The sequence below is a fragment of the Hibiscus syriacus genome, unplaced genomic scaffold (genome assembly GCF_006381635.1).
Source record: "Hibiscus syriacus cultivar Baekdansim isolate YM2019G1 unplaced genomic scaffold, ASM638163v2 tig00111164_pilon, whole genome shotgun sequence".
Classification (NCBI taxonomy): domain Eukaryota; kingdom Viridiplantae; phylum Streptophyta; class Magnoliopsida; order Malvales; family Malvaceae; genus Hibiscus; species Hibiscus syriacus.
Window position 1 is genome coordinate 88,599 of NW_024063007.1, and position 116,052 is coordinate 204,650.

Genomic DNA, 116,052 nt, shown 5'->3' on the forward strand with positions numbered 1-116,052 from the left:
AATGGAGCAGATGCAAAAGACCACCGTGGATCGTATCTTGCAAAACCAAAGAGACCTAGTTGACCAAATGGTAGCAAAGATGGCTGAGCTCAACCAAGAAAAGGCAAAGAAAAGATTTCATTAACCCGTGAAACAGTTAAATGTGTGAAAGCACAGGCTAGTTCGCAACCAATTATCTCGCCCAACAGGATTTCTAGTCACCTAGCGACGAGAAGAGCCAAGAACGAGATCCCATATATTTGAAACAGTGGTGCAGAGAGACATTCCATGGAATGAGAGGACAAAACTCTCACAACGGGATGGATGCAACAGAACTAGTACTAGTTCCTGACCTGGTGCTTCCGCCCAAATTCAAGATGCCTGAGTTTGAAAAGTATAGTGGAACCAGTTGCCTTAATTCACATCTCACGATGTTTATCCAAAGGATGACTGTATACACTAACAATGATCCGATGTTGATCCACTGCTTTCAAGACAGTTTGATTGGACCCGCTTCAAGGTGGTACCACCAACTGAGTCGTTCTCAAGTCCGCTCCTGGAGGGATTTGGCTAGTGCTTTTCTGGGCCAATACAAGCACATGATTGATATGGCCCCGATCGAACAATGCTTCAGAATATGAAGATGAAGAATTATGAGAGTTTCCGACAATATGCTCAACGATGAAGGGATGTCGCATCTCAAGTGCGTCCACCAATGACTGAAAGAGAGTTCATCACTCTATTCATCGATATATGAAGTCTCCATATATCGACTACATGATAGGGGTTGCCACTAAGAGTTTCTCTGACATTGTCATGTGTGGAGAAATGATCGAAAGAGCAGTCAAGAATGGCCAGATAGGAGGCACTAGTCATTCCGACAATGAGGAAAGAGATGTATTAACATTGAAGGATCTTATCTAGCTAATCTGGGGACCAAACCTCATAAGGCATTCTGTCGCATCGATCCAATCCCAATGACATATGAGGAATTGCTCCCAGTACTAATTGAGAACAACCTGGTGATTCCAGTTCAGTCCAAACCAAGAACTGACCCATATCCTGAAGGCCATGATATTAATGCCATATGCAGCTATCACATTGGGATCTCGGGGCATACCACCGAGAACTGCAAGACACTAAAGCACAAAATCCATAATATGATTTATTCAGGGGTATCCTAATACTAAGCCAGAGAAGTCATTGCATCAACCACTTGCATCCATAGAGATTGTTTTGTTTGAACTCGTTTTTGTTCTTTCTTCGATATTTGCTTAAATATTTTAAGCTTTGATGACTGAAATGATACTACCTTCTAAGGTTAAATAATTGAACAAATTTTAATCTTTAGTTTTTTGAATATCGAATGAATTACATATTCTTTTAATTCTTCAAGAATTATAGATTTTTGACATATGGCAAGATTAGACCCTTTTTTTTTTATCCTGTCTAAAACCCAAAATAAAATCTCTCGATTTTTTTTTTACCCGAAATAATTCCTGGTCACTACCAAATAACCAATTTTGACATTCTATCTCTTTGAGACCTTGAAATATTCTTTTCGACCTTGAAACATTCCCTCTCTTTGAGACCTTGAAATATTCTTTCCACCTTGAAACACTGTATTTATTTTTTAAGACACAAAGTCATACCCGTACCTTTCTTTGAGCCAATAAAGTCATCATCGTCTTCTTAGACGTAAAACCAACATTTTCTACCAATAAAACCTACAGACATTGAGTACAAGATGTTCAATTGAACATAAACCTTCCTACAAAGAAGACACAGTGTGAGGCATCTCGCATCAATTTTCTGAAGACGAGCATGAGCAATTGAGACATGTTGAGAGCAAGAAGCGAAGAAAAAAAATAGAATTCATTCAAAATAATTCTATCATGCATTAATTACTATTTTCATTTAAATAAATTAAATCCTGAAAATCTATCCCCCTAGGGATACCTCTTCTGCAAGGACTTCTGTGTATGAGATGATGAACGGCTTTCTTTCTTTATCCCTTCACAAAAGGAGAAAATATCCCTTGTGTCCCCTTTGAGCCTGAATGATATTTTCTTTCGATTCAACCCTAACCAAGGATCACCCTCCACACTGGGGGGCAATGTGAGGGAAATCTGAGTGAAGAAAATTGATCCAAATGAGATACCGAAAGGTGAACCAGACGCAGAGTGCAAAGATCAAACCAAAAAAAAAAAAAAAAAAAAAAAACACAGAGCAAAGAGAAAAATCAAAGCAAAAATCAAAGAAAAGCAAAGAGAAAGAACAAAGTGAAAAGAAAAAGAGAGAAAGTGGACAAAGAGCACATACAAAGAGTCTCTCGACTCAAATGGCACATCAAGTTTCAAACTATGAGATTGATCCAGAATTAGTTCACCAGAAGATCATAGAACATCAAGAGAAGACAAAGGACTCATACGAGCATATTCAAATGGAGCAAGACAAGATTGAAGGCATCAGGGTTAATTGATCCTTGGTTCAAATACCCTTAAAACACTGTTTGGGCCTTTTATCCATTTCTTTCATAACCCTGAACCATGACCTACATTACGTGCCTTACAAGTCCCTTCTAATCATACATGGATTTCTAAGCGGAAGAGACTATCCTCATATTTCATCCCGCCTATCAGGATTAATATTTTACTTATAAAGATTTTCTAAAAATCTTTAATGCATGATAGAGAAAAATAACAAAGGGGGGTTCAAGACGTAAAATTCTGAGTAACGTCTTGAAACCAAAGGAGGATTCGAGTTGAAAACCTGAAAGGGCGGCTCGAGTATGAAGATTATGACATAGGAGACGATTGCTCAAATCCCTTGATGAGGCATCACACAACATGAATGAGAACATGAGAGTTGGGAGTCAGAGCACACTTCCAATAGCTGAGTACAGAAGCTACTCCATCAGATCAGTGAACAAAAGAATAAATAAGAACACTATACTTTTGACCAAAAATAACCCCTTGAGACTTTTTTATCATTCCTTACTTAACCATCTCAAGATAACATTGATCTTGACACTTGTCAAATAGCTATAACTTATTGAAGGATTAAAAGAGTAATTAATTCTTTGATATCCAATGAACTCTTGTTTTATGATTTGTCAATTGTGAAACCTTGAAAAGAGCAATATTTTCAAAACTTTTGATTAAACATTTTTCAAAACTATTGATATTTTCAGACTTTTGAAAATAAAAGAAGAAAAAAAACATTTTCAAACAAGATAATCTCTCTGGAAGCGTATCTTGGAATTCAAAAAATATCTATCTGAAGCTCAATATCGAAGCTGGGGCAAGAGAAAGCTAATTTTTGGACAAAATTTGATGGAATAAACAAATGGTCTCAGGTTAAGGTTTGTAAGAGTACACATTGGTGGAAATACAGACAAATTGAATCAATGATAGAGTGAAGACTGCTCTCGCAACAATTCTCCTTCCAGATTGAGAAAACATACATACACATACATCCATGATACATAAAATTTGCATCAAACATTTATCATCATGTGTATTAAAGACATTTTTCTCCTCACTTGAGGACAAATTCAATAAAAGAAGATCAAATAAATTTCATCTTGACATCTATCATAACTTCCAAGATAGTTAGTCAAAATTGCATCATTCTGATCTTTTCAGGAAATTAGAGCTCGGAAATAACCAGGTGTTTTCAACCTGAAGAACAATGCAATCCACATATTTGGCTTCCTGAAGTCAACAATCAGATCTTCTGAAGATGTTTCCTCAACATGCAGGAATCAATAGATAAACTTTGAGCTATTGAGATTATTTTCTTTAAAAAAAATAAAGTGTCGTCTCACTTGAGATAGTTTTCTTAAAAACAAATTTATTTTGTCTCGCTTGAGACAACATTCTCTTTAAAACAAATTACGTCTCGCTTGAGACATTTTTCCACAAATTTTGAGAATTTTAAAACAAATTGCGTCTCGCTTGAGACATTTTTCCTTTGAGATACAAATTTGAATTTGATTCACTTAAAACAAAATTAATCTCACCTTAGATTGTTGTTTCTTTCAAAACAAATTTTGTCTCGCTTGAGACCTTTTCCCTTTGAGATCCAAATTTCGAATTTGTTTCACATTAAACAAAGTTGATCTCACTTGAGATCGTTTTCTCAAAAACAAACTTTGTCTCGCTTGAGACAATTTCTCTAAAAACAAATTTTGTCTCATTTGAGACTATATCTTAAAGCAAATTTCATCTCGCTTGAGACATCATTTTCTCTCATAATACAAATTTCAAGGTTGTTGTACTTAAAGCAAAATTAATATCACTTGAGATTTTCAAAGCTGATTGGTCTCGCACGAGACAGTTTTCCCTTTTAACAAATCCTGAAATTATTTCATTTGAAACAAAATAAACACTTTTGAAAACACCCTTGAGATTATTTCCATATAAACAAAATCGACAATATTTGAATCTTTTAAAACGATTTTTGTCTCTCTTGAGACAGTTTCTCTTGAAAAAAAATCTTTGAGTTTGTTCCTTTTGAATAAAAATCTTGGAGTTTGTTCCTTTTGAATAAATATCTTTGAGTCGTTTCTTTTGAAAAATCTTTGAGTCTATTTATTTTGAAACAAAGTTTTGTCTCTCTTGAGACAATTTCGTGAAAAATCTTTGAGTCTGAAACAAAGTTTTGTCTCTTGAGACAATTTTGTGAAAAAAAATCTTTGAGATTGTTTCTTTTGAAAAAAATCTTTGAGTTTGTTTCTTTGGAAACAAAATTTTTTCTCTCTTAAGATAGTTTCTTTTGAACAAAAATCTTTGAGTTTGTTTCTTTTGAAACAAAATTTTGTCTCTCTTAAGATAATTTCTTTTGAAACAAAATCTTTGAATCTGTTTCTCTTAAAATGAATTTTGTATCTCTTGAGACCGTTTCTTTTGAAGCAAATCTTTGAATATGTTCATTTTGAAAATCTTTGAGTTTGTTTCTCTTAACAAAATCATCTTTGAGTCTATTTCTTTAAAAACAAATGTTGTCTCTCTTGAGACAGTTTCTAATTAAAAACTAACTTTTGAGATTGTTTCATTTGAAACAAATTTGGTCTCACTTAAGATGAGATCCATCATTTGAGTCTGTTTCTTTTGAAACAAAATTTTATCTCTTAAAGACAATTTCTTTTGAAAAAATCTTTGAGTCTATTTTACTTTGAAACAAAGTTTTGTCTCTCTTGAGACAATTTTGTGAAAAAAATCTTTAAGATTGTTTCTTTTGAAAAAAATCTTTGAGTTTGCTTCCTTTGAAACAAAATTGTGTCTCTCGAGACAGTCTTTGAGAAAAATCTTTGAGTTTATTTCTTTGGAAACAAAATTTACCATCTTTGAATCTGTTTCCCTTGAAACAAAATAAACATCTTTGAGATCGTTTCTCTTGAAATGAATTTTGTCTTATTTGAGCCAATTTCTCATGAAACACCGATCTTTGAGAACGTTTCCCTTAAAAAAAAAACAAATTTTGTCTCGGTTGAGACAATTCCCTTTAAACGCCGTCTTTGGGTTGTTTCCTTTGAAACGAATTTTGTCTCTTTCGAGACAGTTGCTTTGGAAAAACTTATCTTTGAGTTTATTTGAAATAAAGCAAATATCTTTGAGATCGTTTCTCTTGAAACGAATTTCGTCTCCCTTGAGACAATTTTTATCAAAATCCAATCTTTGAGTTTGTTTCTATTGAAACACACCTTTGAGTTGGTCTCCTTTGAAACCATTATCCTAGAGATAACCAGCCGTCCTCGTCATGTAGGAACCGTGTTATCACCTTTAGATGGCCAGAACTCTTCATCACGTATGAGCCGTGTCATTCCCCGACCAGATCTCTTCATCACGTAGGAGCCGTGTCAACCATAGATAACCAGCCGTCCTCATCACGTAGGAACCATGTTATCACCTTTAGATGGCCAGAACTCTTCATCACGTATGAGCCGTGTCATCCCCAGACCAGATCTCCTCATCACGTAGGAGCCGTGTCAACCATAGATAAACAGCCGTCCTCGTCACGTAGGAACCGTGTTATCACCTTTAGATGGCCAAGAACTCTTCATCACGTAGGAGCCGTGTCACCTTTAGACGACCCAAACTCTTCATCACGTATGAGCAGTGTCGTCCCCAACAACCAATATTATCCAATTTCTATGTATAAATGGAAGAGAACCAGACAAAAACGTGTTGTCTTATTATCTTTGCCCTATTCTTGTTAACACAAGAATGTGCAAAGAGGGGCAGCTGTAGACACCCGTTTTTGTCCGGGTTTTTTATCGTTATTTTATTATTATTATTATTATTATTATTATATTATTAATATCAAATATTACACTTTTGCAGGCTTAGAAGCCCAATTCAGATTACAAAGGCCCAATCCCGGAGCCCAACAATCAACCCATCATATTAGGGTTTCAAACCCTAAATCAGATTAGGGTTTCAAACCCTAAAACAGATTAGGGTTTCAAACCCTAAATGTTCCAGCCGCCTCGTTTCTGGCCGTTGGATCTGGACTCATCCAACGGTCCAGATCACGCAGAGCTTAGGGTTTGAAACCCTAAAATATTCAGCTCAGCCGTTTGGCCTTCCAGCTCCAGTCGCCGCTTGACGTTCCAGCCTCTCAGCCGAGTGAGTGCCGCCGACGATCCCAAGCCACCGCCGTTGTCATCCAGCTTCCAAACAGTAACTGAACGTCATCCCCAGTGCCCAAATCAGTCAAAAAAATATATCAAATCTAAAACCCATTAAAATATCATTCTAAATCCCGATTTTTTCGGGATTCAATCGTACCAAATCAGAGAAACAATCCCCATACCCCGTAGGCTTCATGATTTCATTCAAAACCCCTAATAAATCAAGCATGCAACCAGACAAGAGGGGGTATTCAAGGGTGATAACAAAAAAAAAAAAAGAGGAGGCATTCGGTAAAAGGAAAAAAAACAGAGGAAAGAAAAGAAAGAAACCAAGAGAAAAATCATCCATCCCATTCAAACAAAAACACGAAAAAACAGAGAGAGGGGAACCCATACCTTGATCGGAGGAACCATCGGAAGTCCAAAGGGGTCGTTGGAGTCTCGGTTTTCCGTGAGGTAGATCCTAAATCTAGGGTTTTCTGTTTGGATTTTGGGGTAGGGGACTTTAGATTTGGGTTGAGAGCTAAGAGAGGAGTCTTTTGGAGGCTTCTCTCTCTCCGGCCGCCGTGAGTTCCGCCGTGGACTCCGTCGGTGGCGGCCAGAGCCCTCGTCTCCGGCGAGAGAAGTTGAGAGATTTCTCAACTATATCTCTTCTTTTTTTGTTTCTGAAAGAGGAAAATGAGGGAGATGAGAGGTTTAGCCCGTGTATGGGGCTTTTAATTCCCCATCTGAAACGCAGTCGTTTTGCCCCCAATATCATCTGATTTTTTGAGTTACGGGATAACTACTCTTTTGGTCCCTGATGCTTTGTAACCGTGTTATTTAGCCATGGAATGAAGTTTACATTATTTCAATTTGAGCCTTTATCTTTTCATTTTCATATTTAGTCACTATCCTAGGTTATATCATTTTTGTGTATATTTGGTTCTGGGTTCAATATTTATAAATGTTACATCTTAGCCACTGATTTAATATTTCATGTATGTTTCTTTGATATTCAAATCTGGCCATCCCATTTTTAAATATTTTATTTTAGTCCTATTAATGTATGTTATGTCATTTTTGTGAATATTTGACTTTTAGACATTATGTTTGTAATAGTTTCATTCTAGTCCTAAGTTCTTGTGTTGTGATATTTTGTGGATGTTTGAATTCAGCCATCATACTTGCAAATGTTCTATTTTGGTCACTGTCTGACATTTTATTTAATTACTTTTTGATCCTCCATGATTCTGTGAAATTTCAATTTAGTCATAAGCTTTACTTTTGGGTTATTTTCACTTCTAGTATTTGACTGTTTAATGTTTGTGATATGGGCTCTAAATTATTTTATTTTTATATTTAGTCCTTTAAATTTCGGTTAGTGCTATTTTTGGTCCATTAACTTTCTGTTTTTTGCTGTTTAGCCTCCTAAGTTTCTGTTTATATTATTTTAGCCTCTTAAATGTTTTATATTTATTTTGGTTTGTAATATTTACTAATTTATTTTTAGACATCTATGTATGGATGTGTATTTTACTCATTACTTAATTATTTGGATTATGTAAATAATGTTTTCAATTTCATTTAATGTAAATATTTTATTTTGTATTTCCAATTACATTTATTTTCATTATATCTTTATCTATGTAAGAAATATTCGATTATATTTTCAAGAACACGTATGCGTAGAATGGGCGTAGAAAGTACCACTTGGTCGAAGTGGTACGATCCGATACGGCATTTTAACGACATAGGAACTTGCAACAAGTCGAGTATATTTTACTAATTAATTTATCCAAACGATGCAATGTGTGTTATTTTAAATGACAATTTACTTTATTTTATGTGAATGTAAATTTCAAAATTTTTAATTTGTATTCAATTCACGTTTTCAGTTAATCAATTTATTCGTATGTAAACATTGTTTTTAGTTATATTCGATTTGTATTTTTAACATAATCAATGGTAGAATATTCTTTTACGAATGAGAAATGGTTGAAATAGCTTTCCCGACAGAGGATTGCAAATTTCAAGATTTCTGATTGAGTTAAAGGATTTTCTTTAAATAATTCGAGGCAAATTAAATAAATCTCAAAAAATGGATCATAGGTTAATTTTATATTCGATTTATCATTTCCATCATTTACGACAATGTGTACGCGACACAGTACCATTTTTGGGCGCTGTGGGGGTGCTTACCCTTCCCCACACGTAACCGACTCCCGAACCCGTTAAATTTGATTTCTGGTAAATGTAGACCATTTTTGTCTTAAAAAATGATTTTTCTTAAATTTCTTTTAAAAAGACGTTTTTAGGTATTCGACCTACCTAACCCAAAGGTCTATGGCGACTCTATTCAATTTAATCCAAATTAATCCAAAATACTCAATTTTTCAAAATAAAAGTCATAATCGTTTTAAAAATAATATTTAATTATTTTACAAAAAAATGGTTATGACACTAACTATCAGATATTAGATTTAACTTTGACAAATCAAGTCATAGTCATGTTAGAAGACTGCAGCCATTAAAAGAATATTGAAGTTCAGAGGCAGCCTGTAACTCCGGAGGTTTCGCCAGGCAGAAAATCGACAACGGAGGTACATTTGTGGATGAGGTCCAGAGGAGATACAACATTTTAAACTGTTTTTTTAGTGAAGCTAGCTTTGTGGGATTTAGTAGCTAGGACAGCCTATCAATGGCTTTTACTGACTTCAAACATGCCGATGATCATGTACCTTATTGGTCATAGACAGTTTTATGAGGATATGCATAAGAGATTCTTTTAGAGCCAAATGTGTTGAAGTTAGAGGAAGATCCATTATAGCCAGTTATCAGTCTGCAGATGAAGCATGAAGAGACCTTCACGTGACTCACGCTGTTATATAATATCAAAGCAGAATGAAAACAAATTGCAAGGGGAATGATTTTATCTTCATTCCCCCTTGTTCAATATTTTATTAGCAAAAGCCATAATTCAAGGGTGGGAATAAAATACTTGCCATGATTTCAGTCTAATAACAAAGAAAAGAATTGCAGATGATGTTGAGGGTCGAATCAAAATCCTATGGATTTCATCTGAACCTCCAAGGTTAAGTCTGGGTTCAGTAGGTTAAATATTACATGATAGCCATGAACAGCCAATCTAATTAATGGGATAATTACGTCACCTTAGAATCTATACAGTTTCCTATTTGGGATAAACTTTTATATAGTGGATGTTTTAGACCCATCAATCAGCAGAAATCAGTATTTTATGTAAAGTTTACATAATGGAAACTCTTTTATGTAATTACCTGCATAGAATATGACATAACAAAACCTACTTTTTTTCTGTTTCTTGTTTTCTTTTCCCTCTCAACTATCATGGTTTCAATTGGATCTAACGAACCAACATTCAGGTTAAGTGCATCCTTATCATAGGGAGAAGAAAGTATAAAATATTGACTATGGTGCGATGGTAGCAGCATATAACTGTTGATGGTGAAAATTACGGTTGTGATGTCTTTATACGGTTTATTTTTTCTGAATTAAATGAAGAGTCACGAGAGGTGATTTCATTGAACCAAAGAAGATAGTACACGATGTGGATAGAGAGATCGAGAGAGAAAGAGAGTTCATATCCATTCTCCATTCTCCAATCATACATTGTGACTTATATATTGGCACTTAGTGTTAGTGTCGGACCTTGGTTGGTAGATTGACAGGACTAATAGATATGAATTTCCTATATACATTTGTTTCTGATAGATTATAATCTGTTAGTGATTATGTTAATAAATTGTAACTAGTCGGAGAATATAAATTTCGAAAGCTTCGAGAGATTTTAGAAACTTCGCTCAGCAAAAAATTTCTTCCAAAGAGTTCGATAATCGGAGGAGCTGCAACGAAAATGCAACTTACAAAGAAAATCCGAAAGATATACAACATATATAAAAATATTCAGACTGAACTCAATTGATTCACATAACTACCTTTAAAAGGTGGCATCCAGCAGGCAAGGGATCTAAATCCCGGCATTCACAAACCCTTCCTCTACCTCTAGGGCTCCGTTTCCTAGCAAAAAGTAAAAATAAACAAAGAAAGGTGCATGAAAAAAACAAACAAAAGTGACAATGAAAAAGTACATATACAGGGAAAATGGAGTTCCAAAGTATCACACAGGACAAAAAGAGAACTTACAGATGTAATAATCTAACAACTATAAAGGATATATTAAATTGATTTCATATAACAACAAGGTAACATCTCGAGGATTTAATGTAATTCATATTACAAGGTCTGCCAACAATGAAAAGAAAACCTACTATTTCTACTTACTGAGCAATGGATTAAATAACTCATCCATGGCCCGCATGCAGACAATTTCAATATTTTTTTTCTGGTTTACATGCGCAGTCTCACCAATGGAAAGCGATGTATAGGCATGATTTGCACCACATTAAAAATAAAAGAGAGGTGGACTTATGTTTCATGGCTTGGATGAGCCATTGGTTTCTCCTCTTTTTCTTTTCTTTTTTTCACAAAGCAAACAAGAACAGTGTAAAAACCAAGAAAAAATACTATGTAAAGTTCACATAAGACATTGTTTTTGGGGCTGGACACCACAGGACTTGAACATTACCTTTATTCTCGTCTGGAGCAACTGGTTTCAGCATCCATTATGTGTCTCCTCCGGATGAAGGATATCGAATACTTAATATCTCTCGAGAAACCATTATTCCTTGACCTATGATAGACTCGGACCTATTAGAGTCAAATCTATATTAACTGATAATATCTACTTAGTTTGTTAGTATACGAGTAGTCATAATAATCTACAAATATCAATACTAAAGGTCACTATAAAACTTCTCGATCATAGAGAAACTATCTTTCTACTACTTACTTATAAAGACAAAAAAAAAAAAAAGGAGTAAATTGCCTACAACCATGACCCATTTATTTCCATCAACCAATCTCCATGCATATGCTTTCTTGCATGTGTCCTTTCCATGAACACCACTAAAATCAAATATTTTGTCCCTTGTGGTAAAGTACAAAACATGATGGATTCTCCGGTAAATTCCTTCGTAAGTACAAGTGTCGGCATTTTTTTTTCTTTATCGAATTTCCAAGTGGCATATGAGGTTTGTAAAGTCCAAAACAAGCACAACACATAGATGAAGATAAATATATAAACAGGTCATGTAGAGCTGCCAATTTTTGATGAACAGATCTTAACCGTGAGTATCAATATGTCAAGAATCTCCTTTTAGGGAATGCAGCTGTCAAGAATTGACATTTGAACATTCTCCCAACTTGCTTTGAACCAATATCTAAAGTTCAACTCCAATGCCACCAAGCTTAATGTTCTCGCAAAAGAATATACGCAGAAAGAGTTAATAAATTGGTTTAACTAGAAACTCTACATACCTTCAAATTGAAAGCATAATGAATGGTATTATAAATGATCTGATCCAAACTTATCGATATCCAACAATCAAACGACATGTTCAAGATAGTGATTGGGATTTACAAAGCAAAAGATCTAGCTTTTCTAAATGTGCGTATCTTTTTTTATCCTCTTGTTCGTCAGAACAACAAAAAGATTAAACATTGACAGGATTGATAAAATCATTACACTTCATTTGTCTTTGCTTTTCTTGGATAAGTGGAGTTGAAAATTATGGTATGCATGATACGCTAGGATTTGAATCAACTTGATTAGCAAGAAGATATTAAGAATCTTTAATCGTTGTTTGTGTAATTCTATGGTGCTACTTGGCACATATAAAGAAATTTGCATAGAAATAAATCTAACCAAATTGAGTTTTCTACTCTTCATCAACGTGCAAAGAAAAAAAAAAAGAAGTAAAGTTTTACATTAAACAAGATTGCATAAATGTCCTTATGTTCTACGTCAACATCGATGAAATATTCTCATCATTATAACAATTACATATATTCTGCAGAATCTTGCACACTCTTAATGGTTATTGGCCTTTGTCAACAAATGCTTCTTACTCCTGTTTAGGTCAAAAGTATCATTTCTCTATCTAAATGTACGTATGTATGAATTAAGCATCATGTTGATGTTTTGATATCTCCCAGTCCAGACAGGAAAATTAAACTCAAGAAAATGGAGTTAACAACTTCTAAAATACTGTCATGGAAAGTGAAAAGGCAGAGATTCTTTTAAAACCAAATTAAGTGACTGAAGTATGACTCTGAAAAGGCTAACTACTTCTGTAGAAGGCCAATGGATTTACATAACTAAGAGATAGTTATTTGATTACAAATGAAACTTACATAGCAATAAATCTAACATAAAATATAATATACTTCTTACTTTTAATGAAATTAAGTTTTCTACCATCTCTAACTCCGAAAGTTACAGAAACTACTAAAATACTACATATATTTAAAATAATTCTCATTCATCCGTGCAAGTAGACAGTATTAAATCATGTTACATCTCACTTCTCATATATAATCTTTTCTTCGTTGATCTCATTTTGCTTACTTTTCCGTTTACAAAGTTCCTAACAATCTACCTATCCAAGGCACGGGAGCCTAAATGACGATGAAGGAGAGTAGACGTAAATAACCAAAGACTGAAATGGAAAACCTCTCTTAATAAAAGTTTGTGGTGCTAGCTAAGCTAGGTTCAGATGGCAAAGATTCAGGCATCCAACATTGTTGGAGAAATGATCTCTCAGTTTTAAGTCCTAAATGCTATCTTAGTATATGAAAAACATATCATTTTAAATTTTCCCACCAACATATTTTTTTTATGCATAAGTAAATAAGTTGGTTAATAGCAGTCAGTGGAACCGTTGGCTAACAGGATTCTGCCCCAAGGGATAATCCCAAGGAACAGATATTGTGATTAAATAATAAAACATTAATGCGAGTATTGGCTTAGAATAAGTGTTGTATAGTCAGAGATAATCAAAAGGAGCAGATATTGGAAGAGAATTTCATGACCAAGAAAAAGCCATTTGAAAGGAGAGTTTTTTACATAATAATACCACTAATGATATCTTCAAGGAAGAAGATCTTTTTTTTTTAAAGATAATAAACTTTTCTTCCACAGAAGTGGATACCGTATATCATGATCTTCCTCATTTGGTAAAGCCTGATTTGAGGCATCCTACCAAAGTGAGAGGAAATGGGAGAAAGTAGTGGTGAAGGGAATAGGCAGGTGGGCCAGGGATGGGCATGGCCCAGGTTGAGTCGGATTTTTGATCCATCCGACCTGACCCGACCCTAGAACAATGACTCCACCTGAAATTTAACCCGGCCCACATAATATATATCATCCACCTGACCCGACCTTTTGAAATAAAATCTGAACCCGACCCGACCCGAAATAATAAAAAAATTATTTTTATTCAATAAAAAATAGTGATTTAATTTTAAAAAAATAATATATAGAGAGATATTATTGTAAATATTCTTAAATATATAAGATAAAATTATAATTTTTTCCGAGTCGAATCGGGTCAGGTATTTTTCACCCTAAACCTGAATCCGACCCGACCCGAACCCAAATTATTTTTAAAAAAACCTTACCCGATCGGGTCGAGTCTGAACCCATCGGGTTCGGGTCCCATGCCCATCCCTACGGGTGGCATTATGGTGGATGTGATGGTGTTTTTCATTGATATAATGTTAAAAAATATTTCTAATGTTTGATTAAATAGTCATTTTGTTTCATTTTTTAAGAGTTTTGGTTTATAACGTTTCATTTTAGGATAAAAAGATCCCTAACGTTTGATTAAATAGTCACTTTAGCCTTTATTCTTTTTTGGGGTATTTTGTCACCTAACATTTCATTTTTGGGTAAAAATATCTACATTTTGGGGCGCTGACCATTTGTTAACAAACGATTTCCATCTATATAGGAACTTTTTGCCTCAAAATGAAACATTAGAAGTTAAAATGCTGAAAAAAGAATATGGGTCAAAGTGAATACTTTGTCAAACATTATGGACATTTTTTTTCATTATACTTTTCTTTATTTGTGGGATTTAATAAATATTTTCACTCCCAAATCCCAATAGTGATCTGTCAAGAGCCATGTGGATGTTCTTGAACCAGATAATCTGTTCTTTCAATGGAATTGTTGGTCTTCAAGCAAGGGTGTCTGTTGGCCTTTCAAAAGCTAAACATAGATGATAATCTTGTTAATTCAAACACAAAAGTTTTGTATAAATGATACCTATATTCTCTTACAAGTTTAAAAAGAAAGTTGTATTTAAATAGATTTGGGGGCTTTAACTAGTTTATTGATTAGAAGGAATATGCTAAGCTTCACAAGGTACAAGTAATTGGGTGCATCTGATTGGCTGGTTAACTGAAAGACTTTAGGGTTGTAGTTTGAAAGGAATAAATCTTTCAGGAATTTATATACTTAGTGGAGATGAAGTTGGGTTGATAATGTGATGATTTACAGGAAATGCTGGCATTAAATCAAACACTAAAAACTAATCAATCAAGAACTGGATCCCTATGGAATTTGACTACACTATTACACCACTAAATCCTTAATAAATGTGTTTGTAGGGTCAATCTCTGAATTAGATACAATTCCATGTTTGTTTTGCAGTTTGCTGCTGTTGTGTTTGCAGATTGGAAATCAACCATCAATAGTAATTTATAGTGCCAGTGGTTTACTCAGCTAAGAGCTGCTACCTAATATATTACATTATTTCCCAATGATTTCCCCCATTTTTCTAATTCATTAGCTGAGTTTTGCATCTTTTAGCTGCCTCATAACTGGTGAGCAAGTTATATACGGTCACAGAAAGTATCCTTAATTTGCTTGCCATGAAGTTTCCAACAGTGTTCCCTTGTGTGACAAGACTATTTATCGTATATTCTGCAAATCATCTACCATAACAGCAACACTCTCAACATTACACGCATAGTTGATAGGGCTCGTAATCTTGGTTAAACCAGATGAGTATGCAACATTAAAACCACAGGTGCAGGCACGGGGCTTGGCTACCTTTTCTTCAAACGCTACTTCTATAAATATTGATAGAATTATGTAATTCAATCACATTCTTTTAATGAAAAATTCTTGACTTGATTTCTATGTGTATTTTGTTTTTAACGTTCTTAGATACTTTTATGCTGATTTTACGAAGTTAGGAATTAATATTAATCTCAATTTATGAACCACATATTCACATTCTTTTACACCGTGACGAATCTAAAAATATTTTTTTTATGGAGCGGATATAAGGTAATATCTATTTAAAGAATTTTATGCTCGAATCCGGGATCTCAAGAGATAACAATGTTGGGAAATAAACGAGAAACAAGTAATTTCCCTTACTAAAGAGAAAAATTACATGTGTTTACAAAACACACTTGAGAGAGAACTGGAATATTTTGGGATGATTTTCAAGCTAAATGAGCTAGGGTATTTATAGTTGAAACATAGGGATTAATCTTTGAAAATACCCTAAAGTTCAATGACTCAAATTTATGATTATCCCTATTACTAAATAATAAAATATTTAGCAGCCCATGTTTTAAATTCAAGCAGCCACTGACTGCTAGCTTTTCTTTGACCAACAATCTCCCACTTGAAGACTGATTTCAATCTGTCTTCACACCTCGATCAATGCAGCAACATTTCTAGTCTTGTTATTCTAGCATGCCAACTGAAGCTGAACACAACTTCAGTTTGTCTGTGGTCACCGTCTTTGTCAACATGTCTGTCAGATTTTGAGCTCCACTAATCTTTTCAAGTTTCAAAATCCCATCTTCCAGAAGAGACCGGATAAAATGATATCGCAGTTGTATATGCTTCGTTCTGGAATGAAAAGACGGATTCTTGGCTAGATGGATAACACTTTGACTGTCGCAATACAAGACATTGTTTTCTTGTTTCTTGCCTAACTCTTCCAAGAAACTTTGGAGCTAAACCATCTCCTTGTTGGCTTCTGTAACAATGACATATTCTGCTTCAGTTGTGGAGAGAGCAACTATCTTCTGTAGTTGAGAAACCCAACTCACTGCAGTTCCTCCTAGAGTATAGACATACCCTGTAGTGCTCCTTCTGATGTCGACATTTCCGGCTAAGTCAGCATCTACATAGCCTGTCAGTATCGTATCTCCACCTTTGAAACAAAGTGCTTTGTTTGTGGTGCCCTGAAGATATCTGAGGATTCATTTGACTGCTTCCCAGTGTACCTTGCCCGAATTATTCATGTACCTGCTAACAGCTCCCACTGCATGAGCAATATCTGGTCTGGTACAAACCATGGCATACATGAGACTTCCAATTGCTGAGGCATACGACACCTTCACCATATGTGCTCGTCCTTCCTCCTTCTTTGGTGACTGTTCTTTGGAGAGTCTGAAATGAACACCTAAAGGTGTACTTACTGGTTTAGCATCTTGCATGTTGAACCTGGAGAGTACTTTGTTGATGTACTCAGCCTGTGATAACATCAAAGTCCCTGACTTTGTGTCTCTCTTAATCCTCATACCAAGTATCTGCTTTGCAGCGCCCAGATCCTTCATAGTAAACTGCTTCGACAATTTTTGCTTCAAGTTTATAATCTCTTGCATGTCTGAGCCTGCAACGAGCATGTCATCAACGTACAACAATAAAATAATGAAGCTATTGTCGAACCTCTTGATGTAGCAACAATGATCTGCTTGGCATCTGGTAAAACCACTGCTACTCATGAAGCTATCAAACTTCTTGTACCACTGTCTAGGAGCTTGTTTTAAACCATACAACTCTTCTTTAACCTGCATACCAGGTTTTTGTTTCCTGCCTCTATGAAACCTTATGGCTGCCTCATATAGATTTCTTCCTCCAAATCACCATGAAGGAAAGCTGTCTTTACATCTAACTGCTCAAGATGTAAATTTTCTACAACTACAATTTTCAACACCAATTTGATTATGGACAGTTTTACGACTAGAGAGAAAATTTCATTGTAGTCAATACCTTCTTTTTGCTGAAAGCCTTTGACAACCAATCTTGCTTTGTAGCATTTGCTCCCATCATGCTCTTCTTTGATCATGTAAATCCACTTGTTATGGAGTGCTTTCTTGCCTGGTGGTAATTTAGCTAATTCCCACGTCTGATTTGACATAAGCGAGTCCATCTCATCTTTCATGGAAGACTCCCACTTGACTGAATCCTCCACTTGCATTGCTTCATCATAGCACTCTGGTTCACCATTGTCAGACAGCAACAAGTAGTGCAAAGAAGGAGAATACCGCTGGGTTGGTTTAGGAATTCTAGAGGAGCGTCTTAGTTCCGGTGTGTCTGGTTCTTCTTGAACTGCTTCAGGACTGATCTGAACATCATTTCCAGAAATCTCCTCGAACTCAGCAGATTCCTTTGTTTCAGCTTTGGTATTCGAACTGCTTGATTCTACAGTTGACCTGTCTTTGTACATCACATTCTCATTGAAAACAACATCTCTGCTTCTGATGATCTTCCGATTTTCATAGTCCCAAAACCGGTAACCGAACTCATCACCGCCATAACCAACAAAGGCACATTTGTTGGACTTAGCATCAAGTTTACTTCTTTCAGCAGAGTCTATGTGTACATAAGAAATAACCAACCACTCTTAAGTGTGAAAGATTTATTTATTTCTTGCTCAAAACTTCCTCTGGTATTCTGTCATCCAAAGGAACCGAGGGCCCACGGTTGATCAAGTAAGCTGCAGTGTTGATTGCTTCAGCCCATAGAAATTTGGGCAATTCGGCATGTATCCTCATGCTTCTGGCACGTTCATTCAGAGTTCTATTCATACGTTCTGCTACGCCATTCTACTACGGTGTCATGGGAACTGTTGTCTCCATCTTGATCCCATTGTTTGCGCAGAAATCTCTGAATCTACGATTTCTGTACTCTCCTCCATTGTCAGACCTCAACCGCTTGACTTTCAGACCAGTCTCATTTTCCACCATGACCTTCCATTTTCTGAAGGTATCAAAGACTTCTGATTTTTTCTTCAGAAAATAAACCCACACCTTCCTTGTAGAATCATCGATGAAGGTGACATAATATAATGAGCCTGCAAGATATGTAATTGGAGATGGTCCCCATACATCAGTATGGACCAACTCTAATTTTTCAGCCTTGGGTGTCTTACCAATCTTTGCAAAGCTGACTTTCTTTTGTTTGCCAAAGATGCAATCCTCGCATAGTCTGACATCTACATTCTTTAGATCCGACAGCTTCCCTTTTGACAAAAGTGTCTTCATCCCTTTCTCGCTCATATGACCAAGCCTTTGGTGCCATAGGTTTGATTTTCCATCAGCATCTGCTGCAACAATGATATTCTCTAAATTTGAGGTTATATAGAGAGTACCGGTCTTCTTACCACGAGCAATGACGAGTGCTCCTTTGGTAATCTTCCATTCACAGCCTGAAAAAGTTGTGCTATATCCTTCTCAAACAAGCTGTTCTACAGAAATTAGATTTCTTTTGAGGCCAGGAATATGTCTTACTCCTTTCAGCGTCCAGGTGGTCTGGTTTGGCAACTTTAGACGGATGTCTCCTTTTTCGACGATCTTCAAGGTTTCATCATCAGCTAGATGAACCTTCCCAAAATCACCACTGACATAGTACTCCATGATTTCTCGGCATGGGGTGGAGTGGAAAGATGCCCCTGAATCCAAGATCCAGGATTCAATCAGACTGTTAACGCTTAGAATCATGGCATCACCTATCTCCTCTGTCATGTTTGCAAATTCCTGTGCGTCGATATCTTTTTTCAGTGCTCGACAATCCCTTTTAAAGCGACCCTTCTTGCCACAATTATAACAGGTAAAATCTTTCTTTCCCGTTCTTGATTTTCCCCGTCTGGATTTTGATCTGCCACGATTTGAATTTCTTTCTGAAGTTCTCCCTCTGGACTCCGTGTGCAAGGCTGAGGAGGTTGATGCTTCACCCGATTCTCTCCGTCGAATTTCTTCGCTCAGTACCAGATCCCGAACATCGTCGAATTTCAATTTACTATTTTCCGACGAGCTGCTAACTGTTGTAACAGTTGCATTCCAACTGTCTGGTAGAGATGATAAGAGAATTAAAGCTCGAACTTCATCATCGAATTCAATTTCCACAGAACTCAACGGGTTGTGATTATGTTGAGTTCATTAAGGTGTTTAGCCACTGATGCCCCTTCCGTCATCCGCAAATTGAATAATCGCCTCATCAAATGAACTTTGTTTGAGGCCAATGACTTCTCATACATACTGGAGAGAGATGCCATAAGACCCGCCGTGGTCTTTTCCTTTTCTATGTTGAAAGCAACATTTCGGGACAACGTTAGTCGGATAACTCCGAGGGCTTGTCGGTCGAGAAGAGCCCAGTCTTCATTCTTCATGCCCTCTGGTTGTTTTCCTGAGAGGGGTTGATATAGATTTTTCTGGTACAGAAAATATTCGATCTGCATCTTCCAAAAGCCAAAGTCCGCACCATCGAACTTTTCAATTTTCACATTCCCTTCGTCTGCAACTATCGCTCCCACTCGAATCTGGCTACTTCGGATCGTTTCTGACAATTTGTGCGAACCACCGTGTATTATAACACCTCCGTCGACAAATTCGTATCGCCGATAAAATTTTACTATTCACGAAATTTACTATTCACGTGAATAGTAATGAATAGTAACCTCGTAAAAAATTGACAAAATTCACAACCAAAAGCTCTGATACCAGTTGTTGGGAAATAAACGAGTAACAAGTAATTTCGCTATAGCCAGATTAGTGAGAATACGAAATAAAAGTGGAAAAATAATACCCGAAAAATTGATAACGGAGTTCAGCCAATTGTGCTTACGTCTCCGAACTGCTGCAGATCTTTTACTAAAGAGAAAAATTACATGTGTTTACAAAATACACTTGAGAGAGAATTGGAAGATTTTGGGATGATTTTCAAGCTAAATGAGCTAGGGTATTAATAGTTGAAACTTAGGGACTAATCTTTGAAAATACCCTAAAGTTCAATGACTCAATTTTATAATTATCCCTATTACTAAATAATAAAATATTTAGCAGCACATGTTTTAAATTCAAGCAGCCACTGACTGCTAGCTTTTCTTTGACCAACAAACAACAAGTCCTTTAACCACCAATATCGCTTGATTTGTACATAACTAGCACGATGTTGCATGAAAAGCTGCACAACTATTCTTTATAAATAGGTTAAACTATGTATTTAGTTATCATTGAAAAAATAATATTTTTCTCAAAATCATAATGTTTTGATCACTTACTATTAAAAAATTAATTGTGATGCTATCATGTCACCATAAGATAATGTTATGTTATCATTGAAAAAATAAATAAATAATTATAATGTCAGTAGTTTTGTTTATTTTTTAATGGTGGGTGGCCAAAACGAAACCAAAACATAATGTTAGGTACGCTTTTGAAAAAATAGGTTGTGATCAAAATGGAACCAAAGTGATACTTGGGTGACCAAATGCATAATTTACCCTTATAAATATATTTTTTGTTTAAAATATTTTTCTTACTCGTTTTGTGAGTCAAATGAAATAAAGCTAAAAATAAATTAATTATGGTTAAGAACAATTATTTGTAAAAGAATAATTTTATTAATCAGACTAACATGATGATAAGTGTTTTCTTAAATATATTTAATATTTTTAAAAAATATTTTATTTTATATAATATTTACCTTTTACCTATATTATAGGAGTATTAAATAATAATCCATGTTAAATTAATAAAAGAAAAGTATAATAGACATTGGATCTATATACTTATTTTATTTTTATGAAACCTATCATATTTTTTTGATGGATTAAAAATAAAATACATATTAAAATACATAAATTTTAATCAAATTTAAAATACGATAAAAGAAACTTTGATTTGGTACTATAATATATAAGTATTCTCTCTCACACACACACACACGCACGTACGTGTGTGTGTATATATATATATATATATATGATTAATCAATTTTTTGTACAATTTCACGGTAATATTGTACGAATAATACTCATTTTATATTTGTTTAAGTAAATGACAAATATTTATATTTGGGAAAAATATACTATTTTGGTAAAAATGCATCAAGTAGGAGGGTCTTTATTGATGTGACAGTTTCATTGAACGATATTTCTAACGTTGACGATATCTAAGATTAAAATGAAAGAAATAAAAATAATACATACAAATTTAAAACAAATTGTATGAATTTTATTAAAAAAATAACGCGGCATGGAACATGCCAAAGACATATATGAGCACGAGTCGGATATATAACAATGCACATGTATCAACTTTATCTTCAATCACTCAATGAGTGTATATTTAGAATGATATAATGAAAGGCTTGCAAAAACACATATATAAAACAATATGAGATTTAAAAATCTCAATGTCAATTTTTTTTTGAGTTGTTAAAGATATTTCTTAAATTTGATTAAACTCATATCAGTACGACAATTAAAGATGGTTCTTAAATTTATTTGTCGTACTAATATGAGTCTGATCAAGTTTAAGAACTATTATTGACAACTCAAAATCAACAAGTATTGATCATGTTATTCTTAAATCTCATATTGTTTATATATATTTTTTTCAAGTGTTTTAGCTTTCTAAATGTGCATTGCTTCTTTTTTTTAAAATGAAATTCATATATTTTCTGTAAGTTTTTGACCCGTTATTCTAATTTCTTTCATTTTAATCATAAATAACGTCAATATTAAATGTTTCATCTAAAAAATTACTACATAACACACCTTTTAAAAAACGTTTAATACGTAATATATAATATCAAAAGTATGCAATTTTCCTAAATATAAATGTTTGTAGTGCCATTTATTTAAATGAATATAAAATAAATATTATTTTCATAATTTAACCCTATTTCACAATATTTTTTAAAAATGATTTTTGTCAATTGTAAAAGCACTAGGGCCTGGAAAGGTTCTTGAGCCCAATGCACGAGATTAGGGTTTATACAAGAAAAAGGCGGTTTATGTAATAACTGCAATTTGTAGCCGTTGCGCCAATCTTTCCCGTTTAAATTTCTATAAATAATTGAAGAAGAAAAAAAGTAATTTTTCAACGGATGCAATGGCCGCCGCCGTTATCTCTTCACTGTCAAAGAGCTTCGGAAAAATTCCTCCATCAGCCATACCACCTATGTTGGATTGTATATTGACTTCAACCGTCTTATCTCCGTCGTCACTTTTCTCTTCTCTTCTGGACGATCTCCCCGAGCTCATCGAGGCAAGTTTCTTTTCCTACTCTGCGAAAACCTAATAGGAAAATCACAATCAGCGTTTTCTTTTATGCAAAAGAAGCAAACTCTACTATTTGTTCTTTTATTTTCCATCTTTTTCATAGCAAATTATTCATTTTGTTGTCTTATTATTAGAGTGCTAATAAGGATGGGAAATTGGATTCTGATCGTCGTAACAGTATTGCGTCAATGGTTGGAGCATTATGCCATCTTCTTACTAAAGCGAGTCAGTTATTCTTCCTCTTCGTTTTCTGTTGACACTTTTCAACAGGAAGATGTAAACCTAGTTCTTTCTTTGCTTATCTTAGTTTATTTCTGATTTTATCGTTTATTTTATTCGTTTTGGTGACTCTCATCTAGCTCATGAAAAGGAACTGAAAAGCCCGTTGGAGAATAAAGTGAAAACAAGTTCATGTTCACTGTACTAAGAGACTACCGTGGCTGAATTAATTGTCACCTTGGGTGATATTGAGATTATTAATCTAGTATTATCTACGTTTGATCTGTTGTAGATGAAACCTAAAGAGACTTTTTATTCTTGTTTTCTTGATGAGTATCAATGTTTTGATGAAGTTCATTACTAATGGTAGTTTCTATGCAGAGACTAATCATGAAGGCCTACAGTCTTTTATATGGGAAGGTTTTATTCCTCTGATGAAAATGGGACATGAATTTGACCTTGAGCTTCTTAACCAGGTAGGATAGTTTTTTATTTACAGTTTTGACATCTAATAACGTGCATCTACTTCTTTGTTTTCTCTTTTTATTTTTACGGTTAGGTTGAATGCATGATGTTTGATTTTAGATTGCAGATTTGTTCTTTGATATTGTGCAAAGGACTAATGCTTGGGAAGTTCTGGATGCAACTTTGGTATCTTTTTCCCTAAGGTCTATTGGCATTTCTGCTGGTATGATTCAAAATGGAGATTTGCTTGGTACCGGGGTTGATAGAATATCAGTTTTCCATGTCTCAAATGACTTGCTTAAGAATATCAACGAAAATTTGGATTCTAGCATGGATTGTACACTTTCTACATCTGAATATTTCCCCTTGCCTCTATCATTCCATGTTCTAAGCATTACTTTGGATGCTGGACTACAAGCTTTTCAAGCTGCTCCAGTTACATGCTCATTTCTGGAAAATGTGTGTTATGTTGAAAAATTCACAGCTAATTTACTTTATAATTTGTGTAATGTGACTGAAAGATTACTTTTACAAAGTTTGGAAAATCGGTCTTGTACAATTTGCTTTCTTCTGCCTGTCATCTTCAAAACATTTGTTTCTCACAGTTCTTTTAAAACCTCAGTTCATGGGCAGACACATATACTTTCCAGGTAGTGGTTCCTAGCAAATTGTGTTTGTTAGTAATATTCTTTTTACCTTTTTAACATGACTTGATTACTGACTAAATCCGGTTAGCTTGCAGGAATCAGTTCTTTATGAGAATGTGGACTTGCTGTGGAAAACTGTTCTCCCTTGGATCGTTAGAGAGGAGAGATGCATACAGGATACTTTCCCTATATTTGTCTTATTTCTCTTGTAGTGTAACTTTTGAAAACACTAAGATAACTGATGCAACAGAGGAGTTCGATATAAGAAATGAAAAAGAATTTTGGAATGAAATCAAAAGAGGATTGGTATTTGACCCAATCTTTTCCCCCTCTTCTTGTTGATTTTGGTTTATCTAACATATATTAACTACCTTCACTTCCTTTTCATTTATTATCACTTTATTTGTTGGTGTGTCAGGTTGATGATGAGAGCCTAGTGAGGAAACAAACATTGCATATACTGAAGAAACTGTTATGTATGAGTAGTGGGAACCAACAACATTTTGATATTTTAGAGAAGAGAACCCAAGGGAAACATTCAGTTCCTCATGGTGTGACAAAGAGAGAGCTCTGGGCTTATAACGAAGCAAAGTCACTGGGGGTAGGGGAAGTCTGCAGCTCAACTGATTCAGGCTTGAATAGTCGGCAGCAATGGGAAGCTTTCATACTCTTATTTGATATGCTTGAAGAGTATGGTACTCACCTTGTAGAAGCTGCTTGGAATCATCAGGTACCAGATAAAATCCATTTTTTACTGAAAGTATGGTATGATCTTAGATAGTTTAATTAGATAGACGTCTAATCATCTTTTTTTCATTGATAGAGGAGTAACCTATGATGATGATGATAGAAAGATGCTAGTATGGAATTTTTATTTTATCTAATTGACAAAGCTAATTTATGGGATAAATAATGCCAACATTTACATGTTCTCCCAAGGGAAAGTAAAAAGAAAAGAGTTACCAGGGGTTGATTTCAACAACATTGATGAGAACTGTAGCGCATGATGTTTGAATGAGAAAATGTTTAGGCACTTGGATGTGGAGCTAATGTTTGAAGAAATTAGTTAAATTTATATTATCCAAAATATTGGAGTACTTTCATGGCCCTTTCTGAGGATTATTTAACTACTTGTAGCATATCTATAAGGTTTTTGCTAGTCTGCGTCTTTTCCTGAAGTGGTTATTTTTTTGGCACAAAATATATGATGAAAAGATATTGATAATTGTTTGACTTAGTTGACTAATTATGTTTAAGGAATATCCACGCAATCAACGAGTTTCCACTTGCATAGTGGCATGTCTCTAATGTATTGTGTTCCAATTGTTGTTACCAAAAGGAAGTAACCTGTATTTAGTGATGCTAATTTTTCCCTTTCTTTTCTTTGTGATGCAAAACTCTTTTAGAAACTCAGTTGTAACCTACCTACTTGCTTAATTGTTTTGGTTTCTTACAGATAACTTTGTTGCTTCAATTTTCCGTCTCACATGATAATTTTGTAAGTGCTATTAGTGGAAGTGTCCATCCAACTCAGTCAGAAACTTGGACTGAAGTCTTTAGCTGGTTATCGATTTTGTGGAAGCGAGGCTTTTGTCATGGTAATCCTCAAGGTATTGATGTCATCCTGCATGACCTTGATTAGTGATGGGTTAATTGATGGTTTATGGTAAACTTTTTCATAATGTGTTCATGCTCTCTTTCTTTCTGAAACAATGCAGTTAGGTGCATGATCATGCAGTCATTTTTGGAAATAGAATGGATAAAATATGGAAGTTGTGTGAAGTCAGTACCTGAGAGTTTTATTCTTGGTTCATTGATGGAAGCTTTGAATGATCCAGTTCACCACAGTGATTTTGGTTTGCCCTGAATCTGATTTACTCCCGTTCTAAGTTTGCTAGTGTGGAATATTTTGTGTTATCTGAATAAAATTGTTCTCTTATATCTCGTATTGACAATAGGTATTAACTATTTATAGTTCACAAGGAATGACTAATCTAGGAAAGTTTTAATTACACAATATCATGATTATTTTATGCATTTACAACATGTTATCCTATTTCTATTTACAACTTGCATTGACTAGGATTGTCAAGAAATAATTTCCTAGAGATCAGCAACCAGATTATTAGGGGTATAATACCTTAATTTTTTTAATCCAAATTTCTCAGATTGTCAACACCCCTCCTCAAGCTGTTGAGTGAGTTCTTTCCATTCCTATTCTGTTGGTGATACTTTGAAATGTTGTATTTGGGAGTCCCTTTGTTTAGATGTTTGCCAGTTGCTTGTTGGTAGGAACGTACAGAGTGAAAATGAGTTCATTCTCAAGTTTTTCCTTAATGACAAGACTATCGATTTCTTAATGTTTTGTTCAGTCCTGTTGTATGAGATTGTATGTAATATTGATAGCTGACTTCTTGTCACATATATGTTGAGCCATTGCTTGAAACTTAGCTTTAGCACTCGATCTAGAGACCACCGATTGTTTCTTACTCCTCCAAGTTATAAGGCTACCTCCAAGAAAAATATATACCTTGAGGTGGATTTATCTAAAATTAGTCCAGCCCAATCTGCATCGGTGTATGCCTCCAAGTTGAGAATTCCAGTTCGTTTGAATAGGATTTCTTTGTCAGTAGTGCCCTTAAGGTATTGAAGGGCTTTGTATGCAGCTTGTAAGTGTACTTCTCAAGGATTGTGCATAAACTGAATTTGAACACCTACTGCATAAGATATGTTTGGTCTTGTATGAGGAAGATATATGAATTTCCCAATCAGTCTTTGATATCTTCTTGTCAACTTCTAAATTGTCTTTAGCTTTTCCTAGCTTGTCGCTTAGATAATGGGTCATAGAATACTTACCTGATTGGATCACGGAACATGATCCCACTGGCTTCTCAAGTTCTGTTAGGAAGATTTGAAGTTTTTCAAACGTCTTCCTTATTGAAACCACTCAACTCTTGGGTTGCAGCATCTCTAGTGGGTATGAATTTATCATCGGACGAAACTAGTTCAGGAGCCATGAAAATGGAGCTTAATGAGGAAAGGGAAGATACTTATATAAAATTTTCATGAAACAATGCTTGAGTTTAGTTCATGTTTTATTCTTTGTAGTTTTTTTATAGGAATAGAAGGCATCATTAAAAACCTCCCTCATAGATAGCTCTTTCCCAACAGAAAGGATCCACTATTGGAGGGAGGAAAAGAGTGCCTCGTTTTATTGCTGAACCAAAATTACATAAAACTTAACAATTACACCAGAAATCCTGACATAAAACTTAATAACTCCACCTACTTGAGAAACCTACTGACTGGGAAGGACAATAACAAGTGTCTATAGTCTTACAATCAACCAATCCCCATCTTTGCTAAACTATCTGCCTCCCCATTACAAGCCCTTGGAATCAACCTAATTAACAACACCTTTTCAGAGAAGAGTGATAGAATTTCTTTAACTAGAGGCAATAAGAAAACAGGTGCTTACGCCGGAAAGTGAACCCACTCCACTGCTGACTTGTAATCACTCTCAACAATCAGCTTAGTGACAGAAAACCATTGTGATGCCAAAAAGATTTCAATGCCTCTTTTAATAGCCTTTAACTCAGCAACTGGTGGGGAACCTTGACCGATATTCTCTGAAAAAGTCAACAGAGTGCAACTATTCCAATCCCTAAGGATACTTCCAATACCACCAACCGAGTCACTTAACCTTACAGCTCCATCGACGTTCATCTTCAAAAAATCAACAGGGGGGTAGCCAGCAAAGCACAGAGCAATCCTTTAATTCAGAAACCGAAATTCCATCTGCAAGTGAAGGATCCCCAATGAGCAAATCCTCCTGTATAGGAATTTTGAGAGAGTGAGCGTGGCGCATGGTATTGGTTCTTCAGACAGAGGCGGAGCACTGCCTGGCGAAGGAGTATGGGTTGCTTTCATTGATAATCTTAGTAGGAGAGTTCATAGAAGTGTTTTATGGGAGCGTTTTAGTTATTTCGGCAAGGTGATTAAAGTTTTCATTCCGTTTGTCAATAGAAGACCAAAGTACAAGGACTATACATTCGCCTTTGTGCATTTTGCAAGTAAGGAGGATCTGTTCTATGCAAAGGATAGGATGAATAACGTTGTGGTAGATGGTAGGAAAATATCGGTGTCGATTGCAAAATATCAGAAGAGAGGCTTTCTGAGAGGCCGTGAGCAAGTTCCTGGAGTGGGGTCAGGAGTGGTAAGAGAAAAGGAGTCGCGTGGGAAGAGATCAATAAGCCTTGTTGAGACTAGGAAGAGGGAGTTGCTTAGTAAATTTCATGATGGAAGATCTTACAAGGAGTCGGTAGTGGGAAGGGATTTTATGGAGAACCAGCAGTGGAATAGTGGTTGCGATGTGAAGGGGGGGTAAGAAGACTTTGGACGTGCATATTCCATTGGAAGAAAGAACTTGGTTAAGATCATCTCTAACTGGTATATGTAAGCATATTTTCGAGGTGGAGCTTGTGCAAAGAAGTTTAAGGACTAAGGGCTTCAATGTCAAGGTGGTAAGGTGGGGTTTTGCGAAAAATGCCTGTCTGATTGTCTTTCAGTCGGTGGAAGAGAAAACCGCAGCGGTGAAGGATAAATGGGAGGCATTGTCTTTTTGGTTCGATAGGTTTTGTGCCTGTTATGGAGGAGGAGGGTGTTCCTTTATCTTTCTGTGCAGTTTCCTTGATGGGTGTCCCTCTGAATTGCTGGTCAGTTTCTTTCTTTTCTAGCTTGGCAGAGAGATGGGGCAAGTTAGTAAAGATTCAGGATCAAACTGCTCAAAGAGTGGATTGCAGGGTGGCTCAATTGCTGATAAGAGTGGAAAGTCCGTTTGATATTCCGTCCCAGGTAGTCATTAATACATATGGTAGATCCTTTATTATTAAAATCAAAGTGGAAGGCTGCGATGAGTTCTTTCTGGAGCTGGATGATGGAGTGGAGGAAGCCGGTTCTGTGGAAGGACGAGTCGGTCCGGGGGAAGAAACTCATTCGGAAGGGAACAAAGGAGACGATAGAGAAGAGCTGCAAGGACGGTTGAATTTTCAGTCGATGTCAGGCGCCTGTCATGGGGTTGACACGCTGTTTGAGGGAAATTTGAATTTAAACGTGGAAGTCAATGATATTATAGGGACTGTCCAGAGTGATCAAGGGACAGTACTAGGTAAGGTTAAAAGTAAGAAGAAAGTGTCAAAAACCCTTTCCGCAGAGAGAAAAAAGGATGTGCAGTTTGGGAGGTGAATCCTCGGGGCAAGATAAAGGTGTCAATGACTGTGGGATTAACCCTAAAACGGGCAGATATGTGAAGATTGGGCCTGAGCAGATTGGGTATATTTCTCCAGCCCAGTGTTGTCCTGTGGTTAATGAAAGTAATTTCCGGGACCAAACTCTATTTCAAACATATGTGGATAATAGTAGTTTCATGGGGGAGGAGGTGAAGGAAAACAGCAAGGATTTGGAAGAGTGGGATAAGGGCGATAAAGAATGTAAATCTAAAAAGGCTATTAGCAATCCAATGGGGAAGAGGTGTAGGAGATGGAGAGTGGGATATCAGGTTTCGAAAGGATTGTCAATTAGCAATACTTCTGAAGGTGTGAGGGGTTGTGGACGTTTTGTTAGGGTGTACAGAAGGTCGAAAACAAGAAGAGTATGGCTATGTTCAGAAAATAGCCATAAACAAAGTCAGATCAAGCTGGTTCTTCATAATTTTAAGCAATTTTCTTCAGCTTCAAGGGATAGGGGCCAAGTCAAGTAGTCAACAGGTTCTGGTCAAATTCAGAATACTTCTACGGGGCATATGAAGAGCAGTTTTTCTCCAACCAGGGGGGGGGTAGACCCGTCTATTATTTCAAAGAGTCGAAGATTGTACAGAAAGAAGAGAAGAGGCTTAATCACAGATGCTTTGGCAAGTGCACAAGTGTCTACAGTCTATTCTCGGTCCTTCTCTAAAGTTTTGGAGGAAGCATTGAATACTTTGGAAGTTTGTCAGAGTTTAGGCATTTCTTTTAAGGAAGGGAGGGAGGCTTTCATGGATAAAATTAGAATGATGGAGGAAGGAGCAGGGGGGGTCAATGAAGCAGGTCAGTGAGCCAGTTTTCTGTGTCCTGAAGGTTTCGGCAGGAAGTGCATATGATGGAGTGCAATTTTATTTCGTGGAATGTTAGGGGATTAGGTAGAAAGGAAAAAATTAGAGGGGTGTCGAGACTTGTAAATAAGATTAAACCGGTTATATTGTTTTTACAGGAGACAAAACTAAATAAAAGTCGGAAGGGATTGAAGAGGAAGTTAGGAGGAAAGCTATTGAAGGGAGCAAGTTTTCAGCCAGCGGATGGGTCTGCTGGTGGATTGATGTGTTTGTGGAATGATAATGTTTTTGAGGCAAATGAGGTGGGCAATCATAGTAGATTTCAGATGTTAAAAGGAAGGTTCAAGGTGTCTAAGTTGGAGTGTGTTTTTATTAATGTATATGGCCCATCGGTTGAGGAAGAAAAGGAGTTTTTTAGTCAGCTGTTGAGTTTTGTGCATTCGGTTGATTTGCCTCTCTGCATTGGGGGAGATTTCAATGCTTATCTCGAACAAGAGGAGAAGATTGGTGCCTCTCAAAACTGGCATTCAATGGGTCTGCTAAGGAATTTCCTGCAACAGTCAAATCTAATTGACCTCCCTTTGGTAGGTGGCACCTTCACATGGGGTAGTAATAGAGAGGTTACCACATGGGTAAGGCTGGATCGTTTCTTATTGAGCAGCAGCTTCTTAAGGTGCTTCCCCAAGGTGGTTCAGAAACTACTCCCTAGATCTCTTTCTGATCACAACCCGATTCTAATGGCGGAAGATGGGAAGAATTGGGGACCGAAACCTTTTCGGTTTTTCAACTATTTGATGGAGGAGGATGGTTTTGTAGATATGGTTCAAAATGTAGTGTTAGATCGGGCCAACGATAGAGGGGGAAGCAGAATGTTCAATTTTTTAAAAGGTACCAAAAAACGTATCAAGGAATGGCCAATCAGGAGTAAACAGGGGATATCGGAGGCTATTATTGGGTTGGAGAGTAAAATTTATGATCTGGAAATTAAGGCACAAAGCAGTGGACTTTCTTCCTTGGACTGGGAACAGCTCCTATCTTCCAGAAATGAGTTATGGAAATTGTACAGAATCGAGGAAAGTATTTGGTTCCAACTGTCGAGAGAGAAATGGATTAAAGATGGAGACAGAAACACTAGGTTCTTCCACCTATGTGCTGTTAACAGAAACAGGTTCAACTCTATTTCGGAATTGAAAGTGGATGGGGAGGTGTTGACAGTCCCAGAGTTGATTAAAGTTGCTGTCTCTCAGTTCTTCAAGAAAGCATATAATTCCAGAGATTTTCTAGAGGTAGAGAACTTGAACCTGAATTTTGATATATTGAGAGAAGAGCAAAGGACTGGCCTCGAGGTTATGTTTTCAGAAGAGGAAGTAAGGGAGGCCATTTTTTCTTCGGACAGCTCTAAAGCTCCAGGCCCCGATGGTTTTACAATGGGGTTTTACAAGAAAGTTTGGCCAATTATAAAGGTGGATCTTATGAAGTTTATAGAGGATTTTTACTATGGCAGAAAATGGGATCATGGAGTCAATCATGCGTTCATTTCTCTGATTCCAAAGAAAGGCAATCCGGAATGTATTGAAGATTACAGACCTATCAGTCTAGTTGGCAGTCTCTATAAAATCGTCTCCAAAGTTTTAGCAAGGAGACTAGTTTCGGTGATCCAAGATATTGTGAGCCCTTCACAGTTTGCATTCATTCCGAGGAGACAATTACTAGACCGTGCTTTTATTGCAAACGAAGGTATAGATAGTTGGAGGAAGCGAGGGCTGAAAGGGGTGGTTTTCAAAGCTGATTTTCAGAGGGCGTATGACTCGGTTGAATGGCCAATTATTTTTAGATTACTGAGAGTCATGGGCTTCGGGGAGAGATGGGTTTCCTGGATAAAATGTTGCCTCTCTACGGTGTCGATATCGGTATTAGTGAACGGTTCACCTACAGAGGAGTTCTCGATGGGCAAAGGATTGAGACAAGGATGTAGTTTGTCTCCTCTATTGTTTAACTTAGTGGGGGAACTGTTAAATCGTATGTTGATGAAAGCGGCGGATGTGGGATTTTTTCAGGGTTTTACTTTTTGAAGATCGGATGCCCTAAGTCTAACTCATCTACAGTTTGCGGATGACCTGATTGTGTTTTGTCCGAGACTCATCTACCTACATCCTCAATATTAAAAGAGTCCTGAGAACTTTTAGCATAATGACTGGCCTCCATTTGAATATGTCGAAGAGTAATCTGTATGGAATCAATGTGGAGGGCGAGGTATTAAATGAATGGGCTAAGGAGATTGGTTGTGCTGTTGGGGTTCTTCCAACAGTGTATTTAGGGTTACCATTAGGTGCAAAAAGGAACTCAGAGGCTCTTTGGGAGCCAGTCATGCAAAGCTTCAACAAAAAATTATCCGGATGGAAAGCTTCCTCACTTTCTATGGCGGGGAGATTAGTGTTGATCAAATCAGTTTTATCCTCCCTGCCAATTTTTTTCCTCTCTATTTTCAGAATTCCGAGTAAGGTCTATAGGAAACTAAATTCTATTATGGCAAACTTTCTGTGGGAGGAGGGTTCTTCAAAAAGCAGAATTCACTGGGTGAATTGGAAAAGGGTTTGTCTTCCCGTAGAGGAGGGTGGGCTGGGAATCTTGGATTTGAATTTCGCTAACAGAGTACTACTAGGTAAATGGGTGTGGAAATTCGCAAATGAAAAAGACTCACTTTGGAAGAACATGATTTGCAGTAAACATAATGCGAGTACTATGTCTTTAGACCTTAACAAGATAATCTCTCCTTCGGATTCCTGGATATGGAAGGGTATTACAAGAAATTACTTGGCAGAGGACGCAATTGAAAATGGTTTAAGATCTCACTTGAAGATACAAGTAGGTAATGGAAAGTCGATTGTATTCTGGCATGATGTGTGGCTAAATGAGGAATCCTTAAAAAATCAATTTCCGAGAATATATGCTCTATCCAACAATAAGTGGGGAAAAGTTTCAGAGTTTGGAAGCATAATAAGCAATAAGTGGATTTGGAACATTCATACGAGAAGGAATCTCTGTGACTGGGAGATGGAGCACTGGATTCGACTGATGACACTATTGGAGAATGTTGGGTTATCTGATTCGGTGGATGATTTTTTGGCATGGTCGGGAAAGGGTGATGGATTGTTTACTGCTAAAGCCTGCAGGTTGACCCTTTCTGCCAACTCAGGGGGCAATCTCACTTGGAAGAAATTCGTTTGGTCAGGTTTGGCCCCACCTAGAGTCGAAACTTTTCTCTGGCAGGTTTCTCATCAAAGACTGGCAGTCAGATCGGAGCTGATAAAAAGGGGTGTTACGTTGGAGGAGGTGTCTTGTCCGTTATGTGCTAAGCAGGAGGAAACAGTTCAGCATTTGTTTATCTCGTGTCAGGTTGCATGGGAGTTATGGAGCAGTTTCTGGAGGTTATGGGGAGTCTCGTCAGTTTTACCTAATGATCCAGCTTCTTTGTTGTGCTCCTGGTCGGATTTAAGGCCAAAGTCAGTAATATGGGTCTTTATACCGGGGGTAGTTCTTTGGTCACTATGGAAGGCTAGAAATTCGGTGGTTTTTGATGATGGGAAACTGGACAAATCTAATCTTTTCTTCATTTGCAGATTTAGGTTGGTTAAGTGGTTCCTTGCTAAATACCCGAACGATTTCATTCAGGTTGATTCTCTTGTTGGAGACCCGTCGCTTGCAGACAAGCACCAGACAAGGCACCCTAAAAGGATGAAGGTTCAGGAATGGCTTCCTCCTCCCCTTCATTTTTTTAAAGTTAATGTTGATGGGGCAGTTAGTGGGGACGGGCTGTTGGGGGGAATGGGGGGTATTTTAAGGGACTCGGAAAGCAAAATCCTAGGGTCTTTCTCACTTGCTGTTGGTCCAGGTCCTCCTCCACTCGCTGAGACGAAAGCAATAGAGAAAGGCATTGAATTTTTTCTATCGTCGGAATGGGCGACTCAAGGAAGGTTAATTATTGAGAGTGATTGTAAGACTGTGGTGGATTGGATCTTACAACCGACTTCTTCTCCTCCTTTCCTTAGGTTACTGGTTCAAAAAATTGCTTCCTTTATCTCGGAGAGGGCGATGATTATTAGATATATTCCGAGGAGTTGTAATTGTGAGGCTGATACCTTAGCTAAACAGGGGATTGGCTGATCACATAATATAGCTTTAGAGGTCATTGAGTGGGGTTTTGGGTTATTGTGGTTGTAGGGGATGTGGTAGTTTCGCTATTGTATAGGGGCGAACTGGTCGTGTTAAATGTTCTGTAATTTTTATGGTGTTTAGTCAGTCTGTTGGGTGTTTTTTATGTACTATGTTTTCTTGAGCAATAAAATCCTAAGGCACTCTTTTCCTCCCTTCTCTGATTAAGGAACTTTCTCAAAAGTTCCATTAGTCAAGAAGGGGGTTTTTAATGAGGCTGTAATTCTTATCAAAAAAAAAAAATTCCTTGCTTTCCAAATAGACCAAAAAATGACTCCCGGGATAAACTTCCAAATCAATGAATTCACCCTCAAATTCCCCCACGAGATAAGTAAAGAAGGAGGTTCCTAAGGTAAAACTACAAATAAATCCCAAAGGCTTATTACCTTATTCCATAATTCCCAAACTACATTACACGTAATAAACAAATGTTGCACTGATTCCTCATGCTTCTTACAAAATGGGCAAAGGATATCTTCCCCTAAGGACATTCCTCTGTTAACCAACTCCACTTTTACTGCCACTTTCTAATGGGCTAACTGCCAAAGAAAGGCTTCAACCCTTGGTGGGAACAGTCCCAACCACACCCCCTTTGACCACAGATCCTTGTTCCCAACTTCCAACCCGAGCGCATTCCTGCAAGATTTGACCGAAAATAATCCATCCCCACTAGCTGACCACGAGAGACTATCCTCTACAGAATCTGAAATTTTTATATCCTTCAATTTCAACATCAAATCCATCTATTGATCCAACTCCCAGTCAGACAAATTCCTCCTAGTGCAAATATTCCACACCCAACAATTTGATTCATGACTGCCAAATTCAGCAACCTTGCCCCATTTGTTAGGAGATAATGCATAGATTCTAGGGAAAAGATTTTTTAGAGGAACCTCTTCCATCCACGGATCAATCCAAAATAAAATAGACTTTCCATTACCAACTTGCAGCTTCGAATTTGATCTAAGACATAAACCCATCGAATCATTCTTCCAAAAATTGTTGGCAATACTTCTCAAAATCCAAGAAGATCTAGGTGAAATAATCTTGCTGATAGACATCGAGTTGCAACTGATCTTGTGCTTGCTACATATCATTCTTTTCCATACGAAATTCTTTTCATTTGCGAACTTCCACACCTATTTCCCCAATAGTGCTCGATTCGTAAGATTCAAATCAAGAACTCCAAGGCCACCACTGCTCATAGGTTTGCAAATTGAACTCCAATTAACCCAGTGAATCTTCCTCTTATCTTCGCTGTCACCCCATAAAAATTTAGCCATTAAAGAATTTAACTTCTTGCCTACTTTGCAAGGCATTTTAAAAAACGATAAGAAGAATATGGGCAGGGAAGATAACACAGACTTCAATAGGACTGTCCTACCAGCCAAAGAAAGAGAAGAAGCTTTCCACCCAGCTAGTTTAGAATTAAATTTTTTAACGACTGGCTCCCATAAAGCTTCCGAATTCTTCCTAGCACCGATGGGGAGTCCCAAATATTCTGTTGGAAAACGATCAACTGAACAGCCCACTTCCAACGCCCAATCAGATAGGATTTCCTCATCAACGTTAATCCCAAAAAGTTTACTCTTCGCTAAATTTAAATGCAACCCCGCCATTATACTGAAAATCCTTAAAATTCTTTTAACGTTTTTAATCTGGGTAAGTGAAGCTTGACAAAAAATGATGAGATCGTCAGCAAACTGAAGATGTGATAGCCGAAATGAATTTTCAGAATTCCCAATAACAAAACCTTGGAACAGACCTTTATCCATTGCTTTAGAAAGCATCAAATGCAGCAGCTCCCCTACTATATTAAATAAAAGCGGCGAGAGACTACATCCTTGTCTAAGCCCTTTAGCCATAGAAAACTCATCCGAGGGGGAGCCATTTACAAGAACCGAAATAGAAGTTGAGGAAAGACACTGTGAGATCCATGAGCACCATTTCATACCAAATTCCATCTCCTTCATTCCTCTGAGTAGAATAGGCTATTTAACAGAATCGTAGGCTCTCCGAAAGTTAACTTTTAGTACCACCCCTTGTATTCTCCAATAGTCAATTCCTTCATTAGCAATAAAGGCACAATCCAACAACTATCTCCCTGGTATAAAAGCGAACTGGGAAGGACTAATGACATCACCAACACAACAGCTTAGTCTCTTAGATAAGACTTTTGATAGAATCTTGTACAAACTGCCCATAAGGCTAATTGGTCTAAAGTCGTCTATATTTTCCGGATTTAATTTCTTCGGAATTAGAGTAATAAAAGCGTGATTTACCCCATGCTCCCACTTCCTTCCAATATAGAAATCTTTAAAAAATTTCAACTCATGCTCCTTTAATGCAGTCTAGCATTTCTTGAAAAAACCCATTGTGAACCCGTCCGGTCCTGGAGATTTAGAGCTGTCCGAAGTAGCAACTGCTTGCCAAATCTCCTGTTCTAAAAACTGCTCCTCTAACTTAGATGCCTGGTCCCATGACAATTTTGTAAAGTCCAAAAGTAAGTCCACTTCCATTGTCAAAATTGAATTATACTCGGTCTTGAAAAACTCTAAAATATGAGTCTTAATCAAGATAGGATCTGAAACAACACTTCCATTGATCTTCAAGCTAGTAATGACATTTCTTCTACTTCTATTTAGAGCACACAAGTGAAAAAATCTTGTGTTTCTATCCCCATCTTTAATCCATCTTGTTCTTGCTCTTTGAAACCAAATACTTTCCTCAATCCTGTATAACCTCCATAGATTTGATCTAAGCTGCTTGACCTGTTCCCATTCCTGAGTAGAGAGACTACTATCGTGCGCCTTAAATTCCAACTCATTTATTTTCCTTTCGGAATTTTCAATCGACTAAAAAATCCCATTAAATTTCTTGCTTGACCAGATTCTAATTGATTTTTTAGTTCCCTGTAGAATACTGAAGATGCCACTTCTTTTGTTCCTCTCCCTCAAGCCATCCATGGTTGATTTAACCAAGTCCTCAAAACCTTCTTCCTCTAATAGATAATTATAAAATTTAAAAGGTTTAAGGCCCCACTCCACAGACAATTCCTCCAAAGAAATTGGATCGTGATCAAATAGAGACCTAGGTAACAGTCTTTGCACTACCCTCGGAAAACTGGTAAGAAAATTCCCAGAAATTAAGAACCTATCCAGTCTGACCCAAGTTGAATCTTCTCTATTATTACACCAAGTAAACTTCCACCCACCAAAGGAAGATCAATTAGATTCGTTAACTGCAGGAAATTTCTAAGAATATCCACAGAATGCCAATTTTGAGACCTTCCCAACTTCTCAGCCGGATCAAGATACAAATTGAAGTCCCCCTAATGCAAATTGAAATAGTTTGAGCAGAAACAAACTCCACCAACTCCCTGAAAAATTCTTCATTTTCTGATTCAATTGACGGACCATATACATTTATAATCACACTCATCTTCCATAGTCTTAAACTTCCCAAATATAGCTATAAATCTGCCACTTATATGAGTTTCGGAAACTTCAAATTCATTCTCATTCCACAGTACCAACAGTCCACCTGCAGTCTCATTAGCTGATGAAAAAACTCCTCCCTTAAGAAAATTCCCCCTATCCTTCTCCTAAGAGCCATAGAACAATTAGCTAGCTTTGTTTCTTGGATTAGTAAGATTCATGGCTTATTCTTTTTCACCAAACGGGACACTGCTCTGGATTTCTCCTTTTTCCCCAGCCCCCTAATGTTCCATGAAATAATATTGATAACTGTCATAAAAACAAAACAATAAGAACCCAACAGCCTCTGAACCATGTAGCACCAAATCCCAGAACGCTACTTTCAGCAATTCCTACTATCCCCCAAACCCTCCTCAAGATTTACTATTTTTTCCAAAAAAGCCTTCTTCCCCTCTTTGATGGAAATCCCCAGCATCCTACTAACTTCCCACGTAGCCAATGCCTCATCCAAAAACAACGAGAAAGAAGGAGAGTAGGCCGTAGGAGAACTAACCACATCCAATGCTTCCCTTATTAAAATCCTTCTCTCTCTCCTTCTCTGTTTCCCTGTCCCTACTCCAGATAAGCAACCTGCTTGAACCTCTTCTCCACTCTCAGAATGCTGGAATTTATCAGCATCTTCTTTTGGACAAGAACCACCTTCCTCATCTACACAACTGTTACCTTCCTCCATTAAAATTGGAACCGAATGAGTGTTCACGATATGATTAGATGCTTTTCCATTTTGGTCAATCAGCTCAACTGAATGCAGCAACCCTTCTTCTCTACTCGGATTGTACCAAACCTTTCTTACTTTTGTTCTTCTGTACACTCTATTACAATTACCTCTATTCCACCTTCCAATCGGAACGGTTCTAATAGCCAAACTTCTAGATAAATGAGCCAAAGGACTCCAGCTCGTTAGACCATTTGATAACAAACCCTTAGAAATTTCCAGTGGCTGAATTCCAGCTGGTTCAACCGGTAAAGCTTCCTTTTCCACCTCTGTATCTACCACATTTTTAACCACCTTGTCCAAGTCCACCCCATCCTCCACCATTTCATTCCTTGGCTTATTCAAATTCCTGTTTAAATGGGGAATAAATCTTCCTTTGGACCCTTCACCAATCCACTTTAAATTATACGCAGACCTTGAAGGACACAAAGTCTTCATATTTGACATTGAACTCCAACTATCATCCTCTTGGGCTTGAACATCAAGGCCCATTTCTTCCCTCAACCCAAGACCCACGTGATCCCCTTTATGATATTTTCCTTTTCCAAGAAAATCTGACAACCCAAAAATATAGGTATCATATTTGACTTTTCTGGAATAAACTGCTCCTCGTCCCCCTCTTTCAGCCAACTACTCTGACCCTAATCAAGCCACCCATCTACCTTATGCCTAGAGTCCTCAGATTTCTTGTGATTGTCAACTTCCTCCAGTGACTGTCGGCGGCTTCTCTCTTCCTCGGAAAAATCATTATCACTGTTCCCAAATTTTGAAATTTCACCAGCCTTCTCCCCTGAGAAATCCTCTGATTTTGAATTAATCGAACCCAATATGACTTTGACTTTGTATGATCTGCCGTAGGACCCAACCGTGACCGATTCCGGGACGTCAAATGGACTCGCCACCCTAATCAAAACTCTCGCCAACGATAGGTCTGACCTGTTTTTTGAGGATTCATTAATGCAAATGAATTTCCCCATTTCTGAACAAGTTTCTCCAAAAACTCCCCGTTCCAGCACAATAACGGCAACCCCACTAATTCCACCAGGCAGAACGCCAATGGCACTCCCTCTTCATTCAGCAATGGAGCCATTCATTCAAACCAGTAAAACAGATCCTCCTGTTTTTGTGCCCATACTTCGGAATACTCTTCAATCGAATTGAACGTAACGACACAGGCATTCCATGCATAACCCCATCTCGCTATTTTAACCTGCATACCTTCATTCTCCAAAGCTTTCTGCACAAAATCCTGCTTGAATTGAAGCTTGATTACCCCTGTAAAGGACCTTTTAACCCAGTCCGAATCCTCCTTAGGAATGTGCATCTCCCAAACATTCCTTAACCCATTTGCAGACTTCATTGTTCTGTCTCTAACTCCCTCAGTAACATTTTCACTCTCCTTTCCATTAATCGTTTCCACCTCCTCCTTGTATGATCTACTATCCCTCAAATTACCCAAAGACCCAACATGATTCAGTCCTTTTGTTTTCTCCACCCTTAATGCCTTTGAATCGATCCTCTCAGTCCTACCTTCAGAAGCTTCTCCTTCCCGACTTTTTCGATATTTTTCTATCCCTACTGTAACCCTTTTCCCGTCAATCCAAGTTCCATCTACAGACTGTATAGCCCTCCTTCTCCCTTCCTCACTTGCAAACTGAACAAACGCAAAGGTAGAATTTGTATACCTTGGCTTCAGAGTAAACTTTGGTATGAAAATCCTCACAACTTGACCATAATAATGAAATATTTCCCTTAACTTTCCTCTTGAAATCCTCTTACTAAGATTATCAACGAAAATCGTCCAGCTCTCCCCAACAGAAGAATGTCCTAACACTCTTTCTCTCTCTACGTTTTTGACTCTCTCACTCATGTTTTTTTTATAAACTTTTACAACATATTATTTTCTAGCTTCAATCTTTTCATTGGTAGGCAAATACTGCTATATTTCCATATCCTTATCAGTACACAGATGCTGCAGATTGTTCACTTATTTTTTGTAGTCTCAATCTTTACATTCAATTCATTTGTGCAGTTGTCAGTTTACTCCATCTATTTTGACTAGTTAATGTTTCTTTGAACCTTCTGAACTATATAAATAACTTAGAAATCCATATTTCAACCAGTTGTTATTTTGCTCAACTTTTTAGGTTTTAAAGGAGTTTACTCTTCAAAAACGATTGAGGGTGCTGCCCACTTTTTGCATCATTATTCAAGTTACATGGACGCAAGGTATGAATTTTATGCCTGATGATTTTTTCCAAATATTGTAGAAAGCTACGTGTAGAAAACTGTAAAACCGAGTTAGCTTTGCAAGGAGTTATGCATTGTTTTTCTTTTTTCTTTCTCATCAATGTTGTCATTGACATGCAATAATGATTGTTGGTTAGAATCTTATTGGTAAGCTCTGTTATTTAAACGCAAGTCAGATCTTTTCCTTTAGGCTTGACTCACGGTTGCCAAAGTAATGATTTCTAGATACATAAAGATAACACATGAAATATAAAGACCCGTATGTTATGTGATCGCTTTGCTCTTTTGGGTTGTTTTTAGATATTTGGTAGTTGAGAAAACTATATTTCTTTTAACTCCATATTGCAGCTTTTTAGGACTTCTTTCTTCCTCATTTCATTTTTTGTTATTACTTTTTATGTTTATAAATCCTAAAATAGTTGTTTGACTTGAAATCTGGTGAAGGTGTATTTTAGAGCACATGGCTTCATATTGAATCTGATGAGGCTTTCCAGTAACATGTTGGTTACCCTACATTTCATTCATTCCAAGTGTGCTGTTTTGACCTGTTAGATCCTTTTTCTTCTAGGTTTGGGCTCCAATGAGTCTATTTTTTTTCTCTATAAATAACCTTAAAACAATTTTTTTAGTGGGCCAATGTGCATGTATTACCTGTGATTGCATGTATGCACAAATGAAAGAGAAAGTTCTGGCTTCTCAGATGATAGATGGGTCAATTACTGCAATGTATGATACTTACATGTCTCGCAAGTTATTTCCCTTTCTTCAACCTTTGGGCCCAATGGGCCAATGGATCTATATAGTGGTGTTTTCTAGTTTGGCACCACAGCTTCATGTCATGCCTATCAGTGCAGGCATACATACAAATGCAAGAGAAAGTACTCAAATCTCTAAACTGTAGAAATGCCTAGAAAAATTGATGGACAATAACTGTTCTATTGGGATTGTTACAGGGAAGCCGCTATATTTTTAAACAGCTTAGCATCCCTTGCTAAAAGTATATCTTTTAGTAGAGCTGGATTGATGGGTCTTGCAGAATGTATTGCTGCATCTGCTTTTGGGGCTCGTAAATACAGCGACAATAAAGCAGAATCTTGTGAATTTGGTGTTGTTGATAAGGTCCAACTGGAATATTCTTTGGAGAACTCTCAGGATGATAATGGGACAGAGTTGCTCGATGTTCTTCGATATGTTCTTGAGAGTAGCAAACATCATTTCAATCCTAATTACCGTTTTCGAGGTACTGATCTGCTTAAATTCTAAAAAAGGTTTCTTATAGTTGCATATATACTGTGCAAGCACTGAAATCCTTGTGTCACTTTTTTCCTGTAATTGTCAGTCTGTGAAAAAGTAGTGCAGGCTGCTGCTTCTTTGGTGCCAGCAAGTGATGTTCCCCTTGAGATACTTTTGCACTTCATCTCTACTTTGCCGCGGGAAGTTACTGATTATGGTGGTAGGAAAAACATACGACTTATATTATCAATTAGCTATTTGCTAGCTTCATTTGTTTCCTTATGCCTATCTTCTTCTTGTGTGCTGCATTTATCCATAATGACATCTATAATTTTTCATTTGAATTTGGTGTGCTTTATGTTGAGTCTCTCTTTATATTATTATTAATAATATTGTTATTATTATTATTATAGATCTTAAATTGAGCCGGTTGATTTTATACAGAAAAAAGAGCTGAAAGTTTTATTCATCAAACTTCATAACAACTCATTTTCACTGTTTCACTTGTCTTCAACTTCACTTTCCTGACAGAAATATGTTTTCTCTTCACTGGAGTTGGGGGATTGGAGGTTGCAAAAGCAGACTAATTTCAAGGGGGGCTTTATTGAGGAAATGATTGTTGCATAATGCATAATATAGTGACACTTTTGGTGTTGTGTAGCAAGCTTTGAGTATGGTGACAACTGGGTTCAGAAGATTCTTAAGTTGTCTGGGAATACTGCTGGTGGTGTTTTTAGAAAAATGAATCAGTGATGGACGAGATTCATGTCAAAATTACTTATTTTCGATGATACATAATTTGGAGAGGATAATTAAAATATAATTAGACTTATCCCTGAATTATCAAATATTGTTTTTTAAACTTTGCTTCTTGTACTTTTTACCATACTATCTGGATTTTCCTCTCTTCTCATTGATCTTCTTCAATTCTTATAGCATGGATTTATTTTCTGAAGTATCTTTGCTTGTCTATTTTCTTCATGGAGGAGCTTTTTTTATATGCATAATTAAATTGTTCCTTCTCTTCAGGTTCGCTACGTGTAAGAGTGCAAGACTGGCTTCTGCAAAACTGCCAGGCTTCACATTCTGGTGGTATCCAGATGCAGCTTATGGAAAGTCTCAATGAATTTCCACAAAGGTTCATTATTCATCATGGCCCGTTTCAAAATTTTGATGATGAGGACTTGGATGCATGGGAATTTGAAGTGAGAAGATGGGCAAGAGTACTCTTTCTTGTAATCAAGGAAGAACATCAATTAGTACCTCTAATAACGGTTTGCCTTCAATTTTCCCTTTACGTGCTCGATCTTTTTATTATCATTTATTATTTTCCTGTTGTTGATAGGTATATATTTTAGGTTATAGAATGTAACTGGAAAAAATAATCATATTTCCACTTAAAGTATTAATGGTTATACTCTTTCGTATCGAAGTTTTAAAATGCAAGCATAAAAATGCATCAACTATAATATTTAGTCTTTTTTTAAGGTATGAAATATGAATGTTCAGTATCAATTTGAAAAAGAACAGCTCTAATTATCTTGGTTAATGATCTTTTTCTCTCCATCATGGTCCTTTGTTGGTTATAATTTTATTTATCTATCTTATCCTGTTAGGATACTTGTGTTATTCACTTATTCTCTTCCAAATACCTTTGTTTTGTTAACCATCTGGAATCCTAATGCATTTTGTCTAGTAAGTCTAGTTGAAGGGCTGTAGAGACTTCTGTTTCCCATGGAAATGTTCGTCAAGTTGATTGCACAAAGAATTGTTTGCAGAGATATCTGTCGATTTTGGCATTCCTTTTCAGAAATCATTTATAGTTTTGCCCAATAGGACTCTGACATTGTTGTTTATGTTGTATTGTGCAGTTTATACAAAATCATGGAACAAATATTTGTAAACAAAAGAATCATTCAGAGTGGATGCCTGTGAAGTTTCATATCCTTGTATTAGGCTTAATTCAAGAGATCCAGGTGATACAAAGAAGAAAGCATGGGTTCAAAGTACAAAACAAATATGAAATTGGCTTACTGGAGACACAGGAGGAGCAATCAAGTGATGTAGAAGCTTCAAACATTTACAACATGTTCACTGATTCTGTACTTTTTGTACTGGTATGCCTTCCCAAATTATTTTATTAAATTATGAGCATTCCTAAATCATTTTATCAAATAATGAGCATTGCTAGTCGCTTGTTATTGAGAGAGCTCTACCCAGGTATTCTGTCTGACATGCAGGAGGAACTTGTGTCCTTTGCCAACTTGTCTTGTTCCATATTCTTTTCTGGTTCTGATATAGAGGACAAGGTTCTGCCTGGTTCTGTGAGAGGAAAACTTGGCGGTCCTAGTCAGCGACGATTATCAATTTCTTTGACAACTGCTGTGTTGCAAGCTGTATGTCCCATTATATTATTTATTCATTTTGTTAATTTATTTTTCTTTAGAACTATTTTAGTAGCTTATGTTGTCAAGAACTTTTAGTGGACCTTCATCCACTGCAAAATATATAATTTGATATGATGATTACATTAGGGTCTCATTAATTGCTGCCCCTCTCCATTTCTCATTTATAAAATTCTCTTTTATCATTAAAGGCTAAAGTGCTTCAAAAAAGGGGAAAAAAAAGAATAGGGGCCAAAGGCAAATAGTAAGGGCAACTTTTACATTATGTCTTTTTGTTTTAAGCAGAAGATGTAATATGTCTCAATTTCATATATATGAACAGACAATCTCCATTAAAGCTGTTGCATGCACCTATGCTTGGTGTGCACAACATAGAAGTGACATTCTATTAAATTCACCCTTCACGGCTGTGTGGAAATTCTTATGCAATACCATTGCATCTCCAATTTGCAACTCTGAGGTGAGTTTTCAGGCATCCTGTTGGAAAATATGGCCTATTTTTTAACATTTTATTTTCAATTTTTATAACTTTTTGTGGCTAATATGGTTGCCTCAAACCAGACTGAAGCAGAAATATGTCTTGCTGCATATGAAGCATTAGCGCCTGCGTTGAAGGCCCTTATCTCTGTATTGTCTTCTCAAACTTTGCTCCTTTTTAGGGAAAATAGCAAGTCATTGCAACCTGCAATGGAAGGTGAACCTTGGTTAGATACCTTGGTTCTTTCTTTTCTTCAGAATATCAATAATCTTCTTGCTGTTGGATTTATGGCCCGCACGAGGCGGGCAGTTTTGCTTAATTGGAAGGTAATGCTTATTTGTTATATTTACGGTTGGTCTCCCTTCATCTTTTTCGCTTCATCTTTTTCGTTTAGTTGTGGTGTCTGAACTCATTCATAGTTGTAATGTTGATTCTGACGCAATCCAGAAATTGGAGTTGTTGATTTGAATCTTACCAATCGAGCGTTGTTGGGGAAGTGGGTATGGAAGTTTGCAAATGAGAAAGATTCGATATGGAAGAAATTCTTTTGTAGTAAACATAATATGAGTTGTCATTCCTTGAATATCACTAAGGCCCTCTCTCAAAAAGACTCGTGGATTTGGAGGGGAATTGTCAATAACTTCTCAAAGAATGACTTCATTGAAGGTTGCCTTAGATCTCATGCAAAAATACAAATAGGGAATGTAAAATTTGTCTCTTTTTGGAAGGATACTTGGCTTGGGGATTGTCCATTAAAAATACTTTTTCCTAGGATTTTTGCACTTTCTACTAACAAAGATGGCAATGTGGCTGATTTTGGAAGTTTTGACTTGAATGGATGGGAGTGGAATATTAAAACGAGGAGGAATCTATGTGATTGGGAAGTGTTGCAGTTGGTTGAGTTATTGAACAGCCTTAAAGACATTAAACTGATTGAGTCTTTGGAGGATTGTTTGTTGTGGGATGGCTTGGGGGAGGGGTTGTTTTCTGTCAAAGAGTTCAGGAAATCTCTAGAGTCTGTTTATGAGGATACATATTAGTGGAGAAACTGTGTTTGGCTGGGGTTAGTCCCTCCTAGAGTGGAGACTTTCCTTTGGCAGCTATCTCATCAAAAAGTTTATGTTAGAATGGAATTGATGAAAAGGGGGGTTCCTATAGGGGAGAATACTCTTTGCCCTTTATGCAACCTATGCGATGAATCAGTCCAGCATCTTTTTTTGTTCTGTCAAGTTTCATGGGAGCTATGGAATAAACTAATTTGTTATTGGGGTATTAGTCTAGCTTTTCCACTTGACCCTCCATCCTTACTTAGTTCTTGGTTTGATTTGAGGCCTACTTCGGTTATCTGGAAGTTTATTCCGGGTGTAGTGTTATGGTCAATTTGGAGAATTAGAAATGAAATTACCTTTGATAATGGCAATTTGGATAGACTTTCACTGTTTTTCACTGTTCGGTTAAGGCTAGCAAGATGGTTTCTAGCAAAATATCCTCTTTCCTCTATTAAGGTGGATTCTCTAATTGGTGATCCTTCCTTGGCAGATAGTATCTCTGCTTCTAAGGAACTACTCAGACCTGTGTGCTGGTGGATTCCTCCTCTAGTAGATTTTTTTTAAGTTGAATGTGGATGGGGCTTTTAGTAGAATTGGGAGAGTTGCTGGAATAGGGGGTCTTCTCAGGGATTGGAATCAGGTTATACTTGTCTCTTTTTTCAGAAAATGTTGGTCCTTCTCATCCCTATTAGCATAACTGAAAGCTATAAAAAGAGCATTGATATCTTTGTTTCTTCAGAATGGTTGTTGAAGGGCAGACTCATTATTGAAAGTGATTGCAAGCTTGTAGTGGATTGGATCAAAGACCAAGTTTTGGTTCCTGTTTTCCTTTCAAATTTTGTTAAGGAAATTGTATCTATTGTTTCTTTTAGAAATTTTATTGTTAGGTGGATTCCAAGGTCTTGTAATTGCGAGGTTGACAAGCTAGCAAAAGAGGGGATCGGGTGACGATTTTTTCTGTTTTAGTTGGTGTTTGTTTATGAGCTAAGAAGCTAGAGGAGTGTGTGAGGTCTTATATTGTATGTAAAAGTGTTTTTAAGTCTTATGTAACTTGGCTATCATTAATAAATTGAGGTACTCTTTTCCTCCTTCCGCTAGTTGGGTCTTACCTTAGGGGTAAGGTCCACTAAGAGGGAGGTTTTTAATGAGACCTCCTATTCCTATCAAAAAAAAAAAAAGAAATTGGATAACAAATGATAAAAATTTTATCTATAATATATTTTTAAAATTTTTATTAAGTTTTCCTTCTAATTCTGCCTTCAGAGATTGATGGTGACCTAAATTTTTTGCTTTGTATCAGTACTTTTAAATTCATGTTCTTGTTCCCTTCTAATTTGCCGTAACCATAAAAATGTCGCATGAAAATCTTGAGAAACTCATTCCTTAACAGCCTCCACAACTCCTTTTTACATTCTACCATCTGATCCTACTCCCCTTTGGACAAGATTCCACCTTGCGACTTCCTTTCCCAATTCTCTATCTTTCCTTCAAGAACCGAAATGGAGTTTGACAGACCAACATTGCTGATTCCAGGCCAACTTCTAATCTGGATTTTAACGTTATGAAGCATTCTGAAAATTCCCCCAAAATTCCTCTTATTCTTCTCAACTGCCACAAGATTAACCACAAAATCATCAAAGCCTTTCTCCTGTAAAAGATAATTGAAGAATCTAAAAGGTTTTGGGCCCAAAAAAACCATGAGTGAGACTGGTAGAGAGAGAATTAGAGAGCTTGAGACAGTTCGTTCTTCTTCCGATAAGGAATGGACTGTTTTCATAGATAATCTTAGTAAGAGAGTTACTAGAAGAGAGTTAAGAGAGATCTTTGATATTTACGGTCGTGTTATAAGGATTTTTATTCCAAGTTTTTATGGTGAAACCAAATTATAAGTCGTCGACTTTTGCCTTTGTGCAATATGCGAAGGAGGAAGGTTGTAGAAGAGCGATTCAGAATGTCAATGGCACATTGATAGATGGGAGAAGAGTCTCAGTGGGGGTTGCAAAGTATAGGAAGGAAAGGAGAAGAGCAACTGATGACAAAAGTTTACAGGGGGAAGTAAAAAAGCAAGTGAGAGGGGAGGAAGGTAGGCAGCAGGTGGTTTTGGAGAAGCAGAACAGCCCTAGGGATGGCAGAACGTACAAAGAGGTGGTGAACGCACAGGATAGAGAGGAGTATGATAGGGCGGGAAGTTATGAAAGACCGAGTAAGGAAGCAGTTGTCTCTGTGGATGGGAGGAGGGAAGTTCCAGTGAGTAAAAGGACCAGAGAGGGTCTCTCAGGTATGGTTAATGGGATGAGGAATTTGTGGGAAATGCATATTCCCCCGGATGATTATAATTGGGTGAAAAGATCTTTAACTGGGATTATCAAACCTCATTTAGATTTGGAGATAGTGGTAAAGAGGCTGGCTAGTGAGGGGATTAAGGTTAAGGGAGCTAAATGGGGATTTACATGGAACTCATGTATCCTAATGTTTGGTTCGATGGAAGATTTTGAGGAGGCTTGGTCAAGTAGACGGGAGGAACTGTTCTTCTGGTTCGACTGGCTTGATCCGGTTATGAATGTTGATGGTGTTCCGATGGCATTTTGTTCAATAGACTTAGTTGGGATCCCTTTACTTTGCTGGAATATTCCCTTTCTGGAAAAACTTGTATTAAGATGGGGGAAGCTGGTATGCTTTCATGAGTCGACGGTCAGAAAAGAGGACATGGCGGTAGCACGAGTTCTATTGAGGGTGGCCAGTCCATTCGATATCCAGGAATCTGTTACATTGGGTGCGTATGGGAGATCTTTTAAGGTCAAAATTACTGTGGGATCGGTTAGTTTACAACAGGAGAGTTTTTCTGCAAAAAATTCTATGGTGGCGGGAGAAGGTAGGTTCAGAGATGAAGCTTCATCAGAGGAGGAAGAGGATCGGTACTCAGGCGGGGTGGGCGGTCTAGAATTGCTAGCTGTAGAGTCTAGGGACAAAGTAGACAGGAGGCTGGTAGGAGAAGTTGGTACATCAGAGGCAGGGGGCAAAGGGTCGGTAAGGGTGGTTGGTGCAGATTTGGCAGGCGGCAAAGGGGGGCAGCATTTAATGTTGCAGGAAAATGAAGGTCAACATAGTGGTGTGAAGGTGTCAGACTTTCCTGGAAAAAATTTGAATTTGGAAGGGGATTTTCGAGGTCTTGGGTTCAGGAAAGTCTTCCTTAATGAAAGTGATAAAGCCCAGTCAAAGGAATCCAGTGAGCCCAATTCTATTTCTGGGCCAGCTTCGATTTTAAATAAATTGGGCTATGGTAAACTTAAAGAGTCTTGGGTGGAGGCAGTAGGAGAGCAACATCAAAATGTTTTGTTTGAACCCAATGAACAGAATTTGGTTACTGTTTCATCAGATCTTAACTCTTTTTCGACATGTGATGGGGACAAGGCTAGATTTCAGTCCCAGCCGTGTGGTATTCTAAAAGAGTCTAATAAAGATATGTCAGAGGCGGTAGAAGTGCTGGACAAGGAAGTAAGCAGTGTAGAGGAAGCAATGGTGGAAAGGGAAGCAAGGACAGTCACCACGGGTAGCATTCAGGGGTCAGGGCATAACAAAGGGTCTTTTGCAAAAGGTTTAAGAAGTTGGAGTCCATTAGAACAGTTGTCTAGGAGTATTCACATTAGAAATGCATCGATTGGAAGGCGGAGTGGTGGAGCTATATCTAGAGTTTATAGAAGATCTAGAAACAGAAAGGTGTGGTTTAACCCAAGTCGAGAGGAGGGGGTAGTGCAACCCTTGGTGTTGATGGATCTTAACAGGAATATTAGTAAGCCTATCCTAAGTAACTATTCTTTCCCCAAGATTTTTGAGGGAAGTCCCACAGAGGTTGAGGTGGAAGGCGAATCCAGTTTCATTTCAGCAGGAGACAACTTTCAGCAGGATAAGAGTGTAGAAGTGGTTGGTTCTGGGAGCCAGTGTAATCCAGTGGGTAGGAAGGAGAAGGGAAGAAGGAGAAGGATCTTGACTAGGGAAGCTCTGGATGTGGCTAGCATTCGTACAGTGTCTTCCTCTAATTTCTCGATTTTCTTGGAGGAGGCTCTGGCCACCTGGGAAGTTAGTAAAATTCTAGGGATCTCATTTAAAGAGGGGAAGAAGATATTCTTGGAAAAAATTATTAATCTTGAGGAGGGATTGGTTAAAGATAGGGAAGGGACGGGCCCGGGGGAATAGGTTTCTGGTTTATTTCTTTACTTCGAGGATTTTCTGTTTTTGTGTATATATGATGAAGATTAAGATAATTTCATGGAACGTCAGGGGCTTGGGTAAAAAGGAGAAATCTAGAGCTGTAGCAAATATGGTTAAGAAGCATAAGCCGTGTATTCTTCTCATCCAAGAAACTAAGTTAGAATGTTGTTCTCAGGCATTGTGGAGGAGGTTAGGTGGAAGGTTTCTTAATGGAGGAACTTTCGTTCCAGCAGTGGGTTCGGCAGGTGGACTGTTGGTCTTGTGGAATGATATGGTTTTCGAAGTTTCAAATAGCCATTTAACGGGCAGATTCATAGCAGTTTTTGGAAGATTTAAGAATTCAAATGAAGAGTGTGTGATTATTAATGTTTATGGTCCTTCAATTGATTCAGAAAAGGAGGAATTTTTCAGGGAGTTGTTGGATTTTGTCGCTGCTCAAACCGTGGCAGTCTGCATTGGGGGTGACTTAAATGTGTATCTGGATCCGGCTGAGAAGTTGGGAAAGTCTCAGAATTGGCTATCTATTGATATTCTTAGAAATTTTCTGGTGCAAACTAACTTAATAGATCTCCCTATGGTAGGGGGAAGATTTACTTGGTGTAACAAAAGAGAGACTTCTACTTGGGTCAGACTGGACCGGTTTCTTATATCTGGGAATTTTCTGTTATGTTTTCGAATGTAGTGCAGAGCCTATTACCTAGGTCTTTATCTGATCATAATCCTGTCTTATTGGAGGAAAAAACAGTAGATTGGGGTCCTAAACCGTTCAGATTTTTTAATTATCTTCTAGAGGAGAAAGGTTTTGAGGAGTTGGTTCAATCGTCTTTGGAAAATTGGAGGGGGAGTAAGAGCAGAAGGGGATTCTTCAGTTTTTTACAAGGTACAAAAAAATCAATAAAAAAGTGGTCTGGCAGCAAGTTTCAGGGGATTGCAGAGTCTATTTCAGAGTTGGAATTGAAGATCCAGGATTTAGAATTTAAGGCACAAGACGTTGTTCTCTCACAGCAGGAATGGGATCAGTTGTCTCAGTTCAGAACGAATCTATGGAGGTTGTATAGGGTGGAAGAAAGTATTTGGTTTCAGAAGTCTAGGACAAAATGGATAAAAGATGGGGATAGAAATACAAGATTCTTTCATCTGTCTGCGTTAAACAGGAGCAAGAGGAACGAAATAACAAGTCTGATGATTAATGGTTCTGTTGTTTCAGACCCGGATTTGATAAAGGCACATATTACGAACTACTTTAAGAATGCTTATAGCTACAAGTCTATAATGGAAGTGGAAGCTTTATCTCTGGATTTCGCCAAGCTGACAGAAAGTCAATCTACAAAACTTGAGGAGCAGTTCAATGAACAGGAAATCTGGCAAGCAATAGCCTATTCGGACAGCTCTAAAGCTCCAGGTCCGGATGGCTTCACAATGGGCTTCTTCAAGAAATGCTGGCCGACTCTAAAGGAGCATGTTTTGAGGTTTTTTCAAGATTTTTATTTGGGCAGGGATTGGGAACATGGGGTTAATCATGCGTTCATTACGCTCATTCCAAAGAAACTAAATTCGGATAGTGTGGGGGACTTTAGGCCAATTAGTCTTGTGGGTAGTCTTTACAAGATTCTCTCTAAAGTGCTATCTAAGAGACTTAGCTGCTGTGTTGGTGACGTTATTAGTCAATCTCAGTTCGCCTTTATACCGGGGAGACAGCTGCTGGATTGTGCCTTCATTGCGAATGAAGGAATTGATTATTGGAGAAAACAAGGGTTGAGAGGAGTAGTGCTAAAAGTTGATTTCCGTAGAGCCTATGATTCTGTGGAATGGCCTATTTTATTTAGAGCAATGATTTGAGATGGGTTTTGGTAACAGATGGTCTGCTTGGATTTCACAGTGTCTTTCAACAGCTTCGATTTCAATTCTTGTGAATGGGTCTCCTTCGGATGAGTTCCCAATGGAAAAAGGTTTACGACAAGGTTGTAGTCTCTCTCCATTATTGTTTAACATTGTGGGTGAGTTGCTTCATTTGATGCTTTCTAAAGCAGTGGACAAGGGACTATTCTAGGGGTTTACAATTGGCAAAAATGATAATACAACTAAGCTGTCTCATCTTCAGTTCGCTGACGACCTAATCATTTTTTTGCCAAGCTTCGATTTCTCAGCTCAAGAACGTTAAACGAGTGTTGAGGATTTTTAGTATAATGGCAGGTCTGCATTTAAATTTGGTAAAGAGTAAGCTGTTTGGGATTAACATGGAGGACGATGAATTAAAAGATTGGGCTTCACAAGTGGGTTGCTTAGTAGGTTCCTTTCCAACAGAATATTTGGGCCTTCCTTTGGGTGCCAAGAAGAATTCAGAGGCTCTTTGGGATCCTGTTTTTAAGAACTTTAGTGCCAAACTTGCTGGGTGGAAAGCTTCATGTTTATCATTGGCCGGTAGGACTGTTTTACTGAAATCGGTGTTATCTTCCTTACCAATTTTCTTCCTTTCTTTGTTTAGAATGCCATGTATTATTGGTAAGAAGTTAAACTCGTTAATGGCCAATTTCCTATGGGGTGATAAGGAGGGAAAGAGGAGAATCCACTGGGTGAATTGGAGCTTGGTTTGCAGATCAATAAATTGTGGTGGATTAGGTGTTTTTGATTTGAACCTCACTAATCGGGCTCTTCTAGGTAAGTGGGTGTGGAAATTTGCCAATGACAAAAATTCCATTTGGAAAGGCGTGCTGTGTAGCAGACATAAGGTTAGTAGGAATTCGTTGTCGATTAGGGAGGTCTCTCATCCTCATTCATCTTGGATTTTGAGAGGAATAGCTAATAATTATCTGAAGGATGATTCGGTGGGAGATTGTCTAAGGTCAAATTCGAAATTGAAAGTAGGAAATGGCAAGTCTATTTCTTTTTGGAATGACATTTGGGCGGATGACTGTCCTCTGAAATTCCTTTTTCCAAGAATTTTTGTGCTTTCCCCTATTAAAGAGGGGAAAGTTGAGGAGTTTGGCAGCTTCGAATCGAGTGGTTGGGTGTGGACTGTTCAGACCAGGAGAAATTTGTGTGATTGGGAATTGGTCCAATGGTTGGAGTTGATGTCTAAGTTGAAGGATATTCAACTTTCAGAACTTGTGGATGATTTTTTATCGTGGACTGCTAGTGGAGATGGATTGTTCTCAGTTAAATCTTGTAGGAATACTCTCGGTATTACGTCTGGGGGTACTGCAGTGTGGTCGAAAGGGGTTTGGCAAGGCTTTGCACCACCTCGGGTGGAAGCTTTTCTTTGGCAACTTGCTCATCAGAAATTAGCTGTCAAAGTCGAGTTGGTCAAGAGAGGTATACCCCTAGGGGATGATATTCTGTGTCCCTATTGTAAGAATCAGGAGGAATCTGTGCAGCATCTATTCATCTCTTGTACGGTGGTTTGGGAATTATGGAATAAGGTAGCTAATTTCTGGGATATTGCCATGGTTCTACCTCAGGATCCTCCTTCTCTTCTTTGTTCCTGGAACGAGTTGAGGGCGAAATCTACGATTTGGAAGTTTATTCCGGGAGCCATCTTTTGGTCTGTTTGGAAATTTAGGAACGCAAGGGTTTTCGAAGGAACTCCTATTGACAAAGTGTCACTTTTCTTCATTGTTAGATTCAGGATTGCCAAATGGTTCCTAGCCAAATTTTCGGGTATAACTATACATGAGGATGTGCTGATTGGTAATCCATCTCTAGCAGATGGTGTTTTCTTCTAGTAATGTTATTGATAGTGTTGTTTTGCGCTGGTTACCCCCACCAGTTGACTTCCTAAAGATGAATGTAGATGGAGCCGTTAGGCAGATTGATTCGGGTGGAGGTATTGGAGGTTTATTAAGAGATTGGAATGGTTGCACTCTTTTGACTTTCTCCGAGAGTATTGGTCAAGCAATCCCCCCTCTGGCAGAATTAAAAGCTATAAAAAGAGGCTTGGATATTTTTCTGTCTTCTAGGTGGGCTTCGGTAGCTAGGTTGATCGTCGAAAGTGATTGCTCGTCTGCAGTGGAATGGATTCATTCTCCGGTTCTGGCACCTATTTTTTTCATGCCTATTGTTTTCCAGATTTCAAGGCTTATTAGTGATAAGGTTCATTTTAGTTAGGTTGATTCCTAGGGTGTGTAATGGAGAGGCAGATATCTTAGCTAAGAAAGGGATTGGGTGATTGTAAGGGTCTTTTTATGATTTTCGTAATTTTGGGTGTAGGTTTTATGACGGGAGGAGTGTTTCAGTCTTATGTCAAGCAATTTAGTGTTATTTTTTACTATTATGTAACTTTCATTATTTATAAAAGTTCCAAGGCACTCTTTCCCTCCTTCCTATGATTAATGACCTTTCTATAAGGTCCTTAGTTAAGAAGGGGGGTTTTAACGAGGCCTTTCTTTCCTATCAAAAGAAAATCTTGAGAAAAAAGAGGTTTTGAATTCTAATAAAAGTGGTTTGCATGTTAATACAGTTACATTTCATAACTTAATAGACGGTTTAAATTGCATTAGTATGATGTTTTGAATTCTAATGCGAGCCAATCATTAATGTGTTCTAGTTCGGATGAATTTTGAATTTTTCCTTGTTAAAATATCTTTTCTAATGTGCAACGTAGCATTTTGAATTTACTTTGTGACCATTACAAAATCATGACTAAAAGTTTTTTCTTTTCTTTTCTGTGCAGTTCTTTTAATATTCTTATTTTTAATATTCAAGTTCATCATTAAAAGTAACAAATTCATAAACCAAAATACTATTTGATTTTCTGTGATTGATGCAGTGGGTTATCTTAGATTCTCTGCTCTCAATTCCTTACTATGCTTTTGAGAGTAAGCTTCAACTAGAGGATGGTAGCTTTTTTTTCTCAGATGCTGCTCTGATAAACATTTTTACTGATACTGTTGAGAGGTAAAAAACTAACGGAGCTTAATTTATTTATTACTTATTTGAAGATGGTTGCATGGTGAATATCTTGCAGTACTTAATTTTTTACAGTACTATGGCTTTTTTTTTTATAGGAAAGGTAGGCCTCTTTAAAAAACCCCTTCATGATTAACGGATCACACGGTGCTCCTTAATCAGCGGAAGGAGGAAAAGAGTGCCTCAATAATTCATTGATAACCACAAGTTACAAAGACTTAAAACAACCATACAATCTATCATACAAATAAGCAACCCAAAACCTAATAGAAACCCAACTAAACAAAACAGAGATCTATCCAATACCAGCCTTAGCTAAACTATCAGCCTCAACATTGGCTGACCTAGCAACCCATCTAATACTACTATTCAGTCCACTAACCTTGCCAACAATAGCTGTCACAATGTCTAAGTAAACATAGGGACAACGGTCGATGTTCTTGACTCAATCCACTGCTAATTTACTGTCTGATTCAACAATTAACCTTTCCTTAAACCGCTGCTGAAACGAGTCAAAGAAAGATAACCCTTTCATAATTGCCTTGAGTTCTAACAAAACAGGAGGACCTGGACCAGCAGCCTCTTGAAAAGAGCCCACCACCGAACCATCATGAACTCTAAGAATGCCCCCAACACCACTCTTCCTCCAATCTGCAGTCACAGCCGCATCCACATTCAGCTTAATAAATCCTTCTGGAGGATTAGACCAGGACACAGTTTTGATAATAGGAGAGCTTAATAAGGAGCAGCAATCCCCAAGTGAAGGGTCACAAATAAGAGAGTCCTTAGGGATAGATACAACCTTGTAGTAAGCTAAGAACCAAGCAGCCAGTCTACACCTTGCCAAAAAGAATAAATCAATTTGATCTACCTTCCCCCCTCGAAAACAATTGCATTCCTACCCTTCCACATTGTACCAGAGTATTTGTAGTAAGCAGAATGTGCTTCTATGTAAACATTTATTTCCACAACTTGCATTTTTACATATATTGCTAGCATGTTATATGATGGAATGTTTCCCCCCTATCAATGTTTTTCTGACAAGATCATTATACCCAAATAACTTTGCAGTCTTGAGAATGCTGGGGAGGGTTCTGTTTTACCCATGTTGAGATCCATCAGATTGGCTTTGGAGCTATTTGCTTCAAGAAGGTTGCCTTCAGTTGGTTCCAGATTCGCTGGTGTAGATTCTCAGGTTCACATAATTTTTCTGATTTTAAGCTTATGCATATATGATATTTTTTCAATGCATTTTGAGGGCCTTTTGCTCGGTATGGTTTATGTGTGAATTGTGATGCAATTGCTATTTCAACACTGTTGCAGAATATTAAGTTTGAGATTTCAATATTTGGTTATCATTTCTGCACTCTTTATGCGTTAAAAGCAATGTTCGTTTATAGTTTTGATTAAGGATGGTTGAATACCTCAGTTACGCTATTGTGGAACACGGTTATTCATCACCGGGGTCTTTTCTGGGGGTCCTGGATACATGGTTTATTTTATCTTCAAAATGATGGCAGAGGATAATGTTGCAAATTCTAGACTGAATTTCCCTGCCCTGAATTTTATAGACACTAAATTTTTTTCTTTCATTAGCAATGGTAGCCACAAAATCAATTTGATATTTTTTGAGGTAATTCATAGTTTCAGTAATTTGTGTCAGAAATAAAAAACAGATAAGTCACGCTGTATCTCAATGTATGATGGTGTTCATTTGTATTCTTTCACCAGTTTCTTTCTTGGTGTTGTTTTTTATTGTCATTTGTTTGAGCGATTTTGTTATGGGTTGGCTTTGTTATTGGCATCATATTTTTGGATTATTATTAGGAAATTAATTTATTAATATCTTATTAAGAGAAGTATTTGGTTATTATTAGAAAACCAATTATTAGTATTTTATTAGAAGTATTATGATATCTTATTTATTGGTATCTTATACTATTAGAAGTCTTCCCTTAGCTGGAGTATTTGTTTTAATTACTTGCTTAGTTGAAGTGATCGCTATTAAACAGATTAGTGACTCTATGGCTGATAGGAAAGTAAACCCTTTACCTAAGAAAAACCAAACCAAACGTTTACAGCCTCTACCAATGCCTTTTCCTTGTCCCATCCATCAGCCATATCGGCAAAAATTGTGGCAGTTGCTATCAACTTCACTGGTTATCTAATTCACCCATTCTATACTCATATCTAACAGTCAATCTTTCTCTTTAAACCCGATCCAGAAAACCTTCAACTCTATATTGGAATCCGAAAATTTTAATGGGGTCTAAATTTGATGGGCTATTTGTGAAGATTGTGAATGCCGATAAGAAGTTTGATGACATTTATCCAATGATGCTACTCAATGACATTTATTAGGTCGCTCCCTTCTCTAATTCTACATTATCAACCTTTACTTCTGTTTTCCCTTAATTTCTGAAGGTAATTTCTGTGTTGTCTTTTCTATATTATTGCCTTGGTAAACTGCCTTTTTTATATTGCCATTTTTGTTTGTGTGTGTCTTTGATTCGCAAACATGTTAGTGGAAATGCTCAGAGAAACAAATTATGCAGACATGAAGGAATCTTAATTCATCCGTAGCATTTTTCCATTTACCATCTAATCTTGTAGTATCTTTGTTTCATTGAAGAAGCTATATTAACAATATCAATTGATGCAGATGATTTGGCGTTTGGTTCATTCCTCTTGGATATTACATACCAGCTGCAACAAGCGGAGGGTTGCACATATTGCTGCTTTGTTATCTTCTGTCTTGCATCCATCCTTGTTTTGTGATGTAGACATGCATGATACTGATAATGAACCTGGGCCGCTAAAATGGGTGTGTGGTTCTTCTCTTCTGCATGTGCATATGTGCATTATATATGGGGTTGGGTGTGAGTGTAAGGGTGTTACTATATTGTCCATATGCATTTTTTTTGCATGTAGTAGTTCTAGTGGGCTATCTCATTTGTTTCTTCACATCAATGGTACAGTTTGTTGAAAAGCTTTTGGAGGAGGGCACAAAAAGTCCCCGGACGATTCGTCTTGCAGCTTTACATTTAACGGGGCTCTTTCTCTCAAATCCAACGACTATAAAATACTACATAAAAGAACTGAAACTACTAACACTCTATGGCTCTGGTGTTTTATCATTCTTTTCCCACTTTTTGGGTTATATCCATGTTATTTATTTATACTAGTCTTATACATAAACATAACTTCTGAATCTGAAATTTTTCCTCCAGTTGCTTTTGATGAGGATTTTGAAGCTGAATTAACTGAAAACCATGATGCAAGAACTGAAGTTTCATTATTGTCTAAAGCCCAAGATTCTGAGTTGACAGAGGTAGCTCTTCGATCTATCACTTTCTTGTTTCATTGTGTATGATAATTAATTTTCCAGATATAAGAATTTTAATGTTTTCTAGTGGCCCAAATGCAACTTTTTGTTCCTGAATGTCATTTTTTATGTATTAGGCTCTCTAAATAAATTGCTATTTAAGAGAAACATATTTGGTTTTTGTAAAATGTAGAGACCGTGTTCTGAAATTTTTCATATTATCCAAATTGTTTGATCATCTTGGAGGAACTTTGTGTCAACTTCTCATTGGTTTATAATAATTTTTCTTTATGGTGATTTTCTGAATATCCATTGCATAAAAATAGTAAATAAATTGCGTTCCCTGAATTACTGAATATATCAGCTTCTGTTTTCAGGCATTTTTAAACACGGAGTTATATGCACGTGTGTCTGTTGCTAATCTCTTTTACAAGCTGGCTCACTTGACTAATATGACGGGATCATCTATTGGAGACAAAGAATGCCAGTCAACCCTTGAATCTGGAAAATTGTTTCTGCTAGAGCTTCTGGATTCTGTGGTATTGTTCTTTTATATCAACATCAATTGATTGTTATTCCACATTGTAAAGGAGTATGATATAACTAATAATTTAATATGTTCAACAATGCAGTATGTTACCTCTTATTAGAAAATTAATTGCGTTGTTGTTGGAGTAAATTGAGTTTGTTGACAATGTGAAACAAGTTGACACAGGAAGGAAGTAGGGTCATGTTTTCAATTTATGCTTGCACGAGTCTTCTGACTAATTTGTATGATTGTTTCAAGAGAAGTGTGTGGTATATGTATGTAGAACCCTATCTCAAAGAAATATTATTTTCCCGTATTCATGTATCTCACTCTTGAAGTTACACAGAATGTCACATTGTTGGTTACAATGCTGCCTTAATTAACCATTTATATCCAACTTGCATGAAAAGAAAGTACGTTATGCTTTTCTGCATTTGTTGATAAGGGAAAACTTTCCTCTTCAACTTGGCATTCATTTTTGATGCAGCTAAATGATAAGGATCTTGCAAAAGAGTTGTATAAGAAGCATAGCGTGGTATCTGATACTTTTCTCTTCATTTTCTTCAGATTCTTATTTCTACTTTTCAGATTTATTAGAATGCTTGTTTTCTGTCCTGTCATTTCTTCAACAGATCCATAGGCGAAAAGTACGTGCTTGGCAGATGATATGTGTTCTGTCACAATTTGTTGATGATGATGTAGTTGGAGAAGTTACACATTGCTTGCAACTTGCTCTGTATGTAAGTAACTGTTGCTTCTTTTAGAAAATCTGATAGTTCTCTCTTAACTAATTATAGTTTGCTGAAGTTTCATAATATGGCAAGTTCAATAAGTTGTTTTGGAGAGAATACCAGGTAATTTTTTTTATTTTGATAAATATTTAATGGAAACTTATCTCAAATATATATTTTTTTCGAATGCTTGCTGTGTGTGCGTGTAGATAATGTTTGTTTTACTTTATACTTCTGAAAGGCAGAATGCTTCTATCTAATGCTGACACAGGTTGCTGTTAGGTGGTTTCATAAATCATGGAATGTTTATACAGGGATGCCTTTTTCCCTTTGTTGCTGCATATCCGTAGTATATGTGCTCGTTGTATGGTGCTCGTTGTAGTTAGCTCATTAGCTGCCATTGATAGTTAGAAGGGTGTAACTGATAATGTTAAATGGTTTTTAATCAATTATTTGACTTTTGGATGTGTAAAATGCTCTTGGATATGAATGGAACCTTTTTTCCCTTCAATGTTTATATTTTGATCGAATTGTTTAGTTTTGTTTGTTTGCGGTGTCCATGTTGTGTTTTAAGATTTCTTGATTGGAATTAATCCTATTTTATTTTCATCCTTATTTTGATTGAATTTCTATGCGGTACTAATTTGTACAGTAATATTATAATGTTTTATTTTATATCTCTGATTTGCTGCTCATGTCTCTTTGCAGAGAAACAACTTTCCTTCTGTTCGCCAGTACTTGGAAACATTTGCAATTAATATTTACTTGAAATTTCCCTCTTTGGTAACACACCATCTTAAATCTATTTACCAAGTAAAGCTTATTCATGCATTTGGAATATGTGCAGAAGCACACATATTCATTCCAGCATTCTGCATGCCTTAGTTGTTGAATATTATTTCAAGAGAGTGAAACAAGCCTGTCTAGACACCCATAAAGAAGAGGCCCCTTTGAATTTCAGCTTTCTTTTGCTTGGGATCATTTGCTAAAGGCTTCTTGAATGATGCTATTGCCATCTAGAAGGAATAGCCATATTTTCTGAAATCATGTTTGAGTCATAATTACTTGACATAAAAAATGTCCCTAGTTTCTATTAACTTTTAGGTCTTGTGGAGTCATTCAGCTGATATTATTTGATTGCGATAATCATATCACAGGTTTCAAAGCAATTGGTTCCCTTGTTTCGAGATTATGACATGAGACCTCAGGTAAGTAATGAAATAAGGATAACTGTGCTTCCTCTGCTTAAAGTTGTTTTGACATATTTTTTATTTAGTCATTCTTTTTTAGAATCTTATAAAAGTTTCCCGATCACACGACATAGCATCTATGAAGAATGATTTATATTGCCTTCATGCATAGTTGAATGGTTATTGATTTTATGCTGCATGCATAATCTATATACATAAAGGAAAGCATATACCTTACAAACAGATAGATAAGCATGCACGCCTTTAACCAATTTCCTAGTATAGTTAGAAGTGATACTCATTTTCGGGGGGGGGGGATATTAACTATTTTTTTTCATTTATTTACATTCTATTTGTGGTGAATGGGGATGTTACTACTACTGTATGTTTACCATATTGAACTTTGTGCATCAAATGCAGGCACTTTCTTCCTATGTCTTCATAGCAGCTAACGTGATCCTCCATGCTTCTAAAGACTTTCAAGTCAAGCATTTGGACGAACTACTTCCTCCCATACTCCCATTATTAACCTCACATCATCATAGCTTACGTGGCTTTACTCAGGTGAGTTTCTTGCAAGTTGACGAATGCCACATCTAAATTTTCATTATCTTTACTTTTTTAAAGCAATTTTCATTCGGACTTTCTTTGCAGGTTTTGTTACACCAAGTACTTGGCAAATTTTTCCCCCCACCAGATCTTAAAAGCTCCGAGTTCATACTTTTGGAAAAAAGGTGCTTCGAGGATTTGAAATTGTACCTGGCAAAGAATTCTGATTGCATGCGGTATGGCATTTATCTACATTTTCTAGTATCATACAATTGACAACTTTGTGATACTAAGAACTTCGAGCAATAAAAAAGAAAATTTCAAAGGCTGTCCATTAAATTTCCTTTGCAATGTGAACAAACTTAAAAAGAAGATTGTTATTATTTACTGAATAGTTTACAGCCTTTATAGAGTAGTCTAAGTGTAAATAAGAGAACAATCCCTAAAAATCAGTAACTCCCTAAGAATTAGAGACAAAGATTAGATCTTACCGTACAAGGAAACTCCTATGAATAAGATGAGTAATCTATCCTTAATTTTAGGGATTCTAACACTCCCCCTCAAGCTGGAGTGTAGATATTTATCAAACCCAACTTGCCAATAATTTCTTCAAACATGTTTCTGCTCAAGCTTTTGGTCAACAAGTCAGCAACTTGTTGTCTCGTAGGTATGTATGTAACACAAACCTCTCCCGAGTTAATTTTTTCTTTGATGAAGTGGCGATCAATTTCCACATGTTTGGTGCGATCATGGTGAACAAGATTATGTGCTATGTTGACAGTTGTCTGGTTGTCACAATGCATTTTTATAGGTCTTGTATAGGACACTTTTAGTTCTCCCAGTAGTCTTTGTATCCAGGTTCCTTCGCATATACCATGGGATAGTGCTCGATACTCTGCCTCTGCACTGCTGCGTGCTACAACATACTGTTTTTTACTTCTCCATGTTACAAGATTACCCCAAACGTAGCTACCACTTGTAGAACGTCTGTCGTTAATAGCACCTGCCCAGTCTGCATCAGTGTATACTTCTACACTTCGATTGCCAGTTTTCTTGAAGTGCAGGCCTTTACCTAGAGTCCCTTTGAGATACCTTAATATCCTGTACGTAGCTTCTAGATGTTTCTCCCTTGGAGCGTGCATGAACTGGTTGATAACACTCACACCGAAAGCTATGTTCGGACGAGTGTGAGATAGGTAGATAAGTCTCCCTACTAGTCGTTGATATCTCCCCCTGTCGATATATTCTCCATCCTGATCAGTGGGCCTCTAGAGATAAGGGTTGAGTTTTCAGTGGGACGGTAACCAGCAATTGTCATGGGTTTAGGTTCCTTTGAATCACCCATCATGACAAGTCGACGCTTCTCTTCTAACTTCTGCAAATGCTTCACCAATGGTTGGCAGGGGGGTTCTACCCAGAATTTGACCACACACCTCATCTAGCTCTCGGTTCAGTCCTGCTAGAAACTCATAGAGACGTTCATTGTTGAGGTGAGTCATAAACTTGGTATGTTCCACTCCTTATCCCCAGTCTGCCTCATAGTACATGTCCAGTTCCTGCCACAAAATTTTCAGATTATTGTAGTAGTGAGTTACTTCAAGTGTTCCTTGTCGGATGTCCTTCAACTTCAGTTTGATCTCAAATACTTGGGAGGCATTTCCAAGATCCGAGTAGTTTTCTTTGATTGCATCCCACATATCTTTTTGCAGTTTTGAAGAAGAGGTAGGTGCGACTAATATGGCCTTCCATTGAATTAATTAACCAAGCCATTACGATTGAGTTGTTGAGTTCCCAAGTGCCATAAGTTGGGTCTATTGTGGCTGGTCGTGGGATGCCTCTATTGATATATCCTAGTTTGCCACGACCACGAATTATCATAATGACCGATTGGGACCATTGCAAGAAATTTTTCCCATCTAGTCGATGGTTGATGATCATAAGAGAGGAATTAAGGTCCCCTTGAGGGGTTCCTTGATTGATATTTGGAATCATTGGAATCATTTGTGAGGTTTCAGTATCGGGTGAAGTTTCGATTGTGTCACCCATAGGTAGGAATAAAACAGGAGGCAAGAGAGATTAAAGAGGAGGGATGTTTGGGACAAGAGATTAGAGATGACGGAATCAAAAATCCTTAAATCTCCGATACCGTGAACAAACTTAAAAAAAGATTGTTATTATTTACTGAATAATTTACAACCTTTATAGAGTAGTCTAAGTGTAAATAAGAGAACAATCCCTAAAAATCAGTAACTCCCTAAGAATTAGAAACTAAGATTAGATTCTACTGTACAAGGAAACTCCTAGGAATAAGGTAAGTAATATATCCTTAATTTTAGGGATTCCAACTCAATGTTATGCATATTTTGTTATGTTTGTAACTTTGCCATTTCTCTGCCCATGTTGGAGTTGAAGTAGAGAAAATGGAAGACATAAAGGCTTCCAATGAAGTATAGTGATTTCAAAAGCAATTTCATGAATGCGGTTGCAGTACAATACTTTGAATCCTGACATGTATATTTTACTGCCTCTCAGCTTGCGAGATTCAATGGAAGGCTACCTTGATGCTTATAATCCAAAAACCTCTGTTACTCCTGCTGGAATTTTTGTTAGTCGGGTGGAGGTATGGTATTTCATAATGCAGTTGGCTATGTTCCGAAAATTTAGGAAACAAAGAGTTAGCTTATGAATTCCGAATTATGGTTTCAGAATTTTTTTCTGCGTGATTGAATTCTTGCATAAATGCTTTGATAAGCTAATTATGATTGTTGAAAATCCATCACTGGATAGAATACTATTGGTGGAAAATTTTCTTTCTTTTGGTGTGGATTCATTTAATACTATGGTTCTGTAATTAACTTAACTGCTGAATGTCTTTTTCTCCCTGAATTGATGGTTCTTATGGAAAGATCAGGGTTGCAAAATTTACTTGTTGCGTATCAACTATGAACTGTTGGATCAAAAAGTTAATATGGTGTTGCATTTCTTCACTTGTATGCTTTTGAGGAATGCTTTCACTAACTAGCAAAGGCTGGTATAGGTTGATTATTATGTTGTTGACTTCTATAGTTTGGTTTTAAGGCTCAAGAATTGTTGTAAGGGTTCTACTTGGATTTTTCTTTCCAAGGTTGTAATTCTTATTTTCTTCAATGAAATTATAAGGCACTCTTTTCCTCCTTCCGATGATTAAGAAGCTTCTTTACAAGCTCCATTAATCAAGAAGGAGGTTTTTAAAGAGACCTTCAAATCTTATCAAAAAAAAATTAACTCTCCTTTTCCTTTTGTGGTAAAAATTGCAGGAAATTGGTTTTGAATCTGTTCCAACATCTCTAATGGATCAAGTGCTCAACTTTCTAAATGTAAGCAGTTGTACGCTTTTATTTCTTCTGTCATGCTTTGTTGATAGCTAATTTTTCTGTTACTTAAGGATGTGAGGGAAGATCTGAGATGTTCGATGGCGAAGGATATTGTGACAATCAAGAATGAAAGCCTCAATATGGCTGAAGCGATTGAAGAACTGTCTAGTGCTTGTGAAAGGAAATTGGAGTTGCCTAAAGATGCTCATTTGGACTTCCAGAAAAAGATTACTCTCTCTGAACATAAGCAGGACTTGGGTTCCAGTTCCTTATTAGGCAAGGGAGAAGTTTACAAGCAACTTTTAGGTACGTATTAAGTTTGAGAACTAAACAATTTGAAGGTTAAAGCTCTTCACAGTTGATGCCTTATTTGTGAAACTGCATATTTTGGGCTGGATTTGGTGATTCTGTCAGTTACATTGTTAATCAATAGAGCCGGACATTCATGTTTTGACCCCTTCTATATCCCTCTTTACATATGATGACCCAAAGTTTTTAATTGATATATCGTGTCTTTAATAATGTGCAAAACAGAAATGGAAAAGGAAGATGATCTTCTTGATCAGTTGTGGAGGTCTAGAAGCTTGGCTATGGAGAAGATAAGAGGAAACCGGCAGCATATTATCCTAGTAGCATCATTTATTGATCGCATACCCAACCTTGCTGGATTGGCGCGTACCTGTGAGGTATTTTTTTGCCAGTTATTAAGTTATTTTTCTTTGTGCTTTGTGGCTTGATTCTTATTTAGGCTGTGTTTGGAAAGCCACCCAGTATGGTATTTGGGTACAATTGCTTGTCACAAGTGGCATGTTGAGTTAACACCATTGTAATTAGTGGGTCCCATTGAATTCAATGTAATTAGAGTGTTGCTCCAATTCTTCCAGTGGGTTAAAATTTGAGAGAATTATGCGCTTAATTATTCACGATGGACTTTCCAACTTTTTTTTTGTTGGGAAAACTATGTATTTAGTCGCCCAGCTATTCACGCGGTTCTGTTTTGGTCACCAACCATTAAAAATTAATAGTGATGTTAATGTGTCACCATAAGGTAATTCCACATCAACATTGAAAAAAAAATTATCACGTCAACAGTTCTGTTTATTTTTTAACGGCGGGTGACCAAAATGTAACTTTAGGTTTGATTTTGAAAAAAAAATAATTGGGTGTCCAAAACAGAACAGTGAGAATAGTTGGTTGGGTGATTAAATACGTAGTTTACCCTTTATTTTTATAAAAAGTATTCATTTTTTAATTCTTGGATTCTATCAAATTGAGAGTATTTATGCCCTGTAAGACAAACATGTATAGGAAATTAGAATTCTTTGTAATTATAAGTGGGTATAATTGCTACCCTAATAATTGAACTTTATTGCAATTACCCTGTCCAAATACACCCTTAGTTATTGCATATCTATTGTTTACACAACGCAATTATTGTTCCTTTCAGGTTTTTAAAGCACTGGGATTAGCTGTTGCAGATGCAAAAATAGTACATGACAAACAGTTTCAACTCATCAGGTTTGATGATAGTTTCACATGTTCTATAACTTTCTGTACCACCCCTTTTTGCTTGGCATTTATCATATGACTAAAAAGTTCCCCCTCCATGTTAGGTGTGGTCTGGTTCTTCAGTAAATAGAGTTATGATCTGCTTTTTTCATTTTAATTTACAAATATAGAAAGGAATTCTGTAGACTTCCAAGACTAATATTAATAAGGCCTTATTCACGGTTTCGCCCTTGAACTATATCCATTTTCCACTTTGGTACTTAAACTTATTCTTGGCCTATTTTAGTACTTGAACTATCATTCCGTCTAAATTTTTAAAACAGGTTGCAATACTAGCCAAAAACAATGCGCTATGTATTTGCCTTGTCCATGTCATTAATGATGTTATCTGCCACATGTAACATTTTTATTGGCTGACATTGCCAGCTGTTTTTCTTTTAATGCACTTTTTGAGGTAAATTGGAATGGAATGATCATTTAAGCACCAAAGTTAGAAAAAAGTATAGTTTGGGGTTTAAATCGAGTATTAGGCCTATTAATGATGCCATCATTTTTAAGGTTCCTAATGAGAGGCCGCTTAACGTTAGGTGAACGGTTGGGTTCTTCAGGCATTAGAGTTCGATCTGCTGTTTTATGCGAAAGGAATTCTGCAGAACTTGCAACAATAGTAATATAGCCATCATAGACTCAATATTGTTTGTTTTTAAGGTTCATATAGACTTAATCAAATCCTGGACTTGCATGTCTTGCACGTGACTTCCAATTTTCTAGATTTATGTTTCTTGTAAAAGTTCAGCGTATCATAATTTTGAAAATATAGAGTACATGGCAGAAGCATATGTGGTTTCATGATTTATGTAAGAATGACCTTTTGTTTCGGAACTCTGGTTCCCGGAACTTGATTCCAATGCGTTACCGAGTGCTTAACGCATTCACATGAATTGTGCTCTGCAGTGTGACGGCAGAGAAGTGGGTTCCTATTATAGAAGTCCCTGTAAATAGTGTGAAACAATTCTTGGAGAAAAAGAAGCGGGAAGGTTATTCGATCTTGGGATTAGAGCAAACTGCAAACAGTGTACCTCTTGATCAGTATATCTATCCGAAAAAGACTGTAAGTCAAATTCTTTAAAGCACACGTCCATTTGGCCTGGCATATTAGTTTCCATTGTATATCAGTGGAAGGCGCTTATCTGAAAGAAGAAGAAAAATACTAGCGACTTCAATCGATGTCGAGAGGGAATTCATGTCCCTGTTTTATTGTGTTGGTAGGTCTTGGTCCTTGGGCGTGAAAAGGAGGGTATACCAGTGGATATAATCCATGTCTTGGATGCTTGCATCGAGATACCTCAGTTGGGAGTTGTTCGATCACTCAACGTACATGTCAGTGGCGCCATTGCTTTATGGGAGTATTCTCGACAACAACGGTTATAGTACACTTTTAATTCTCTACTATACACCATTTTATGCGTAAAAATAAGCAGTCTTGGACATTTGTGTCATTGCCATTGTATGGTTCGTTTTAAATGAATCCATATTGCGCCCACTATTTTCAGTTTCTATCATTTGGCAAGTTGATGTATCTGAACTGCAACTTGATTATGTTCAATTTTGGGAATGGAGCCCATGAGACCTCTCATTTTGGGATATGGAATTAGGGATTGGCGAAGATGGTTGAGCTCTTGAAAATTTTAAATTCTCATGTAATTTAGATTTTTATATATTTTTTATTGATAGTTTATTTTTACTTCTAAAATTTTATAAGTTGATCTCTTAATATAAAATCATGTGTGTATCTTTGTTCTTGTTCTTAAATGATTGATAATTATATAAAAATTTCAAAGTTTTTTTTATGGTTTAAGAATGTTCGAAGAATTTTAATTTTTTTTAAATGATTTTTTTTATATTTGCATGATTTCACTTCAAAATATTATCAAGTTACTTATTTGATCAATGATGATAATTAAATCTAATAATTTTTCAGATTACGTGCCATTACATGTCGTTTTATGGTGCCGATAAGTGATGTATTTAAAATTTTCATTTTTAATATATTTTTTAAAATTTAAATTTTTTTAATGTTTTGAAGGATTTAATTAGTTTTTTAAGTTGAGTGCCCTAAATATTCTATAAAAAATTAATAATTGAAATTAGTGTGAGTTTTATTTGTTATTATTAATACATTAATTAAAAGTTTTATTGCAATCTATTTATTAATTCAATAATTGTTTTATCAATTTATAAATTTACTTGTAATATTATAAAAGATATAATGATTCCAATATTTTAAAATAAAAAAGGGGTTAAAGTCGAAACTTATGCAAGACAAGGTCCAAAAGTTTCACTAAACGATAAATGCAGTACGGGATGCATCCCAAATGTCTCCTGCCACGTGTGACTTTTTGGATTGTATTCTACAGGCCTGATAATATTTGCCATATATAAACTCATACTTATCCTTCACATAAACAATAACCCCAATTTGACATTTCATTCTTCTTATTGTGAACTTCAAATTCTTGGTTTTCACTGTTGAATTTTATTACTTTTCAGGTAGCCATGAATGCTCTTGCAGCAACCAACCGCAACTTTCAGCATGCAGCAAGGATACTTGGGTTGGACTCTAAGCTTCAGAAAAGCCTCTTGATACCCTTCAGAGAAATCAAAGTATGTTTTGCTTTGCACTCAATATTAGTTGGTTTTTTTTTTCATTTTTATTTAATTTTTACTTCACCATGCTCTTGTTATGGAGGTTTTTTACCATATGTTTTCAGGTTGAATGCACAGTTCCAAAAGATGATGGTTCTTTTGTGTCTTATATTGGATTTAGAATTCAACATGACAATGCTCGTGGACCTATGAAAGGCGGAATCCGTTACCACCCTGAGGTTATCATAATACATATTTTGACTTTTCTTTCACTGCCTCTGATATTCATGGATTTAGTCGTTTGATCGATGCCTTGATTGAGTTTCACCTGTTCCCCCCCCCCCCTTTGTAATTAGACTCTGTTTTGAGTGGATCAAAGTAGATTTATCAGTTTGGATTACTAGTTCTAAGTGATTCACACTTATGTTTGATAGTGAATTGGCTGATATATGGTTTGATCGAAGTGATCTAAATGGACAGAAAACATGTTCATACAGAGTACTGGTTGAAAGCGAGATTAGTGATTATAAATGATGAAATATGCCTATCGGGTTTATGACGATTTAATGTCGACTTTGAATATTCCAGTCTGTACTATGTATGAACCTGTTTTTCTGGTTCTAGGTTGATCCGGATGAGGTGAACGCACTGGCTCAGTTAATGACTTGGAAGACGGCTGTAGCAGATATTCCCTATGGTGGAGCAAAGGGTGGAATTGGGTGTAATCCTAGGGAGTTGAGTGCGAGCGAACTACAACGTGTTACTCGTGTTTTCACCCAGAAGATTCATGATCTTATCGGAACTCATAGAGATGTTCCTGCACCTGACATGGGAACGAATTCACAGGTAATCTGTTTCTTGTCCGATGAGATGCTATCAGACATTAGTTATTACCTTACTGTATTCTGTCAGCAATCACATTTGAAATTCACATGCAACTGTGCTTCTGTGTTGATCTCTCATTTGGGCAGACAATGGCATGGATTCTTGATGAATACTCGAAATTTCATAGTTATTCGCCCGCCGTTGTTACAGGAAAACCAGTCGTAAGTTTCCTTGCCAGAGTTTCCCACCTGAAGGGTTGCTCGGTAGAGTACAAACAGCTTTTTGATTCTTTGGTATTGGTTTGGCTTTGTAGGAGCTTGGGGGTTCACTAGGTAGAGAAGCTGCAACTGGAAGGGGGGTTGTTTTCGCAACTGAGTTTCTTCTTGCCGAATACGGAATGTCGATTCCGAATATGACGTTTTCTATCCAGGTACTTCCAAGATTCTTCCTCTATAATATGCTTCTTGTCTAGTATTTGGTTCAATAATTTGAATTACTATGTTCTTAGGGGTTTGGAAATGTGGGATCCTGGGCAGCAACATTTATTCATCAGAAAGGTGGAAAGGTTGTTGCAGTTAGTGACATTACTGGTGCAGTAAAAAACCAAAATGGAATTGATATCCCAGCTCTACTGAAACACAAAGAGAAAACTAGTAGTTTGAAAGATTTCGGAGGCGGAGACATCATGGATCCTAATGACTTGCTTGTTCATGAATGTGATGTTCTGATCCCATGTGCATTAGGTGGAGTTCTGAACAAGTATATACTCTGCAGTCTGAACTTCTTACAAAGAAAGTTTACAATTTATCAATTCCTTTCTTTGTTACTATGCAACTGAATTGATTTCGGTTTCTTTTAAAGGGAGAATGCTGCTGATGTGAAGGCAAAGTTTATTATAGAAGCCGCAAATCATCCCACTGATCCAGAAGCAGATGAAGTATTGTGGCAATTGTGCCTTAAACCAAGTCTTTTAACGATGTAACTTTCTTTTTAACATATTTACATACCGGAATCTCGATTTCGTGCAGATTTTGTCCAGGAAAGGTGTGGTTATACTCCCTGACATATATGCAAATTCTGGTGGCGTGACTGTAAGTTACTTCGAATGGGTTCAGGTAACACCAACTATTTCATTTTCCACTCTACTCTCTCAGCATAGTGGTTAGTTCTGCACTTATTTCATTCTTTTTGTGTGTGAGCATAACTGGTTTACAACAGAAGTTCATTATGCGTATATAACATGATCGTGCATATTGGTACAGAACATCCAAGGATTCATGTGGGAAGAAGAAAAGGTCAACTATGAGCTTAAGAGGTACATGAAGAGAGCTTTTGATGACATCAAAGCAATGTGTCATACTTATAACTGCAACCTCAGAATGGGAGCCTTCACCCTAGGAGTCAACAAGGTTGCTCGCGCTACGCTTTTGAGGGGTTGGGAAGCATGATGTTAGTCTTTTGTTTCTTCACCGTTTGCTCTGCAACTCTATCTGCTGCATTTTGTAAAAGTCTATAGGCTTTAACTCATATTCCCTGTTTTCCTATCAATCCCTTTTCTTAATCATGGCTAAAGCTTTAGATTCACAACGTAATGCCGATATGACTGCCGAATTCTCGTTTTAGCATTAAGAGTCTTAGCAAGAGATTTAAAGTTTCAATCGCGGTTAGTGAACTTTAGCCTGATATTGAACACACTCATTAAAGGGTCTTAGCCAAGACTTAGAAAACAGTAAATAAGAAAAGGGAAAAATAATGCATTTCATTGATGCTTAAATAATGCTCATAACATTCAAAACACTTACATTGCTAGGCACTTAAGAAACTATGAATTGTTAAAAGGACAGAGAGCTCAAAATGAACGAACCGGTGTCGTCGTCCTGCCATGTCGCCTCATGATTAAAAGCACTCCCACAACTGCAACAAACAATAGAGTTTTGCAAAGGAAGTTGCCCTACAACGCCATGAAGAACCCTACAACGCCTCCCGGCCTGCACATTACTCACAACAACAAATCATGGTTAAACAGTACAGATTTCACAATTCATGATATATATATATATATATATATATATAGATTTTCACAAACCATTAAGCAATTCGGCTTCAGGTAGATGGAATCTCTTCATCCATGCCCACCATGGTATGATGGATGTATCAAACACTACAGGGTCATCATTACTGGTGGTTTCTGGATTATCCTGTTACAAACAAAAGGAATCACATAAACCAGAAAGCACCAATGGAAGTGTCAGAGTATAAACTTACCAGCATCAATAACAGCATCCCCGTCAGTGGTACCATCTTTCTTAAACTGTTTCAAGTCCCAAGTTCCCCAAATCCACTTTGGGTCCTCAAACTTGCTCAAAACCTCAACTGCTGCACCAGAGGTCATACTCATAGCCGCTCCTTTAGACCCCACGGGTGTTGAGTCTTCAACGGCGGCAACTGAAGCTGAAATCCCGGCTCCATTTTCCGGTAAAGACTTGGGAATGGATAGTAGAAGAAAGGGCATGTTGAGAGGGAGAAAAGACGAGACAGATCGCGAGTTATTCGAGATCGACTCGATCAAGGCTCGATAAATACTTGGATCGAATGGACTCGACTCGAGCTCGACTCGAGTTTTTAACGAGCCGAAACGAGCTACTTGATATTCGACTCGAAAAGCTCGTGAGCAACTTGAAAATAATATATTAAGATTTTTTAAAATAAATTATTAATAATATTAACATTTATGTATTGATTTTTTAAATAGAGTAAGATTTCCATGTATTTAAGGTTCATGTTTGAGTTCGAGTTTGAGTTTGAGGTTTCAATCGAGTTAAATTTAAGAGAAAAAAATTCATTTTGAGCCTTTTCGAGCTGATCACGAGCTTCAGTTCAGGATTTCGAGTTCGATTCGAGCTTAAAAATTTTAAGTTCGCGAGTTTTCGAGTCGAGTCGAGCTCTATTTTAGAGTTTTTGAGTCTAGTCGAGCTCAGCAATACTCGAACTCGACTCGGCTCGTTTACACTTCTAGGAGTTTCAGTTCAATTCATGGTTGAGACTAGTTTGTTCGGATTGAGGTTGTCCTTTTCAGTTATTTCATATTTGGGCATGAAGTACGAACCAAATCAAACTACTGCAGTTAATGAGATGATAGTTATATTTAGAGAAGTCATGTTGAATCTTCAAAAAGATTATAAGAATATTTGAATTATTATTTTTAAATGATTTAAAATTAGAATAAATATTATTTATAATTATTCTATATTAATAAAAAATATATGGACATGAATAAATGAATTTGGGATTAATTATTAGTTAATTTAATGTGTTAGGATATTAATTTTTCTCAAATAATATGCATTTTAGATTAGTATTTTTTATTATGTAAGATAAAGGGTCTGTCACGTAAGAGAATATATCTTTTGTCTACAAAAGAAAGGAAAAAAGATAAAGCTTATAATATACAAAACTCTTATGAATATTGCCTAAAATAATAAATGCATATAGTATATCGAAGAAGTATAATATTAAAAGTATGAGCCGTGTGTGGCAACGCGTGTGTATTAGTTTTTTATATTAAATTAGTTAATAAATATATATTTAAAAGGTTATATTTAAATACATAAAAGAATTATATTAAGACTAATACATATGTGTTATTACTAACGTGTCTTCAACACGTAACGTGCATGTTTATTTTCTAATAAAATTGTATAATTTTTTAATATTTTTATTCTTTTTTTTATTTTAATTCAACCTTTAGAAGTTATGATCGAAGTTTGTCACATAAGCAGAAGGTGATTTCTATAAAAAAAATGTGTTTTCTATGCACATTTGTCCTACACGCAATCGAAGGAGTCAAGTATACTGCCACTGTGGATATGACAGTAACCGATATGTATAAGAACCTTCCAACGGTTAAACCCACGCTTCCCTCCGTCGGGAAGGTAGCTTCCATGGAAGCATAATAACCATACAGAAGAAGAGATGTTGACGTATAAAGAGCTCCCGACAATGGGAGGCCTATTATAATAACCAGAATCGTCCACACTGACAGATAAAAAGCTAAACCGTTGAGAATAAAGAAAGAGACAAGATCGGAGGGATTCATCATCATTTGTCCTGCTCGGTGTGCCCTTTGCCCTTGCTCCAGGCTGGTACTGTTGCCGTTGTTGGAGCCATTGTTTGCCTGTGCTTTATAATCATCTTGCCAGTACCCAACGGGAGGGCTAAGTCCAGCCTGGTAGCTGGCTGTTGCAATCAGTATAGCCACCACAAGAACCACTGTACGGATGTCGTTGTGTTTATTTTGGGTGTTGAATCCAAAATATTTGTCTCGTTTATCAATCAGGGTGAGTTCCCTGCTGAAGTAATCCCCCAGAGTCATGTTTGAGGTAAGATCAGATGCTTTTTTGCTTTAGCCTTGTGTAGAATCTTACCTAAGATGATCTACACAATGTTAATAAGAAACAAACCATACACAATAAATTATACCAGAATCCAACTGAACGTCAAAATCTAACAGTTCCAATTTCAGCGTTCTGCAATGATCCTTGCAGGTGAAATATATCCATAGCTGTTAAACCATCGAGGTTCTTCACGTTAACGTTGGCATTCTTAATCAACGTCTTCACCGCCTTCATGATCAAAAAACAAAGTTTAATTAATCAATTAACAATAATCATGTAGTGAAATTATTAGTTTACAGCAAGTAATTAAAGCTTGCCTCTGTCTGATTAGTAGATACGGCAATATGCAGAGCAGTGTTACCATCTTCATCTTTCCAGTTCAGAACGTCATCTTTGTCGGCTCGTCGAAGCCATCCCACAAGGACTTGGAAACTTTTATCGAGTAGTTTTTAACAGCAACATGCACAGCAGTCTCGCATTGAACTGTGGTGTCTTCAACAGACGATGGACAGGCAGAAAAAATTCAGCTAAAAGATCAGGATCTTCAATCTGTGCCAAATAGTGTAAAGGAGTAATCATCCCTTTTGCTTTCACTCGGATAAGCTGAGTGTTAAGTGTGATTAGCCCTCTCACCATTTTCATGCACTCATGCTGCAAAGCAATATGGAGAGGACTGAGCCCCATGTGATTTAGCTTCCAAGCAAGCGACGGTTTCAAGTTCGCTACTTCCATGGCAAAATGAGGCTTTCCTGCAACGGCAGCGACGTGCAATGGGGTATCGACGATCGGTATATGATCGATACGGTCTAAAATATATGGATCATCGGCGAGCAACGTGTATAGTGCATCAACGTCTCCGTTTTCGGCTGCCGTTCGCAACTGCTCATCCGTTAGGGACCAATGAAGCTAACTAGTCTGTGTTGCAATGGTTGGTGGACTTCTTGTTAGCTTCTTATGATAAGGATTGGCAGTGCATGTGGCGATATCTGATGCAATTGCTTGTAGCTTAATGCATAAAACGTCAGCATGGTTGAGTCAATTGATTGTTGTTAATGCTGACTTTTTCTTTCGCTGTTGTACAATTAAAATATAATGATAGACCAATATGAATAGCTAAGATGCTATATGAATTCAAAATTAGATTTTGTTGTAGAATTTTCTTTTTACTAATAGTGTTTAAAATTGGGTATATGCATTTTTGTGTGTCCAAATATCAAGTATTTGGAATTTTTGAATACTAGAATGTGGACTCATGTTTTGGCTCATTAAATTTGGATACCTATAAGTCGGGTATCTTATTTCTTGATCACGAGTACCTCATTCAATTTTTTTAATTTATTTTAAAAAAAATTATATTATTTCTAAAAAAATCATAGAAAAAATATATAATTTAAAATTTTATAGTACATAATCCACCCATAAAGCTTATAATTGAAAGATAAAATTTATTCAAAATTAAAATAAATAAATAAATATAATTAAATTTAGAATAAGTTTGAAGTTAAAATAAAAATAATTAGAGTGTTATGGTGAAATAATTTAAGGAATTTAGGATGTTAGAGTACAATAATTTAAGAATTATGAATAAAAAATAAAGTTAAAAAATATATGTATAAGAACATATCGACGGGTACCCGATTAAATATTATTTTATGATTCAGGCCCAATACAAAAACTCGCCAAAAATAACGGGCCATACACCCGACCTGAAAAATATATATATTTATACTATAAATACATGAGAATTTTAAACTAGGTCGACGGATGAACTCACCAAATCATCTAGATCCGGTATTTTTAAACCCTCCTATTTTTTACTATTCTAATTGAGTGAACATACTTCTAATTTGGTACGGAATTTTGGTCTAGAACTTTTTATTATTATATTATAAAAACTCATATTTTCTAGACTAAAGGATTAAAAAAGTTGGGAAGAATTTTTTAAAAATAAATATATTTGAATTCTTATGAATTTAATGCATTCAAATAAACTCCTATAAATAAAGAATGAAAGATATTTAATTTGACCATAGGAAAAGTTAATTGACTTTTTATCGTTATCGGTTGATCTTATGAATTAATTCTTATAAACTGGTTTAAAGATTATTCATCTTTGTCGATTGAGTCGCAAGTGAAGTGCAAAGGATTTTTTAAAGATTAAGTTGGTTCCTTCCCCAGTGTGTGGTTTTGGCTTGCTTGTCAAGTAATTGGTATTCTTTTGTTCTCAAGTTGATCTACTTGATCGTGTTGTTAATCAAACACAGTCGTTTTTCCTTTCTCCGGTCATTTCTTCTTTTGCCTCAGTTCCCTTTTTACATTGCCCTAATTTACGAATCCATAACCCTTCATTTCTCTTAATTCCCCCCCTTTCTCCTCATTCAGCTATGACAGTAAGGGAGCCATCAACGAGGAAAAAGAAGATGCGTAGACGTGGCGAAGATGATTTTGAGGTTTCCTTTAGCTATGAAAGAATTCCTCTAGTCCGCTTCTTGCGTGGTGTTATTGGCTGCCCTGAAGCGTGTTGTTCTGAGCACTGTGACATGCTGAAGGGTCAAGTAGTACATCAATGGCCTGAAGAAATACGGCTTAAGCTCGGCGGCAGTCGCGTAATCCTCGGTCTCAGTGTAGGAGAGTCCCAAAGCAACAAAATTCCGAAGAGATGAGAATGGGATCTCAAACTTCAAATTCAAAACGACATAAAAAAAGTGGATAATAGTTGCCTATCCTTCCCTAAGAAGCCGAAGTTCTGTAGTGGTTCGTTTACTAGGAATCCTTCATGTACTGATGAAGATAAATAAATGCTAGAAGTATTTTTTTTTCAAATAAGGACAACCGTTTTAAAATGATCAAACAAGTCGAGTTTCTTGCAAAAGTGGTTAAATAATAACTTTGGCATTCTTAAAGTAACAGTATGATGGCTTGAAATAATTTATCCCCATAAAATTGAAGGTTATAAGGTGAGTATTGAATATAAAGGCTTAATGTAAAAATTAGTGTTTAAATTGTTGTCACACCCCAAATTAGGCCTAATTTTTTTAAATTTTTACGATGACTAAATTAAATTTTAATTAAATTTGAGGATCAAAATGAAAATTCAGTTAAATTTATATCCAAACAAAAAGTAACAAAATCCAGAGTACCTATAGTGTAATTTATCCATTTTTTTGGGTTTAAAACCCCAATATTCAATCATTTCCCTTTTTTTGAAACTTATTCTCTCCCTCTTCAAACTTTCCCTTTTTAGTCAAGAATTTTGATCGTCGTTTGACTTCCGACCGTTCTCCATAATCAATACCGCTCATACAATGGTGTTCCTTACATCATCTTGAGTTTAACGGTGGTTACCTCGTTGTCGTCGTCGCCAGCGTATGGAGGGGTGAGTGAAAGCAAATTCTCGATGTTATCGAATCGAGCTCTCTGTCTTTCATCGTTGTGAACTGAGACTAGTAAGTACCTTAAAATGCTTGAAAATAATTTTTAGGATTTTTCGTAAATTTTTTCGACTGCCGCCACTGCACGTGGGGAAATCCCACCGCCTGGTGGGTTTCTAGAAAGTGGGTCAACCCGACCCGACAACCTGATCGAACTGACCACCGTTGACTGTTAACTGTTGATCGATGTTGACTTTTTTTGAAAACTTCCATCTTAACTTTTTTTCGATGTCATGAGTCTGATTTTGTGATCCGTTTTTACAAATTCTGACCCTAAAGGCCCGAATTTCTTATCAGACTACTTAGACCGGTACATGTGTGTTTCCTAATGGTGTTACATTACTATTTTAAACTATTCATCTGAACAGTTTTAGATTTCTGATGATACTGTATATTTTTACGAGACAATACCTAATTTTCTGAATACCAATTATCTGATATCTGATTTATCGTATATATATCTTTGAATATTGTATTTTTTTATATGATTTCTGAGTATGAAATATTTTTCATGTTTTACTAGATTAAACTACTGTTTTCACTTGAATACATACATGTTTATTACTATCATTGGGGGTATTATTGGAGGAAGTATATCAGGTATAGTCTATGACTTGTAAGACCTTACAACAGACTCCTCTGCTTTGTGCACAAGGTAAGTTCTTACCACAGATATTTATGTTATATATATAAGGTCCTTACTGGGTGTACATGTGGGTATATGGTTCTGGAAAACCTACACATTCTTGTGATCGGATGGGGTAGTATTCATATTTTTAAAACATGTTTAATGAACTGAATTTTACTGAAGTATTTTATCAGTATGTTTTTATACACCGTAAGTAGAGGTGCAAAAAAAATCCGAATATCTGATTTTGCGCAAAAAATATCCAAAACTGGATTTGGAAAAAAAATATGTTTTTTTAAACCGGATCGGATATTTAAAAACTGGATAGTATAACCGGTTTGGGAAAAAAATTAGACGATCGGTTTTTTTACCGGATTAAAAACCGGTTTGAAAAAAACCAAATAAAAAAACCGGTTTTTATCCGAAAAAAATCCGGCTTGGGTTTTTAAAAACCAGCCGTTGGGGGGTTTTATGACTTTTTTGACATTTTTTCTAAAAAAAATCACCATTTTACCACCCTAAACATGTATAAATAGGTTGGGGATGTATTTGGTTGATTAGAACTTTCTCAAATCTTATTATACAACACCTAAACATCTTTCAAATCTTATTTTTGTAATTTGTTGTTCATCATGGCTACAAATACCGACCCTAAATTGTTGAATCTTCCGTCGGGGAAACCTTCAGGAGGAGGAATAGAGACAGATTACACAAGAGTAGTGCTGCTCACCACCACCGGTTTTTTTATATCCAGTTTTTAAAAAATCAGTTTTTTTCAAACCGAAATCGTTACACTATCCGACCCTCCAAACCAGTTAGGATCCAACCGATTTTTTTAAAATCCGGTTTTTTTGGCTATGTGAAAAAATCAGATCGGTTTTTTATCTGACTTTGTGCATGTCTAACCGAAAGGAGCACACTTGGCTTTTTAGCTCGTTCTGTAAATTTTAACTTTTTCAGATAGTAACAGACTGTAGGCTAGCAGACTTGGCATCAGGAGGATCGACTATTCCTATTTTTGTACCACTGTATATCTCTATATGCCTTTTTGTTATACTTTAGTACCACATGTTTTTGCCACCGTCTCGATATATTTGTATTACCGGTATTTTTTCTGTATATGTTTTATACGATTTTTAGATATATGTATATATGTATATGTGTATGTTTATCGTATGAATCTTTCTTATGACCAATTTTCATATTATATGTTATATGAATTTTAATATTTTTTAATAAGAAATAATTTCTGAATATAATATGTAATCGCCTAGATTTGAGCATAACGTCGAGGTTGGGTTTAGGGGGTTACAATTGTACTTTATGTTAACTTTAGTTGCCTAAAAAATTTGTTAAAAATAGGTGTTTAATATTTTCTCCACTACACTTTTAGGTGACTAATATTTTCTCTGTTACACTTTTAGATGTCTACACAATAACAACCGTTAAAAAATTCGTTAAGTGACACATGGCATGGTTATATTTTGACTTAATATAAAAATAAGTGTCTAAAATATACCCTAAATTAACTTTGAGTGCCTAAAAATTTTTTACTAAAAATATGTGTTTTATCTTGAGGTTATTAAATGAGTTCAATATTTATCAGATACATTTGATTGGCGTTTTTTTTTGTAGGTCACATTTCGAATGAATCTAAAATTTTATTATTGTAGACATCTATTTAATATTATGATTCCTTTAGCATAAAATTATGACAGTAAATTTAAGTGAATCGTGTATAGGGTATTTATTTCTCTTGCTTGCTTGATTTGTAATAATTGGATATTGTTGTTCTATTTTATGATATATATATATATATATAATTAAAATTTATTTATCCATTGTGAAGTTAATAAAGGATGTATCTTACACATTTTGGTTTAAATGATAATAATTCACTCTTTACCAAATAAGAATGTCTAAATTACATTTCAATATTATAATAAACAAAACTATATTTAACTAAATTAATATAATCTCTTAAAACAAATTAATCTAGAATCAAACCTTAGATTCAATGAGAAAATTTAGCTGAGGCTAGATTCATGGAAGACCTATCACCTGCAACTAACTCTTAGATGATAAGAAATTTGTGGAAATGTTTTTCAAGATGATGGTTATAATTTATGTAGAAACAATAGATTTCAATTAGTTTAACTGTTAAAAATTAAACTAAATTACATTTCCAAGTTACTTAATTATAGATTTGATAACAAAAAATTATTTAATTTTTCTTCTAAAAATTATATTAAGTAAAATATTGTTATAAACATCACTATTTTGTTAAATATTAGATAAAATAGTGACGCAGTCTAATATAATAATTTTAGTTTTTTTTTGTTGCCCTCAAGGTTTCATGACTTCGTTTTGACTATCCGAACTGACCCGTGTCACATACCTGATTTTGGTGGGTACTTATTTATATTAAATAATATCATGAAATAATTTAATAAATTAACTATTTATATTTAAATTTTTTTATTATTTAACTCAAATAAAATATTAAATGTTAATATGTATGACAAAATATTAAATTCTTAAGGCACCTAAATTATAGTGTAGAGTTTGGATACTTGTTTTTGTATTATGGCATGCGCAATTAATAATTTTTTAATGACTATTACTATATAGACATATAAAAGTGTAACAAAAAATGTTACCTAAAGTGTAATAGATAAAACATTAAACACATATTTTTAACAAAAAATTGTTTATACATATAAAGTTACTTAGAACAAACAATGACATAGAGATTATAGAGTCCTAACTACTAGACAATTCCAAAACCAAACAGTAGATATATGTCATATAAGAACACAAAGCAAATACCCTGCTTTAGTTTTCGGGATAGACGAGTACCTTGCTTCCTCTCATTGTATCCATCCCATGTTTAAGCTTTTGGTGTTTAGAAAATGTCATCCAAGGAATTGAGTATGCTGCAACTGTGGATATGACTGTTAAGGCTACGAATATGACCTTTGCAGCGGTTAAAGCCTCACTTCCCTGCGTCGGAAAGGCAGACGCCATGGAAGCATAATAAGCACACATAAGAAGAGATGTTGATGCATAAAGAGCTCCCGAAAATGGGATGCCTATTATAATACCAGAATCGTCCACACTGACATATGAAAACCTAAACTGTTGAGAATAAGGAAATATAAAAGATTGACGGGTTTCATCATCATTTGTCCCGCTCAGTGTGTTTTGCCCTTGCCCGAGGCCAGTACTGTCGGCGTTGTTGGTGCCATTGTTTGTCGGTGGTTTGTAATCATCTTGCCAGTACCACCAGGAGGGCTCAGTCCAGCCTGATAGCTGGCTGTTGCAATCAGTATAGCCACCACAAGAACTACAGTACGAATGTCGTCCTGTTTATTTTTGGTGTTGATTCCGAATATCTGTCTCGTTTATCGATCAGTGAGTTCCTTACTGAAGTAATCCCCCAAAGTCATGTTTGAGTTAAGATCATATGCTCTTTTTACTTTAGCCTTATGAATAATCTGTCACAGTCGGATAATGAGCGTGGACGAGAAGAATAAATTGGGGAAAGTAGAAGTCAAGGGTTAGGGATTTAAAAAAGGGGATTTAGGGATTGAAATACGAGAAAGGGGCATGAGGTACTTACCCTCTGAATTGGAGTCACCTGTATACCATGTCCAGTTAGAGTCGGATCTTCCCAAGTCTCCAGCCCAGGTCAAGTTGAATCAGCACAGGTCATGTGGCCCAATATCCTGCAAGGAGAAAGAAGATAAGAATGAGTATGTTATAAGTTGTTAGTAAGGAATGCCAACTGACATTGTTAGATTCCCTGTACCAGCTTGTAACTAAATAAATACCTGTTGTGTAATCAAGAATTTCCTTATGCAATGAATGATGAATTTCTTTTCTATAATCTCTCTTCTCTAAATTCTTCTCTCGTATCTACTCTTTTCTCTTAATCTATAACAATTGGTATCAAAGCCTCAATTCCTGACAACTTTTCAGTGGGTATGACAAAGAAAAACCAGAATATGGCTGAAGTTGATTTTTTGCACTTCAAAACAAATTGAAGACTTGGTTGCGTTAGTAATCAAGGCCAAGATGATACTAATCCACCTAAATGGTGGAAAAAGAAGGAAAGCCGATTGAGTACGTTGGAATCTAAACTAACAACAAATCAAAGATATGTGGAGCATATCTTACATATTCTGAATGATAAAAAGAGTGAGAAAAAGCAAAGGAATGGGAATGCTTTACTCAACTACAAGAACAAATTAGTTCAAAGAATGAACAGGAAAATATTCCTAGCCTTCCTAAGACTGATGGGAAGAAGCCTATGTTAGTGACAGGGATGAATGAATCCCGATTTTCATATAAGCCTAATGAAACCGAAATCCTAAATCTAAACCAGTACATGGTGATTCCACCAATGAGTTTACAGCCAATGATATTAGGATACTTCACAATAGAGGGCATAAACTGTTTGAAAAAATGTCGAAGCTAACGTTTCAGCTTTGGACAGATCATGACAGTAATGACAAAATGTTAAGACAAGTTTTCACAAGTGGTGTTGATAAATTCATCAAATGTGAGTTCAATGTCGAGGGGCTAAACCTCTACATAGGCAGAACAAAAAATTAGAATAGGTTGGAATTTGCACATCAACTTCAAAATCAAATGGAGATTCCAGATGCATTAAGAAAGATAATCGCCCCTTATTATGGTACGGGATGGAGGGTGGACAACTATAAACTCAAACAGCAACAAAACAATTAGACAGATCCCCTTCAACGGTAAATGTGAATAAATTTCTACAGTGCCAAAAATCTGCTGCTGAACATCCCTTTAAAGCAGTGTTGACAAGTCTTCCCAAGCCAGGTGGTGGCGAGTTTGGAAGGTTCTATAGCTTGCCTGCCCTGAATGATCCAAGGATTGATAAACTATCGTACTCTATCAAAATCTTGCTTGAATCTGCGGATTTCATTAGAGTGCCTGCTGTGGTTGACCTTGCTTGTATGCGTGACACAATGCACAAACTTGGCAGTGATACAAGCAAAATTAATCATTTGGTTCTTGTAGATCTTGTCATTGACCATTCAGTTCAAGTTGATGTAACCAGATCAGAAAATGCAGTGCAAGCAAACATGGAACTTGAGTTTCAGAGGAACAATGAAAGATTTTCTTTTCTTAAGTTGGGATCTACTGGCTTTCATAATATTCTTGTTGTTCCTTCTAGTTATGGTATTGTGCATCAAGTTAATCTTGAATATCTCGGGCGGGTTGTTTTCAACACCAACGGAATGTTGTACCCCGATAGTGTGGTTGGAACTGATTTCCATACAACTATGATAGATGGTCTTGGAGTAGCTGGTTGGGGAGTTGGTGGTATTGAAGCTGAGGAAGCCATGCTTGGTCAGCCTATGAGCATGGTTTTTCCTGGTGTTGTTGGATTCAAGTTATCTGGAAAATTAAGAATTGGTGTGACAGCTACTGACTTGGTTCTAACCGTGACACAAATGCTGAGGAAGCATAGTGTTGTTGGCAAATTCGTTGAGTTTTATGGGGACAAGTTAGGGTATCTAAGTGTTACTGATTTTCAGCTTTTAAAGGAAGCTGTTGATCTTAACATTCGTATCCAAACTGATAAAGACAATGGGATAATAACAACTATTGACTCAGGCATTGGTATGATAAAACAAGAACTTGTTGATTGTCTTGGAACAATTACATAGAGTGGAACTGCTAAGTTTTTTAAGGCTGTGAAGGAAAGCAAAGATGTTGGTACAGATAACAATTTGATCAATCAGTTTAGGGTTGGTTTCTATTCAGCATATTTGGTTTCTGATAAGGTAGTTGTTTCAACAAAGAGTCTGAAATCATACGTATGGGAAGGAGAAGCAAATGAAAGCTCCTATTCTATTTGGGAGGAGACAAATCCAGAATGGATTCAAAAGCTTGTGAAGAATTATTCACAATTTGTTTCTTTCCAAAGTTATACATGGCAGGAAAAGGGAATCACTAAAGAGGTCAAAGTTGATGAGGACCTAGTTGAAGCCAAAGAGCCTGGTCAAGATGAAAACATTGAGAAAAAGAAGAAAACAAAGAAGGTTGTGGAGAGGTACTGTGATTGGGAGCTTATAAATGAAACTCAACCTATTTGGAATATGTGTACTTATCTAAGGGAATATGTGGGTGTATTACGTCGGACTATTCTGGATTTAAGGATATACTCTAGGGAGGAAGAATATTCTAATGGCTATGAAGTATCAACTCTCCTTAGTTGGTATAGAGAAATTATTGATAGAACAATCATTCTCATCAATATGGTTAATGCTAAAACTTATGAGGTTACTGATGCAGATTATAACAGTCTTTTGTTATTTGGGTACACATTAGTTCGATCAGATTCTGTTGCTGGATAAATTAGAATGTCCGAATCAATTGGAAATTTTTTCCTTAAATTTCAAATGGAAGATATGCTAACCCAAAATTGGGTTTGGGGCAAATATAAAAATATATGGGGTATAAGTTTGGGTCTATTGAGGTTTGTCACAATGGAAATTTGGTGAACTACAAAGCTTTAGAAGATTATTGTTCCAGTTTCTATACCAGTCAGAATTTAATATTTTGGAGTGCTCTAAGCTTACAGCTGTCAATCCAAGAACCCCACCTAGCTATTGGGTTTCTACCTCTCCATTCTGATGGTCTTCAAGTTGGGCAACTTGTTACCTTGAAACGGAGAAATGAAAGGCCAAAAGATATAGGGAAGAGCAAAGTTTCACAAAACAATGATGAGGTGTAGTATGAAGTGAATGTAAATTCTGATAAATCGCCTACTCTGTTATGGTGTTCAGAATTCACAGTGCATACGGTCTCAGATATGTTGCAGAACATAATTAAACATGCTGATAAAAATCGAAGTGAACGACAGTTTCAAATGGGAGAAAAAGAATACCTAAGATTACAGCCCTACAGGCAGACATCCATTGACCTGCACAAAAATTTAACGTTAGCAGCAAAATACTACGAACCTTACAAAATTATTGAGAAAATTGGTGAGGTTGCATATCGAGTGGACTTACCAAATTCTTTCCGATTGCATCCAGTTTTTCATGTGAGTATCCTGACGAAACACGTTGGTGACTCGACAGTCTCTTCAACGGACCCTCTTGCCATGGACAATGATGGTCAGATTCGAATCGAGCCGTATAAAGGTATGGGCAAAAGAATAATAAATCGACGAAACAAACCTGTAACGCAGTTGTTGGTACACTGGACATACCTCGACGAAACCAATGATATATGGGAAGACTATATTGTTCTTCGAGGCCAGTTTCCAGGGTTTGATCCTTGGGGACAAGGATCGATTCCAGCGGCGGGTATTGTCACAGTCGGAAGGGATGAGCGTGGACGAGAAGAAGGAATTGGGGAAAGTAGAAGTCGAGGGTTAGAGATTGAGGGATTTGAAAATGGGGGATTTAGGGATTGAAACACAAAAAAGGGGCATGAGATACTTACCCTCTGAATTGGAGTCACCCGTGTACCCGGTCCAATCAGAGTCGGATCTGCCCAAGTCTCCAGCCCAGGACGAGTTAAAACAACACAGGTCATGTGGCCCAATATCCTACAAGGAGAAAGAAGATAAGAATGAGTCTGTTATAAGTTGTTAGTAAGGAATGCCAACTGGCATTGTTAGATTCCATGTACCAGCTTGTAACTAAATAAATACCTGCTGTGTAATCAAGAATTTCCTTATGCGAATGATGAATTCCTTTTCTATAATCTCTCTTCTCTAAATTCTTCTCTCGTATCTACTCTTTTCTCTTAATCTATAACAGAATCTTACCTATTTCAGGGTTCTGCAATGATCCTTGAAGGTGAAATATATCCATAGCTGTTAAACCATCGAGGTTCTTCACGTTGATGTTGACATTCTTAACCAACATCTTCACCATCTTATTGATAAAAAAATCGAAGCTTAATTAATCAACAGTAATTATGCTGTGAAATCATTATTTTACAGAAAACAATCAAAGCTTGCCTCTGTTTGACCAGAAGATACGGCAATATGCAGAGCAGTGTTACCATCTTCATCTTTCCAGTTCAGAACGTCTTCTTTGTCGACTCGTCCAAGCCATCCCAAAAGGACTTTGAAACATCTAATCGAGCCGTTTCTAATAGCAACATGCACGGCAGTCTCACAGTGAACTGTGGTGTCTTCAACAGACGATGGACAGGCAGATAAAAATTCAGCTAAAAGATCAGGATCTTCAATCTGTGCCAAATAGTTTAAAGGTGTAATCTTCCATTTGCTTTCACTCGGATCAGCTGAGGGTTAAGTTTGATTAGCCCCCTCACCATTTTGATGCACTTATGCTGCAAAGCAAGATGGATAGGGCTGAGCCCCATGTGATTTAGCTTCCAAGCAAGCGAGGGTTTCAAGTTCGCAACTTTCATGGCGAAATGAGGCTTTCCTGCAACGGAAGCAACGTGCAATGGGGTATCGACGATCGGTATATGATCGATACGGTCTAAAATATAGGGATCATCAGCGAGTTTCCTGTATAATGCATGGATGTCTCCGTTTTCGGCTGCCGTTCGCAACTGCTCATCCATTACGAACCGATGGGGGAAAACTTTCGCAATGAAGCTAACCAGTCTGTTTGCAATGGTCGTAATGGTTGTCTTCTTGTTAACTTCTTAATAAGGATGCTCGGTGCAGGTGACCACATGTAAGGCAATTGGTTTTAAAATAATGTATAAAATGTTGGCAGACAGCTGGAGACCATTTGGTTCCTCCCTTTTTGAGCATTGTGTTTTGTGCCCTCTTTAGTTTATGGCACTTTTTCTGTTTTATTTAATAATAGACAGGCGTTTCAAGTTTTAAAAAAATTAGACTTAATAATTTATTTTATCCACGTTATTATATTCCGACATGTGTATTTATTATGTTTTATGTATTTCTTTTGTTTATATAATTATTTTTTATACTTCGTTTGCATTATATATATATATATATATATATATGTTCAATTAATCACTTGTATTTAATATATTGATTGATTAATCTATATTAAATACTGTAAATATCGGGTTTTGAACCTTTAATATTATTTAAAGAATTTAGTGTTTCATTCTACTAAACTAATTAATTATTGATTCTATGTATTTTATTTTAACTTAACTTAATTACTAATTTTTGATTCATTAGTCGATTAATTCATATAATGTATTATAAAAGTTTATTATAAGGATGACCATCTCAATTCATTGATTTCAATTTTAAAAAATATAATAATTTCAATTCATATCATGTATTATCTATAGTTAATTATTCGTCTAATATTTTACATAATTTTTTTAGTGATTTCAATTTTAAAAAGTATAGTGTTCGAATTTTAAATTTATAATGATTTGATTCAAATTATTTGAAAAAAATCATAGTAATTTATTATATCTTCGGAGAAACTCCTCTATCTATTAAAATTTCTAGAAAAACTCTTTCACTGATTATATCTATTTATTTTATCGATATAAAAATAATTATCATAATTTTAATTCTAACATAAATACTAAATATCAATATATAAACTTTCATGCATATCTAAAAGAGAGAATGAATCTTTTTCTTCTATATTTTTCATTTTTTTGAACTTATCACTCTTTCTCTATACTCAAACATTATAACTTTTTATTTAAACTTTCCTATAATCATTGCAACTTAAATTTCATACTTTTTCAAGTTTTATCATGATTAATTTAGATTAATTCGTATTGTATATTTAATTTTAAAGGTGATATTTTTAAGAGAAAATAACCTCAGTGACCAAAAATCCCATATAATATACGATTTTAACTAACTTTTTCCGGATTTGCCAAAATGACCAACAAAATCGCAATGCGATCGCTAATTCGCAACGCGATCTCCATTATCGCAAATTCGCGTTGCATTTTCGCAATGCGATAGTTGAAAATCGTGTTGCGATGGTCTACAGTATCGTTGCGATTTTCCCAATTCGCATTCGCAATGCGAATAAGTAAATCGCAATGCGAATTGGGAAAATCGCAATGCGAATAAGTAAATCGCAACGCGAATTGGGAAAATCGCAATGCGATACTGACTATCGCAATGCGATAATAAAAAATCGCAACGAGATACTTACTTTCGCAACGCGATACTGACTTTCGCAACGCGATAATACATAATCGCAATGCGATTTTCAAAGCGCAATTAGTATCCTGACCAAGTATTTTATTTTTAAATTCCAAACATGAATATTAATATATTGGAACACTGAACTGTCCACAGTATATCCCGTAATCGCAACTCATAACCTAAAACCTAAAATCACAACTCAGTCCCATCTCCATCTCTCACTCTCTCACCCATCTCCGACGAAATTCGTCCCCATCTCCGGCGAAATCCGTCTATCTCCATCTCTCAGAGCCACCCTCACAATCAGAAATGGAAAATCAACCAAATCAACCAACGAGGGTTAGTTTTTTTAATTATTTTATTTTTGAAATTTTTGCATTATTATTAGGTTTTTCATATTGAAATTGATGATAAGTTTACTGGTAATTTCAATAATAGATTAACCATTTCACTTAGATTGCTTATTAAATCAACCAAGAATCGCAACGCGAAATGCAAATCGCAACGCGATTTTAGTTTCGCGTTGCAATTCTCTCGTTGCGATAGTCATTTTCGTGTTGCGATTTTCATTTTCAGAAACTATTCTTCTTCTGCAAATTGAAACTTGAATGAATTGCATTACTTCAACCAAAAAACAAAGACAAATACGAAATTCACAGTGTTGCATATTTAAGTTTGAAGAATAAACTACTACTATTTATGTTTATTATTGTTTTTGGTATATCCTCACAGTGTAGTTTTTGGTATATCTAATTTAGTATGTTTATTGTTTTTGTAGAACTTTTATTCGGCTCAATTGACCTTGAGAAATAAAGTCAGCCTGGCCAAAACAATTGCGTCGAAGCTTTCACCTGCACAAAGAAAAATGTTTGAGGATACATGCTTCGGGCCATGGCTGAAAGTACAACATCCCGGTGGAGATGCGATGTTGACACACCTGTTTCTTCAAACCATGACTAGCGATCTACCAGAGACTATACAACGTCGTGATGAAGAGATATGGTTTGATTTTCCACCGGCGTATACGTGTTTTGGGCGGGAGGAGTTTTGCTTAATCACCGGTCTACGCTTCGGACACGATGATGTAGGTCGGTACACTAGACACATTACCCCCCATCATGGCTATCCCGGGTTTTTCCTGAGCTGGAGAGGCCGAGTCTACACGTAAAAGACCTGACAAGATTTTGAATAATAAAGATGGTTTTACTCGGATGGATGACGTCGACGTTGTCCGAGTATGCCTTCTAATTCTTTTGCATGCCGGCTTTTTAGGCAGAGAGGCCAGACAACCTATTCCAAATGATCTAATCAAATTGGTAGAAGACCTAAATGCGTGGAACCTGTTTCCGTGTGGCTCGTATTTATGGAAAGCTACATGGAATAAGTTATCGTCTGCCTTGGATGATCGAAAAAGTTTGCATGGCGATGGTTCCAAATACACTTTGACAGGCTTTATTTGGGCCTTTAAGGTAAGAATTTGTATATGATGTTTCCAAAATTATAAGTAATTATTAACAATTACTAATGTTTGTTATTATATTGTTTGTAGATTTGGATATTTGAGGCCTTTCCCGCCATGAAGACATATGCAATAAAAACTTCAAATGATATTCCCAGGGCTATTTCCTGGAAGAGGAAACAGACCTTGTAATGGGAAGATTTACTACGGTATACGACAATAAATAATGTAAGTTAACATAAATACTACCATATGTTTATAAACAAGTTATTACTAGTACACGTTTAACTTTGTTTGAGCTTTTATATTGTTAGGAGGCCAACACTCTTCTACAGAGGCTGACACCCACGGAAGCTGAGCTTGCCACTGATTGGTGGCAAGCTAGTAAGCATTTTTTTGATGGAACGGTTGATGAGCAGCCTCCACTTCGGGAGCCATCACCTCGCCCAGAGCTATCACCTCACCCAGAGCCATCATCTGATCGACCCGGCTATACACCTCCACAACGACAGCCATCACCTATTCTGTCACATCATCGAGCCTCTTCTCCACCATCACCGCAAGATAGGCGACCGGCAAAGATGCCACGACGTTTATCTCCCTGTTCTCCACCTCCACCTCAACGGGATGAGTTAGGGGAGTTACATGATGAGGTCAATGCCTTGCGTGAGGAGGTCGGTACTTTACGCAAAGACGATGGTGCATGGCGTGTTGAGGTGTCTACATTACGCGGTGAGGTAGCCGCTCTACGTGAGATGGTAGCATCGTTGCAGAATGAGGTTCATACTCTACGCAACGAGGTAAGTTTAAGATTTTTCATACTCGTAATTCATTCAGTTGCTGCCAATACTGCTAAACTGTTTTTGTTAGTAGTTGTTTTTGGTTTTGTTTTTGTCTTTTGGTTGAAGTAATGCAATCCATTCAAGTTTCAATTTGCAGAAGAAGAATAGTTTACTTTCGCAACACGAAAATGACTATCGCAACGCGGAAATGGCTATCGCAATGCGAAATGAAAATCGCAACGACAAAATCGCAACGCGAAATGAATATCGCAATGCGATTTGTGTTTCGCGTTGCGATTTTGTCGTTGCGATTTCATTTCGCGTTGCGATTTTCATTTCGCATTGCGATAGCCATTTCCGCGTTGCGATAGTCATTTTGCGTTGCAATTTTAAGTTTCGTGTTACGAAAGTAAACTATTCTTCTTCTGGAATGTTTATATATGTTGTCCTTTTAAATGTTTATATAAGTGCTTACTTCTGGAATGTTATCTGAGCATTTTGTGAACTATGATAGAATAATGATTTGGGTGAATACAATGCTAGTTTGAAACATATTTGTCTTTGTTTAATATCATGTCTGTTTATTTACTGATTTATGTATTAATTTTTTTTAGCGGCCCGATAAGGTGGATGTTTTACGTCGGGTTTTCCTTACACGACGGAGTTCACGCATCAGACGGCGTGGACGTGCTATTACGTCTCCGTTCACCCCAATGGTGCGAAGACTCCGCAAGAAGAAGCCCGACTCACCGGTCATCCCTCAAGAGTCCCTTCCAATCGTTCAAGAGGCCCCTATTCTCCCTCAAGATTCCCCCCACCGTTCAAGAGGCCACTGTCATCGTTGAAGAGGTCCCTCCCACCATTCCAGAGCCCGATTCACATGGGGTAATATATCGAAGTATTGAGAAACCCCCACCGGTTCCGGACATGATGGATGAGAGTTGGCTCTCGTATGAGTTACCGGCTAGTACCATTCCGGTATCTGAAGTGGAGAGGAGACAACTACCGGAAACAATTGTGGATAATACCCTTTGGGCTAAGACCGCAGTTGATTTTTATCTACATGAGCGGAGCCAAGGGTGTTACACTGACATCAGCAAACTCAACGATGAAATGTTTTTGTTGCTTGATCGGTCTTGGTGGGGTGTGCTATTAGGGGTTGAAGACAGTGGCTATTTGGATGGGGAGGTAAGTCTTATATTTGTCTTATATATGATTTTGATTAATTTGTTTAAAAATTAATGTAATTCACTAATATATGTATTTTTTTGTAAAACAACATATCGATGCGTGGGTGTCACGTCTACTAATAATAAGGAAGCTTAGGAAAAATAAAAAAAATTCGCTATATACAATAATGCCGACGGCTTTTCACGCAGTTCACTTGAAGAATCAACGAGATGAATCATTTTTGTTGGGCAATGGACAAGCTAAACTTTATCATGCATGGTGGCAGGTCGATAAGGTTATTGTTTATTTTTTAAATTTTTTAAAGGTGTTATAAATAAGTGCGCAAATAAATGAATTATTACTTATGATCGCATGTGTTTATCCCTGTTTTGGAACGTCGTCATTGGCTTCTCATCCAACTTCAGCTCCCATCCCTGAAGATAATAGTATATGACAGCATGATCAATTACATATCACTGTCTGATTTGAGAGATATTTTCAAGGGATGGGATTAAGTATTGGAGTCATTCTGGACACAAGAAGCCAAAGAAGTTCAATGTCACAGTTGTCAGAGACGAGACCGCGCCACAGCAATCGCCGGGAGCCAGAGGGGATTGTGGTCCTCTCGTATGCCTTTGCTTGACGCGTTTGACGACGGGAAGCACAGAGTTTTTACCTCCCACCGATAGAGATAGAGCTGCAGTAGGCTTGTGGTTTCGGCATTATATGGCTAGAGCAATATATTCGAGACGCTGCCTACCTGCATCCGCGTTATGAAAGTGTCCATTGTTAATTGGTAAGTCAAATGCAAGTTTTGTTAACATATATACTCCTTTTGGTTTGAAAATGTTTGGTTAAGTACCTAGAATTCAATAATTTGCTGTTTGTATGTTTTAGATGTGTAGGAAGTCTTGTTTGAGCAAATGTTTGGTTTCTGCAGGTTAATCCTTAAGTGAGCTGCGTGAAATGGATGTACGGGGTCACAAAGTTGTTGATTCATTGATTCAATAATTGATGAAGAAATAAGAATTATTATTATTTTTTTGATTGTTTAATTGATTTGTAAAAGATGATTTGTAAATGTTGATTTGTTTAATTGATGTGTACATAATTTGTGTTGAAATGTAATAGTTGATTTGTTGATTTTCAATCTGCTTTATGTTGAAGGCAAAACAGACTATCGCAACGCGAAATGGCTATCGCAACGAGAAAATCGCAATGCGAAATGAAAATCGCAACGAGAAAATCGCAATGCGATTTTCATTTCGCATTGCGATTTTCTCGTTGCGATAACCATTTTCGCGTTGCGATAGCTATTTTCGCGTTGCGATAGTCAAATGAATGTCTAATAAGTGATGACAACTGAACAGATCATAGCAATGTTCAAACTCAAGTTACTAATACATACCTAACTGAAAATGTTAAAAGTGCACACATAAAATACACATAATGCAAGTTTTGTTAACATATATACTCCTTTTGGTTTGAAAATGTTTGGTTAAGTACCTAGAATTCAATAATAATTGTTAAAAGTTTATGCATGTTAATCCTCGTTGCCTTTTTCATTTCGCATTGCGATTCTATCGTTGCGATTTGCATTTCGCATTGCAATGGTCAAATGATTGCCTTTCGCAACGTGATTCTGACTTTCGCAACGAGATAATACAGAATCGCAATGCGAGTTTCAAAGTTCGCAATAGGTTTTAGTTTCGCAAGCCAAATTTTTTGTGTATATATATACGCAGCAGCAACAACTCATAACCTAAATCCCTAAATCGCAACTCATTCCATCTCCATCTATCACTATCTCCGACGACATCCGTTCCAATATCCAACGACATCCTTCCCCATCCGGCAACAGGTCTTAGTTTCGCATCTCGTTTGTTTAGTTACAACCATGAAATCATCTAATGTTGATCATGTTTGGATAGATTTGTGTTTTGGAGGGTCATGGGAGAATGTTCATGGTGTTTTACAATATATGCCTTTACCCATGAATCTTCAACTAAAACTGTCATTAAAGAAGTTAACTTATGAAACCCTAATGTTACGTGTTTCAAAGAAATTGAATTTAGAGCCCCTAAGTGGATTTAGATTATCTTATCAGAGAAATGGTAAAGTTTATTTGTTAACCGACAATGAAGATGTTGAACGATTCATTGCTTACATTAATGTTTAAAGTGATGATGTTACATTGTATGTTGTTGAACCTACAAGTAGTATTGTTGGGTCAATAGCGGGTAGTAATCAACTAAGTGGGTCTCAAAACCCACAACCTTTCTCTAATCCAAATCCAAATCAACTTTCAGCACCAAATTCCGGTTTTCGTATTATCCAATTAGATGATGATGAGCCAAGAGAAAAAATTGTGAGTACTAGTCAGTATTCGAAATTTGATCTTGGTCAATACCCGGACTTTGATATTGGTCAATACACGGATTTTGATGATGTTTCAGAAGAAGAAACAGACCCTGCGTGTAATGATTTTGATATTGGTCAATACCCGAATTTTGATGATGAAACACCCGTTGCCGAGGAAGATGTTGTTGATGATAATGAGGAGGAAGTTACGACTGTGAATGAACATGTTGAACATCCATTCTGTAATTCATATAATCCTGAAGAAGAAAAAGAAGAAGAAAAAGTCCCCGAAGAAAAGAAAATGCCACGGGAGTATAATTGGAATATGCCAGAATTACTTCAGTTACCGGAAGAAGAGTTGGCAAAGAAAGCAGTTGATTGTTACACAAAAGTTATTCGTATCAAGAAAGATGATTGTTTTGATACAAAGGAAGACTTGAAGATAGCTTTGTATACGAAATGTGTGGAAGATGGCTATCAACTAAAAGTTAACAAATCAAGCAAAGATCGTTTCGAAACAATGTGTACGATTGACAAAAACTGTACGTGGCGTATGATTGCAAAGAGGATAAAAGATTGTGCAATGTTTCAAGTTAGGACTCTTATTGATAAACATACATGTTCAAGAACCCAAGTTTTTCCTCGCCATAGACAGGCAAACAAAAAGGTGTTGGGTGGTTTTCTGATTGAGTTAATATTTTTGAATGGCAGGGTATATCGGGGACATGAAATTATGACTGACATGAATGCTCGGTTCAAGATTAGTATATCATATTCTCAAGCTTGGAGAGCCAAATGTTATGCCTTGGAATTGTTGAGGGGGTCGCCAGAAGCATCGTTTGCCCAACTGCCGGCTTATTGTCACAATTTAAAGCTGAAAAATCCTGGGTCGGTAACTCATATCAAAACAGATAGAGATGGACGCTTTGAGTTACTGTTTATCGCCATTGGTGCTGCGGTTAGTAAATCAATATAATTCTGTTGACTCATTTCTGTTAGTTACATGCATTTCACATTTAAATGATTATATTTCTTGTGTATATTATTTTGTAGATTCGTTCGTTTATTACTTGCATGCGCCCAGTTATTATAGTTGACGGAGCACATTTGAAAGGTCGATACCTTGGAGTAAACTTATTAGCAGTAGCCATGGATGCTAACAATGGGATATTGCCAATAGCTTACGGGGTTGGCAAATCTGAAACCTCTGATTCATGGACATGGTTTATGGGGCATCTTAGGGATTGCATAGGTCCTATTAGCAATCTGACAATCATATCCGATAGGGCAAACTCAATTGACAACGCTGTTAGAAGGTGTTTCCCATATGCTTTTCATGGACTTTGTGGTGTTCATTTGTATAGAAATCTAAAATCAAGGTCTGCTGGTATAAAAAAGCACAAATGGACATACTGGAAGGCTGTAAAGGCTTATCGGGAAGTGGATTTCAATAAGCATATAAACTGTTTAAGACGTGTTTTGCCTCAGTGTGCTCAAACACTAGAAGATGTCGGGTTTGAAAGATGGTCAAGAGTACATCAACTTGGAGCAAGATATGGTTTCATGACGTCTAATAGTGCAGAATCAATTAACGCTCTAAGTCGTCATTTCCGGAAATTACCCATTACTATGTTAATGGAGTTTTTTCGAGCCTCTATTCAACAGTGGTACTACAAGAAAAGAAACCATGCAGGTATTATTTCTTTGAATTCGTAACTTATCATATATTTTACTAAGTATTATTTATTTAAATTTACAGGAACATTGGAACATCGTGTTACACCATGGACTGAAAAAAATATAACGAAACGTGTTGTGAAGTCAACGTCATGGAGAGTTGAACCATGTTCAAACACTTTGTTTGAAGTACTGGATAATAACTTAAATGGGCTTGTCGATCTAAATGCAAGGACGTGTAGTTGTATGAAATGGCAAACATCTGGTTATCCATGTGGCCATGTTATAAAAGTTGCTCTTCATCTAAACCAAGATGATTCAAGCACATACGCTATGGATTGCTACACTACAGAAGTATATCGACATACTTATGCCGAGATTGTCTACCCTATTTCACATCCTTCTGAGTGGGACATACCAGATGACTTACAAACAGTTTTGCCACCAGCCATGGACAGAAGGCTACCTGGCCGACCAAAAAGTCACGATCGTATACCGTCTAAGGGTGAAGAGAATAAGAGATCGACATGTAGTCGGTGCAAGGAAAGTGGTCATACAAGGTTGATATGTGGATCACCAGTGCCATCACAATCATCTTTTCCTCTACCAAAATATGGGTCATCATCAAAATCCAAAGCTCATATGGTGTCAAGAAAAAGGCAATCAAAATCGCAATCATCTTTAAAATCCCAATCACAACTGGCTTCACCTTTTGGGACTGTTAACTTAGGTGATTTTTAAATGCAAACGTTGTATTATGTTGATTTTATGTGTGAACTTTTAACATTTTCAGTTAGGCATGTATTAGTAACTTGAGTTTGAAAATTGCTATGATATGTTCCAGTTGTTATCACTTAATAGGCAATCATCTTAATGTCCATCGCAATGCGGAAATTACTATCGCAATGCGAAATGAAAATCGCAACGAGAGAATCGCAATGCGAAATGAAAATCGCAACGCTAATTTCGCAATGCGAAATGAAAATCGCAACGAGGGAATCGCAATGCGAAATAAAAATCGCAACGCGAATTTAATTTCGCGTTGCGATTCTCTCGTTGCGATTTTCATTTCGCATTGCGATAGTACTTTTTGCCTTCAACATAATGCAGATTGAAATCAACAAAATCAACCATTACATTTCAATCAATTAAACAAGCACAAATAAGAATTATGTTAACATCAATTAAACAAATCAACTTTTACAAATCACCTTTTACAAATCAATTAAACAATCAAAAAATAAGCAATAATTATTAGAGAAAATAACACTTCTACTATTGAATCAACTTTTGCAGCCATACATCATTTTCACGCAGCTCACTTCTGAGATTAACCTGCATAAACCAAACATTTGCTCAAACAACACTTTCTACACATCTAAAACCTACAAACAGCAAATTATTGAATTCTAGGTACTTAATCAAACATTTTCAAACCACAAGCCTATAAACATACCAATTGTTTATGGACATTTTTATAACGCGGATGCAGGTAGGCAGCGTCTCGTATATATCGATCTAGCCATATAATGTCGAAACCACAAGCCTACTGCAGCTCTATCTATATCGGTGGGAGGTAGATACTTTATACTTCCTGTGATGAAACGGTCCAACGCCAAGCATACGAGAGGACCATAATCCCCTCTGGGTCCTTTCGTTTGTTGTGGTGCGGTCTCGTCTCTGCTAACTGTAATATTGAGCTTCTTTGGCTTCTTGTTTCCAGAACGAGTCAAATAATTTATCGCATCCAAGTATTTAGCCAAATAAGAGCTCCATCCCTTAATAATATCTCTTAAATCAGCCAATGATATGTAATTTATCATGCTGTCATATACTATTGCCTTAAGGGATGAGATCTGAAGCTCGACGAGAAGCCAATGGTTACGTTCCAAAACAGGGATAAACACCTGCAATCATAAGTAATAATTCATTCATTTGCGCACTTATTTATGAATACCTTTAAACTCAATCTAAAATAAACACTAACCTTATCGACCTCCCACCATGCAGGATAAAGTTTAGCTTGTCCATTGCCCAACGCAAATGATTCATCTCGTTGATTCTTCAAGTGAACGGCATTAAAAGACGTCGGCATAATTGTATACCGTGTATTTATTTTATTTTCCTTAAGTTTCCTAATTATTAGAAGACGTGACACCCACGCATCGATATGCTGTTTTACAAAAAAAGACATATATTAGTAACTTACATAAATTTACAAAAAAAATAATCAAATGAAAATATAAGAAAAATATAAGACTTACCCCTCCATCGAAATAGCCATTGTCTTCGACCCCTAATAATACGCCCCACCAAGACCAATCAAGCAACAAATAGATATCATCATTGAGCTTGCATATGTCAGTGAAACACCCCTGGCTTCGCTCATGTAGATAAAAATCAACTGCGGTCTTAGCCCAAAGGGTGTTATCCAGAATTGTGTCCGGTATTTGTTTCCTCTCCTCTTCAGATACCGGTATGGTACTGGCCGGTAACTCATACGAGAGCCAACTTGAATCCATCATGTCCGACACGTCAGAGGGTTTCTCAAGAATCCTACATATGACGCCATGTGAATCGGGCTCTTGAATGGTGGGAGGGACCTCTTCAACGATGACAGTGGCCTCTTGAACGGTGGGAGGGGACTCTCGAGGAATGATAGGGGCCTCTTCAACGATAGGAGTGGACTCTTGAGGGATGATAGGCGAGTCGGGCTTCTTCTTGCGGTGTCTTCGCACTATTGGGGTATACGGAGACTTAATAGCATGTGCACGCCGTCTGATGCGTGAACTCTGTCGTGCAAGAAAAACCCGACGTAAAGCATCCACCTTATCGGTCCGCTAAATAAAAATACAAATATCAGTAAATAAACAGACATGATATTTAAACAGTGAAAACAAAGATAAATATATTTCAAACTTTCAACCAAAAGACAAAACAAAGACAAATACTAACTTCACAGTGTTAAAGTAAAAAGTTTAGCAGTTTTGGCAGCAACCGAATAAATTTACTAAGCAATCTAAGTGAAATGGTTAATTTAAGTGAGATTACGAGTAAATTTATCATCAAGTTAAATATGGAAAATCTTAAACTTACCTCGTTGTGTAGAGTATGAACCTCATTCTACAACGATACTACCATCTCACGTAGAGCGGCAACCTCACCACGTAAAGTAGACACCTCTACACGCCATGCACCATCGTTATCGCGTAGAGTACCGATCTCCTCACGCAAGACATTGACCTCATCATGTAACTCCCTTGACTCATCCCGTGGAGGTGGAGAACAGGGAGATAGAAGTCGTGGCACCTTTGTCGGTCGCCTATCATGAGGTGATGGTGGAGAAGAGACTCGATGATGTGACGGGATAGGTGATGGCTCTCGTTGTAGAGGTGTATAGTCGGGTCAATCAGGTGATGGCTCTGGGTGAGGTGATGGCTCTCGAAGTGGAGGAAGTGGAGGCTGCTCATCATTCGTGCCATCAAAAAAACGCTGACTAGCTTGCCACCAATCAGTGGCAAGCTCAGCCTCCGTGGGTGTCAGTCTCATTAATGGAGTGTTGGCCTCCTAAAAATATAAAAACTAAAACAAAGTTAAACGTCTACTATTAATAACTTGTTTATATATGATAGTATTTGTGTTAACTTACATTATTTATTGTCGCATATGGTATTAAGTCTTCCCAATCCAACATACGTTTCCTCTTCCAGGAAATAGCCCTAGGAATATCATCTGAGGATTTTAATGCATATGTCAGCATGCTGGGGAAAGCCTCGAATATCCAAATCTACAAACAATATAATAACAAACATTAGTAATTGTTAAATAATTAATTATAATTTTGAAAACATTATATAGAAATTCTTACCTTAAAGGACCAAACAAAGCCTGACAAAGTGTATTTCGACCCATCGCCCCGCAAACTTTTGCGGTCATCAAAGGCAGACGACAACTTAGTCCAGGTAGCTTTCCATATATACGAACCCCACGGAAACAGATTCCATGCATTTAGGTCCTCTACTAATAATATTAGCTCCTGAGGAATAGGTTGTCTGGCCTCTCTGCCTAAAAAGCCGGCATACAAAAGTAGTAGAAGGCATACTCGGACAACATCGACGTCATTCATCCGAGTAAAACCATCTTTCTTATTAACAATTTCTTCATATCGTCGACGTGTAAGTTCGGCTTCTCTATTGACTCATCAGGAAAAACCCTGGATAACCATGATGGGCGGGTGATATGACGAGTGTACCGGCCTACATCATCGTGTCCGAATCGTAGACCAGTGATTAAGCAGAACTCCTTCCGCCCAAAACAAGTATACGCCGGTGGAAAATGAAACCATATCTCTTCCTCATCACGTTGTATACTGTCGGGTAGATCGCTAGTCATAGTCTGAAGCCACAAATGGGTCAAACTAGCATCTCCACCCGGATGTTGTACTCTCAGCCATGGCCCGAAGCAGGTTTCTTCAAACAATTTTCTTTGTGCAGGTGAAAGCTTCGAAGCAATTGTAGTGGCTAGGCTAACTTTATTCCTTAATGTCAATGAAGCCGAAAAAAATTTCTACAAAAAAACAATAAACATACCAAGTTAGATATACCAAAAATTACACTGTCAAGATATACCAAAAACAAAACAATAAACATAAATAGTAGTTTATTCTTGAAACTAAAATTTGCAACACTGTTTTTATCTTTTGGTTGAAATAAAAATCGCAACGAGATAATGAGAATCGCAACGCGAAAATGACTATCGCAACGAGAGAATCGCAACGCGAAATGACTATCGCGATCAGACAATCGCAACGCGAAATGAAAATCGCAACCGCGAAATAAAAATCGCAACGCGAAATGAAAATCGCAACGCGAAATGAAAATCGCAATGCGATTTTGGTTTCGCGTTGCGATTATCTCGTTGCGATAGTTATTTCCGCGTTGCGATTTTCATTCTCGAAACTATTCTTCTGCATTACTTCAACCAAAAGACAGAGCAAGATAAATACTAACTTCACAGGCTAAACAGTTTAGCAGTATTGGCAGCAATCGAATGAATTTAATAAGAAATCTAAGTGAAATGGTTAATCTATTATTGAAATTACCAGTAAACTTATCATCAATCTCAATATGAAAAACCTAAAATAATGCAAAAATTTCAAAATAAAAATAAAAAAAACTAACCCTCGGAGGTTGATTTTCCATTTCTAAATGATTGTGAGGGATTTTTGACTGTGAATGGTTGTGAGGGATTTCGCCGGCGATGGGGACAGAAATCTTCGGAGATGGGGACGGATTTCGCCGTAGAGAGTGAGAGATGGAGATGGGACTGAGTGTTGTGTTTTTGGGTTTGAGGTTATGAGTTGCGATTACTGTGGACGATTCAGTTTCCGATTTATTAAGAAAAAATTCGTGTTTGGAATTTGAAAAAAAAATACGCGTTAATACGAATGGCGCTATGTAAATCGCGTTGCGAAAGTCAGAATCGCGTTGCGAAAGTCAGTATCTCGTTGCGATTTTGTATTATCGCATTGCGATAGTAAGTATCGCATTGCGATAGTCAATATCGCATTGCGATTTTCCCAATTCGCGTTGCGATTTACTTATTCGCATTGCGAATTGGGAAAATCGCAACGACATTGTATACCATCGCAACGCGATTTCCAACTATCGCAACGCGAAATGCAACGCGAATTTGCGATAATGGAGATCGCGTTGCGAATTAGCGATCGCATTGCGATTTTGTTGGTCATTTTGGAAAATGAAAAAAAAGTTGGTTAAAATCATATATTATATGGGATTTTTGGTCACTGAGGTTATTTTCTCTATTTTTAATGAGAATTTTCTACATACATAAAGATTCAAGCTCAAAATATATTTAAACGATCTAAATTAATTTTCACTCTAACTAATCCAATGGTATTAATGGGCCGTTTGGTTCACGGCATACAACATTACTTGGGGAATAAAATCCTTATTCTCCTGTTTGGTTGGTTGGTAATCTTATTCCCGGTAATCTTTTATTACCAACAGTTTTTCTGTGGTATATTATCGGGAATGTGATTACCCTCTTTCCTTAGGTATTGTTGGACTAAAATGTCCTTAATTTTTTTTCTTTTCAAAATTATCCTTCTTCTGTCGTTGAATAATAAAAATTTTATGAAGGTTAAATTACAAATTTATCTTTAAACTATTTTAGATTTACAAAAAAAATTCCATAATTATAATTTTATATGAAGTTCAGGGGTTAAAATAAAATTTTATCATTTCATTGAATTTATTTATCTTTTCAATTTTGTAAAAATATTATATAAATTTTATGAATTTAAAATATTTAAAGAAAAATATATAAATTAATTATAGTAAAATTATAGTAGAATTCAACTTGTTAAAAAATAAATATATAATAAGGATAATTTTGTAAAATATACATTTTAATAATTTTTTATTTATTTAACCAAACACGATAATATTACTTTTTTATTAAATCAAACACAAAATACAATATTCTTAATAATCTTATTTTCTGATAATTTTGTTATTTATACTATAATTTTACGTTCCGTAAATCGCAAATTTTAATTGCCAAAAGTAACAACGGAGGCCACAAAAGTTGAAAGACTCCCTACTAGACGACAACGTTTTACCATGAAAAAAAAACTGAAGGGAAGAAAAAAGAAAAAACGTTTCGGGCTAACTCGAACCTTTTCCGGATTCCGTATCGGATTTGATCCGATATCATTCTCTAACTTCTCTCACACACTCATCCAAAACACTGTTCTGTTCTCCCGAAGCACTATAGCCCTCAATGGACTTTGCCGTCCAGGCGCACATGTTGTCACCACCAACAGCCGCACGAATCGTAAACCCTAACCGAACCCTAACGTCTCCTACTTCGACTTCCCTCCGAGCTTCTCTCTCCACCAACTTCCTCTCTCCCTTTCCCGCCGTGGCAGCGTCGCCGGAGATTTCTTCGGATTCAAGCTACGACCCGACGCTCTCAACCCAGCCTCTCTCTCCCGGTCCAAGCCCAGACGTGGAGTCGTCACCATGGTACTTCCAAATCATTTTAATTTCATCTAAATTTCCTTTGGGGATGTTTATTGGTAGTGAAGTAGGCAATTTTTATTTTATGAGAATTCTGAAAATTATCATTAATACTAGTTTGAGTTATTATTTTAATTTCGAGTATTATATGACAGTTGAGTGCAATTGAATAAATTCATTTGTTTTGTGTTTTCCTGGAATTTTGTGGATTGGTTATTCCGTTTTCGAGGGGAAGTGCATGGGAGCAACCTCCACCGGATTTGGCATCGTATTTATACAAGAATCGGATTGTTTACTTGGGAATGTCGCTGGTTCCTTCTGTCACAGAGTTGATACTGGCTGAGTATCTTTACCTTCAATATGAAGATGAGCAGAAGCCTATTTACTTGTACATAAACTCCACTGGAACAACCAAGGTATGATTTTGTTACAGGAACAACCAATGTAGTATTTTCCGTGATTATTGGCATTGGATTCTAAATGAATGCCAAGAAGTGCAAAGTTATGTTTAGATTTTCTTTTGCATTGTTAAGATACTAAATTGTTGCATTTATTTGCTCCCTTTTTTCTAACATTACTAATAGGATTTTTCACTACTTTCAGGGTGGTGAGAAGCTAGGTTATGAGACTGAGGCCTTTGCAATTTATGATGTTATGGGGTAATCACACTTTTTGCTTTTTAACTTGCGAGGTATTTCATAATTGGCTTGTTTCATGAGCTGCACAAAGTATGCATTTATTAGGTGCTTGAATGATCTGAATTATCTTCTTGGATTCGGTGTGGTAGTTTCAATGTCAAACCCCAGCTGCATCTACTACTGATAAATTGTGAATGCATCATTCTTTGTGAATGATGATAAGGTCTTTTTTACCTTCCACATTTCTATTGCAGTATTTGCTTTCAGTCGTGATGAGCGCCAGCTACTTGTGGATTTTCTTCTTTCTAGAAACCAAGTAGATACTACCTACCTTAAGCTTCGAGCATTTTTGAATGTATAACATTCTACAAACCACTGTACATCCTTGTCGTTCCTAGCATTAATTATTGTGTTTGTGGATACTTTCTTTTGCTGCAGGTATGTTAAGCCTCCTATTTTTACTCTCTGTGTTGGAAATGCATGGGGTGAAGCTGCATTTCTTTTAGCTGCTGGTGCAACAGGAAATCGTTCTGCTCTTCCTTCATCTACAATAATGATAAGACAGGTTGGTTGTCAGACAGTGGATCTCCGATGCTCTAAACTATCAATTTCTTCAAATATGTTGGATGCAGTTGACATAAATGTTTAATATTCTTTACTTTTCCCTCTATCACTCTGCAGCCAATTGCTAGATTTCAAGGTCAGGCAACAGATGTTGACCTTGCAAGAAAGGAAGTTAAGAATGTGAAAACAGAGTTGGTAAGAAAATAATCTACTTAGTTAAGGATTCTAATTATACACCAAACTTACATTTGGAAACTCCATGGTCCTGTCTAAACAGCTTTCGGTTTGATTGCTAAACTTACATTTAGAAATTTACTCATTAAAACGCCGCAATAAGTCCATTTATAGTGGCATTTATTAGAAAAACGTCACTATATATATAATTTTTTGGGGCTTTTTTGGGAGGCCTGCGCGGTCACGCAGTTTGCGCCGGGCCAGCCATGGCCCTGGTCGAATGTGAAACTGAAAAAGGAAACATAGAGAACCGGAATGGACATGTTGATGGAAACTGCAGAAGAAGTGGAGGTCGATGAAACTCAGTTGCCTTGGCGGGCTAACCGGAGATCATGAGACAGCTGATGAGGTAATAAATATATGAAAACCGTTACATCAATTTAGTTATCATATGTGAGAGTTTTGGCCTCCACCACAAGTTCCACCGCTCGGATTTGTGAGAATCGAAGTCTTGACTTCAGATTTCATATTTTTATGTGTTCGAAGGAATTCTTATGTTCGAGATCCTTCGCAGTTGATTCGTCTCTTCCAAAAATAATTTTAGATTCAAATTTTGTTTGATCTATAGAAAGTGTAGATTACAAGTACTGATGATAATTTGGTGATGATGTTTCTTTTATGAAGTTGTCAACTTCATGTTGAAGAAGAGTCGATCGTATGGTGTAGGGCATTCGACATTAAAGCCCGATTATGAATAACAATGACTGCGCAAACCTTGGTAAATAGCGAGTATGTGCATCACAATGATTAAAGAAACATTTTCAGGGTTAATAAAAATAAATCCTTTTTTCTTACAAAACAGGGTAGAGCAACATCAAATCCCTGAACTTCCTATTTTTTTAAAATTTGATTCATAATCCATTCTTCATTTTCATTAGCTCAAAAGTCATACCAAAGGATAGGTACCAACTTTTGTAGGTCATTCCGGATTCGTAAAGCAAAATCTTCCCTGCCTTAACCCACCAAATCATCCCTACATATATATATATATATATATATATATATATATATTAAAATCTTCCTTTGATTTCATGGATAATTCACATTCTAAAGTGATCATGGAGTATATAAAATGTCTGTATATCCAAAAACTCCGAAGATTACCATCTCTTTGCATTTTTTTTGGGTATATATTACATTATGTTGTCGACCTATACGAAAAAAGAAACCCACCTGAACATTCGAAGTTACGGAAAGGCATAAAAGAGCAACCATCAAACCTAAATCACAGTCTTTGGTGTTTGACATGCAAAATATGTAGACCCTGGTCATGGGATCTCTTGCTAATATGGATTCACAAGATGTGAACGTGCTGAGCTACTACTAGTGCTTGCCTGTTGCCCGAAACTTAAGGTAGGATGAAGCAGTTCCGCCTGTGGGAATGAGCCATTGGGTGGCACATCCAGAAGCAAATCTTGGTCGGAACTTTCATCGACGAAATGCAGAGAATCCATCACGAGAGAGCCACCAATAGGAGGCAAAGCGAAGAGGCTTCTCGGACTAAAGCATGAACCATCGTCGTCTATGGCTTCTTTGTTTTCATAAGTAGCCTTCATGAATACCTTTTTAGGGAACTTTAAGGAACTTGCTTCTGAAAATGAAAAAAAACCATGTTAACAATCACAACAGCTCACAAGATTATTAATTGATTTATCTTGTGCAAATAATAGCAGCAGAGAAAATATCTAAACCTGGAAAATTTTGGCTTTGGCAGTCACGTGATCTCTTCATAATCGCCGAATTGTTCGATGTAACGGCAGTTGGTCCTCTAGCAATCACAGGCCCTTTAATACTACTTTTACATCTCTGCAGCTGAGAAATGCAAATATGCTTAGGCATAGTGAGCAAAGTAAGTTCATTGTCAACAAGTTCATGAACCAATTCAAACCTTAAGTACATGACTGCGTTCCACCCATTGTGATTTCGTCAAATTAAATAATGCAAGTCTCTTCAAAGTCTTACAATCTTCGGCTTTCACCCCCGGGACAGAGATATTAAAGACGCCTTCCTCAAGCAGTTGCTGGAAGTAACAGAGGTTATCCTTGAATTGAGGGCTTTCAAACATGCTTTCGAGGCTGCAGGTGCAAGGACAACCATCAGTGATTCCAGATCATGTTTCTACTAGTGATCGTCCCATTAGAAACTTACATTACTGATTTTTTCCCTTTTTCTTTTCCGGAATTATCCGATTTCAACTATATATGCTTCAGATACTATTGAAATAGAAATAAAAACAAAATTATCATTAGTGAATGCATTCCATTTTGCACAAACCATGAACTAGAAAGGTGTTATTTCCCCATGTTGATAAAGGTGTAAAAGAGATACCTATCGGGGAGTTTGGCAATGTCGAGTGGAGGTAGATACTGAAACAATAGCTGCTGCTCTTCGTTTGTTAAATGTTTCACAAACTCCTCGAAGTTGAGGATATCCTGCTCCAATCGAATATACAATCACAAATGGATAATGAACATATGTGCTGTATATTGTAATGTGAAATTTTCATGACGATCCAAATTTTGCTTAAGATCGAAGAAGCACGAGTCAAGATTTGTGAAACATCCAGAGTCACTATATGCATGCAAACTTACAGGTTCCCAGGGATCAAAAGACTTTTTTTAAACAATATAGCAGCTCTAGAATTGAGTTATAAAGCTGTTTCCAAGAATAGGCATGAATAGTGAAGGCGATTTGTTGGAGTCCTCCTCCAGTGAATTTTTTTAAGTTGAACGTGGATGGGGCTGTTAGTACGGTTGGTATGTATGCTGGAATAGGGGGTATTCTCAGAGATTGGAATCGGGATATTCTTTTTTCGTTTTCAGAAAGTGTCGGTCCTTCTCCTACTATCCTAGCAGAGCTGAAGGCTATCAAAAAAGGAATTGACCTATTTGTTTCATCACAATGGGCTTCGAAGGGCAGACTAATTATTGAAAGCGATTCAAAGATAGCAGTGGATTGGATTAAAGACCAAGCTCTTGCACCTGCTTTTCTGTCAAACTTTGTCAAGGAAATTGTGTCTATTGTTTCTGCTATTCAGGCTCTTGTTAGGTGGATTCCTAGATGGTGTAACTGTGAGGCCGATAAGTTAGCAAAGGAAGGAATTGGGTAATTTTTGTCCTTGCTTAGGCAGTTGTGTAAGCCTTAAGAGCAAAGTACCCTCAGGACTGTTTTTAAGTTTTATGTAGTTTGCAAGACTGTTTTTAAGCCTTATGTATCTGGTTGATTATCAATAAATTGATGCACTCTTTTCCTCCTTCCGCTAGTTGGTCCTACCTTAGGGCAGAGGACCACTATGAGGGAGGTTTTTGATGAGGCATCCTATTCCTATCAAAAAAAAAAAGCTGTTTCCAAGAAAAACAAATACAAGAAAAATGAAACAGGGGAACTTACATTTAAATCTATGTTACACAGTGGTGACTTATGACTTTCCAGCATTAGTGATTTTTCATGTTGAGCCTTGTCCCTGCCGAAACACCAAAAAGAAAAAGGAAAAATTTATCAAAATGAAGGCACTATTATCCAATTTCTCCTCCCATTCCAAAAAAGCTATAAGCTTAACTTACGTCCCATGATTCATGAACCATGAAGAAACTATTCTAAAAAGTCTTCCCGAGGAACTGCGGAGCCAAAGATATTATTTGCAGACTATATTGCAATTTGTAAAATATTATGGCGAAAAGATTTACCTCTTAAATTGCTCGTGCTGCATTCCAGGTCCAGCTGGATTCTTAGCCTTTTCGATTGCACGTCCTAAAAGTTTCACGGCCTTGATATCATTGTATGCAGAGAAATTTGAGGAATATGAATACGCCTCATTCACTGAATATTGTTTGTTTTCAACTGAAAGTGAGCTAGCTTCAGATTCCTCATCTCGAGCTATTGAGCTAGGATGTCTAATTAGAATGCTTCCGTGTCCAATCTCAACAGAAACCATGGGTGTTTCACTCTCAAAAAGTAAATCCTCCTCAGATGATCCAGAGAAATATGAAGACTGTTGTTCATGTAAAATAGTATACAAATCTTTTGTCAGTTTCTCAACTGAAGATTGCTTAGGACGATTTAAGAAGGTCCTTTCCATAGAAGGCACCATTGACTTCCGCACGTTAGATCGAGCAGACCCTGGAAAAAGATGAAAGAGAATATGATTTAAATGTATTTCACGTCATTATAAAAGTAAAAACATGCAATGAAGCCATCAATATCTGCCAAGATCAACCTGACAATGTAAATTGTAATGGTTATATTTCTAGGAAGATATACAACCGTTTTCGTTTATGCCAAGTACGACTGTAAATGAGACGAGACATATCGCGAGCTACTCGAGATCGACTCGGTCAAGGCTCGATAAATACTCGGATCAAATGGACTCGACTCGAGCTCAACTCGAATTCTTAATAAACCGAAACGAGCTTCTTGATACTCGACTCGAAAAGCTCGTGAGTAGCTCGAAAATATAATATATTAAGATTTTATTTTTTTTAAATAAATTATTAATAATATTAATATTTATATGTTGTTTTTTTAAATACAGTAAGGCTTACATGTATTTAACGTTCATGTTCGAGTTTGAGGCTTCAATCTTATTAAGTTTAAGAATTTTTTCCCCTTCATTTCGAGTCTTTTCGAGCTGCTCATGAGCTTCAGTTCAGGATTTCGAGTTCGAGTCGAGCTTAAAAATTTTAAACTCGCGAGTTTTCGTGTCGAGTTTTGCTCCATTTGAGAGTTTTCGAGTCGAGTCGAGCTCAGCAATACTCGAGCTCGACTCGGCTCTTTTACACCCCTAATGCCAAGCACGACACTCGTGAATCTCTCGTAAGTTCACAAGATGGACTAAACAAGTAAATCACTCTCAAGAAGTCAAAACAGCAATGAGGAACACCGATGGCAATGTGTTCAACCTGTGAAGTCACTTGCATCTGCGCTGCCAAACTGGGCATAGTTTTCAGAATTAGATATTGCGGATCCAGAACTCGATCTATAACTAGTATCTTCATCCACAAACCTACAGAAACCCTGGTTGTAATCAGGGGCGGCAACTGCTGTCTCATGATTTGGTTTTCTTTTCAGCAGTTTGATTTCCTTTTTCTTATTTATAGATATGCTCTTCATTCTGGAAGTCCTATGATCTTGATAATCATCAGGTTCAACCCGAGAATGAAGTGGGGTATAGTCTGCAAGGGTCCCTTTAGTCCTCCACCGCGACCCACATGCATTGCACAATACTGGCTTCTCAGGAGGTCCATTGCGCCATAAAGGAGTGCCTATCACAATGCAATGTCGATAGTAAGTATAATACTATTTAAAGATAAGGAGATACCAAAACCGTGCTATGAGTATGGCAAGAGCCATGAGCCAAATTTTATAGAAATGCTATAGGGGCAAAACTCGAAAGGAGAAAAAGAGTGCAACGATAGGATTAGTATTTTATTGGATAAATTCAAAGACAAATGCGGCATCAGATAAATCTTCTTCAAATTATGGTCAATACAATATATCTTTACCCTAAAACAAACTCAGGGTTGATGCCCTTGCCTCAACCAAGGCAAACAAGTACACCAAAGCTTCCATTAACACTTGTACTCTGACACATTTAAAAATAAAACTCATATCAATGACCAGAAAAAGAATACAGATGAAATAACTTGAGTTGCACTAATTGGTGCAGAAACACCATCTTCCACGAATATAAAACCATTCTAATTTTAAGAGTGGTGCAATAAATTTTCAGCTGGAAGTCATTCAGAATGTTTAACTGCAATGACACTTTTGTGGTGAAGTGTTTAATGGCCTAAGAGGCAAAACAATGAACTTGAAAATAGAATTGAATGCTACCGATAACAGAAAAAGTGTAAAACAATTATTTAAAATGGATATGAGTGCAGCCCTGCAAAGTGGCTCACATTGATTGACAATTCTTATCAACAAAGACCAAAAGCCGGTTTAGAGCAAGCATGTGAGTACCAGCTCAACAGCATTGGAATTTAAAACAACGGCTTATTTATGAGACTAGAAAATGAGCACGAAATCTATCAAGACCGGAATGGAAAGTGCACCTATAAAGGAGTCAAACAATGATGCTACAAGGACATACATTTCTATGAATTGAATGGCTTGATATTTAGGCTTATAGACATCTATGGAGCAATGGGAAAGCAATTCCGATTTAATGTTGAATACGAAACCTGCCATAATTCAATGACATAGGCTCTGCAATTCCCCAGCATCCAATAGAATTCAATCTCACTTTGTGAGAAATGTTGGAAAACCAGAGTCAAACAGACCAACCCCAAGAGATAAAAAGAAAAGAAAATGAATGAGGTAGAAAGAAACCATTAAATTCAATTACAAACTCAAGTTCTAGGCTTTACATGGATCGAGAAAAAGGATATTTGTTGTTCTAAATCCATATACAAACAGTACAACTCAAAGAACTGCATAATTTGTAAAATCTATTATCATTGTCCATGTAATCTGGTTCTTTTCTGCTCACTGTTATTCCCATGGAATCATAATCCATCTAAGCATATAAATCACATAGAACAAATTTTAAGGGGGAGGGGAATTGAACAATTACTTATACCCAAGGTCTCAAAAATGTTTTTTTTTTCATTTTTCTTAAAACTTTATATTTAACTGGAGAAACAATAACTCACTTGTAACTCCACAGTGATTGCAAGGTCCTTGCTTGCCCATGTCTTTCTCTTTGGCTAAAGGGAAGAAAAATAAATCACAGAACACAATTTACAAACAACAAAGAGAAGAAAAAAATTATTGATAAAAACTTTGACTAAAAATTGAAAACTTTTTTGTTTGATTGGTTTCTTCAAGCTCTATATGACATATTCAACAGGGCATTAAAGGCTTCTCTGCAACAACAAGAACAAAAAAAAAACAGAAAGGTAGTTTAGTTTGCAGAACAAAGCAAAAGCTAAATAATGAAAACTACCCAGAAGAGTTTTGTTATCTTTTTTATCAGCCCATAGAACATAATTAAGGGGAAAAGCAACAAAAAAGCCAAAAAATAAAGAAGAAAATAAAAATATTTAGAGATGGGTATTTGAGCTGGGACTTTGTACAATCCAATGAGGGGGGGAAATAAAGGAAATGGGTAATTAGAGGAATCTAGTAAATGGCTGTGAAAAGAAGAAGCAAAAATGCGAAGGAAGATAGAAGGGAAAAAGAGAGAGAAATAGAGAACTGTGTTTTATGTTTGTAGGTATTGTATGTGATGTATGTACATTAACATGATACAAAGTGAAAAGACATGTTGAGCTTCCTTTAGCATTTATTTAATTTTAGGGTAAACTACCTGCATAGTCACTAAACTATAGGGGTAGTTCTATGTTGACTATTGAATTATAAATTTTATCAATTAATCCATTAAATTATTAAAATCATTTCAATGAAGTCACTGATTATTATTATTATTTTTAATCAAAAGGAAGGCCAAGGCCAAAATTAAACAGTGACTAGTCTGCAGTACGGGGACCAAAAGCATCCCTAGATAAGAGTTCTTGTAGATGTGATAGAGGCGTATTGAGGACAGAAATTTGGAATGAATCGGGCGTGGCCATCTTTGCAACAGAAATATTGACGTGAAATTTACAATTAATAACTAGATTTAAATTGTACAATAATTATAAATTTATATAATTTATTAATTTAAGATGACGTCATATCATCATTAAAAAACAACCAGAATTATCGCATGAGAAGTTTGTTAATTTTTAACGGTTAATGACTAAAATTAAATATTATGTATGAATTTTTAAAAAAATAGTTGGTGACCAAAACAGAATAAAAGTGATAGTTGAGATACTAAATATGTAATTTACCCAATTATTTATTATACTTTCGGATTAATTGACGTTTTTAATTGATAAGAGAAAACCTATTATTATTATTATTATTATTATTATTATTATTATTATCATGTTAAAAGGTTAAAGAAATAGTTTCCAAAATGGAAAGTATTCAAAGAAAGAGGGTAAGGTAATGGGATGATATTGCAAATTTGTTGTTGACTATAGACTTTTCAGCTTTGTTGATGTCTATAAATTATATATTAAATGAATTCCCAAATAAATTATGGTTAAAGAAAAAGAAAAGCCACCACAAGACGACAACAACAACATAAAACAGCCTGTTTTGCCCTCTCCGAGTATACTTTGGTAATTTAAGATTTAGAAATATTTGTACGTAAATATAAATAAAATTTTAAGATACATATATTAATAAAATAATTAATCGAAAAAAATATAATTTTCAAAGTATATAAGTTTTGTCCTGAATACAATAAGAATGTCACTAAATTTAAGTATACTTGTTTGTGTACGTTTATAATTAGAAATTAAAATATATAAATTTTTTTAATTTACATGTAAATTCTATATATATTAGTCCTGTTATAAAATATATCAAAATTATTTTTATGGTGGGTTTGAATATTAGTGTATAATTACTAATTACAATTTTTTGAATTAATCAATAGTATCTGATCTATTGACTGACTAATTCAGATAGAGTACTCCAGAGGACAGGGTGACTCTCTCAACCCAATTTGCTCCATTCACAAACGTCAGGATTCGAACACCTGACTTTGCTTAAGGAATCTAGTGTCTCGTCCAACTAAATCAACTAATTGTTGTATTGATTACAATTACTAGTAATTATAATTATTAAAAGAGAAAATAACCTCAGTGACCAAAAATGCCTTATAATATACGAATTTAACCAACTTTTTTTAGATTTTCCAAAATGACCAACAAATTCGCAACGCAATCTCAAATTCGCAACGCGAATTCTAATTTCGCAACCCAGTTTCCAATTTCGCAACACAAATATGTAAATCGCGTTGCGATTTTCCAAATTCACGTTGCGATATTCCAAATTCGCAACGCGATAGTCAAATTCTCAACGCGAAAGTCAAATTCGCAACTGAATTTCAAATTCGCAACTGAATTTCAAATTCGCAACGCGAATTTAATTTCGCAACGCGAATTTAATTTCGCAACAAGTTTTAGTTTCGCAACACAAAATTTTTGGGTATATAACAACGCAGCAGCAGCAACTCATAACCTAAATCCCTAAATCGCAACTCATTCCATCTCCATCTATCACTCTCTCCGGCTACATCCGTTCCTATATCAAACGACATCCGTTCCTATATCCAACGACATTCTTCCCCATCTCTATTTTTTTTACATAATTTTATTTATATATAATTTTTCAATGATTTCTCTCCCAAATTATCAACTATCAACTTAATAAAGGTATATTTTTCTCTAAGTTAGTGATGATATCTAGTTTATAGCTCGTTTGTTTAGTAAATTAATTTACAATTTTTAGAATGAAATCATCTAATGTTGATCATGTTTGGATAGATTTGTGTTTTGGAGGGTCATGGGAGAATGTTCATGGTGTTTTACAATATGTGTCTTTACCCATGAATCTTCAACTAAAACTGTCATTAAAAAAGTTAACTTATGAAACTCTAATGTTACGTGTTGAAAAGAAATTGAATTTAGAGCCTCTAAGTGGATTTAGCCTATCTTATCTGAGAAAAGGTAAAGTTTATTTGTTAACCGACAATGAAGATGTTGAACGATTCATTGCTGACATTAGTGTTTCGCAAGAAGATGATGTTACATTATATATTGTTGAACCTAGAAGTAGTGAAGTTGGGTCAGTAGCGGGTAGTAATCAACTAAGTTCTTCAACCCAAAATTTAATGGTTCCACCTCAATTTCATCACCAAGCAAATTTTGTTTCACCACATTTCCTATACCAAACACAATCTCAAAACCCACAACCTTTTCCTAATCCAAATCCCAATCAACTTTTAGCACCAAATTCCGGTTTTCTTATTGACCAGTTAGACGATTATGAGCCAACAGAAACAATTGTGAGTACTAGTCAGTATTCAAAATTTGATCTTGGTCAATACCCATACTTTGATCTTGATCAATACTCGGATTTTGATGATGTGATGGAAGAAGAAACAGACCCTGCATGTAATGATTTTGATATTGGTCAAAATCTAAATTTTGATGATGAAACAGCCGCTGCCGAGGAAGATGTTGTTGATGATAATGAGGAGGAAGTTACGACTGTGAATGAACATGTTGAACATCCATTCTGTAATTCATATAACCCTGAAGAAGAAGAAGTCCCTGAAGAAAGGAAAAAGAAGAAAATGTAACGGGAGTATAACTGGAATATGGCAGAATTACTTCAGATACCGGAAGAAGAGTTGGTAAAGATATCAGTTGATTGTTACACAAAAGTTATTCGTATCAAGAAAGATGATTGTTTTGATACAAAGGAAGACTTGAAGATAGCTTTGTATACGAAATGTGTGGAAGATGGCTATCAACTAAGAGTTAACAAATCAAGCAAAGATCATTTCGAAACAAGGTGTATGATTGACAAAAACTGTACGTGGCGTATGATTGCTAAGAGGATAAAAGATTGCGAAATGTTTCAAGTTAGGACTTTTATTGATAAACATACATGTTCAAGAACCCAAGTTTTCCTTACCATAGACAAGCAAACAAAAAGGTATTGGGTGGTTTTCTGGTTGAGTTAATGTTTTTGAATGGAATGATATATCTGGGACATGAAATTATGACTGACATGAATGCTCGATTCAAGATTAGTATCTCATATTCTCAAGCTTGGAGAGCCAAATGTTATGCATTGGAATTGTTGAGGGGGTCGCCAGAAGCATCGTTTGCCCAACTGCCGGCTTATTGTCACAATTTAAAGCTGAAAAATCCTGGGTCGGTAACTCATATCAAAACAGATAGAGATGGACGCTTTGAGTTGCTGTTTATCGCCATTGGTGTTTCGGTTAGTAAATAATTATAATTTTGTTGACTCATTTTTGTTAGTTGCATGCATTGTAAATGATTATATTTCTTGTGTATATGATTTTGTAGATTCGTTCGTTTATTACTTGCATGCACCAGTTATTATAGTTGATGGATCATATTTGAAAGGTCGATACCTTGGAGTAAACTTATTAGCAGTAGCCATGGATGCTAACAATGGGATACTGCCAATAGCTTACGGGGTTGGCAAATCTGAAACCTCTGATTCATGGACATGGTTTATGGGGTATCTTAGGGATTGCATAGGTCCTATTAACAATCTGAAAATCATATTCGATAGGGCAAACTCAATTGAGAACGTTGTTAGAAGGTGTTTCCCAAATGCTTTTCATGGACTTTGTGGTGTTCATTTGTACATAAATCTAAAATCAAGGTCTGCTGGTATAAAAAATCACAAATGGACATACTGGAAGGCTGTAAAAGTATATCGGAAAGTGGATTTTAATAAGCATATAAATTGTTTAAGACGTTTTTTACCTCAATGTGCTCAAACACTAAAAGATGTCGGGTTTGAAAGATGGTCAAGAGTACATCAACTTGGAGCAAGATATGGTTTCATGACATCTAATAGTGCAGAATCAATCAATGCTCTAAGTCGTCATTCCCGGAAATTACCCATTACTATGTTAATGGAGTTTTTTCGAGCCTCTATTCAACAATGGTACTACAAGAAAAGAAACCATGTAGGTATTATTTCTTTAAATTCGTAACTTATCATATATTTGACTAAGTATTATTTATTTAAATTTACAAGAACATTGGAA

General features: G+C 36.4%; 5 protein-coding genes and 2 pseudogenes across 10 annotated transcripts; 3 read left to right on the forward strand and 4 right to left on the reverse strand.

Annotated features, from left to right (window-relative positions):
* The first annotated feature begins 22,567 nt into the window (after positions 1 to 22,567).
* LOC120155085 lies at positions 22,568 to 67,991 on the forward strand. Of its 2 annotated transcripts, none has more exons than XM_039166662.1 (36): positions 22,568 to 22,840; positions 22,989 to 23,079; positions 23,455 to 23,549; positions 23,659 to 24,188; positions 24,281 to 24,491; positions 24,604 to 24,915; positions 25,642 to 25,795; positions 25,904 to 26,041; positions 40,845 to 40,926; positions 41,901 to 42,067; positions 42,107 to 42,187; positions 42,287 to 42,400; positions 43,210 to 43,454; positions 44,052 to 44,297; positions 44,421 to 44,576; positions 44,908 to 45,045; positions 45,147 to 45,389; positions 55,087 to 55,214; positions 56,298 to 56,421; positions 57,889 to 58,050; positions 58,205 to 58,352; positions 58,457 to 58,557; positions 58,929 to 59,090; positions 59,568 to 59,615; positions 59,713 to 59,820; positions 60,520 to 60,594; positions 60,969 to 61,019; positions 61,422 to 61,565; positions 61,656 to 61,786; positions 64,083 to 64,170; positions 64,847 to 64,906; positions 64,975 to 65,209; positions 65,438 to 65,589; positions 66,351 to 66,421; positions 67,367 to 67,523; positions 67,682 to 67,991. In XM_039166662.1, exons 1-36 carry the CDS (start codon positions 22,685 to 22,687, stop codon positions 67,841 to 67,843), a joined length of 5,466 nt encoding a protein of 1,821 aa, XP_039022593.1. In that variant the 5' UTR covers positions 22,568 to 22,684; the 3' UTR covers positions 67,844 to 67,991. The 2 variants fall into 2 exon arrangements, with proteins under 2 accessions (XP_039022593.1, XP_039022591.1); XM_039166660.1 differs by having other exon boundaries at positions 41,901 to 42,064; positions 42,104 to 42,187; positions 67,682 to 67,990.
* Positions 67,992 to 68,895: 904 nt separating this feature from the next.
* Positions 68,896 to 71,467, forward strand: LOC120155086 (glutamate dehydrogenase 2-like). The gene is made up of 9 exons (XM_039166663.1): positions 68,896 to 69,076; positions 69,184 to 69,297; positions 69,683 to 69,904; positions 70,030 to 70,104; positions 70,197 to 70,313; positions 70,392 to 70,642; positions 70,745 to 70,820; positions 70,912 to 70,998; positions 71,146 to 71,467. The coding sequence occupies exons 1-9, from the start codon at positions 68,969 to 68,971 to the stop codon at positions 71,329 to 71,331; spliced, it is 1,236 nt and encodes a 411-aa protein (XP_039022594.1). The 5' UTR covers positions 68,896 to 68,968; the 3' UTR covers positions 71,332 to 71,467.
* Positions 71,468 to 71,854: 387 nt separating this feature from the next.
* Positions 71,855 to 72,412, reverse strand: LOC120155100 (light-harvesting complex-like protein 3 isotype 2, chloroplastic). The gene is made up of 3 exons (XM_039166672.1): positions 72,139 to 72,412; positions 71,970 to 72,085; positions 71,855 to 71,871 (listed from the first exon to the last, which is right to left on the reverse strand). Exons 1-3 carry the CDS (start codon positions 72,393 to 72,395, stop codon positions 71,855 to 71,857), a joined length of 390 nt encoding a protein of 129 aa, XP_039022603.1. The 5' UTR covers positions 72,396 to 72,412.
* Positions 72,413 to 73,269: 857 nt separating this feature from the next.
* LOC120155101 lies at positions 73,270 to 76,564 on the reverse strand (annotated as a pseudogene).
* A 4,546-nt stretch (positions 76,565 to 81,110) lies between these two features.
* LOC120155106 lies at positions 81,111 to 87,015 on the reverse strand (annotated as a pseudogene).
* A 15,778-nt stretch (positions 87,016 to 102,793) lies between these two features.
* LOC120155123 (ATP-dependent Clp protease proteolytic subunit-related protein 4, chloroplastic) lies at positions 102,794 to 104,493 on the forward strand. The gene is made up of 5 exons (XM_039166691.1): positions 102,794 to 102,966; positions 103,173 to 103,376; positions 103,564 to 103,619; positions 104,037 to 104,163; positions 104,280 to 104,493. Exons 1-5 carry the CDS (start codon positions 102,964 to 102,966, stop codon positions 104,367 to 104,369), a joined length of 480 nt encoding a protein of 159 aa, XP_039022622.1. The 5' UTR covers positions 102,794 to 102,963; the 3' UTR covers positions 104,370 to 104,493.
* Positions 104,494 to 105,597: 1,104 nt separating this feature from the next.
* On the reverse strand, positions 105,598 to 111,598 carry LOC120155121 (GATA transcription factor 26-like). Of its 5 annotated transcripts, none has more exons than XM_039166685.1 (9): positions 111,343 to 111,598; positions 111,050 to 111,103; positions 109,295 to 109,657; positions 108,083 to 108,515; positions 107,787 to 107,862; positions 106,725 to 106,828; positions 106,285 to 106,471; positions 106,088 to 106,208; positions 105,598 to 105,987 (listed from the first exon to the last, which is right to left on the reverse strand). In XM_039166685.1, the coding sequence occupies exons 2-9, from the start codon at positions 111,087 to 111,089 to the stop codon at positions 105,680 to 105,682; spliced, it is 1,632 nt and encodes a 543-aa protein (XP_039022616.1). In that variant the 5' UTR covers positions 111,090 to 111,103; positions 111,343 to 111,598; the 3' UTR covers positions 105,598 to 105,679. The 5 variants fall into 5 exon arrangements, with proteins under 5 accessions (XP_039022616.1, XP_039022619.1, XP_039022617.1 ...); XM_039166688.1 differs by having other exon boundaries at positions 106,088 to 106,202; positions 107,787 to 107,859; positions 111,343 to 111,391; XM_039166686.1 differs by having other exon boundaries at positions 107,787 to 107,859; positions 111,050 to 111,598.
* Positions 111,599 to 116,052: the final 4,454 nt, after the last annotated feature.

Excerpts from the sequence above, each read along its gene's own strand:
- LOC120155085 (XM_039166662.1), top strand. The coding sequence starts at position 22,685 with ATGGCCGCCGCCGTTATCTCTTCACTGTCAAAGAGCTTCGGAAAAATT. Across the intron at positions 23,080-23,454 it reads CCATCTTCTTACTAAAGCGA|AGACTAATCATGAAGGCCTA; the intron begins GTCAGTTATTCT and ends GTTTCTATGCAG. Across the intron at positions 44,577-44,907 it reads CAACTGCTGTGTTGCAAGCT|ACAATCTCCATTAAAGCTGT; the intron begins GTATGTCCCATT and ends ATATATGAACAG.
- LOC120155086 (XM_039166663.1), top strand. The coding sequence starts at position 68,969 with ATGAATGCTCTTGCAGCAACCAACCGCAACTTTCAGCATGCAGCAAGG. Across the intron at positions 70,105-70,196 it reads TTGTTACAGGAAAACCAGTC|GAGCTTGGGGGTTCACTAGG; the intron begins GTAAGTTTCCTT and ends TTGGCTTTGTAG. Across the intron at positions 70,314-70,391 it reads ATATGACGTTTTCTATCCAG|GGGTTTGGAAATGTGGGATC; the intron begins GTACTTCCAAGA and ends CTATGTTCTTAG.
- LOC120155100 (XM_039166672.1), bottom strand. The coding sequence starts at position 72,395 with ATGCCCTTTCTTCTACTATCCATTCCCAAGTCTTTACCGGAAAATGGA. Across the intron at positions 72,086-72,138 it reads ATTGATGCTGGTAAGTTTAT|ACAGGATAATCCAGAAACCA; the intron begins ACTCTGACACTT and ends CTTTTGTTTGTA.
- LOC120155123 (XM_039166691.1), top strand. Across the intron at positions 103,620-104,036 it reads GCAATTTATGATGTTATGGG|GTATGTTAAGCCTCCTATTT; the intron begins GTAATCACACTT and ends CTTTTGCTGCAG. Across the intron at positions 104,164-104,279 it reads CTACAATAATGATAAGACAG|CCAATTGCTAGATTTCAAGG; the intron begins GTTGGTTGTCAG and ends ATCACTCTGCAG.
- LOC120155121 (XM_039166685.1), bottom strand. The coding sequence starts at position 111,089 with ATGGGCAAGCAAGGACCTTGCAATCACTGTGGAGTTACAA. Across the intron at positions 107,863-108,082 it reads CAGCACGAGCAATTTAAGAG|CAGGGACAAGGCTCAACATG; the intron begins GTAAATCTTTTC and ends TTGGTGTTTCGG. Across the intron at positions 106,209-106,284 it reads AACGCAGTCATGTACTTAAG|CTGCAGAGATGTAAAAGTAG; the intron begins GTTTGAATTGGT and ends TGCATTTCTCAG.